The sequence below is a fragment of the Indicator indicator genome, chromosome 13, assembly GCF_027791375.1.
Source record: "Indicator indicator isolate 239-I01 chromosome 13, UM_Iind_1.1, whole genome shotgun sequence".
NCBI lineage: Eukaryota > Metazoa > Chordata > Aves > Piciformes > Indicatoridae > Indicator > Indicator indicator.
In genome coordinates, this window is record NC_072022.1 from 8,877,099 (window position 1) to 8,988,783 (window position 111,685).

The following is a 111,685-nucleotide window of genomic DNA, read 5'->3' on the forward strand; positions in this document are numbered from 1 at the left end:
TGATGTTGTCTGCTAGGGGAAAAGCACTGAAATTAAAAGGGGACTTGACCCTTGGGGACAGCTCCATGGGGAGGTAAGAATAACTGCATGTTCCACCCAAAATGCTGTCCCATATCTTCATGATGGCAATGTTTCAGAGGCTGGAGCAATGAGCCAGAAGCCCCAGGAGGAAAAAGTGGCCTGGGAAAGGGGCTACAAGCAGCAGAGCCCAGCCAAGCTCCAGCACTGCAGGCAGGAGCCAGCACACTTGGCAGCCACCCTGAGAGGCTGCCTCAGGCACGAACACGCTGCCTTCAGACACTGCTTCTCTGCTGCCTGCGAAGGCAGCAACCAAAACAAGCAGCAGTTTTTTTTCTCCACGATGGTGAAGTCTGCCCACAGGGGGATGCTGATCTTGCACCCACTGCCGCCCTGGGCTGGGAGAGGCCACACACAGTGCCACTCTGCCAGGCTCTGAGGACACACAAAGCAGGGAAACGTCCTGGCCTGGCATTAATCTGACTGCCACAAACCATCTGGCTTTGCTCATCCCCCTTCTAATCCCAGCTCTGCCACCCTCATCCCTCCCCACTGGGCCTCGGCGCACAGTGATCACTCTCTTGCCAGGCAACGTTTGGCTCCAGTGAGTTTTATCTCTAGAGGAGGAGAGCAGCGCTGCAAACAGTACAAGATCTGGGGGGGGTCACAGAGCAGTGGTGAGCTGAGGTGCATGGCCCCCGAGGCTGCACAGTGCCAGTGGCAGCCAAGCAGCATGCAATGGGGCTGGGGAAAAGGGGGCTTGCCAGAACCCATGCTCTGCATCAACCCCCAGACACCCTTCTGGGCAAACACCGCCAGAGGACTGAGCTTTACCGGGGCTCACAGAGCAGCCAAGAGCCCCTGGGACCAGCCACGACCTGCTCTGGATTAGCACCACGTCCTGCTTGGCTCCCTTTCCACGCACAGGGCAGGCGACTAAAAGCAGCAGCAGCAGCAGTTGGCTCAGGCAGTCAAGCCACTAAGTAAGGGGTGGAGCTGGCCCATCATTAAATAACAGCAACAGGGTAGGAAGTGAAGAGCCAAGCCTCTGAGATGAGCAGTTGGCCTCTAGCAACACCTCTTCTGCATCTGCACAGGGACCAAGCCCTGGACCGGCGATTTGGAGCTGGATTGTGCTGTTTGGGAGCTGGGCCCAGGCTCTGCCCGCTTCAAGGGATGGATGGCAAAGCTACACGGCTACTGAGAACAGGAGGGACCCGGTGCTCCCCGAGCAGCATGTGGGGGTGTGGGGTGGAGAAGGGGGGCTACGGCTCGGGCTGGTGGGATTAGAAGCCCTTCTCGATGCTGAGCGTGCGGCGGGTGACGTGCTCCATCTTGCCCGAGATGTACTCGGTCAGGCTGATCTGGTAGTTGGCCAGCATCTTCAGCATCAGCCGCAGGTTCAGCCACCACTGCTCCTGGGGCAGCCTGTGCCTGCACATGGGGCAGGGGGGACAAAGCTCCAGAGCAGCCCTGAGGACCGCTGGAAAAGTTCCCCTGGGACCTGGTAAACTGATGGGGCACAGGGATGGGGACTTACTCGAAATCGGTGACTTTCTTAAGCTCCGTCACGGGGCTGAAGGCCACCACCTTCTTCCTGAGCCCGATCACGCAGGCAGAGTCTCCCGAGTTGGCAAACACACGCCCTGGGAGGGGGACACAGCTGACCATGGCCATCTTGCCAGGAGCCAAGTGGCCAAGTCCAGAGTGGCAGGTGCTGCCCAGGGCCACCAGACTCCCCCCACACCAGCGGAGGCCTCCCAGCCCTTGACTCACCCTTGCGGTAGGCCTCCTGCAGCTTCTCTGACATCCACAGCACTGCCTTCACTCCCAGCTTGGTCCCATAGTTGCGGTCAAAGGGGGTGGGGGCTCCCCCCTAGGGGCGGAGGAATGGCATCATCAGGCCCACCCAGCTCTTGGGGCAAATGGGGCCCTGACTTGCCCTGTGTCGCATACCTGCTGGAGGTGGCCCAGGACATTAATCCTGCAGTCAAAGATGCCTTTGCCCTCAGAAGAGTAGAGGTTGTAGAGGAACTCGGTGGTGTAGTGCTCATGGCATTTCTCATTGCTGGGGGGACAGAAGGAAGCAAGTAGGGGGCTGCCTCTTAATCTGGAGGGTCACTCCATGGTTCCCTAAATGCCTCTCTTTTTACTGTTTTGTTCTCCCTGAGGCCCAGAGCCCCAGCCCATCCTCCCAGCAGGACCCAGGGACTGGGATGGGGACACCATCCAGTGCAGGCCTGTCCCCACAGCTGAATGTGGTGGCATCCCTGTGTGCCCACTATCTCTATGTGCCCACCATGCTGAACCCCACTGCACCCAGGGACTCTCTGCAGCTGCAGGAAGGGCTCGGATCTGGCCTTGCTTCCCACCACTTGGCTGGGTTTTCAGTGCCATGTCCCCAGAGGTCCCCAACTCACCGCAGCACCAACCCTCTCTGGATATCTGTCTTCATTTTGTCAGTCAAATGCTCCACGTTGGCCTGCAAGATGAATTCCAGGATGCTGCTGGCAGCCATCCTCATGTGCCTCCAGTCCTCTCATTCAGACCCAAGTGTCATTAAGGTCAACCAGCAGCTTCACGAGGCTTAGCCATGTTCCTCCAAACCCTGCCCTGCCCCAGAGACCTCCCTTTCCCAATTTTCCTTCTTGTTTTACCCAAACCATGCTGCTAGAAAGGGCTCCTGCCCCGCTCACCTTCAGGTCATGGATGGTGAAGGGATCTTCATAGACATAGGCAGCGTCGGCGCCCACGGCGATGCCAGTGACAGTGGAGAGATATCCACAGTAGCCCCCCATGGTCTCCACAATGAAGACACGGCGCTTGGTGCCCGAGGCCGACTGCTTGATGCGGTCACAACTCTGCGCCAGGAGAAGGAGGGGGCATCACACCAGGACAAGCCATCTTTGCTGCCCAGGATGGGAGGCTGCTTCATTCCCACTCCATCCCGACACACGACAGGCAAGCAGGAGGGCTCCGCGAGTTGCACCCCCTGCCCTGTCCCTCACCTCCATGGCTGCGTTGACAGCCGTGTCCGAGCCCAGGCTGAAGTCGGTGCCAGGCACATTGTTGCTGATGGTGGCAGGGATGACACACATGATGATGCAGAGCTCCTCATACTGCCCACGGGCTTCCACCAGCTGCAGCACCCCCTCATAGGCCTGCAAGCAGTGGGAGGCTGGGGAGACGCTGGCCCCATGGCTGGATCCACACCCCAGAAGGGATGGTCTGGGGTGCCTGCACCACCTGGGATGCCAACAGCCCAGCCGGGCCCCCACCAAAACAGAGCTGAGGGTTCCCCCACACCTCAAAGCCGCCGATGACCAGCAGCCCCTGGATGTTGAATTTCCGCACGTTCTCCACAATCTTTTCCATACAGGTCTTGGGCAGTGTCCTGCAGTGGGGAAGGGGAGAAGAGACTGTGAGGTGAGGACAGGGCATCCCTGCAATCCCCAGGGACAGCAGTGTCCCATCGGCTACATCCCCTCATCCCTGGGGCCATGCTTACCGCTTGGTGCCCAGCATGGACCCTCCACGTCCCAGCCAGCCTGCAACATCATGCCAGCCCACCTCACGGATCTGCAAGCAGCAGCACTCACTTGGTTTTGGGTTGGTGAAGAACACCCCACCACCCCCCTCCAAGCCCAAACTGGTCCCCCTGGGAAGGTCACAGCACCCAGGCTTACTGCTCATCTCACCTGCCCCTTGGCCAAGCCCTCAAAGCCATCATTCACCACGTAGACGGTGTGCCCCTGGCAGATGCCAATCCGCACGGCCGACCTGACAGCAGCGTTCATGCCAGCAGCAGGGGCACCCACGTTCAGGATGGCCAGGCTGAAGGGGCTCTGTGGGGACAGGAATGGGGACAGCACATCACTCTGCTCCCCAGGGTGGGGATGACGTCCCCTGCCACCCCCCATTCCTTCTCACCTTCTCCTGCGCTGGCTTCTGGTGTGCCAGCAGCTTGTAGATGTTCCAGTTGTTCTCAAAGCTCCTGCAAGGACAAGGCAGCATGGCCCCAAGGCCCCAGGTTCCTGGCAGGAACTGCTGGTTTCACCTCCCCATGGAGAAGCCCCCATCCCTACATGTCATAGAATCACAAAACACCAGGGGACCCCAAGGATCATCTGCTATAACCTTTCTAGGTGATGGTGCAGTTGAAAGGAGCTGGCCCAGCACCCTGGCAAGCTGAGTCTTAAGCTGTCCAGTGGAGGGGAATCCACCACTTCCTTTGGGAGATGATTCCAATGTCTGACTGTGCTCATGGGGAAACATTTTCTTCTGGAGTCCAATGGGAACCTCCCACAGCAGTAACTTGTCCCCCATCACCCCTTGTCTTCTTCATGGGACTCCTTGTACAACAGGTGTCTCCATCCTCCTTGTAGCCACCCTTTATGTACTAGCGATAGCCACAATGATGTCCTTTCAGCCACCCCACAGAGATATTTTCCTCCCATCCCAAGCCCCATTCCTCACCTCCCTCGGAGCTGGATGGCCTCATCAAACCTCTTCTCATCCATGGCCTTCTGCACATCTTTGGTCTTGGAGGGAGAAAAGAAGCAGCACCATGACACTCATGCTGATGGGGAGGGGAGTGGGACCCCCACCCTGTGGGCTGGTGTGCCTGTTGTGGCCCCAGTACTCACCACCTGCACACACTCCATGAGCGGCAGCCGCACGGACTGGTTCCCTGAGAGGCTCACCACGCAGGCAGGGGTGTCCGGCGTGGCCTCCAGCAGCGCCATCACTGCCTCCATCCCCATCTTGCTGCTCTGCAAAGGGAAAGGGGCACACCCCCACCCCATGACACCAGGACCACCACCCGTGCCCGATGGGTGGCCTGCTCCCCTAGGCTCACACTGGGATGTTCCCAAGGGCATGGCTGCTGGCACGCAGCTGGGCTGACTGACAGCCCTGGGACAGCTGCAGCTAACGAGGGGCAACAGCCACGTGGGGACTGCCTGAGTCGCACCCCAGCTGCCAAGTTCTTTGCGATGGGTGAAGGGAAGGCAGGAGCAGGGTTCCCCAGCTGCCTGCTCTTTTCTGCAGGGTGATCCCCACAGGTGTGTGTCCCCTTGCCTCCCAGGACCTACCAGCACCCGGTCAAAGGCTGACGGGGTCCCTCCGCGCTGCACGTGGCCAAGGACCGTGACGCGCGTGTCGAATCCCAGGCGTTTCACCACCAGCTGCGGAAAAGAGAGGGTGTTACAGAGGGGGCACCTGAGCCACCGTGGGTTGCAGAGAGGTGCTGGAGGGGCACTTACATCCTTCACGTAGTTGGAGGAGATGGGTTTGCCACTGCGGTCGATGGCGCCCTCGGCGATGATGATGATGTTGAGCCGCGATCCTCTGCTGCGTGTCTGGGGAGAGGGAAACAGCTGCTGAGGCTTGGCCAGAACTCACTGGTGGTGGCCAAGTCTGAGCATCCTTCACCCACTGCTGCTTGCTGCCTGGAGGGCAGCTGCTCAGGTTGTGGGCGGTCGTGTCCCCAAGCCAGCCAGAGCTGCTCCTGGCACGGCACCCCTGGATTTGCGCTCAGCTGAGTGCCCTGTTTCACAGGGACAATGGTGGCAGCTCCCGAAGCTTCGCAGGGATCAGGCAGAGAGCTCAGCCTGGGTCCTTGCAGGGACTCTCTGTGGTAAAAAGGGGGATGAGGCTGCAGGAACCACCCCCAGTCTCACCTCCCCAAGCCTCTCGCACATGAGGTCCTCCCAGCCATCCTCCGGCGGGGATTCGGGGATGAAGAGCCAGTCGGCACCTGAGGCCAAGCCAGACACCAGTGCCAGGTACCTGGAGGGACACAGCGGTGGCAGTATCATCCTCAGATGGTGGCATCCTGTCCCAGCGATGGGCATCCCCACCCACGAGGCCTTACCCGCAGTGGCGGCCCATCACCTCCAGCACGAATGTCCGCTGGTGGCTGCAAAGGCACAGGTGGGAAGAGGAGGGTAAGTGCGATGCTCGGGGTGCTCATAGGATCACAGGATGTTAGGGGTTGGAAGGGACCTCTGGAGATCATTGAGTCCAACCTCCCTGCCAGAGCAGGACCATAGAATCCAGCACAGGTCACACAGGAACACATCCAGACGGGACTTGAAAGTCTCCAGAGAAGGAGACTCCACAACCTCTCTGGGCAGCCTGTGCCAGTGCTCTGGGACCCTCCCAGTGAAGAAGTTCCTCCTCATGGTGAGGTGGAACCTCCTGTGCTGTAGTTTATATCCATTGCTCCTTGTCCTATCACAGGGTGCAAATGAGCAGAGCCTGTCCCCTCCCTCTTGACACTCAGCTCTCAGATATTTATAAACATTGATTAAACCCTCTCTCATTCTTCTCTTCTCCAGACTAACCAGTCCCAGGGCTCTCAGCCTCTCCTTACAGGGCACATACTGCAGTCCCTTCATCATTCTGGTAGCCCTGCGTTGGACTCTCTCCAGCAGATCCATGTCCCTCTTGAACCGGGAAGCCCAGAACTGGATGCAATATTCCAGGTCAGGTCTCACCGGGGCAGAGTAGAGGGGGAGGAGAACCTCCCTGGATCTGCTGGACACACTCCTCTGAATGCACCCCAGGATCCCATTGGCCTTCTTGGCCACCAGGGCACATTGCTGTCCCATGGAGAACTTGCCAGGACTCCCAGGCCCAGTGCCCAGCACCCAGCCTGCTCACCTCTGTGCTGTGGTGGTGATGGCATCGATCACCTCCATGATGCGGTGCAGCGCTGAGTCAGTGCCGATGGTCATGTCGGTGCCACAGAAGTCATTGTCGATGGAGCCCACCAGCCCCACGATATTCAGGTGGCAGTTCTCCCGTGCCACCTCTTCACTGATCTGCCCTGCAGAGGGAATGGCCACACCACTGGTTATTTCAGGGTGCTCCTTGCTTCCCCCCAGCCCAGATCCTGCAGAGCAGTGGAGGAGCCCAGTCCTCATTTAGGGTCATAGCATTGTGGTAGACCTTTGAACCTCAACATCTCTTGACTGCTTCCATCTCTACCCACCAAGGGGTGTTGGGAAGTGGGGGGTTCACCCACCATCTTGGACCAGCTCCTCCAGCAGGCCGCCCCACTCGGAGCGGAAGATGTCGGCCCCCGTCAGGCTGCCGTCCCCACCGATGACGCAGAGGTTGGTGATGCCGTGCTCCACCAGGTTACGGGCGGCCCGCAGCCGGCCTGCCCGGGTGGTGAAGGCTTTGCAGCGGGCACTGCCAATCACCGTCCCACCCTGAAGAGACAGAGGGGGAACACGGCTCATCACACAGGCTTGGTGGAGGATTTCGGGGTCCCGTGTCCCCACCGGCGGTCCTCACCAGCTGGATGATGTTGGAGACGCTGAGCCAGTTGGCTTGCTTAATGTTGTCTCCCCCCTCCACCAGCCCCTCGTAGCCCTGTAAAGAAGCAGGAGGCAGAGGTGAGGAGTGCCCTAGCATGGGGTGCATCAGTGCTTCCCCCCACTCACCCAGTGATGGGGAGCAAGGAGGGACACTAACCTCATAGATGAGGAAGACCTTGGCTCCCACATATATCCCCATGCGGGTGACAGCACGGACGGCAGCATTCATCCCTAGAAAAGCAAGGTGTGAGCCAGGCTGGTCCCGAGTACCCCATGCACAACAGGCGACTGGATCTTGTAAGTGACCCTGAAGTGTCCCCTTGAGCTGGGGGCACCCACTCAGACAGGGACTGGGGGCACTCAATGCACAGGTGGGAGCTGCAGATAAGCAACTGCCCCAGAGTGAGACTTTACTGGGAACAGCTGCTTAGCCCCGGGCGGCGTGGTGGGGCCGCACCGCGGAGCCTCCTCGTGGGTCCCGTGTCCTCCCACAGAGGGCACTCCGGGGGTGATGGGGACGGGCAATCGCCGCGGGTGACACGCACCGACCCTTTCCCCCTAGAGGGGAGAGGGGAGAGTATGGGAAGGGGGAAGCAACAGGGGAAGAAGGGGGGGTGTTCCCCCGCCCTCCGCCCGACCGGCCCGGGGGGAGCACGGGCCACCTTCCCGCTCCGCGACCCGAGGCCCCGCGGAGTCTGTCCGCGCCGCGCCCAGGGAGAGCGACACGAAGAGCTCCCAGCGGGGCCGAGGCCGGGACCGGGCTGCTCTTCCCCACCTTCACCTACCGCCGGGCCCTACCTTGCGCGTCCCCACCACTGGTGAGGACGGCGATGGCCATGCCGGCCCCCGCCATCCGCAGGCGCTCCAGCTCCGCCGCCGCCATCGCTGCGCTCCCGGCACCGGCGCTGCCGCCGGACCCGCCCCCGCCAGGCCACGCCCATCGCCGTCGGGGCCACGCCCCAGACCACGCCCCGAGCTGGGCCACGCCCGCGCGCGGAGCTTCGGGGCGGGGGGAGTGCAGGGTCCTGATCGGGAGGGGTCCTGATCGGGGGGGTCCTGATCGGGAGGGGCCCTGATCTGGAGGGGTCCTCATCTGGGAGGTTCTGATCTGGGGGGTCCTGATATGGGGCATAACAAGCTCGGAGATCGGTACAGGATTGGGGGCCGACCTGTTGGAGAGCAGCTCCATGGAGAAGGACCTGGGAGTCCTGGTGGACAACAGGATGCCCATGGGCCAGCAATGTGCCCTTGTGGCTAAGAAGGGCCAGAGAGGTCGTGGAGTTTCCTTCTCTGGAGACATTCCACACCTCCCTGGATGTGTTCCTGTGTGACCTGCCCTGGGTGATCCTGCTCTGCCAGGCGGATGAACTCAACGATCTCTGGAGGTCCCTTCCAACCCTTAGGATTCTGTGATTCTATGAAAGGGTGAGAGAATTGGGGCTCTTGAGCCTGGAGAGGAGCAGCGTGAAGGGGGGATCTCATCAATGCTTCATGGGTGAGTGTCCGGAGGATGGGACCAGGCTTTGTTCAGTGGTGCCCAGCGACAGGACAAATGTCAAGTGAGAGGACAATGAGGAGGAACTTCTTGAATTTAAGGGTGACAGAGCCCTGGAGCAGGCTGCCCAGAGAGATGGTGGAGTCTCCATCTCTGGAGACATTCAAAACCCTCTTGGATGTGTTCCTGTGTGACCTTCTCTAGGTGACCCTGGCTTGGCAGGGCAGTTGGTGTGGATGATCTGCAGAGGTCCCTTCCAATCACTACCTTTCTGTGCTTCTGTGCTGTGCTGTACTGAGCCATAAAGCACACAACTGTTTGGGCTGGAAAAGCCCTTCAAGATCAGCAAATCCAACCATTGTCTAACTGCACCAAAACAGGTACTAAACCATGGCCCTCAGCACCACATCTCTGCCTCTTTGAAACACTTCCAGGGATGGGGACTCAACCACCTCCCTGGGCAGCTTGTGCCAGTATTTGAGAACCCTTTCAGACAAGCAGTTTCTTCTAATATCCAACGTAACTCTCTCCCAGTGCACCTTGAGGCCATTTCCTCTCCTTCTATCACCTGAGACTAGGGAGCAGAGACCAACCCCCACCTCACTGCAACCTCCTTACAGAGAGCTGTAGAGAGCAATGAGGTTTCCCCTCACCCTCCTCCAGGCTGAACACCCCCAGCTCCCTCAGCTGCTCCTCACCATCCCTATTCTTCTGACCCTTCACCAGCTTTGTTGCCCTTTTCTGGACCTTCTCCACCCCCTCAATGTCCTTCTTGGAGTGACAGATCCAAAACTGAACCCAGCACTCAAAGTGTGGCCTCATCAGTGCTGAGCACAGGGGACAATCACTGCCTTGGTCCTGCTGGTCACACCATTGCTGACAGAGGCCAGGATGCTGGTGGCCTTCTTGGTCACCCAAGCACACATTGGCTCATGTTCAGCCACCGTCAATACTGTACCATGGCAGAAGGTGCCAGGACCTGGCACCCCAGGCTGTGCCATGCAGTGCCAATGGAACAAGCTGGACACTTTAATTACTTTCTATATATTTTTTTCATTTTAATCTCTTAATTATTTTAGGTGTAATTCAAACCCAAACATACAGAGTGAGCTCAACCAGGGCTTTCTCCTTCTCAACCCCTCCATGCCCAGGCCATTGCACAGGCTGCAGGGATGCTGCATCTTGAGGGCTGTCTTTCCAGGGGTGGGGGTCCTGTTGCACCAGCATGTACTGGGAGCACTGGCACTGGACATCCAAGATGGGCCCCGGTGGGTGCAGCATGGTGCGGTGAGGCTGCTCCCCTCCATCCCTCCGTTCTCCTGCTGGAGTGGTCCTCCATCACTGTGTCCCCACCAGCCTCCTGCATCACCCAGAGGAGCACAGATGAGGGGCTCTTGCCCAGCCAGCAGATGGGAAAACAGAGGTAGGTGCTGGCTGCTGCCTCCTCTACCAGCCAGAGCAGTGCTGGTGCCATGATGTCCAGCAGGTCCTGTGGAGAGCTGTGATCCTCATCCCCATCCCCGGGGGCTGCAGGGCCAGGCACTGTCGGCACGTCCGGCAGGGAAGGGGTGCGGGTGGCTCAGGCTAAGGAAATGGGAGAGACTTGGCTGGGCTCCTGATCTCCACCCCCTGCAGCCCCACCTCCCCAGTTCCACTTAACTGCTGGCCAGGCCAGCAGTAGGGCCACCATTCCCATCCCCATCCCTCTCCACATCATGCTGCGGTTGCTGCTGCTATGCGGGGCCCTGGGCTGTGGGGCAGACCCTGCAGGTAAGGCAAGGATACGGTGGTGGTGGGGATGGAGGGGCTTGGGGTTGGCATGGGACACAGACACACAGAGAGCTTACAGGCAGGGCATTGCCTGTGGGTGACGTCTGGCATCTCTCGCAGCCCCGCTCGCCTTCACCATGCTGCAACGGACCCGCGTCTCCCAAGGCAACTCTCTCTTCTGGGGGAATGCCAGCCTGGATGGGCAGCTCAGCCATCTCTTGGAGGGGCTTAATGTCACCCAGGTGCTGCCACTGGAGCCCCCAGATGCCTGGGCCAGGCGACGGAGGGAGGTGACCTCCTACCTGATGTACTTCAGCCAGCTGGTGAAGCTCTTCAGCAAGGAGAGGCCTATCAACTGTGAGTGGTACCCTGGTGGGATGTGTGACTTGGTGTGGGGATGGGTCCCTCTGGGGAGGGGAAGCCTCCTCTGCACTGCCTGGGCATGGGGATGATGCTCTGGAGACAGCCAGGCAAAGGGATGGAGAAGCAGCCAAAGTGGAGCCATGTAAAACCCCGCTGGGCAAAAGAAGCCCTTCTGCACAGACAGGAATTCCTCACCTGGAGCCAACCTGGCAATCTCCTGCTCAACCTCCTCCTGACCCAATGGGGGGGGGGAGGGGGGGCTGCAGCCTGGGGGCATGGTGAGGTATAGGCATCCTGTCTGGATCCCCCTGCAGCCCACAGCCTTTGTGGGAGGAGTGGGACACCAGTGGCAATGGCTTCATGTTCCTGCCTGCACTGCCCAAGCCCACGCTGGTGTCCCTGTCCGGGGTATGTTTCACCTTCCTTCTCTTTCTTCCCCCCAAAACCAGTTTGGCCCCAGCTCTGCATTTCTCTGCCTGGCCCTTGGGGAGCACTTTCTCTGGATCTCCAGTGTGAGCCCCACAGCTTCCCTTCCCTGGCACGGTGTCCCCACGCTGCCTGTGCCCCCTTCCACGGGAGCGGGGAAGAGCTTGCTTCGTGCCCCCTACCCTGTCTCCATCAGCCCAGGCTGTGCTGCCTGCAGATAAGGAAGGCAAACACAGGCATGGCTGCCTGCCCACAGGGAAGCCACCCATGGTGGGTTGAAAATTCCACCCCCAACATTAAATTTTGCCAGACCAGCTCAGTTGGAAGCAAATGAAGCTGTATGTACCTGCAAAACTACAATCTCCAATGGAATGCAATGAGCCTGTACAAAACCTGCAGTATTTACAATATTTACAGGGGTTTACAATTAATAAACAGCACAAGGACTCCCCTGGCCGAAGACCAGGGGAGCTGCAACAGCTTCTCCCTTCCCTGCCTCCTTCCCTATCCCCCTGTACACAAAAGAGACAAGAGAAAATAGCAGAGAAGTTGTTGTTAGTACCAATCACAACAAAGCAGTGCAGCCAAGGTCAGTGAAGCCAGGAGAAGCATCAGCCAGAGCTGAAGAAGCAAAAAGAGAGAGATTGTTTTGCAAACTAAATCTTAGGGTAGGTACCTCTCCAATGGGATTGTTTAGAACTATTCATAGTTTTCCTTTTTACACCCAGTAGTGATTTATTGACATTCCACTACTTTCTGTTCCAGGTCTGGGGAAAATTTTTAAAGGCATAGCCTAAAACAACCACCTCACCTCCGTGGCCAAACTGGGCACAAACCAAGCTGGGGGGGCTGTGGTAGTTTTAGGCTATGCCTTTAAAAATCTTCCCCAGATCTGGAGGAGAAAGTAGTAGAATGTAAATAAATCACTACTGGGTGTAAAAAGGAAAAGAATGATTATTCTAAACAATCCCATTGGAGAGATAGGAAAGGAGGTTGTAGCCAGGCGGGGGTTGGTCTCTTCTGCCAGGCAGCCAGCACCAGAACAAGAGGACACAGTCTCAAGCTGCACCAGGGGAAGTTTAGGCTGGAGGTGAGGAGAAAGTTCTTCACAGAAAGAGTAATTTGCCACTGGAATGTGCTGCCCAGGGAGGTGGTGGAGTCACTGACTCTGGAGGTGTTCAAAAAAAGCTTGGCTGTGGCACTTGGAGCCATGGTTTAGTTGTCAGGAGGTGTAGGGATTAGGTAACAGGTTGGACTTGATGATCTCTGAGGTCTTTTCCAACCTGGTAAAAATAAAATTAAAAAAAAAAAATCTACCATAAGGTTTGGTTCCCAAAACAATCTTGGCTCTCTCTTCTCACTTCTTCACTCTGGGAGAGACCAACTTGCTTCTGCTTGACCTTGGCTGCATTGTTTTGACTCCTATTAACTTCTCTGCTTCTGCCTCCTGTCCCTTTTGTACAAGGGGGTAGGGGAGGAGGCAGGGAAGGGAGAAGCTGTTGCAGCTTCCCCTGGTTCTTTGGCCAGAGGGTTCCTTGTGCTGTTTGTTAGTTGTAAGTCCCTGTAAATATTGCAAATACATATTCATTGCATTCCATTGGAGACTGTAGTTTTGCTTGTAAATACAGCTTTCATTCACACTACCACAGTACATCAGAGGATGGAAGGGACCTCAAGAGATCATCAGGTCCAACCCCCCTGCCAGAGCAGCATCACCCAAGGTAGTCTGCACAGGAACGCATCCAGGTGGGTTTGGAAAGTCTCCATAGAAGGAGACTCCACAACCCCCCTGGGCAGCCTGCTCCAGGGCTCTGTCACCCTCACTGTAAAGAAGTTTCTCCTCATGTTGAGCTGAAATCTTCTACGTCCAAGTTTGAACCTGGTGTTCCTGGTCTTGCCACTGTGAACCACCCAAAAGAGCCTGGCCCCCTCCACTTGACACCCCCCCTCAGATATTTGTACACATTGATCAGATCCCCTCTCAGTCTTCTCCAGACTAAACACCCCCATGGCTCTCAGTCTCTCTTCATCGGGGAGATGCTCAAGTACCCCAGTCATCCTGATTTGCTTCCAACTGAGCTGGTCTGGCAAAGTTAATGTTAGAGGGGGGTGGAATTTTCAACCCACCACAGGATGGCTCAGCTGGTGCAGGACGACTTGCTGCCGGCGCCGGCAGAAGGCTGCCGAGGCGGGGTGGGGGGAGGGGATGGGAGCACGCTGGCCCTCACCCCCCACCCTCCGTCCCCGCAGACACCCAGAGCCTGCGCTGCCACCTGGGCTGCCACCTCTTCCCCAATGGCACCACCCACAGCTTCTACGAGGTGAGCCTCAACGGGACAGCCTTCCTCAGCTTCCATGTGCTCAACGCCACCTGGCAGCGGCGCTGGCCCGGCCCGCACCCCGTGGCTGACTACGCCCAGAAGGAGCTGATGAAGTACCCTATGACCACCCAAGACCTCCAGCACTTCCTCAACACCACCTGCGTCGGCATCCTGCAAGCTCAAAGTGCCAGGACGGGTCGGTGCCAGGGCTGGGGAGGGCAGAGGGTGGCGCGGGGCAGGGTGGGGTGGACGATCCCGGGCGTTACCTCCGTCCCTCTTGCCTCTTGCAGGAAAGCAGAGCACTCGGTCGCACGCCCCGCTGGTGCTGGGCCTGATCCTGGGGACCCTGGCCTTGCTGGGCATGGCTGTGGGCATCTTCTTGTGCACAGGAGGGAGCTGCTAGCAGAGCCGATGCCCCACGTCCCCTCGTGGAGACGGGGGATGGACCCCGACCATCACATCCTCATCACCCTGCGGATTCAGGGCTGAAGCCTGTGCCCCACAAGGGATGTTTCTCCCCAGCACTGCTGGCTTCCCTCCCAAAGGACACTGCAGGCTTCCCTCCTAAAGGACACTGCTGGCTTCCCCACCCGGTCTCAGCTGGGCTGACTCCCCAGCATCAGCACCCTGCCCTGGAGGTGGTCCCCACACTGGGCTGGAGTGAGGCACTGAGACTTAACACAGAAATATGCATATGGAAAAAGTGGGGAAGACGCTGTGGCGGGAGGGAAGGAAGTGGCAGGAGAAAGAGGCAAGAAAGGGTTGAAAGGATGGCACTGAAACTCTCATTTATCCCTGCTGAAGTGGGGCTAAACGCCAGGAAAGAGAGGGTGTCACAGCTTTGTGGCACTGCTTCAAGACATGGTGTAATAAATCTGCCCCTCAGATCTCAGGGCACATTTTGCTTGCTCTCATTTCCCTCCAGCAGCATCAACACAGGGCTGCAGATCGATCCCATGGGACAGGCACAGGGTGGCCATGGCTGCTGGTGCTGGGTGGGCTTGGCTGGGTGGGCAGCTGCAGTGGAACCCTGGAATCCTTTTGAAGGGAGGCTGCTGGGGTTTGTGCCTCCTGAGCTCATTTCAGCTTGCTCCCAGCTTTGGTTTGGTCCAATGAAGTAATTTCCCCAATGGCCAAGGAGCAAAGTTTCATTGATTTTTCATTTCTTCATCTCTGTGGAATCCCCAAGGCTGAGTCCAGGCAGCTGTAAGGGGACAGCTTCCCTCAGCAGATGAACGTCCTGTAAGGATGCTTCCCAGAGGGACAGGGGAGTGTGGGGATGCTGGGCGAAGGGCAGGGAATGGACCTCAAGGTGAAAACTCGTTCTCCAAGGATCAGCTAAAGAAAGGTGGAGCTCTATCACCAGTGCTGTCCAACAGCCTTCATTGCTTTGGTTTCCTTTTGTGCAGTCTGCTCTTGGGCTGCTGGGACTTCAGTTCTGTCAACAATAAATTCCTGACTGCCTTCCCCTTTAGCCCAGAGCATGCTCTCCAGAGACCACAGTACCCTTGCCTCTGCTACCCCAAGGGCAGGAAGAACTCAATATGAGCCAGGAGCTGGCTTGGACCACCATTAAGAGGGGACAGCACAGCAGCAAGGAGCTTTCCTGGATCAACTTGCAGCTCATTCCTTTCCAAATACCCTTCCCTGAGGCTCAAAGGGAGAAAGGAAGGGCAGGCAGGGCCGAAGATGGGAAAAGAGGTGTGGGACAGAAAGTGGAAGGGAAGATGACATAGTGGTTGTCCTTAAGAAGAGGAGGTCTCCAAAGCCCACATCTCATCACTGGCTGGCTGCTGGCCACCCTCTGAGCAGCCCCTGCCCCCAGTAGGTTCCCAGAGCAGGGGCCAGAGCACTCTCCACCCTTCAGCAAGCTCCTCTGAGAAAGGGCAGCCAAGAGGCTTAGAGGATCCAAAACAACCAGGCTGAGGCACAGGACTGTCATTGCCCAGCTCCTAAAGAGCCCTTTGCTGGGAGTGCTGCAGGCCAAGCACTGCCTGTCCCTGCTGGGGCTATCAGGGAGATGAGGCTGATGCTGAAGATCAGGCAGGGTAGGTTTGCTCTTCACTAAGGGCTAGAAATGCTTGCAGCCAGCTTCCAGCATGGGGACCCCACTGCCTCTGCAGCTCTGCTCTGGGGAGTGAGGCTTCTCTGCTGCCTGCAGCTGGAGGCACTGTGGTCCTGAGGGCCCCAGAGCAATCCCCTCATGAAGTTCCCCTGGGGTTGCATCTCCTTGCTCCTGTGTGAGAGCAATGCCTTGATGCTGGGAAGGTGCTGCTGGACTCGGGCTGGCAGCAGTGACAGCACCCAGGGCAGAACTGGGCTTGGAGGAATGGAGGAGGTCTGGGAGAGCAGAGCTTGTTTTGCTTTTGCCTTCTGAAGTACGTCATTTTTTTGGCCAGCTGAGGAAGCCTCTGCTTTAGACAGCTGTAGAAAAGCCTTTTGCCTTCCCACAGGCTCCCCATGCCTGTTGGTCACAGCAGGAGAACCCTCCAGAGAACAGCCAACAGCTGCCAGTGTCTTGAGTCTCTGCCAGCTAGCACCAGGTGAGGAGGCAGCACCCAGCAGCAGAAGCCCCTTCAACAGGCTGCCCAGGGGGGTTGTGGAGTCTCCCTCTCTGGAGATATACAAGACCTGCCTGGATGTGTTCCTGTGTGACCTGCTCTAGGTGATGCTGCTCTGGCAGGGGGGTTGGACTGGATGATCTCTCAAGGTCCCTTCCATCCCCTAATGTTCTGTGACTCTGTGACAAGCCCAGGGTCCTGAGAAACAGCCTCAGCCTGAGCTGTGCCTGCAGGCAATGCACCCCCATCCCAGGGCCACCTCCCCTGCTGGTGACCAGCACCTGCTCCTGACTCAGGCATGGTGGCCAAGAGCAGAGAGGTTATGGCAAGAGGGGCCACCTGCAGGACATGGCAGCCCCAGTGTCCCCCATGGCCTCACCAGAGAGCTCCCAACCCCTGCCTGCTGCAGCACTGCCAGGGACAGAGGGCCCAGCTGCTTCTGCCTACGAGATGGGCTCCCTACCCACAGTAGCTCCAGGAGTTTCCTTCTGTCCAGCAGCTGGTAGCCCTGCTCCTGGCTGATCCTCTCCCCATCATCAGTTTGATGATTCTTCTGCCCTTGATCACAGCTTGGGACAGGTGCCAACACTTAACCAGGTCTTCTGTCAGCCAAGGGTTGTTTTGCATTTGCTCCTTAGGTTGTTTTGGGGTTGGTTTGGTTTCTGCAGAAGGATGAGCAAACCCCCATAGATCACAGAATTGTTATGGTTGGAGGAGACCTCTAAGATTGAGCCCAACCATCAACTCAACACCACCATGGCCACCAAAACATCTCCCCAAGTGCCATGGCCACATAGCTCTTGAACACATCCAGGGATGGGGACTCCACCACCTCCCTGGGCAGCCTGTGCCAATCCCTCACCTCTCTTGCAGCAAAGAAATTGTCCCTAATCTCCAACCTAACCCTCCCCTGGCACAATTTCAGGTCATTTCCTCTCCTTCTATCACCTGAGTCTAGGGAGAAGAGACCAACCCCCACCTCACTCTGGCCAACTTTCAGGCAGTTGTAGAGAGCAATGAGGTCTCCCCTCACCCTCCTCTTCTCCAGGCTAAACACCCCCAGCTCCCTCAGCTGCTCCTCCCCAGCCCTGTTCCCCAGCCCCTTCCCCAGCTTTGTTGCCCTTTCCTGAACAAGCTCCAACCCCTCAATGTCGTTCTTGGAGTAAGGGCCCCAAACCTGAGGCTTTGACCAACCTCTCTCCATGAACACCATCCCAGCTGCCCACACCACTCATGGCATGAGGCTTTGCTTTCCCTGCACTGCAAGCTTCCCATCACTCAGCTCTGCTTCTGTAAGGGCTGAGATAAGAGGTCCAGCCTTGAACTGTATTCTAGTAAGATGATGTCAACATGCTAGGAACAATCTTTCCCCTTTGCTCATGTCCCATGGGTGCTTCAGATGGGGTGGGTAAGTCACCCTGTTGCCTTCCAGACAGCCTTGTGGGAGGAGCTGATGATGTCCATGGTCGTGTCCTTCAGGGGCCTCCAGCAATGAGCTCCTGTGCCTCTTGGCTGGGGATGGAATCATTTCAGTTGGAGAAGCCCTTTGAGAGGGTGCTGGGGCTCTTCAGCTTGGAGAAGAGGAGCCTGTGAGGTGACCTCATTCATGTTGATAAAGATGGAAAGGGTTAGTGCCCAGAGGCTGGAGCCAGGCTCTGTTGGGTGATGCCAAATGACAGCACCAGGGACAGTAGTGGAAGCTGAGGCATAGGAAGTTCCATGGAAACAGGAGAAAAAATATTTCACTGTGAGGGTGATAGAACACTGGAACAGGCTGCCCAGGGGGGTTGTGGAGTCTCCCTTGCTGGAGATATTCAGGACCTGCCTGGATGAGTTCCTGTGTGACCTGCTCTGGCAGGGGGGTTGGGCTGGATGATCTCTCGAGGTCCCTTCCAGCCCCTAACATTTGTGATTCTGTGAAGATCTTCCAGTCCAAGCATTCTCTAACTCTACTAAGGCTGGGGCTCAACCATGGCCCCCAGCATACCTCTGCCTCTCTCTAGCACCTTCAGGGACAGACATTCAATCCTTCTCTCCCACTGACTTGTTTTAGCTTGGTAGTCACAGTCTCACAGTCTCACAGTATATCAGAGGTTGGAAGGGACCTCCAGAGATCATCAGGTCCAACCCCCCTGCCAGAGCAGCATCACCCAGGGGAGTCTGCACAGGAATGCATCCAGGTGGGGTTGGAAAGTCTGCACAAAAGGAGACTCCATAACCCCCCTGGGCAGCCTGCTCCAGGGCTCTGTCACCCTCACTGTAAAGAAGTTTCTCCTCATGTTCAGCTGAAATTTTCTATGTTCAAGTTTGAACCCATTGTTCCTTGTCCTATCACTGTGCAGCACCCAAAAGAGCCTGGCCCCCTCCACTTGACCCCCACCCCTCAGCTATTGATAGACATTGATCAGATCCCTCTCAGCCTTCTCCTCTCCACACTAAACAGCCCCAGGGCTCTCAGGCTCTCTTCACAGGGAGATGCTCAAGTCCCCTAAGCATCCTCCTGCCTCTCCCTTGGACTCTCTCCAGCAGCTCTCTGTCTCTCTTCAACTGGGGAGCCCCAAACTGGACACGAGATTGCAGGTTAGTCCATGGGAAGGCAGCAGCTGAGGAGAAGAAAAAGACCAAGCCCCGTGGGTCTGCTGGTGTCAGTGCTTGTGAGGAAAGTGGCGGCAGCAGGATGATCTCTGTCAGCAGCCCTGACGCCCTGGCTGCCTGCAGCGGCGTCACTGGAGCCCTGCTGGACTAAACAAGCTCAGCTCCTCGGAATTCCCCACCGGAAGGGACCTCCAAAGCTCATCCAGTCCGACCTCCCTGCAGTCAGCAGGGACATCCCCAACTAGATCAGGCTGTCCAGCCTCACCTTGAATATCTCCAGGGAAGGAGCCTCAACCATCTCCCTGGGCAACCTGCTGCAGTGTTCCAGATGTTCTCAGTTCTGGCATCACCACCTTGGGGAGAACCTTTCCAAGCTGGGAAGAGGGAGCTGCAGCATCTTCAGCCTCCAGGCAGCCCTCCTGGAGCAAGGGAGCCTTTTTGGGGGGGGGGGAGGAGAGGGGAGGGGGAAGGACAACATAACTTTGGGGGGGGGAGCTGGAGGGTCTCTGCTTTTCAGCAGCCTTCTGCTTGCTCACAAGAGTTGGCAGGTCCCTGGAAACGTGAAAGGGCAGAGGAAAGGGCTGTGCTGGCAAGCCCCACCTCAGGGGGTGCCCAGGACCCATCACTGCCCTCTTCCCTTTCCTCTCACCACCCAGGGCAGTGATCAAACCAGAGGAAACGGGTGGGAAAAGCTGGCTGCTGGCCACAGTCAGCACTGAGCAGGGCCATGTGGCAGCAGGACACCACCACCAGCCCCACACCACATCTGCTCCCCTGCCCCAGCTGGGCTCTCCCCTCCCTGGCACCCCCTGGAAGACACTCCCAGCAATGCTGCTGCTCATCAGCCCGAGGCTGCTGGGCAGAGGTGGAGGCTGCCACCCAGAAACCACTTTAAAAACTCCTGCAAGGAATCAGTCCTGCTCCTTCCCTTCCCAGCCAGAAGGTCTTCAGCCTTTTGAGCAGATGCCTTCAGGAACGTTTTCAAGCTGATGTGTCCTCAGAGCAGTTTTTTTTTTCCTAGCACCAGCCACTTCCCCTTGTCTCTCCGAAGTAGGAAAGTTGAGATAAAGGCAAACACTTTAAAATAACAAATTCTTTGGAGAAAACCCAAGAAAAGCAACCCCCCCCAAACAAGCTCAACTGCACTTTGCTGTCAGAGGAGTTCCCGTGGACTTTCAACCCAGGCTGAGGGAGGAGGGGATGCCCTGTACAAGCAGTGTGACCAGCTGGGCTGAGAGAGAAGAGAGCAGTGGCTCCCTGCATGGAATCTGGGAATTGTTTGGGTTGGAAGAGACCTCTAAAGATTATCCAGTTCAACCATCAGCCCAACACCACCATGGCCACCAAACCATCTCCCCAAGTGCCATGGTAACATAGCTCTTGAACACCTCCAGGGATGGGAACTCCACCACCTCCCTGGGCAGCCTGTGCCAATCCCTGACCTCTCTTGCAGCAAAGAATTTTTCCTCATCTCCAACCTAACCCTCTTCTGGCACAAACTGAGACCATTTCCTCTCCTTCTATCACCTGAGACTAGGAAGAAGAGACCAAGCCCCACCTCACTCTGGCCAACTCTCAGCGAGCTATAGAGAGCAATGAGGTCTCCTTTCAGCCTCCTATTCTCCAGGCAGAATACCCCCTAGCTCCCTCAGCTGCTCCTCACCAGCCCTGTTCCCCAGATCCTTCCTCAGCTTCATTGCCCTTCTCTGGACCTGCTCCAGCCCTCAATGTGCTTCTTGGAGTGAAGTACCCAAACTGAACCCAGCACTCAAGGTGTGGCCTCCCCAGTGCTGAGCACAGGGGACAATCCCTGCCCTGCTCCTGCTGGCCACACCACTGCTGATCCAGGCCAGGATGCTGGTGGCTTTGTTGGCCACCTGGGCACACCACCACCAGGGACAACCCATCCCTTTGGGCCAGACTGCTTCCCAGGCCCCCTAATGCTGAAGCTCCTATGTGCAGCCCCCAAACTTCAGCATCTGGGATGATGAGGCAGGGTGGCTTTAGATGCTGCAAGTGCCACCTGCAGAGGGACAGGAGGAGTGGATGATGATATCTGGAAATACAGATCCAGGTCCCTGTTTCACCCCACATTATCTACCTGCTGATGGAATCCTCATCCCATCTGCTGCTTTACCCCTCCTGGGATGGGAAGGTTTGGGCCAAAGCATGGTAGGTGACATAGCCCTGCTGGAGGTGATGACAGCTCAAAGTGAGCCTGTGGTGAGGCTCTGGAGGTGCACACACAGCTTCTGCAGGTGCACACACAGCTTCTGGAGGTACATAGCTCCTGGAGATACACACATAGCTTCTGGAGGTACTTAGCTTCTGGAGGTGCACACATAGCTTTAGAGGGGTGCACACATAGCTTTAGAGGGGAGCACACAGCTTCTGGAGGTGATCAAGCCCACTCACTTCAGAAGTCAGTTGGGATCCCATTTCAGGCAGGCAAAGCCCATGTGCCCTTTTCAAACAGTGAGGACTTCTAGAAGCAGGTTTCCAGGCCAGGTAGAGGAACTGAACCTGCCTCTACCTAAACTCTCAGCAACCCTTGACTCAGGCGAGGCTTTAGGGTAGAAGGGAAGTAGGAAATGAGGGTTCCCTTTGAATTTGATCCAATCTGGGAACAAGAGCATTGCTTGGGAGGGGCTGCAAGGTCTGTGCAGTACAGGAGGCCCAGCTCAAAGAATCCCATCCTCACACTACTTGCTTGGTCCCAAGCCAAGAAGAGATGAGGATGAACATCTGAGCCTCCTAAGCATCATCTCAAGGAGTCCGCACATGCCGTGACTCACTCACACCAGCTCAGTGTTACACAAATAAGGGACACAGGATGTGGAGCTTCCACATCTCCCTGGCCAGACACCCTGGGGCCCCTGAAGGACAAATCCTTCCCCATGATCCCAGAAACAGTCCAGCTTCTCTCAGGCAAGCAGACGAAAGCCAAAGCATGCGGAAATGTTTGAAGCAGACCCTGGCAAGCACCAGTGCAGGCTGCTGCATGTGAAGAGAGCATGGGAAGCTTTGTCTGGAGGACAGAGCAGCCCAGCTTTGCACACCCCCCCTCAGCAGGGTTAAAAAAAGGGAGATGGAAGCAAGCTTGGTCCAGTTTGGGGCTTTCCTCTCTGCTCACCCTCATGAAAGCTGGAGCTCTGCAGCTCTTGTTGCTGTTCCACACAGCTCTGGGCCTCCCAGGGTGCAGACCCACAATGAAAGAATAACAAAACCCAACTACAGGAAGGAAAAGAACAGGCAGGGAAAGGAAAAGCAGCAGCAGGAACTCAGCATGCCTGAAATAAATGCAGTGCCTGCTGCTGGGGGTGCAGGTAGGAAGGGTTGTGCCATTTTCTCCCTGGGGAGGATTTGAGACTGGTGTGAGGCCTCAGCCTTTTGGCCTTACTGCCAAGGGCCAGCTCTGGCAGTGTGGCCACCTGCCAAGGAGGAAGAATGCAGCCACCAAGGGGCTGAGATAACAGCAACCAGCCCGTGCACAGGGACAGGGGCAGAAGAATTTTTGCCTGAGGTTGATTAGAAATCCAATCTGAGGGGGGAAGGGAGGAATGGGGAGGGAGCTGCCTGCAGACACCTGCAAAGAGCTGCTCGTCAAAAGAGCAGAGGTTTGAAGCAGCAGCCTCAGCTGGGATTAACAGCACATGTGTGGAGCTTTTGAGGAAGGTGAGTGCCGAGAGCAGGGCTCTGGCACCCCGGGCTTGTGCTGCCCCTCTCAGCTGTTCCTGAAGCCCCTGCTTTGCTCTGCCAAGGCAAACGTACAAAGGATCCCACAGGAAACCTTCCCCACGCTGCTGCTTCCTCTGCGTCAGCTCCTCCTGGAGCTGAAGACTTGGGTGGGACATTGCCAGAGCACACAAAGGCCAGACCAGAGCTGCTCTCCACCTCTCTGAGCTACTTCAAAGTTCACAGTGAAGAATGTTAATAAGCAACAACAAACCAAACCCACCTGCAGTCTCTCGCTGCTGCTGCTGCTGCTCCCCAGGCAGGGGATGAGGCAGATGGAGAGCAGTGACAGTGATGTCCAGATGGAGAGCAGTGACAGTGATGTCCCTCAGAGGTCTGTGCTGGGACCTGCACTGCTTAATATTTTTATCACTGCTATAGACAGGGGGATTGAGGGCACCATCAGCAGTGTGCAGATGGCACCAACCAAGTGGTGCTGTTGACATGCCAGGGGGACAGGATGGCTGCCAGAGGGCAAGCTGGAGAGGTGGTGCCCAGGTGAGCCTCAACAAGAGCAAGTGCAGGGTTCAGCACCAGGGATGGAACAATCCTCACTATCAATGCAGGCTTGGGGAGGAGGGGATAGAAAGCAGCCCTGAGGAAAAGGACTTGGGGGTGGTGGTGGAGGAGAAGCTGGCCAGGAGCAGGCAGTGTGAGCTTGCAGCACAGAAGGCCAAGGGCAGCCTGGGCTGCATCCAAGGCAGCATTGCCAGCAGAGCCAGAGAGGTGATTCTGCCACTTTGCTCTGCTCTGCTGAGACCTCACCTGGTTTTGAGTAACAGGACAAGGGGCAATGACTTTGAGCTGGTTGAGGGCAGATTTAGACTGGAGATTAGGAAGGAATTCCTGACAGTGAGGGTGGTGAGACACTGGAACAGGTTGCCCAGGGAGGTTGTGGATGCCCCTCCCTGGAGGTGTGCAAGGCCAGGTTGGATGAGGCCTTGATGGGGTCTAGGGGGAGGTGTCCCTGCCCATGGCAGGGGACTAGGAACTGGATAATCTTTAGGGTCCCTTCCAACCCAACCCCTTCTGACTTTATGAATCTATGAGAGTCCCTGCTGGGGATGCTTCAAGTGACAGAAGTCTTCACAACAGAGACCAGAGCAGCACAGATATTTCCCTGGCAGGTTTCCAAGCCCTCAGTTCACATTAGAAAGCTCCAGAGCTGTTGCTGGCACCAGCAGCTGTAGTTTCATCCTTTGCAGCAGCTCCCAAGTTCCCCTTGGAAATCTTTCCTTGTTAGTGCTATAAGCTGCTGCAGCTGTCCCAGGGGAAGGGTTTTTATTTAATGAGGGAGTTTTGGCCATTCCAACTCAAACATTTTTATTTCTATGCTCTTGGCTTCAGCCATCCTCACAGAGGATGGGATGAAGGAGGGAACTTACATTTGGGGACAAGGAGGAAGAACCAAGGCCACAAGAAGCCATTCCCACCATTTCCCAAAATCTCTGAGGAGTCTTTGCTAAGTTGTTGTGACTTCAAATTTCAAACCAAGCATTAACTTCTGGGACAAGAGGACTACTCAGTGGTTAAGAGAGTCCCTAAGAGCTTTCAGAAACTCTTTTCCCCTGCTTTCCCAACCCTAGCTGGGGCCCAGCACAGTCCAGAAAGGCTCTGCCACCAGTCCACTCCCAACAGCACCCTAAAACCAGCCTCTGAAGCACCACCACACTCTGGACCCAGAGGAGAAAGGGAGGAAAGGATTAAACAAAACCCCCAAACCCTTCAGGAACACAAAAGAGACTGACAGAAAATACATGAAAAGCAGGAGAAGCTATGAAAATATGTTGAGATGGTCAAGTAAAGTCACATCAAAATATATTTAAAAACCAGAAATTCCAATCTGCATGGAATTGAAAACTCCAATCTGCCAGCTTTTGTTTGTTTGTCCTGCTCAAGGAGTCTTCTTTGTTGTTCCAGGGCAAGGAACATGATAGGCAGCACCAAGTTATGTCCCAAGAAGGGCTGAACGTCCCCCAGCTTTGAGCACTTCCACCATTTACAAAGGAACAACAACAACAAAAAAATTCCAGATACCTCACCAAGTGACACCCCCTCCCTCCCCCCCTTTTTGCACTCTCCAGTGGGCTCCAGACTGCAACCAAAGGAACTTTTCCTTTTTCACTCAAGTCCCATTTTGGCCACACATCAATAGCCCTGCAAGCCGTTGTACACCTTCTGCACCGAGCTTTGCTTCAGCAGCTGTTTGAGACCTGCAGGAGAAAGGGAAACAAAAAATATTACTGCACAGCACAGAGAGGAGGAGGAAGAGGAGAATCAGAGAATCAGGCAGGGTAGCTTAGCACCATTCCCATACCTTGTTTCCTGCTTGGCTAGCTCTAGGCAGCTTCTCTGGCCTGAAGGACACCCTCAAAGTGGATGTTTGATCACACATGATCATAGAATCAGTCAGGGTTGGAAGGGACCACAAGGCTCAGCCAGTTCCAACCCCCCTGCCATGGGCAGGGACACCTCACACCAGATCAGGCTGGCCAGAGCCTCATCCAGCCTGGCTGCAAACACCTCCAGGGATGGGACCTCGACCACCTCCCTGGACAACCCATTCCAGGCTCTCACCACTCTCATGGGGAAGAACTTCTTCCTCACATCCAGTCTGAATCTCCCCACTTCCAGCTTTGTTCCATTCCCCCAGTCCTGTCACTCCCTGACACCCTCCCCAGGGTCCCAAAAGTCCCTCCCCAGCTTTCTTGTAGCCCCCTTCAGATATTGGAAGGCCACAAGAAGGTCACCTCAGAGCCTTCTCTTCTCCAGACTGAGCAGTCCCACCTCTCTCTGTCTGTCCTCATAGGAGAGGTGCTCCAGCCCTCTGATAGAGGAGGAGGGGGCTCTGACTTTGCCCTTCCTGCTACATGCACAGCCCTGGACACTGCTGTCTTTCTGGCATCAGCCTTTCCATGCTGAGCTCACCACTGGTTACTCCAAGAGTAAAAAAAAAAAAAAAAAACACAACAAACAAAACCAAACCAGAAAATACCACCCCCAAAATAAACCCCCAAATCCAGCAATCCAATAGTATTGCCTTTGCTGTGGTTGTTGTTTAGGAAATCATTTGATGGCTCACAGCATTCAATTCATGAGTATGCTTCTAAAATAGCTACAGCTTTGGGTCTGAATGTGGCTGATTAGGAACCAGGGTGTGGCCAACAAGGCCAATGGCATCCTGGCCTGTATCAGGAATGGTGTGAGCAGCAGGGCTCACTTTTGGGGCCCTCGCTACAAGGAATACATTGAGGTGCTGGAAGGTGTCCAGAGAAGGGCCATGAGGATGAGCAGAGGGCTGGAGCTGCTCTGCTCTGGAGACAGCCTGAGAGAGTTGGGGTTGTGCAGTCTGGAGAGGAGAAGGCTCCCAGGAGACCTTCTTGTGGCCTTCCAGTATCTGAAGGGGGCTCCAAGAAAGCTGGGGAGGGACTTTGGAGGGTGTCAGGGAGTGATAGGACTGGGGGGGATGGAGCAAAACTAGAAATGGGGAGATTCAGATTGGATGTTAGGAAGAAGTTCTTCCCCATGAGGGTGGTGAGAGACTGGCAGAGGTTGCCCAGGGAGGTGGTGGAAGCCTCATGCCTGGAGGTTTTTGCAGCCAGGCTGGGTGTGGCTGTGAGCAACCTGCTGTAGTGTGAGGTGTCCCTGCCCATGGCAGGGGGGTTGGGACTGGATGAGCCTTGAGGTTCCTTCCAACCCTGACAATTCAAGGATTCTATGTGCTGGAGCTGGTCCAGAGGAGGACAACAAAGCTGGTGAAGGGTTTGGAGAACAAGTCTTGTGAGGAGTGGCTGAGGGAACTGAGGTTGTTCAGCCTGGAGAGAAGGAGGCTGAGGAGAGACCTTGTTGCTTTCTGCAACTCTCTGAAAGGAGGTCGTAGTGAGGCAGGAGTTGGTCTCTTCACCCTAGTAACAAGTGATGGGACAAGAGGAAATGGCCTCAAGTTGCACCAGGGGAGATTGGAGTATTAGATGAAACTTATTCACTGAAAGGGTTCCAAACACTGGAACAAGCTCCCAAGGGAAGTGGTTGAATCCTCATCCCTGGAGGCTTTGAAAAGCCATAGAGATGTGGTGCTGAGGGACATGGTTTAGCACCAGACTTGGTAGAGTTCATGGTTGGACTTGATGATCTTGAAGGTCTTTTCCAACCAAAACTATTCTATGATTCAACACCCAGAAATATCCCCCCTCAATGCCCTTCTCTCCTGCTCCTTAAGCATTCCTACAAGGAGAAATAAGGCCCAAGGTTAGTGATGCTGTCCCAGTGCTTTCATGCACTCTTGGACCAACACAAGACCAGTGGGATCCAGGGATAAAGGCTCCTGTGCTACAGACTCCAAGCCCAGAGCACCACCCTCGAGTTCCTCACAGCTCTGTAAGGCACAAAGCTGACTCCCAGAGCTGCTTTGCTATTGAAGCTGAGGACAATTTTATCATCTCAAAGAAAACTGCACCTACTGAAGAGCTTTCTGAGCATTTCCACTCAAATTCTTCAAGCTCATCTCCCCAGGCCCCCTCTACAGCCCAAGAGAAATCTGCTGGCAGCCAGCTCAGGAGGGCTGCATTTGAATCCTTCTGGACTTGGCCAGCTGCAGAAAGCCACCTGAGGGATTGGAAAGCAGAGGTCTGCACACTGGTATGCAGTGCCTGGGGACACTGCTGGCCACTAGGAGTGGTCCCTGGAGGCATGTAAGAGAAAGAACCAGAATCACAGAGTGTTAGAGGTTGGAAAGGACCTCCAGAGATCATCAAGTCCAACCCCCCTGCCAAATCAGGGTCACTTAGGGTAGTCCACACAGGAATGCATCCAGGCAGGTTTTGTAAGTCTCCAGAGAAGGAGCTTCTTATCTGTGGACTTGATCCTGCTGATGGCCTGGAAAGCTTCAGTTGTTTTGAAAGGCAGCTCTACAAAGGAGCCTGGATGACAGATGCCACCTTCCCCAGCCCTGGAAGGCCATTCATAAAACATTTGACAGACTCTGAGGTCTAGCCAGGGTCAACCTGCTGGCAGAGCAGGGTAAGAGAGAGTGACTCAACCCAACAAAGCAGAACTAACTCAGCTACTGCAGCTGGCACACCCAGGGACACTGGCAGGTCCTTCACTGCTACTTACAGGGCAAGCCTACACAAGAGGGAGGAAGCCAAGTGGCAGGAGTAGATGTGTCACACTGTTTGTCCAGAGATAAGCAGAGGAGATTCCCTCCCTGAAGTCAGCCTGGTCACACACTGCCCAGGCCATGGAGGCCCCAGGGCAAGGCTGCATCCCTGCTCTGACCAGCAGCAGAAAGCACTCAGCCTGAGGCAGATCTGTCAGGCCACACAATAGAGAGGAAAGCTCCCCACCCCACGGGTAACTTCCAAACAAAAGGAAGCTAAATGGCTGCAATTCTGCTGTTGGCTGTCCCCAGGACAGCTCTGGGCTTGCAACAAAGCCTACAAACACCTGGCTTGCACCTCAGCAGGGCAGCAGGCAGGCCTGTCTCAGATCAGCTCGCCCTGTTGCTCCACTGAAGCCAGAGCTGTGGTTCCATTCTGTCCACATCTGCACAACAGCACATCAGCACAGCTCCTAACTTCAAGTGAGGCATGGAGGTGGGGGATCAGCAAGTGAACAACCAACCAACCCCAAACTGTCAGCAGTCAAGCCCTTTAGGAACCCCACCTACAAGAGTGCATGTCTCTGCAAACCTTGTCCTGATTGCCTACCCTGCTTGTCACTCTGGCTGCAAGTGCTTGACACAGAATGACAGAAAGGTAGGGACTGGAAGGCACCTCTGCAGATCATTCAGTCCAACCCCCCTGCCAAGGCAGGGTCACCTACAGGTGGTCACACAGGAACACACCCAGGTGGCTTTGGAATGTCTCCAGAGATGGAGACTCCACCACCTCTCTGGGCAGCCTGCTCCAGGGCTCTGTCACCCTTAAATTCCAGAAGTTCCTCCTCATGTTTAGGTGGAACTTGTGATGTTCAAGTGTGTGCCCCTCACCCCTTTGTCCTGTCACTGGGCACCACTGAACAAAGCCTGGCCCCATCCTCCTGACCCCCTCCCCTAAGTGTTGATCAGTACTGATGAGATCCCCACTCAGGCTGCTCTTCTGCAGGCTCAACAGCCTCAAATCTCTTCAGCCTTTCCTCCTCACAGAGCTGTTCCAGTGCCCTCAGCATCTCTGTGGCCCTGTGCTGTACCCTCCACAGCAAGTCCCTTGAACCAGGGAGCCCAGAACTGGACACAATACTCCAGCTGTGGCCTCAGCAGGGTAGAGGACAGGGGGAGGAGAACCTCTCTCAACCTGCTGGCCACACTCTTCTTGCTGTACCCCAGGATGCCCTTGGCCTTCTTGGCCACCAGGGTCACACCAGCTCTGCTAAAATCATGGAAAAGTGTCTGTGCAGGGGTAACTGGAATCAAGGCAGCTCTCTGCCAGGCAGGAACAATGCTTCCTGCTCCCTGGGCAGGGATTTTGACTCCTTTCCTACACTCAGAAGTGTCCTCAGCAGCAGGGCAGGCCAGCCCCTGTACACAAACTGCTAGCCAGGGCACTCTCCCAGGGAGTGCAAGGCAAGGTCACTTCCTCTCCACAGCCAAAGGAGGCCCAAAGCCACTTCCTGGAGGATGTGGCTCCTTGATGTGCACTCTTGGGAAGGAAGGACACAGCAGGAGAAAGGTGTGCTCAGTAACCCTAAAGAAAGTTAGCTTAGCACCATTCCCATACCTTGTTTCCTGCTGGCTAGCTCTAGGCAGCTTCTCTGGCCTGAAGGACACCCTCAAAGTGGATGTTTGACCACACATGATCACAGAATCAGTCAGGGTTGGAAGGGACCACAAGGCTCAGCCAGTTCCAACCCCCCTGCCATGGGCAGGGACACCTCACACCAGATCAGGCTGGCCAGAGCCTCATCCAGCCTGGCTGCAAACACCTCCAGGGATGGGGCCTCAAACACCTCCCTGGACAACCCATTCCAGGCTCTCACCACCCTCATGGGGAAGAACTTCTTCCTCACATCCAGTCTGAATCTCCCCACTTCCAGCTTTGTTCCATCAGGAATTCCAGCCAGGAATTCTGACCTTTGGTGCTACTGCACCTCAGGCACTATTTACTAGAAGCAGCTTCAAGACTTTTGTGAGACCACAAAGAGGTATGAGAAGACAACCTGGGCACTCGGCTGCCTGCTGTCGAGCTCTGGGCACAGCAGAGCTAAAGCAGGGACTCCAAAGCTCCTGAGCAGACAGCAAACAAGTGTCAGCAGAGAGGGACAGAAGGCAAGGCAGGGAGAAAAGCACCTCTGAGAAACAGGCAATAAATTCCCTGATGTCACAGGAAAGCAAATATTATTGATCTGCCTCTAAAGGTCATGTGCTCACAGTGATGCTCACAGAGTGTCTCCTGCCACCCCAGCAGCTGCACATGTGGTTGAGATAAGAAGCCAGGGCCACTGCCAACAATAAGAACAAAAAGGGATGTTTGGAATTCTGAAGCCCACACTCTTCCTTTGGAACTGTACCCTGACCTGCTGCCACACAATGTGGCCAGACCTCAGCCCTCACACAGCTCCTTCAGGCACTGGGCATTTGGAGTTGCCCTGGTGCACAGAAATGCAGAGCTGCCTCCCCAGCCCCTTCCTCAGAGCAGTCTGGGACTGCCTTGGGAGGGAGCAGAATGTTTGCAGACCCCTCCCCATGCCTAAGCACATTCACACCAGCACCACTACCTCTGGGTGTTCAGTTAGGGCTGCTCAGCCTGGAGAAGAGAAGGCTCCAGGGAGACCTCAGAGCAGCCTTCCAGCACCTGAAGGGGGCTGCAAGAAAGCTGGGGAGGGACTTTTGACATGGGCTGGGAGTGACAAGAGAAGAGGCAATGGCTTTGAGCTGGAAGAGGGGAGATTGAGACTGGAGATGAGGAAGAAATTCTTGACAGTGAGGGTGGGGAGACACTGGAACAGGTTGCCCAGGGAGGCTGTGGATGCCTCCTCCATGGAGGTGTTCAAGGCCAGGTTGGATGAGGCCTTGAGTCACTTGGGCTGGTGGGAGGTGTCCCTGCCCATGGCAGGGGGTTGGAACTGGATGATCTTGAAGGTCCCTTCCAACCCAAACCATTCTATGAATCTCTGACATTGGTAAAGGTGTGAGAGCAATTTGGATAACCAGAGGCTTCTGTCACTGCTCTTTGCCCTCTCTCTTCACAAACTGCCCAGAGCAACAGCTGCAAAACCTCCCATCTGTTTGAGAGGTGCTGCTGCCTTAGATGAAGCTTCAAGAAGGGCAGCAGAGCCTGAAATGAGCCTTCACACTGTGCTCCACAGTCTTCACTGGGCACAACACACTTGCCACAACCAGAGAGCACAGGGGTGGAAACACCAAGCAGGGTCACTGCCAGCCCAGAAAGAGAGCTCACAGCCTAAACACCTGCAGGAGGAGCAGCAGAGCACTGGCCAGCCCTGCAGCTCCAGCTGCCAAGCGGGCTCCAAGCAGTAGCTAGCAGTGCTGTCAAAGCAGCAGCTGAGTTCTGTAGGGCTGAGAATCACAGAACTGTTTGGCTTGGAAAAGCTCTCTAAAGATTATCCAGTCCCACCTTCAACACAACCCCACCATGGCCATTAAACCCTGTCCCCGAGTGCCATGTCTACACCTTTCTTGAACACCTCCAGGGATGGGGACTCCACCACCTCCCTGGGCAGCCTGCTCCAATCCCTCACCACTCTTGCAGCAAAGAAATTGTTCCTCATCTTCAATCTCACCCTCTCCTGGCACAACTTCAGGCCATTTCCTTTTTTATCACCTAATACTAGGGAGAAGAGACCAACCCCCAACTCACTCCAACCTCCTTTGAGGGAGCTGTAGAGGGCAATGAGGTCTCCTCTCAGCCTCCTCCAGACTAAACAACCCCAACTCCCTCAGCTGCTCCTCACCAGCCCTGCTCTCCAGACCCTTCACCAGTTTTGTTGCCCTTCTGTGTCAAAAAAACCCCAACCCACCCAGGCCCTGGCTTCCCTCTACAAGCTTGAGGAGTCCAGGAAAGCTGCACATTCTACCAGGACAGCTGCCAGAATCCACTAAAAGGGCACCTTCAGAAGAAGGTGGAAGGTGTAACAGCCCTGACCAGCAAAAGCTTTGGTGATGGAGACTTTCTGAATTGCTGCACTGCTACACACCAGGAACTTCTTTGCCCTGTAGCAGAGGACAGAGCCCTTGATGCCTCCTGCAGGACAGCATAACCTACTGTAGAGGTTGCTGAAGCCAAGGAGTTTGCAGCTAGGGGTACAGAATTTACCCTGCTGTCAGCTGTGGGATTTCTCCATGGAGCTGAGAAGCAGATCTCTCTTATGGAATGCCATTGCACCCTTCCTCCCTGTATGGCAGAAGGGGATGTAGAGAAGACCAATCCTTCTCCTGCTGCTGCATGACACTCCTTACCCTTGGCCCTAGTGGGCTTTGCACAAGTCTTGCCTCTAACTAGCAGCAAGGGTTGGAAAGCTGCTTCTGATGCCATTCTAGCAGAGGCAAAGCAGACAGAGCCCAGAGCAGTGAGTCTCAGCTCAGACATGGCCAGCTACAGAACACAGCTCCTGCACACTGGCCAGGTGCTGCATGCCAGCAGTGGCACAGCCCAGTCTAGTGCAGCCCCGGCAGCTGCAGCAGCCAAGCTCCCTTGCTTCAATGGGAAATGGGAGGGAAAGCACAGGGCAGCAGCCAACTGTGTCACGCAGCACAAGGGGCAGAGGGCAAGAAGAGCTTCTCCTGGCCACTGGCTGAGTTGTGGCAGCTTCTGCTCAGCTGTGGTGAGGGGCCTGTGCGGGCTGCTCTGGCCAGCTGCACAGCACTCACCTTCCCGCTGCTCGCCTGTCAGCTGCTCCCTGGGGAACTCCACATCAAAGGTGATGATCAGGGAGCCTTTGATGTTGTTGTTATCAAAGCTTGGGAGACCTTCTCCTTTCTTCCAGAGCTTGGCCCCAGGTTTTGTAATTTTATCTCGAGCAATGTGAACCTAGAGACAAAAGGAACATTTCAGGAGGTTACTGCTGCTCTCTGCCTCTCCTTTCCACTCCACTGAACTGCTTCAGCTGCTGTTGATTGCTTGCCAAAGGCAGTGATGCTCGGGGAGGCAGGCAGGATTCCTGCCAGGACCAGCAGATGCAGGAACTGCTGTGACAGCCTGCAGTCAAGACCCACACTCTGCACCCCTTGTACGGGGCCTGCTCTGGCTGCACTGGAATTGGTCTGGCAGGTTCTAGCAGAGGGGACACTGGATACAGCCAGCAGCTGCACAGACTTCAAGCAAGGCTAAGCTTCAGCACAGGAGGCCTGCAGTGAAATGTTTCTCCCACGAGCACAGTCAGACAGGGTGGCTACCAAGTGGATGGAGACTCCCTTTGTACAGGGAGTCCCATGGGGAAGACAAGGGGTGATGGGGACAAGATACTGCTGGGGGAGATTCCCATTGGGCTCCAGAAGGAAATGTTTCCCCATGAGCACAGACACTGGAATCATCTCCCAAGGGAAGCAGTGGAGTCCCCTCCACTGAGCAGCTTGAAGACTCAGCTTGCCAGGGTGCTGGCCCAGCTCATTTCAACTGCACCATCACCTAGAGAGGTTGGAGCAGATGATCCTTGGGGGCCCTTCTAAGCTGGTACTCTGTGATTCTGTGACATTCAGGCAAACCTTTGCCTCACCTTGTGCCCATCCAAGTGGGCAATGTCCATTTCAAAGCCTGTAAGTGCCTCGACCAGCGAGATTGTCACATTTGTATACAAGTCATCTCCTCTTCTTTCAAAGACTGGGTGCCTGTGGAAAGAACAGACATTGGAATTATTCTCCTTCCAGGTTCTCAAGCTTCCTCCCAGGGAAGTGCTGGAAGCCCCATCCCTGGAGGTTTTTAAGGTCAGGCTGGATGTGGCTGTGAGCAACCTGATCTAATGTGAGGTTGGCAGGGGGGGTTGGAACTAGATGATCCTTGAGTTATTTTCCATCTCTAACAATTCTATGATTCCATGATTCCTCCTCTCTATTTGTGACTTTGGAGAGCTCACAAATCAGAGAGGAAGTGAACAATTGAAGAAATGGTGCTTTTTTTTCCTGTGTGGGGTACACACTACTTCTAACCTTTCTATTTCTAGGGCAGTGAGTGGTGAGGTGTGGCAAGAAGCTGTGACTCACTCAACAATTTTTCTTAGGAGGGCATTTCCTTACAACAGGGAGCTTGTGTGGCTTGTGGAAAAAAAGAGCAACTTGTGTGATTCACACAGCAGCTCCTAATGCATGCCACAACGTGAGGCAAAGGAAGTAAAAGTGGAATGATGGCAGCATCTTAACAGTGCTGCTCAGCATCAGCAGAGCTGAACACCCTGCACAGCCCTGAGTGCCACAGCCCTGCTGAAAGGCAAGCTGCACTGCCAGCCAAGCAGGCAACACTGCCTGGGAAGTCACTTACTGCTTCCTTTAGTGACCCCTCTCTAAGTGGGCACAGAGCAGCCCTGAGAGGGCTTTCAGATCCAGAAGAAAGCCATGAAGATGATCAGAGGGCTGGAGCACCTCCCCTCTGAGAGCAGGCTGGGAGAGTTCAGGTTGTTCACCATGGAGAAGGCTCTGTGGAGAACTTAAAGCAGCCTTCCAGTACTTACAGGGAGCCTAGAGGAACGATGAGAAGGGGTTACAGTTTAAAACTGAATAAGGGGAAATTTAGAGTGGGAGCAGGCTGCCCAGAGAGGTTGTGGAGTCTCCTTCTCTGGAGACTTTCCAGGCCCATCTGGATGTGTTCCTGTGTGACCTGTACTGGACTTCATGGTCCTGCTTGGGCAGGGGGGTTGGACTCGATGATCTTTGGAGGTCCTTTCCAACCCCTAACATCCTGTGAGCCTGTGAGTGGGGATTAGGAAGAAATTCTTTCCAGTGAGGGTGGTGAGATGCTGCAACAGGTTGCCCAGGAGGGTTGTGGATGCTCCCTCCCTGGAGGTGTTCAAGGCCAGGCTGGATGAGGCCTTAAGCAAGCTGGGCTGGTGGGAGGTGTCCCTGCCCATGGCAGGGGGTTGGAACTGGATGATCTTTAGGGTCCCTTCCAAGCCCAACCATCCATGACTCCATAAGCAGGAGGGGTGGAAGGGGGGCAGTTACTCACTTCAGTACTTTGATTCGGAAGCGCAGATCTCCTGGCTCCCCATCCACATGGGGCTCACCTGTGAGAGAAAGGAAAGCTCTTCAAAGGAGCTGCCCAGGAACAGCCCAGGAAAGCCCCTCCCTGCAGGTGTTCAAGGCCAGGCTGGACTGGGCTTTGAGCAACCTGGTCTAGTGGAAGGTGTCCCTGCCTATGGTAGGGGTGTGGAACTGGATGATCTTCCAACCCAAAGCATTCCCTGGTTCTAGGAAGCAAACAGCACGTTCAGCTCAAGAGACTTGCAGCTCAGATGCTGGAGGAATAAAAGCAGCCAGGGGATCTTCACATGACTTAAGCCCTGCTCACACATCTCTTATTATAAAGCACAGGACTCTTGAGTACTGCCCTCAAGGATGTGCCAGCTCTCTGCTCTGAAAAAACCCTTTCTTTAGCCCTGTTCTTCACTTGAAAGACTTCATCTCCTGGGCAGAAGGGGTTCCCTCACATACTCAAGCCTGGAAGTAATGCTCCTGCTCAAAAGTTATTTGAAACATCAGATTTAGAATTTTTGTGTGTGTGCACCCCTTGCACCAGCAAAGGCAGCAGAACTCAGACTCAGCAAGGTTTGCTCCTGGATTTCATCAGCCTGCAAAAGCCTCTCAATTTCAAACCACATCTGATGATCAGTTACCCAAAGCAGGGCTTGGAGGCTTTTCACTGCTCTGCAGACCAGCCTTCCATCATCTTGTGGGACCCTTCCTCCAGTCCTGCCTCCAGTTCTGGTGTCCCCAGCAGGAGGAGGACACAGAGCTGGTGGAGAGAGTCCAGAGCAGGCCACAAAGATGATCCAAGGGTTGGAGCACCTCTGCTATGAGGATAGGCTGAGGGAGCTGGGGTTGTTCAGCCTGGAGAACAGAAGACTCCAGGGGGACCCTAGAGCTGCCTTCTAACACGTGAAAGGATCCTACAGGAAGGTTGGAGAGGGATTTTTAATGAGGCAGGAGACAGGAACAAGGGGGAATGGTTTGAAGATGAGAGAGAACAGGGTTAGACTGGATGTGAAGAAGTTCTTCAGTAGGAGGGTGGTGAGACTCTGGAACAGGTTGCTCAGGGAGGCTGTGCATGCTTCCTCCTGGGAGTATTCAAGGCCAGGTTGGATGAGACCTTGAGCAGTCAAGCCTAGTTCAGAGATGTCCCTATCCATGGCAGGGGCACTGGAGCAAATGATCTCTAAGGTCCCTTGCAACCTAAGCCATTCTCTGATGATGGCAAAGGAACAGGGTAAAGCTGGGCAGCAGGGCAGTGCCCACATCCATACCTTCCCCAATGAAGGGATACTCCATGCCATCCCTCACACCCGGCTCTATCTCCACTTCCAGCGTTCTCTCCTCGTTCACAAGCCTGCAAAGGGGAAGAGGAAGCAACCAAGAAATTTTCAACCCCTGCTCATGTTACTGGGGCAAGGAGAACACCCCCAGAAGTTAAGGCACACTCTGTCCTTGCTCACATCTACAAATGGAGGGCAAGCCCTGCAGCTCTTGTGTGCTGATACTTATCTAGTGGAAAGGGCAAAGTTCAGCTCCTAAATGCAGTCACCATCTGGATGTGAGACTGCAACACAACATTCCCTGCCCAAGTGTTCCCAGCTGGAACATGTGGGCTTCCCTGCCTTTGTTTATATTCAGGTTTAGTTGTGGGACTGACTGTTCATGGAAAAAGAGGCAAGCTGGGAAGCTCTACAGCTAATCTACTGCAGGAATAACGACTGGCCCCTTGGAGCTGAGGAAGCTGTTTGCTGGGTTTTCCCTAGTTCCCTCAGACCTTGCTTGCTGGTAGCACAGGCACGTTCATCCATCTAGTGGTAGGTTTGGAGTAAACACCCACAGAGCACTAAAGAGTTTATAAACTCACTTGACATTTGGACATTCATCACAAACAACTTCTTGAGTCATCTGGAAACGTCCGGGACCCAGCTGGGTGGTCCTCATCTCCTGCCGGCAGTTGCATTTCCGTTTGCCAGGTGCCTGTCTTGCCACTGGCTTGTTCCTGATGACCTGCATGGAAGAGGAAGAGGTTGAGACCAGCACTCCTGGGTCCCCACAAGGCTCTGGATGTCACTGGTTTGTGTCTGCTGCCTCCACAGTAGCTCCAAACGGCCTCAGCAAAACATTCTGATGACGGTTTTGACCTTGTGTAGAATGGTAGGGGGTGGAAGGGACCTCCAGAGACCATCAAGCCCAAGCCCCCTGTGGGTCTTGCTGAGCACACATTAAATACCAGAACAGCTCTCCCTGACACCACTGCTACCAGCCCCTCTGTTGCTCCTGCACATCTTTCCAAGTAGGAAAGGCAGCACTAGGATGAAACACCTCACACTTTGGTCACAGAGCTTCCTTGGCCCACACCATGGGTAAGATTATTTGGAGCTGTCCCTTTTCCTGCACGCTCCACAACATCAACTCAACACCAACTCCAAAGTGCAGAACAGCAGGGAGCAGCAGTACCAGAGACTGCTGAGGGGGGAAAAAAACCAAAAAAACCAACCAAACAATCAAATCAAAAGGCCAGCACACACTGGCCAACTGTGGACTGCAGAACATTGCAGTGACATATTCATTATCATCATGGAATCATCACAGCATAGGTTGGGTTGGAAGGGACCTCAAAGATCATCTAGTTCCAACCCCATCACCTCCCACCAGCCCAGCTTGCTCAAGGCCTCATCCAACCTGGCCTTGGACACCTCCAGGGAGGAGGCAGCCACAACCTCCTTGGGCAGCCTATTCAAGGGTCCTACCACCCTTGTACTGAAGAACTTCTTCCTGAGCTCCAGTCTAACCCAACTCTCTCTCAGCTTCAAACCACTCCCCCCTTGTCCTGTCTCTAGACACCCTCATGAAAAGTCCTGCAGCCTTCCTGGAGGATTCCTTTAGGTATTGGAAAGCAGCTCTAAGTTCTAGACAGACCACTGCTACCTCTTCCAGCTGGGCTACAGCAGAAAGTGAAGCCAGAGCTGGTCACTGGCAGCCAACAGATGAGCTATAAGGACCACAAGCATCCCTTAGAAAGCAGCTGCCAGATGGCAAAGATGGATAAATGGATTGTGCCTGTAGTTAGCTACAGGCCAGCAGCTTCAACAGCTCTGAACAGCCAGCAGCTTGAATATTCAATAACCAATAGCTTTGACTTTGGACAGGCTGGAGAGGTGGGCCCAAGCCAACCTCAGACAGTTCAACAAGGCCAAGTGCAAGGTCCTGCAGCTGGGTCAGGGCAATCCCAAGCACAAACGTAGTCTGGGTGAGGAGTGGCTCATGAGCAGTGCTGGGGAGAAGGCTTTAGGGGTGTCAGGTGGCAACAGACTCCCCATGAGCCAGCAATGGTCCCTGGCAGCCCAGCAGGCAGCTGTGTGCTGAGCTGCATCCAGAGCAGGGAGAGCAGCAGGGCAGGGAGGGGATTCTGCCCCTCTGCTCTGCTGAGACCCATCTGCACCACTGACTCCAGTTCCGGTGTTCCCAGCACAAGAACAACATTGAAATGTTGGAGTGGGTGCAGAGGAGGCCACAAGAATGATCAGAGGGCTGGAGAACCTCCTCTATGGGGACAGGCTGAGAGAGTTGGGCTGTGCAGTCTGGAGAAGAGAAGGCTCCAGGGAGACCTTAGAGCAGCTTTCCAGTACCTGAAGGGGATACAGGAGAGCTGGGGTGGGACTTTTGACAAGGGCTTGGAGTGACAGGATGAGGGACAATGGCTTTGAGCTGGAAGAAGGCAGAATTGGACTGGAGATTAGAAAAAACTTCTTTAGACGGTAGGGAGACATTGGAACAGGTTGCCTGGAGATGCTGTGGATGCCTCCTCCCTGGAGGTGTTCAAGGCCAGGCTGGATGAGGCCTTGAGCAACCTGGGCTAGCAGAAGGGGCAGGGGAGTTGGAACTGGATGATCTTTAAGGTCCCTTCCAACCCAAACCATTCTGTGATTCACAAGAGCCTTCACTGTCAGATACTGAGAAAAAGCTCATCTGTGTCAGTGCCATTCTTTGGCAGAAGAGGCCCCTCAGAGCAGTGGCCAGGCCAGGCAGCTCAAGGTTGAGCATGTGACAGCTGAGCACACACTGCAGAGCTCAAGGGGCAAGCAGGCAAACTTACTTCTACAAAATTTCCCGAGTACACCTCCTCCAGAGTGACCTCCAGGTCCACGATGATGTCACTTCCCCGGGGAATGTTCCTGTCCTGTTGGCGAGGGCTCCCTCCAAACATGAATCCAAAGTCCCCAAAGAAGCTGGAGCAAAGCACAGCAGTTAGTTCAGGAAGGGATTCTGATCAAAGGAGGCTTTGATGAAGGCAGAAGCAGTGTGTTGCTTGGCAAACACCTCTGGTCCCTCAGAGAGCCCCCTCCTTATGGCACAAAGCACCACAGCAAACCCAGAGACTTCCTTTTGCTCCTGCAGGACTCAAGGAAAGGCCTTCAGACCAAGCAGGCACTTGGGAAGAGTTTGCTGTACTAAACCACTTGAGTCTGGGAGTAGGACTTGAATGCCAACACCTCAACATCTGACCACTAAGGGAAGTCCTCTCTGTGCTGCACTGCTGCTCCACTACCATTACCACAAGGCATAGACTCCAAGTAGTGCTCTCCATCTTCCAGTACCTGAGGGGGTCTACAAGAAAGCTGGGCAGGGACTCTTTGCAAGGGCTTGCAGTGACAGGACAAGGGGCAATGGCTTTGAGCTGCAAGAGGGCAGATTTAGAATGGAGATGAGGAAAAAAAAAAAAATCTTGAGGGTGAGGGTAGAGAGGCATTGGAACAGGTTGCCCAGGGAGGTTGTGGATGTCTCCTCCCTGGAGGTGTTCAAGGCCAGGCTGGATGAGGCTTTGAGCAACCTGGGCTGGTGGGAGGTGTCCCTGCCCATGGCAGCAAGGGTGAAACTGGAAGATGTTTAAGATCCCTTCCAACCCAACCCATTCTGTGACTCTGATCTCTGGCACTGCAAGTCAATGCCAGCAAGCTGGTTTTCAGTTGTTTGAGGACAGGAGGGATACGAAAAATCCTCCTAGCAAGACTATACTATTTCTCTTCTAAAGAGAGCAGCAGACTGAGTTCTCACCCAGAACCACAGCAGGAGATGAACAGCTTCAGAAATTTTAGTAAGTTTGTGCCTAGCAGAAAGAAACAAAGGGGCCTTAAAGAGAGAGTCAGGTTCTGCCTGAGCAGCACACAAGTGCCTTCAAGTCTTAATTCAAATTCTACAGCTGCTCTGAAATACTGTGGGGGTCACTGCAGCATTGCTTTGCAAGAGAACTGTCCCCAGCTGTGATCTGTGGCAGCAGCTTGAGCATCCACCACAGCCCAGATGACATGAGGAGCTCCCTACCTGTTTGAGGCAGCTGCAGCACCTTACACATTGCCCATGCTGGCAGTGCAGCCTGCCAAGTGAGCTACCCTTGTGAGAAGGCATCACTGGTTCCTGCTCTTTGCTCCTGAGGCAGGGATCGATGCAAGACAAACAACTGAGAACTGCTCATGGAACATCCACTTTCAGTTCTCAGCTGTTTCAGAACAGTCCCTCCTGACTAGGCACAAGGCCTTACCTCAATCAGAGCATCCCAGAATTAGAGCCCCGAGTGCAGAACAGCCTAAAGTGGCAAGATGTGCTTACTGTGAGAAGATGTCTCCATGGGAGCTCTGGTGGCCATCCTTCAGTCCCTCCTCACCATAGGCATCATACTGCTTCCTTTTCTCCTCATCTGACAGGACCTGGAGAAGGCAGGCAAAGAGACAAGACACTGACCCACAGTTGAGCTGAGTTGTGGCACAAGGCTTTAGAGGAGCCCTGCTGCTGCTTGACACCAGCACCACCTACAACCTGCCTGCTGCATTGGGCTGGGGAAGTGAAACTGTCCTTAGTTTAGCCTAGCCAAAGCAGGGATAGTTCATCAGACCAGCAGAAGGAACACAGGAAACAGAAACACCGAGTTGATCTTAGGGATGAAGAAAGAATCAGAAGGAACAATTCCAATGGGTTCCCTCAGAGCAGGACACAAAGAAGTAAAAAAAAAAAAACAAAAAACCAAAAAAACCAAACCCAAAACCAAACCACACAACAGCAGTCCTGCTCCTCAGCTGCTTTTCAAGCACTCAGAATGTGTTTCTCCAGCTACAGTCAACAATTCATAACCCCCAGTCCTGGCGTGCAGCAAGAAGAGTGTGGCTAGCAAGTTGAGAGAAGTTCCCCTTCCCCACTCCTCTACCCTGCTGAGGCCACAGCTGGAGTATTGCACCCAGTTCTGGGCTCCCTGGTTCAAGGACAGGGACTTGCTGTGGAGGGTACTTGCAAAGGGCTACGAAGATGCTGAAGGGACTAGAACATCTCTGTGAGGAGGTGTTACAGGTTTAAGAACCACAGAGTCCTCCAGAAGTACCAGAGAGTACAAGGAGGTGGACACAGGAAAGTGTAATCTCTTATTTCATTCCCATCATGCTGCACCCCCTATACAAATGGACATTACTGTCTGCTCTGCCCTTTCCCTTCCTTTCTGCTCCCAGCACACAGAGGTTGTTACCTCCCTGGTATTCTGGGGAAGGTTTGGAGCCTTTCTGTGGCCTTGACAAAGCTAATTTTCAGCTATGCAGTTTCAGCCTAGCACAGGAGGGGCACTGAGTCCTGGATTTTGGCCTGGTTGTGGGAGAAGGTTTTGGCCTAATGAGGTTGTGGCAAGCCCAGGTTGGAGAACTGGGCCAAGGCTGAATATGAATTTGTGCATTTTTTAATTTTTCTGTATGTATTTGTGAATAGTATTTCCATTTAAATTTCCAATTCTCATTTTAATTCTTGGGGGGGGTAGGTGGGTAAAAATCTCTTCCTGTCTGCTCAAACCAAGACAGGAGGAAAGGTGGAAGGGAATTGAGGCTGTTTATTCTGGAGAAGAGCAGCCTGAGGGGAAGGATCTCATCAACACTTAAAGGGTGGATATCAGGAGGGTGGGACTAGGCTTTGTTCAGTGGTTCTCAGTGACAGGACAAGTGGGAAGAGCCATAAACCTGAACATCAGAAGCTCCATCTAAACATGAGGAGGAACTTCTTGAATTTAAGGGTGACAGAGCCCTGGAACAGGCTGCCCAGAGAGGTGGTGGAGTCTCCCTGTCAAGCCAGGTTCACCTAGAGAAGGTTACACAGAAACACATCCAGGTGGGTTTGGAATGTCACCAGAGATGGAAACTCCATCACCTCTCTGGGCAGCCTGTTCCAGTGACCCTTCAATTAAAGAAGCTCCTCCTTTCTGTCCTGCCACTGGGCACCATTGAACAAAGCCTGGTCCCATTCTTCAGACACACACCCTTGAAGTATGGAAATGGCACTTGGGGACATGGTTTAACGGCCATGGTGGTGTTGGGTTGATGGTTGGACTCAATCTTGGAGAGCTTTTCCAACTCAAAGAGTTCTGTGGTACTACCACAGAAACAACAGAAATCCTCACACATGTGACCCCACAGATATTTTCCCCACCTTGATATCTTCTCAAAGGCAAGTCAAGGACTTTTCATCAACTCTCAGCTCCGCCTTACATCCAAGCCAGACACACACACATTTGTTCTTGTGCCAGTCCTTACACCTGATGGAACACAATTTCCACCTCAAAGAACAATTAACAAACCCCAAATCACTTTTGCTTGCTGCCTTCCATTTTCTCTTGCCTGAAGGTGCTATTGTTTTCTATTTACCCCTGACAAGAGCTTCTAATTAACCTGGTGGCCTCTCTACCTTTGTTTTTTATTTGGCATGATGTATGAAATTGGACATGGTAAAGGGGGAGGATGGACTGCACCTGCACCTTTTAGAGAGATCTTTACATTATGGGTCCAGAGGAGGCCATGAAGATGATCAGAGGGCTGGAGCACCTCCCTTACAGGGGCAGGATGGGAGAATTGGGGCTGTGCAGTCTGGAGAAGAGAAGGCTCCAGGGAGACCTTAGAGCAGCTTTCCAGTACCTGAAGGGATACAGGAGAGCTGGGGTGGGACTTTTGACAAGGACTTGGAGTGACAGGATGAGGGACAATGGCTTTGAGATGGAAGAAGGCAGATTTAGACTGGAGATTAAGAAGAAATTCTTTAGAGTGAGGGTGGTGAGACACTGGAAAAAGTTGCCCAGGAAGGTTGGGGATGACCTCTCCCTGGAGGTGTTCAAGGCCAGATTGGATGTGCAAGCTGGTCTAGTGGGAAGTGTTCCTGCCCCAGGCAAGGAGGTTGGAGTCCCTTCCAACCCAAACCATTCTGTGATTCTAAGAGTTCTTAAAAGCTCTCCTTTCCAGTTCCCCTGAATGTTCTAGGATGAAGCCTCAAAACACTGCTTGTTGGCCAAGGTGAGCTTTGTGCTGCCAGCATGTTTTATCATGAACTCCTGCTCACCTCACGGTTTGGGAAGTGCTGGAAGGACTTTAGGTTCTCCCAGTTCCTTACAAGGGAGTGCACAACTTCACCCCTCTCCTTCCCCAGCAGCTACATTAAGCCTTGCTGCATCCTGCAAGCATCCACACCGTCGGTAGTGTTGCCACTCAGCAGAGCTCACGGATGGGAACAGGGCAGGGGGAAGACCCACGGGCTCCAGCCTCACCTCGTAGGCAGCCCCTAAGTCCTGGAACTTCTCCTGCGCTCGAGGGTCGTCGGGGTTCCTGTCAGGATGCAGCTGCAGCGCCAGTTTCCGGTAGGCCTTTTTGATGTCCTTGATCGAGGCGCTGCGCGACACCCCCAAGATCTTGTAGAAGTCCCTCCTGGTGGGGGGGGGGGAGGAGAGGGAAAGGAGAGGAGAAGGAGCGAGGCCCCGTCAGCGCCGCGGCCACTGAGCCTGGGGGAAGGGGTAAGGCAAGCCCGGAGCTGAGGCAGCGGGACGGGGGGGCACAGGCCCGGCGGCGCGGCCCGGCGCACTCACCCGGCGGCGGCCTCCCCGCAGAGGCAGAGCAGCAGAAGAAAGAGGCGGCCGAGCCAGCCGGGGGCCATGGCGCGGCGGCCAGGCCTGCCCGGGCTGGGGCGCAGGCAGAGGTAGCGACGCTCTCCGGACGGGTCCGCAACACCACAACCGCCCGGCCCGGCCCCCATTAGACGTGAGGAGGAGGCCGGCCACAGCCGCTGGCCAATAAGAGCACGGTGCATCCCCGCGCGCTGCGCGCTGCCGACCTATCAGCAACGCACACTTCACCACAGGCTCGCCTCTGCCGGCCAATGGCCCGCCAAGACGTTTGCTTTCAGCCTACCGCGCCAATCACAGCTCAGGACTCACAGTAACCCTGCCCTATCTCTGTGCCAGGCCGCACGGAAGTATGAAGCGGCCCGGTGGTAACCAATCAGAGGGTGGGTAGTTTCTTCCCGCCTCCATGCTGGCTCCACCAGCCAATGGAAAGCGGCTCCTCGGGGAGTTCTGCACGGCGGGAAGGAAGGAAGGAAGGGCGGAAGGAAGGGCTGTGCTGTGCTGTGCTGTGCTGTGCTGTGCTGTGCTGTGCTGTGCTGTGCTGTTGGCTTGCGCGGCGTCTCGGTGGCTGCCGGAAGCAACCTGTGGCAACGGTCGTCATGGAGGCGGCGGTGGCGGCGGTGGCTCCGGTGCGGCTCTGGGTCAAAACAGAGCCGTTCCTGGTGGGTGTCCTGCCAGTCCCGCCGCCCGCCCGCCTCGGTCCCCACTACCTGCGGAAGATGGCGGTCTACACCCGGGCGCGGGCGGCCGAGGGTTGCTTCCCGCGGCTGTCGTGGCCCCGCTGGCGGCACATCGCCTGCGGGAAGCTGCAGCTGGGCCGCGGCCTGGCCTGGCTCTACTTCGAGCTCTTCCACAGTCTCCTGCGGCGGGACCCGCCAGGTCGCCTTGAGTGGGCCGAGGCCGAGGCGGCCTGTGCCAGCGCCGACGAACTGGAGCGGGAGCGGAGTAAGGTAGGAACCCCGCGTCCCGGGGCGGGCGGGCGTGGGGAGAGCCCGACCCATCCTAACGCCTTTTTATCTCCCCTTTTGGCAAGCTGTCGGTAGATACTCTGCAGTTCCTGCTCTTCCTGTACATACAGCAGGTGAACAAGGTTTCTCTGCGGAGGTCTCTGATCGGGGAGGAATGGCCCAGCCCCAGGACCAAGTCTCCCAGCCTGTCTGGAAAATCTACCAGCGACAACAAGGTATTTGTGGCTGTAGGGTTCTCCTTGGGCGGCCGTGTGGGGAACGTCAAAAGCTTGTCTTGAGGGGGAATGAAAAGTTTTGTACCCATAACAGTGTAATCCTGCCTGCAGTAAAGTCTTAGCTAGAGGGTTGGACTCTTAGATCCCTTCTAAGCCCTCCAGTGCCAGGATGCTGTGATTCTGTAAGTCTGGTGCATTCTCTGCAGCTTTACCAGCAAAAGTTGTCCATAGGAATTTCCTTGAGCCTGAGACCAACATTCTCTCAGAATTTTGGAATTCTTCTAAGAAACAACTGCCTGTTTGCCTTTTCTATTACTCCAGTAAGAAGCTTTCCATATGTTGAAGGCTGCTTTTCTGTGATCTACTGTAGAATATCAGGTTGTCCTTAGCATGAATTTATACTTCAGAGAGGAGAATTGCTTGGTCAGCTGTAGATCAACCATGTGGAAGTGCTGATGTTTCCTTTTAAAATACTTTGAAGTATTTTGAAAGAAGTGACTTGGATGTATGAAGTGTAACTTGTGGGCAGCTCTGTATTTAGTGAATTAAGGATTGGTGATATCATTATAAAGGCTGGCTACAAACCTCTGGATTTCTGTCAGGACTGTGATGCTGGGAGCTGTATGAGCTGGTGAAACATAGCTAGGGACAGGCTAGCTGAAATAATGAAGAATAGGAAGTCACTTTCCACTGAAAGGCTGAACACATGAGAAAAGGAACAGGAGGAACTCATCCTGGGTTGTGAGTTGAGTGGCTGTGAAATGCCTGATGTTGCTTAAGAGCTGATGTTTTAGTCTGGGCAGGAAGGTGTGTTTTGTCTACCACTGTACCCCTCCCTTCCAGTACCCTTCCATTCTACCCTCCCAGTACCTGAAGGGGGCCTGCAAGAAAGCTGGGCAGGGACTTTTGACAAGGGCTTGTAGTGACAAGTCAAGAGGCAACGGCTTTGAACTGGAAGAGGGCAGATTTAGGCTGGAGTTTATGAAGAAATTCTTGACAGTGAGGGTGGTGAGACACTGGAACAGGTTGTCCTGGGAGGCTGTGGATGCCTCCTCCTTGGAGGTGTTCAAGGCCAGGCTGGATGAGGCCTTGAGCAACCTGAGCTGGTGGGAGGTGTCCCTGCCCATGGCAGGGGGGTTGGAACTGGATGTCTTTGAGATTCCTTCCAAACCATTCTGTTAACCCCAGAGGTTTTGATCCCAGCAGGACTAGGTCTGTCTGTCTCCCCTGATGTTATTTCTCTGTGATGGGTGAGATTCTCCCAGCGTGGGCAGTGTTTGATTTGTGAGCCATGTCCCCTTTGGAAATAGGGCAGGGAGGCTTGTCCAGTGCCAGGGCATCTCTGTCACAGTGGAGGGATGTCCAGCTGCTGGACAAGATGCTCACAGCTGCTTGTTGAACCCTTCTGCCTGCAGCCCTTGCTGGTGGTGAGGACAATGTGTGGTCCCAGCTGTGTGTTGCTTGTTCTGCAGTTGACAGCAAGGCTGCCTTTATTAAGGCCTCCATAATTCTAGTATCTGCTATTTTTTTTTTGGTGTGTGTTTAGAGTGCTTTAGAATTTGAACTCATGATTCTTTCAGAGGTCATTTGATTTATTGTCCTGCTCCCTGTGAAGAAATGACCCTCTGCTTTTCCCCCTGCAGCACCTTGGAAGGCGACACTGAATCATGTTTGAAGGTCTGGAACAGGTGCAGCTATTTTCCAATAGCAAGACCTTGACTGTCAGTTATTGATTTGTTTCCTATCTGCAGTTGCCAGCAGCAGCAGCTGGCTGAATTTATGTGGGAAGGGTTGTAGCAGAGTCTGTTTCTGCTTTGTAGAATGAAATATTTGGTGCTTGGAGTCACAATAAAATGTGTTTGTTTTTTTTTTTTTTCCTTTTTTGGGTGGAGGTTGTTTGTGTTTGTGAAGAGCAGAGCAGCAGAAGCAGCAAGCAGGGGAAAGAAGGAGCTTGGAGTTGCTTTCTGCTTTTTCAGAATGGCTAGAAGCAAGGATGCTTTGTAGAATGTCCATGGAACTTGTCAGCTCTCTGAGAGCTCACCAGCCCCTCCTTGTTGCTGAGAACAAAGTCTAGCATGGCAGCCCTCCTCCTTGGTTCTTTTACTGCGTTCCAGGAGCCTCCTGGATTGCTTATGTGTTGTCTCTCCAGCTGCTGTCGGGGTGGTTGAAGGAGGGCAGCAAAGATGATCCAAGGGTTGGAGCATCTCTGCTAAGAGGACAGGCTGAGGGAGCTCGGCTTGTTCAGCCTGGAGAAGAGAAGACTCCAGGGGGACCTTAGAGCTGCCTTACAATAGTTGAAAGGAACCTGCAGGAAGGCTGCAGAGGGGCTTTTCCTGAGGGTGTCTAGAGACAGGACAAGGAGGAATGGTTTGAAGGTAAGGCAGAGCAGGGTTAGACTGGAACTAAGGAAGAAGTTCTTCAGTAGGAGGGTGGTGAGACTCTGGAAAGGGTGGCCTAGGGAAGTATGGATGTTTCCTCCCTGGGGGTGTTGAAGGCCAGGCTGGATGAGACCTTGAGCAGCTGAGTCTAGTTGAGAGGTGTCCCTGGGCATGGCAGGGAGGTTGCAGTAGATGATCTCTGAAGGTCCCTTCCAACCTGAGCCATTCTATCATTCTAACTCACCTCCTTCTTCTGTGTTTCTTTTCTGCCTGCCAAGAACTGGAATGATCAGGACCACCTTGCCTTTGTGCAGAGCCACCTCTTGGATATGCTGGAACTGCTGCTGGAGCCCGAGCAGCTCACTGCCTCCTCCCATTCCACCCACAGCAGCACGGTGTCCTACGAAGCCGTCTGTGCCCTCAGCTTTCTGGTTGAAGGGGCTGTGAGCAAATGCAGGACAGTCCGTCCCCTGCACGAGCTGGCTCTCTGGCAGCCCTGCCACGAGCCCAACGGCTACTCCAAGGTCTCCAGAGCCTTCTCCTTGCCCAAGCTGGAGAGCTGGCTGCGCTCTTGCCTGACCACAAACCCCTTTGGAATGAGCGCCTGCCTCAGGGCTGGGAAGAAACTGGCGTGGGCACAGCAAGGTAGCTGCAGGCCTTGTCTTTTCCTTTACACCCCACTGCTCTCCACAGCTCCCTGAAAGGAGGTCTGGAGAACAGGGCTGGGGAGGAGCAGCTGAGGGAACTGGGGGTGTTTAGTCTGGAGGATGGGAGCCTGAGCGGAGACCTTGCTGCTCTCCACGACTCCCTGAAAGGAGGTTGCAGTGAGGTGGGGGTTGGTCTCTTCTTCCTAGTCTCAGGTGATAGAAGGAGAAGAAATGGCCTGAAACTGTGCCAGGGAAGGGTTAGGTTGGAGATGAGGAAAAATTTCCTTGCTGCAAGAGTGGTCAGGGATTGGAACAGGCTGCCCAGGGAGGTGGTGGAGTCCCCATCCCTGGAGGTGATCAAGAACCATGTGGCCATGTCACTTTGGGATGTGGTTTAATGGCCACGGTGGTGTTGGGTTGAAGGTTGGACTGGATGATCTTAGAGGTCTCTTCCAGCCAAAGCAATTCTATGATTCTATGAAATAACTTCCAATCTCAGCAACTTTTGCTGACCAGGGATCTGGCAGTGCCCTCGGGCACCTGCCTCCTGTCAGTGGAGATGGGGAAAGGGAAGCTGAGAGGCAGGTCTGGAGGACTGGAGAGTGCTCCTTGCCATCTGTGTGTGTTTGTCTGGTCTGTGGATCTGCTTTGTGAGCAAATATGAAAGACTTCACCGCCAAGGCCCTGCAGGGTGAGATCAGGATTGCTGCCCTCATTGATCCAGTACAGCTGGGCACAGGAGAGCATGGATCAAGTGATGTGACAAAGCTGAGAAGTGCTCTGGTTTTCCTTCCCTTGAACCAGAGCCCCTTGCCTCCAGGGCCATGGCAGTGGAGCCAAGGCACCTTCCCCAGGTTCTGATGAATGTTGTGTTCCTCTGACTCTGCAGCCCTCAGTGGCAGTGCTTTGGGTAGCACGAGGAGGTTGCTCAGGGATTGTACTCTAGAGGGAGCATTTCACTGCCTTCAAACACACAGTTCCTGCTTCCAACATCAAACCTGTCCTTAAGATCTTCCTGCCAAGCTGAGTCTTGTGTTCTGGAAATGGAGATGCCTAGGCCAGGGCTGTCAGGAGCTTGTGGGAGGTTTTGGCTGCCCCGGGAGAATCTTGAAGTGTTTTTGTGTTTCGAAAGCTTGAAGGATCAAAACTTGATCTTTCAAAAACTTCTGGAGCTTGTGACTGCTGTGTACTCTTGACCTGCCTGGTAGGTATTGGTGGATGATCTGACTGATGTTTGAAGGGATGCTTTTTGATGCACCCTTGAAGTTCTGGGCTGATCATTTCCTTGTGGGATTGCTGAGTGGTGTGGGTAGTAAAGCATCCTATGTGCCTCTGTAGGAATCATCACAGGTAGCCTTCTTGTGCCTTTTTCTTTACTTGTTTGTTTTTCCACTGGTGAACTTTATTTTGTAGTTGAAGGGACAACCAGGAGAGCAAAGATTGCCTGCAATGCTCGAGGGGTGCCTGAGGAGTCCTCCATGGTGATCATGAGTCAGGTCTACAAGCAGACCCTGGCCAAGAGCTCGGATACCCTGGTGGGGGCTCATGTGAGAATTCATCGCTGCAATGAGTCCTTCGTTTACCTCCTCTCTCCCCTCCGGTGAGTTCCTCTTCTCTGGGACACAGCTAGGTGCTGTTCAGCAAGATGATCCACTGCTGAGTTCCTGAAGCAGTGACCAGGTCCTGCTTTTGCTCCTTCTGCTCACAATGTCCTCACCCTCTTGGATGAAGGGCAGTGGTTTGAAACCAGAGCAGAGCAGATTGAGATTGGATGTTAGGAACAAGCTCTGCACCATGAGGGTGGTGGAACACTGCGACAGGTTGCCCAGGGAGGTGGTTAAGGCCCCATCCCTGGAGGTGAATTCAGGGTGAGGCTCAACAGGGCTCTGGGCAACCTGATCTCGTTGAGGATGCCCCTGCTGACTGCAGGGGGGTGGCACTGGCTGACCTGTGGAGGTCCCTTCCAGCCCAACTCATTCCATGGTTCTTTTGCAGGTCTGTCACCATCGAGAAGTGTCGCAACAGCACTTTTGTGCTTGGCCCTGTGCAGGCATCTGTCCACGTCTACAGCTGTGACAACGTCAAGGTCATTGTCATTTGCCACCGTCTGTCCCTTTCCTCCACCACTGGCTGTACTTTTTACACTCTGACACCTACCCAGCCTCTCATCCTCCCAGGCAACCAAGCAGCCACCTTTGCCCCTTACCACACACATTACCCCACGCTGGAAGACCACATGGCTCAGGTGGGCTTGGCCACTCTGCCAAACCACTGGGACAACCCCATGCTGGTGTGCAGGGAGAGTGGTGACACGAGTGTCTTCAGCCTCATGCCTCCCTCGGACTTCTACACCTTCGTGGTTCCTTTTGAGATGGAAGGAGACACCACAGAGACACCAGGTGGCCTTCCCCAGCCCTACCAGAAGGCGCTGAGTCAGCGAGAGCAGAAGGTGCAGATCTGGCAGAAGACTGTGAAGGAGGCAGGTCTGACCAAGTGAGTGTTGCCTTCCAACAGGAGCCTGTGGGCTCCATGCAAGCAGAGGATTCATTTGACGATGCTTTACTCATGGGTTGGTTTGCAGGAGCCACGACTTGCAGGCCACTCCTGGAGGAATTGGCCATCCCAGGGGTCTTTGGTGTTGCAGTGAGAACAGCAATGCTCCCAAGCCTGCCTCTGAAGGAAGTGCTTTGTCAGGAGTGCAGATTCCTAGCTGGGGAGGCTCAAGGGAAAGGACACTGCCTAGGGGCTGCTGAGGGCTGAGCTGGGGGATCCACTGTGGCACTAAGGCTTTGCAGTTCATCTCACCCTGGGTGCTCATAGAATCATGGAATGGCTCAGGTTGGAAGGGACCTCAGAGATCAGCTACTCCAACTTCCCTGCCATGGGCAGGGACACTTCTCAACCAAACTGGGTTGCTCAAGACCTCATTCAGTATGGCCTTGAACACCCCCAGGGAGGAGGCATCCACAGCCTCCCTGGGCAGCCTGTGCCAGAGTCTCACCACCCTTGTACTGAAGAACTCCTTCCTAGGCTCCAGTCTAACCCTGCTCTCAGCTTCAAACCATTCCCCCTTGTCCCATCTCTAGACACCCTCATGAAGAGTGCCTGTTCAGCCTTCCTGCAGGTTCCTTTCATGTATTTGAAAGCATCTTTAAGACGCTCAGAGTCTTCTCTTCTCTTGGCTGCACAAGCCCAGCTCCCTCAGCCTGTCCTCACAGCAGAGGTGTCTCTCTTCTGCTTCTAGTGCCTCATGCTGCCATGGGTGAGCTCTGGCTGCATATCCTGAACAAGAACTCCACTAATGAATAGCCTGCAGCTGCTTGGTGGTCACTTTCACCCCAAGCTTTAAATAGAGAGTGTTCTGGGCTCGGTGGATGGCTTGTAACTGGTGTGTCACTTGGGGCTGGTATGCAGTGATCTTGGGGGGCTTTATCCTATAGGGAACAGCATCAAAACCTCCCTGGTCAAACAGTCGATGCCAGGCTGAGGAGTTCTGGTCTGGCTGAGCATTCATTGTTTTGGAGGAGCTCCCTCCACTTCCCTCCTTTGTTTCAGGTCTGGATGGGCTCTATGCTGAGCTTGGAGGAGCCTGCAGTTTGAAAGAGCTCCAGACAGGGAGAGAGAAAGGGTTCTGGGGCAGGATTTTGCTACAGGTGGAGGGTGGATGAGCAATACTGACCCAGTAGTTGTGGCAGAGGTGTACAAAGCTTCACAACTCTCAGCCTTGAGTCTTCAAAGGTAGCAGAGTGGAAACCCTTGTTCTGTAGTCATCCCTTGTGCTTATCAACCTCATCTAAGGTGCTTCCTCCTCCAGCCATTGTCCTCTCAGGGCTGCTGCTTCTCACCCCAGGGTTCTGTGGAGGTGTTTGCACTGTCAAAAGTCTTCTTGTGAAAGAAATGTGAGGTAGTAGGGATGCTATGCTTAGGTTTACCATCCCTTGCAGCAGTCACAGGAGGCCAGAGCTCACTACTGGAGTGCCTGATTTCGTACAAGGGGGAAAGCTGTGGGGAGTTTAGCAGCTTGCTGCAAAGAATCTGGGCAGCTGACAGTGTAAAACGTCCCTGACTCCTGCAGACAGGGAAACAAGCAGGGAGACAACTGGGAAGCTTAGAGCAAACAGGATATCAGACTTGTAGAAAGAAAAAAGCTGCCATGCTTGAATGAGGATGTGAAAGAGAATGTTAGAAATAAGAAGACATCTTTCAAGAAGTTGAAGTTGTCTGAATGAGGAAAGTGGGGCAAAAAAAGAATGTAAATCCTGCCAGGCTGAGAGTAAAACCCCCTAAGACAGGAGCAGGGAGACAGCTTGAGGAGCAACTTGCAAAAGCATAAAATCCTGTTTATTCATTTCCCAGCCTATCAGCCAGAGAGGCTTTCAGGGGCAGCAGCAGATCAAGGGATATAAAAAGCACTTGGAGAAGATAAAACTGGAAGGGAAGAAAGAAATGACTGCCTTTGTGTTCACAGTCACTGGAGGAGGGGGGAATTGGAGTTGGTTTCTGTCCTAGAACCCTGCTTCTTGGGGAGTGCCACCAGTGGAAGGGATGGTACAAAGAGGAGCCTTGAGCTTGAAAGAAAAAAATAAGGGTCTCTGGAGGTGTGGCACAAAAATGAATAGGGCTGGTTTGCTGCTTCGCCCAGGACAGGCTGGAGAAGTGAGCCAGTGCCAGCACAAGGAGGTTCAACAAGTCACAGTGCAAGGTTCTGCAGCTGGGTCAGGCCAACCCCAGGCACAAATCCAGGCTGGGTGCAGAGTGGGTTGAGAATAGCTCTGAAGAGAAGAGACTCGGGGGTGTTGATTGCTGAGCAGCTCCCCAGGAGCCAGCAGTGCCCTCCTGCAGCCCAGCAGGCAGCTGTGTGCTGGCTGCACCCAGAGGAGTGTGGGCAGCAGGGCAGGAGAGGGGATTCTGCCCCTTGGCTCTGCTCTGCTCAGACCTCACCTCCAGTCCTGCCTCCAGCTCTGGTGTCCCCAGCAGAAGGAGGACACAGAGCTGCTGGAGAGAGGTCAGAGGAGGCCACAAAGATGATCCAAGGGCTGGAGCAGCTCTGCTGTGAGGCCAGGCTGAGGGAGCTGGGGGTGTGCAGCCTGGAGAGGAGAAGATGCTGGGGGGACCTTAAAGATGCCTTCAAATACCTGAAAGGAACCTGCAGGAAGGCTGCAGAAGGACTTTTCATGACAGTGTCTGGAGACAGGGCAGGGAGGAATGGTTGATGCTGAGGGAGAGCAGGGTTAGACTGGAGCTGAGGAAGAAGTTCATCAATAGGAGGGTGGTGAGACTCTGGCGTAAGCGGCCCAGGGAGGCTGTGGATGCCTCCTCCCTGGGGGTGTTCAAAGCCAGGGAAATGCTGCCATGAGCCTGTGCTGCTTTTGAGCATCTGATCAGTGCCAGAGTTGGAGAACCTGAGCTAAGTGGTGTACCCTGTTACTGCTAAAACCACCCCAGAAGTGATATAGCAGTGATGGGAGTTGTTTGAGTGTTGTTTAGGAGTGAATTCTTTTCCTGCACTCCATCCTTGCTCTGTCAGTTGCTGTCAGAACAGAACTTTGTGCCTCTAGTGCTTTAACTCTGGTTACTGATCTCTTCCTCCCTTTTCAGACAGTTTTTTCATCTCTGCAGTCCTGTGGGGCAGGGTGACTGTGCTGGTGGGTAGGTTTGCAGGGCTGGTCTCACTCCACCAGGTTCTGCCGTTGGGGTTCGTGATAGTCAAGAGTCACTTGCTCAAAACCTCCTCCTGAGTTGAGGAGCTCAGCCCAGCCCTTAGCTGATGTACCTGGAGGTTTGTTTTGGCAGTGGAGGTGAGAAGTGTAATGCTAGAAATAAATGTGGTCTTTGCATACTGCCCTGCTGATCTGCTCTTGGTTTCAGGGATCAGAGGAAACAGTTCCAGATACTGGTGGAAAACAAATTCTATGAGTGGCTGGTCAAGACAGGGAACCGCCTGCAGCTGGACAGCCTCGTCCCTCCTGCAGTGGGCTCCAAGCAGGCAGCAGGATAGCATCGTGCAAGGCAAAGGAAGGGTGAGTAGAGGACCTGATCCTCTTCTTTCCTGTCCATCCAGAGGAATTGTCTCATAGAACTGTTAGGGTTGGAAGGGACCTCAAGGCTCAGCCAGTCCCAACCCCCCTGCCATGGGCAGGGACACCTCACACTACAGCAGGTTGCACACAGCCACATCCAGCCTGGCTGCAAAAACCTCCAGGCATGAGGCTTCCACCACCTCCCTGGGCAACCTCTGCCAGTCTCTCACCACCCTCATGGTGAAGAACTCCTTCCTAACATCTAAGCTGAATCTCCCTATTTCTAGTTTTGTTCCATTCCCCCTAGTCCTATCATTACTTGACATCCTAAAAAGTCCCTCCCCAGCTTTCCTGTAGGCCCCCTTCAGATACTGGAAGGCCACAAGAAGGTCTCCTCAGAGCTTTCTCTATTCCAGACTGAACAGCCCCAACTCTCTCAGTCTGTCTCCAGAGCAGAGCAGCTCCAGCCCTCTGCTCATCCTCGTGGCCCTTCTCTGGACACCTTCCAGCACCTCCAGATCTTTCCTGTAATAGAAACTCTGGAACTGGATGCACTATTCCAGGTGGGGTCTCACAGAGTGGAGTAGAGGGGGAGAGTCACCTCCTTCACCCTGGGCTTCTCTTGAGGCAGCCTAGGATGTGATTGGCTTTCCAGGCTGCAAGTGCACATCTTTGTGTGTGTGTGTGTGCAGCCTGAGCAGAAGTAGAAGAAGTAGGAGGCTGTTCAGTGGAGGTTCTCCCAAGAGCTTTCCTTTTGGGTTTAGTTCTTGTTTTGCAGTCAAAACCTCTGTGCGGTTCAAATCTGCTCCTTGTGGACTCAGCACCTCCCTGGTTCTCTGCAGGTGTTGTGTTGGGTTTGCTGGGGCCCTCAGACATGTTTGGACATCAGATTGTGTACAACTCCTCTGAGCAGCTGCTCTTTCCCAGTGGCTGTGTGTGTGAAGGGCTGCACTTCCCTGTGTGCCTAGCAGAGTTGAGTGCAGCTTCAAATAATTCCTGCTTTGTAGACTGTCTCTTCCCAAGCAGAAGTGGTTTAGGAGCCAGAGACAAGGCCTCATCATACTATTCTGCCACTGCACGTTTCAAACCATTAGAAGTATTTCTTCATGGTGGACACCAGGCTGACCATGAGCCAGCAATGTGCCCTGGTGGCCAAGAAGGCCAAGGGCATCCTTGGGTGCAGCAAGAAGAGTGTGGCCAGCAGGTCTAGGGAGGTTCTCCTCCCCCTTTGCTCTGCCCTGCTGAGGCCATATCTGGAATATTGTGTTCAGCTCTGGGTTCTCTGCTTCAAGGGCAGGGACTTGCTGGAGAGGGTACAGCAAAGGGCTATGAAAATGCTGAGGGGGCTCTCTGTGAGGAGGAAAGGCTGAGAGAATTGAGGCTGTTGAGCCTGCAGAAGAGCAGCATGAGTGGGGATCTCATCAATGCTGATCAATACTTGAAGTGTAGCTGCCAGGAGGATGGGACCAGGCTTTGTTCAGTGTTGCACAGTGCCAGGACAAGGTGTAAGGGGCACAAACTTGTACATCACAAGTTCCATCTAAACATGAGGAAGAACTTCTGGAGTTTAAGGGCTACAGAGGTGGTGCCTAGAATGGTGGTGAAGAGGCATCTCTGGAGACATTCAAAACCCACCTGGACCTGTTGCTGTGTGAGCTTCTCTAGGTGACCCTGCCTTATCAGGGGGGTTGCACCTGATGATCTCCAGAGCTCCCTTCCAACCCCTACCATTCTGTAATTCTGTGAAAGTTGTTTTGTTTGGTTTTGGTTTTCTGTAGTCTTTGGAATATGCTTTCTTTGCCAGTAAAGTGTGCTCCTCTTGTTTTGTTACAGAGTTCTGGGAACAGGAAGCAGTACCCTGGAAAACAACACTCCTGAAGCCTTTGCAGCTGTCCTGTCTGAGCACAACTCTTAGAGTGGACCTGCTGCCCAGCCTAAGTGTGGGTTGGACTCTGGTTTAGGACACCCAAGTACTGCTGCTTTCCCAGGAGTGTGCTGTTACTCTTCTGCTGACAAGGTGCATGGCACTAGAGGAGGATGCAGTGTGCTTGCTGCAGGGGGAAGGCTGGCAGGGTGTGCAGGTGTCCATCAAAGGAGCTCTTCCTGGTGCAGAGCTGCACACAAGGCCCTGGCCATCGCTGCTGTGTGATGGTAGGAGCCAGCTCCCCCCTCTTTATAGCTGTGGGAGGAAAGGTTTGATTGTTTTTAATGGCTAAAAGCCAATGGATGTGTTTTTATCTGAAGATGGCACTTCAGCAGTGGAGTTTTATGGAATGAAATTTCTCAGGTGTTTGCAGAGTTTTGGCAAATGTTAATAAACCAAAGTTGTCTCCACAGCCTGGCACCTGTCCTAGGGAGAGGGGAGTGGCAGAGGGGCACAACAGCTTCCTGGGCAGCAAAGCTGGGGAGGGGTCTGGAGAACAGGGCTGGTGAGGAGAAGCTGAGGGAACTGGGGGTGTTTAGTGTGGAGAAGGGGAGGCTGAGGCTCAGAGACCTCATTGCTCTCTACAGCTTCCTGAAAGGAGATTGCAGTGAGGTGGGGATTGGTCTCTTCTCTCTAGTCTCTGGTGGTGGAATGAGAGGAAATGGTCTGAAATTGTGCCAGGGGAGGTTTAGATTGGAGATGAGGAAAGATCTCTTTGCTGCAAGAGTGGTGAGGGATTGGCGCAGGCTGCCCAGGGAGGTGGTGGAGTCCCCATCCCTGGAGGTGTTCAAGAGCTGTGTGGCCATGGCACTTGGGGACAGGGTTTAGTGGCCATGGTGGTGTTGGGTTGAAGGTTGGACTGGATTTCTCTTCCAACCAAAGCAAGTCTGTGATGCCATGTTTCTAAAGTGATCACAGTGGAGCTTTGAGGTGTCCTCTTAAGCTACTAGGATTGTTTTTGGTAGGACCTGGGCTGTGCTTTAACTCTGATCTTCATCACTCAGCATCTGAATTAAAAACCCCTCAAGCAACCGGTGAACGACCTCCCGACTTCCTAGCAGCAGAAGCTGTCAGCACCAACACCAGGTGCCTGAAGACACCTTGCCATGGGGTGCTGCTGGATGTGTCTGCCTCAGGCTGTCCTACCTGAGTGCATTTAGCAGAGCTGCTGTTGCAAGCCTGCTTGTCCTGGCAGATTTGAAATGGAGCCTGTGTGTTCCAGGCACTGCTGTGCCAAACTCCTCTGCCTTTGTCTTGCTAAGCCCCTGGCTGCTGCAGGGGTGGTTTTTGAATCGTGCATTGGCTGGGGTGGGGGGTGGGGGCTGGGTCCACACAAGCCACAGTCCTCACCCTGCCTGCTCTCTAGGCCAGAGTATGGCTAAAAGAAACACCTGAGACAGTGCTGTGAGAATTTGGGGTTAGTTTGTGACACTAGCAGAAGTGTGGGCATCGTTCTTTACTTAAACACCCATGGTGCTCTTAGACTGATGGTTGGACTCCATCTCAGAGGTCTTTGCCAACACAATCCTAGGGTTCTATTTGATGTGTGAAATCACTCTCTTTGGGGGTGTGTGAAATCACTCCCTTTTGGGGTGTGGGTCAGACTTCTTTCTCCTCTGTGTTAGGTATCATTTGGAGCATCATCTTGCAGCAGTCCACACCTGAGGGAGTTGGGGCTGTTCTGCTTGGAAAAGAGAAGGCTGCAGAGTGACCTCAGAGCAGCCTTCCAGCACCTGAAGGGAGCTACAGGAGAGCTGGGGAGGGACTTTTGACAAAAGCTTGTAGTGACAGGATGGGGGGAAATGGCTTTGAGCTGGAGGAGAGGTGGTTGAGACTGGAGATGAGGAAGAAGTTCCTTCTGGTGAAGGTGGTGAGACACTGGACCAGTTTGTGCAGGGAGGCTGTGGATGCCCTCTCCCTAGAGGTGTTCAAGGCCAGGTTGGATGAGGCCTTGAGCAACCTGGGCTGGTGTGAGGTGTCCCTGCCCATGGCAGGGTGAGTTGGAACTGAATGATCATTAAGATCCCTTCCAACCCAACCCATTCTATGTCTCTGTGAGCAAAGCTCAAGCTGCAGGTGTGCTGTATGATCTGTAGCCTCCTTTCTGCCCAGCTGTTTCCCTCGGGAGCCTTTGCAGCAGACCCTCTCCTCGGAGCCTGTTCTTCACAAAGCCTGTGGTGTCTTCCCTCAGCATGTGTTGAGCCTTTCCTAGCTGCATGCTTGGCTGCCTGGAAATGCTGTGGGGGCTCAGTGTTGGGTCTGCACCTTGCAGATGGGGTTGGGCCTGTCAGAGCTGCTGAGGCTGCCTCTTTAAGGTGCTTGCAAAGGAGAGCAGCCAAGTTGTGCCCCCTCCCCCACCTCCCCCCTCCTCCAGGCCTTGGCAGGGGGCTGCGTGTTTTGAGTGCGTTTGGCAGAGTTTTGGTGTTCTGACTCAGCAGATGGTAACAAAGGCAGGATGGTGAAGCCTTCCTTTATTCCATAATCCTGTTTGCTTTTCTGGAAATGGGCTGCAGCCCCAGAATCACTGACTCAATTTTTGGATCCCATTCTCATGACAAAGCGGCTGTCTGGTTTCAAACAAGCCCGTTATAAAAAGGGGGCCTCGGAGCCAGGCTGCTTGTAACAGCTTCTGACATTCCTCCAGCAGTGGGGAGCTTGGCTGGGACGGAAAATGTCCAGAGCTGGAACCAAGGTAAGGCCATTTGCAGTCTCCAAAGTGCTGGTGGCTAGGAGGAGAGAATGGAGGAGGGGTAAGTGGTGGAGAAACTTTGGCTTCTTTGTTTTGCTGACTGACAGCTTCCCCTTCTGTCCAAGTGGTGGCAAAAGGAGGTGCTTGAAATCCCTCCCTCAATGGAGGGAAGCTGAAAGTGGGTCTTTTCCCAGATCTTGGCTGTTTGCAGACAGGCTGCCCAGGGAGGTTGTGGAGTCTCCTTCTCTGGAAACTTTCCAGCCCCATCTGGATGTGTTCCTGTGTGACCTGTGCTGGATTCTATGGTCCTGCTCTGGCAGGGCGTTGGACTCTGTGACCTTCGGAGGTCCCTTCCAACCCCTAACATCCTGTGAGCCTGGGATCCTCTAGGTGTGGCTGTGTGGGAGAAGGGAGGTGGGACACAGTGACTGGTCAGGGGACATTTGAAAGCACAGCAGGAGCTGATGCCTTGTAAGTTAACTGTGGAGGCTGCCGTGCCCACAGTGAATGTGCCCAGCTGCATTTGCAGGGCAGAGTGTCATGGAAGGCATCCTTGAGAGGACCTGGGTCCCAACACCAGTGGGGGACTGCCACATCCCCTTTCCATGGTGGAGCAAATGGTGTGCTGCAACAGAGAAACACCTGAATGATGCCCATAGTACCAGAGGCTGTAGTGCTCCCCAAGGGATGCAAACCAACCTCCCAACAGGGAACTGCTTGGGAGAGTCCAGTGCAGAGCCACAAAAATGGTTAAGGGAGTGGAAGGTAAACTGAAGGAGCTGAGGGTTCTTTAGCTTGGAGAAGAGGAGCCTGAGAGGTGACCTCATTCATGTTGATAAAGATGTGCAGGGGGAGTGCCCAGAGGCTGGAGCCAGGCTCTGCTGGGTGATGCCCAATGCCAGCACAAGGGGCAGTGGTGGAAGTTGAGGCATAGGAAGTTCCATGGAAACAGGAGGGAATTTTTTTTTCCCTGTGAGGGTGACAGATCACTGGAACAGGCTGCCCAGAGGGGTTGTGGAGTCTCCTTCTCTGGAGATATTCAGGACCCACCTGGCTGTGTTCCTGTGTGACCTGCTCTGGGTGATCCTGCTCTGGCAGGGGAGTTGGACTGGATGAGCTTTGGATGTCCCTTCCAGCCCCTGATGTTCTGTGATTCTGTGGTCTTGGTGGAATCATCAGAGATGAATGTGAACTGGAGAAGGAGGTAAATCAGACAGGCCAGCTTCAGCTGGAGTGGTGTGGGGACCCAACTGTGATGCTGTGATCCTCAGTCTGGAAGTTAGCAAAGCTGAGCTGGTTGGTCATGCCGACTTTTCTGCAGGGTTGGGACTGGGCAGGAAGAAATGGCTGGGAAAGGTGGGTGAGAACTTTGGGCTAGTGGCCAGTTTGTCCTGGGAAACATTTAGCAACTGTTAAGAGGCTGTGGCCTGTTGTATCTCCACTGGATGAGTTTTGGGTTACTTTTAAGCTGTGGAGACCACAGGACCAAAGCAGGAAGAAGGTCGAGTAGCAGAGTGGTTTGTGGGCACTGGCTGATGCTGTGGAGGATCTGCATTCAGCCTCTGCTTCCCTGTGACCTTGGCTCAAGGTGGTTTGGCTGTGAGGAGGTTTGGAGCCTGAAGATGGGGAGCTGCTTGCTTCTAACCTGGGGGCTGCACATGGCAGAGGCACAGGCTCCAAGTACCGCTGCCTAAAGAAGGTGCTGGGGAAGTGTAACTGATTCCTGGCTCACTCCTCTGTCTGCCTGGAGAGCCTCAGACACCTGCTGCCCTCTCCCCTGCTGAAGGCCTTGTCCCCTGTGAGCATGCTGTGTGCTGCTGTGCTGCAGCACAACGTCCAGGAGCAACTAAGGCAGCACCAGAGCACAAATCTCAGCTTTTCTCTGTGCCATGCTCTTGTCTAACCCCTTCCAGGGAGAGGAGAGAATCCAAACATGACTTCCCACAGCCTAAGCCAGCAGTCTTCCCTAGAAGGGGGTCACTGCCCCCTCTCTGCTTCCTCAGAAGGCAGTGGGCATTGCTAGCTATGGTTTGCAGTTACTGCTCAGGAGCTTCCCTCTAACAGAGTTGTTGCTGGGAAGAAAACAGAACTGCTGTGAGGTGGCCAAGGCAGCTCCGTAAGAGAGAGCTGCTAAGGCAAAACTGTTTTCTGCCCAGGTAAGCCCTAAAAAAGCCAAGTTTGGGCAGTGAGTGGTTAATGGCTCAGTGCCATGAGCAGAGCAACTTGGTGACTTGGCTGCAGGTGATTTGCACTGGGGTGAGACTTGACCCAAAGAGATGGAGGGGTCTGAAATGGAAACCTGTAGCTCACCTGTCACTGGCCTGCAGGTGAGAAACCTCTGTTCTCCCTGTGCCTGAGTCAGTAGAGGAGAGCTGACAAGTGTGAAGGTCTGAAATGAATTGAAGGGTGTGAGCAGGGGGCTGTGGTGGAAAGTGGGTGGGCAGCAGCCCTCTCCTAAAGTCTTCCTATAACTGGTCTAAGAAGAAATCCAGGAACAATACTTCTGGTTGGTCACTTTTCTGTGACCATGGCCATACCCCTACTATGCTCCTGGATTTCTGTGGCTTTATAAGCACAGCTCAAGTCCTCTCCTAGGAGCACCAAGGAACTCTCACACTGAAGTTCAGTTGTGCTAGGCTAGGTGGGCAAAGAACATCAAAAGAGCTTTTCTGTTCAAAAAGCAAAGGCCAACTTGACCAACTTCATGCATGGTTGCTGTGATGAGAATTACAAGAGATTAGGCTGGGGATTAGGAGAAATTTCTTTCCTGCAAGAGTGGTCAGGCACTGGAACAGGCTGCCCAGGGAGGTAGTGGAATCACCCTCCCTGGAGGTGTTCAAAGAACAAGTAGATGTGGCTCTCTGGGACATGATCTAGTGGTCATGGAGGTGTTGGGCAGAAGGTTGGAGTCAGTGATCTTAGAGGTGTGGCCAGCAGGTCAGGGGAAGTTCCCTCCCCCTCTACTCTCCCCTGGTGAAACCAGACCACACCTGGAGTATTGTGTCCAGTTAGGGGCTGCCCACTTCAAGGGGAACAAGGATCTACTGGAGAGCGTCCAATGGATGCTACAAGGATGGTGAAGGGACTGGCACAGCTGTCTGAGGAGGAAAGGCTGAGAGACCTGGACCTGTGTAGTGTGGACAAGAGAAGGCTGAGAGATCTTCTCAATGCCTATAAATATCTGAAGGGTGGGTGTCAGGAAGAAGGAACTAGGCTCTTTTCAGTGGTGTCCTGATGACAAGAGACAATGGACACAAACTGGAACCCAGGAAGTTTTACCTCAACATGAGGTGAAACTTCTTTGTGGTGAGGGTGCTGGAGCCCTGGAGCAAGCTGTCCAGAGAGGTTGTGGAGTCTCCTTGGCGAAAAGAAGATTCCAAAGTCCTGTGTCTGAGGTGTTTACACCACTGTGGCCAGAAACCTTCCCTTCAGAGCATTGAGAGAGAATTGGTGGAGGCAATCTTGGATGCTACCAAACAACAAAGATCTTGTAGTAATAGGATAAGAGGGAATGGATTGAAGCTTGAGGAAGGCAGATTTAAACTTGGAGATTAGGAAGAAATTCTTGACAGTGAAGGTGGAACTGAAGATGAAACAGGTTGTCCAGGGAGGCTGTGGGTGGCCTCTCCCTGGAGGTGTTCAAAGCCAGGTTGGATGAGGCCTTCAGCAACTTGGGCTGGTGGGAGGTGTCCCTGCCCATGGCAGGGGGGTTGGAACTGGATGATCTTTGAGGTCCTATCCAAACCAGACCATTCTCTGAATCTATGAAGTTTAGCAGTGCAGTTCTGGAGGGCTGGAAAAGGTAGAATGCCACCCACCACCTTGGATCAACCATCTAGATCAAAGCTCTAGAAGGCACTGGTGTAAGCAGTCAGACTCCTGGTAGGGTGGGAGGCAGGCTGGTGGCTGGGTACAGCTTAAAGGGATCTGTTGAGATCAATTCCTATCAGAGTGATGTCATTTTTGGCAGGGTCTAACTTGCACAGTACCATGAGCAGGCATGGCCTGTGGTCAAAATGGACGTGGTGGTTCAGGAGCCCCTATTGTGAAGAGAGCTCTTGATGAGTAACTGTCATGGAAGTACAGTTAGAACTGATAGTATGAGAGGGAATGGCCTCAGCTTGCCCCAGGGAGGCAAGTAGTGACTGGCTTAAGAACAGCCCTAAAGGAAACGACTTGGGGGTGCCAGGGGATGAGAAGCTCAACATGAGCCACCAGAGTGCACTTGCAGCCCAGAGAGCCAAGCAGAGCCTGGGCTGCATCAAGAGATGCATAGCCAGCAGGGCCAGGGAGGGGATTCTCCCCCTCTGCTCCACTCTGTGAGACCACACCTGGAGTACTGAGTCCAGTTCTAGAGCCTTTAGTACAGGAAAGATCTGGAGGTGCTGGAAGGTGTCCAGAGAAGGGCCAAGAGGATGATCAGAGGGCTGGAGCTGCTCTGCTCTGGAGACAGGCTGAGAGAGTTGGGGATGTTCAGTCTGGAGAAGAGAAGGCTCCCAGGAGACCTTCTTGTGGCCTTCCAGTATCGTAAGGGGGGCTACAGAAAAGCTGGGGAGAGACTTTTTAGGGTTTCAGGGAGTGACAGGACTTGGGGGAATGGAAAAAAATAGAAATGGGTAGATTCAGGTTGGATGTTAGGAAGAAGTTTTTCCCCATGAGGGTGGTGAGAGACTGGCAGAGGTTGCCCAGGGAGGTGGTGGAAGCCTCATCCCTGGAGGTTTTTGCAGCCAGGCTGGATGTGGCTGTGAGCAACCTGCTGTAGTGTGAGGTGTCCCTGCTCATGGCAGGAGGTTGGAACTGGATGGTCCTTGAGGTCCAACTCTGATAATTCTATGATTCTATGATTTAGGTTGGGTAGTAGGAAAAATTTCTCCTCCAAAATCCTTGTCAAGTCCTAGAAGAGGCTGCCCAGGGAAGTGGGCATCCACCATCCCTGGAGAGATTTAAGAACTGTGTGGACGTGGTGCTGAGGGCCATGGAGCAGTGGTGGCCTGGCAGTGCTGAGACTGACAGTTGGACTCTGTGATCTTAAAGGTCTCTTCCAACCAAAACCATTTGATAATTCTCTGACCTGGAAGGATCTAAAGCTGGAGCTGTAGAAGAGGAGTGGCCTGGCTCTAGGGACTTGGCAATGTTTCCCTGGAAGGCTCTTGGAGGAAAGTATGCATCACCTCTCCAGAGCTGACAGCCTTGCTGATCCCTTGGGCACGAGCCATGGGATTTTCCTCACCAGCTCTTGAGATCTTCTTGAAGCAGGTTGTAACCAAGTAGAGTCAAAGTGTCCCTAAGCAAAGTGCTTTGCAGTCAGCTGCCTGGCTGTAGAGCAGCTCTTGGGGAAGAAGGGTGGGGCTGGATCAGAATCTGTCAGCTCTGTGGTGAGCTTGCAGCAGCCAAAGCAGAAAATGCCAACTGCAAATGCAATCCTCACGTGCCTGTGCTGCCCACCACGTGTGTGGAGCACTGCTTTAGTTTTTCTTGGCACTGCTAAAGCTTGGCTGATGTCCAGCTTTTAGCACTGACTTCTGAGAAAGCAAGTGGTGGACTGATAGAGTGGGAGCAAGGAAGATGATTGCAGGGCTAAGAAGACATTACCCAGGAGGCAAGAGACCTCACCACCCTGTCAGCAGTAGAGGTTGAACTGCAGACACTGGGTGAGGCAATTGGAATGAGATGCTGCTTACTGCAGGCCATCTACTGCTCGTGGCTTCCTTGGCCATCATTTGGTAGCTACTGACCTGGAGAAGGTGGGAGGGAAGTGTGCTGGTTGTATTCTGCTGCAAACAGGACAGGAACTTCACCAAGGGAGCTTTGGGTTGGAACTAGGTGCTGGGTGTTGGTGGCAGCTGGAGGCGCTGGCAAACCATCTGCCAGGGTTGGTTGGGATGCAGTTGATCCTGCTCAATGGTTGGACTTGGTGACTGAATGTCTGGAGGGCTCTGCTGTCAGAGATTTCATGCTGTGGAATGAACTGGTGGCTAGACTATGGAGGCAGGCAGAGGATGAGAGCCCTTGTGGGGTGGGGCATGAAGGGGATGAGAGCCCTTGTGGGGTGAGGCGTGAAGGGGATGAGAGCCCTTGTGGGGTGAGGCGTGAAGGGGATGGGAGCCCTTTGTGAGTGGGGTGTGAAGGGGATGGGAGCCCTTTGTGAGTGGGGTGTGAAGGGGATGGGAGCCCTTTGTGAGTGGGGTGTGAAGGGGATGGGAGCCCTTTGTGAGTGGGGTGTGAAGGGGATGGGAGCCCTTTGTGAGTGGGGTGTGAAGGGGATGGGAGCCCTTTGTGAGTGGGGTGTGAAGGGGATGGGAGCCCTTTGTGAGTGGGGTGTGAAGGGGATGGGAGCCCTTTGTGAGTGGGGTGTGAAGGGGATGGGGACCCTTTCTGAGTGGGGAAGAGGATGGGGACCTTTTCTGAGGCAGGAAAGTGATGAGGACCCTTCCTGAAAGGGGCAGAGGATGAGAACCCCACCATCCCTGGGGACGTTCAAGAGAAGCCTGGATGAGGCACTTAGTGCCATGGTCTGGTTGATTGCTTAGGGCTGGGTGATCGGTTGGACTGGAGGATCTTGGAGGTCTCTTCCAACCTGGTTGATTCTATGATTCTCTCTGATTCTCTCCCTTCTCTGCCTGCCTTTCAGGTCACCTTCTATGAAGACAAGAACTTCCTAGGCCGTTGCTATGAGTGTGACAGCGACTGCCCTGACTTCCACGCCTACCTGAGCCGCTGCAACTCCATCCGCGTGGACGGGGGCACCTGGGTGGCCTACGAGAGGCCCAACTACTCCGGCAACATGTACGTGCTGACACGGGGAGACTACCCTGACTATCACCACTGGATGGGCCTCAACGACCGCCTGGGCTCCTGCAAAGCCGTCCAGATAGTAAGTGTGAGCCTGCCCAAGGGCCCTTTGGATTCACGCTCCTGTCCTGAAGGGACTTCAGCATGCTTGGGGCTGGCAGAGAATCACAGAATGGTTCATAGAACCTCCAAAGCTCATCCAGTCTGACCTCCCCGCAGTCAGCAGGGGCATCCCCAACTAGAGCCCTCTCCAGCCTCACCTTGAACATCTCCAGGGATGGGACTTCAACCACCTCCCTGGGCAACCTGTTCCAGTGTTCCACCAGCCTCATGGTTCAGAATTTGTTCCTCACATCCAATCTCAATCTGCTGTGCTCTAGTTTGAAGCCATTGCCCCTCATCCTGTCCCTGCAGGCCTTTGCAAACTGTCTCTCTGCAGCCTTCTTGTAGCCCCCTTCAGGTCCTGGCAGGCTGCTATTAGGTCTCCCCAGAGCCTTCTCATCTTCAGGCTGAACACCCTCAGCTCCCTCAGCCTGGCCTCATAGCAGAGCTGCTCCAAACCCCTAATCATTTTCATGGCCCTCCTCTGGACCCTCTCCATCAGGTCCATGTCCTTCCTGTATTGAGGGCTCCAGACCTGTACAGAGCATTCCAGGTGAGGTCTCAGCAGAGCAAAGTGACAGAATCACCTCTCTGGATCTCTGGCAGTGCTGCTTTGGATGCAGCCCAGGCTGCCCTTGGCCTTCTGTGCTGCAAGCTCACACTGCTCATGTCCAGGCTCTCATCCATCAGAACCCCCAAGTCCTTTTCCTCAGAGCTACTTTCTGTCACCTTCTTCCCCAGCCTGCATTGATAGTGAGGATTGTTCTGGCCCAGGTGCAGGACCCTGCACTTGCTGTTGTTGAATCTCATGAAGTTCACCTGGGCACCACCTCGCCAGCCTGTCCAGGTCCCTCTGGATGCTATCGTGTCCCTCTGGCATATCAAGAACCCCACTCAGTTGGTGCCATCTGCACACTGCTGAAGTTGCCCTGGATCCGTTCTTGGTGACCTGCAGGACCCTTGGAGGGGATGGCTGTTGGGGGGGGGTTCAACACTGTGTCCCATGGCATCCTCACAGCCAGGCTTAAGAAGTGCAAGTTGGGTGGCTGGGCAGTAAGATGGATTGGCAACTGGTTGAAGGACAGGGCTCAGAGGGTTGTGGTTGGTGAGGCAGAGTCTAGTTGGGTGTCCTCAGGGGTCATTACTGGGTCCAGTCCTGTTCAGTGTCTTCATCAATGATCTGGATGAAGGGACACAGTGGACCCTCAGGCAGTTTGCTGATGGTACCAAACTGGGAGGAGTGGCTGACACCCTGTCAGGCTGTGCTGTCATTCAGAGCAACTGGTCAGGCTGGAGAGCAGGGGAGGCAGAAATCCAATGAAATTCAATAAGGGCAAGTGTGTAGAGGCCTGCACCTGAGGAGGAACAACCCCATGGATCAGTACAGGTTGGGGATGACCTGCTGGAGAGCAACTCTGGGGAAAAGGACCTGGGAGCCCTGGGAGCCAGCAGGCTGACCATGAGCCAGCAATGTGCCCTTGTGGCCAAGAAGGTCGCTGGCATCCTGGGGTACAGCAAGAAGAGGGTGGCCAGAAGGTCTAGGGAGGTTCTCTTCCCCCTTTGCTCTGCCCTGCTGAGGCCACAGCTGGAATATTATGTCCAATTCTAGGCTCCCTGATTCAAGGACAGGGACTTGCTGGAGAGGGTACAGCAAAAGGCTACAAAGATGCTGAGGGGACTGGAACAGCTCTGTGAGGAGGAAAGGCTGAGAGAATTGAGGCTGTTGAGCCTGCAGAAGAGCAGCCTGAGTGGGGATCTCATCAGTACTTCAAGAGAGGCTGTCAGGAGGATGGGGCCAGGCTTTGTTCAGTGGTGCCCAGTGACAGGACAAGACACACACTTGAACATCAGAGGTTCCATCTAAACATGAGGAGAAGGAGCTTCTTGAATTTAAGGGTGAAGAGCCCTGGAGCAGGCTGCCCAGAGAGATGGTGGAGTCCCACACACATGGCCTTATCCCACATGTCCCAGTTGGACATGCAGACGTTGCACAGGGCCCTGCTGCTCACCGGTGTGAGCTCAGAGCATCCTGGAGGAGCCACAGCAGCAGTGTGGAGCTCAGCTGGGGCTGGGAAGAGGCGGGGAGCAGGCTGGGGGAGGTAGGTGTGGGAAGATGATGGTGTCCAGGCAGCTACAGATTAAAGCTGCTGCTGCTGCAGTGCCTGCAGGCAAGGCGACGCTTCCAATCGCTGCTGCTCACTGCAACGCAGCTCAGCGGGGGGCAGCAGCTCATTAAGCTCCTGGTTGCCCGAAGGAGCAGGGAGTGGAAGTGGTTTGTCTCCTTCTGAGGTGGCTGTAGGGTTTGTGGTGGGATTAGGCTAAAGTTTCCCCTTCAAACTGTAGCAGCGTTCAAGGCAGCAGTGGGGCAGGCAGGCTGCCTGGGACCAAGAGCCCAGTGCTTGCTGAGGTGGCCTCCTCCCTCCCTGCAGCCTGTCTCTGGTGGGGGGTTGAGCTGAAAGTGCTCTGCTCCTGCTCGCTGCTTTTGTGGCCTCTCTGCACGTGTTGCTTGGTCAGGACAAGGGGTGAGGGGCACAAACGTGGCCATGAGAAGCTCCATCTAAACTTGGGGAGGAACTTCTCGAATCTAAGGGTGCTGGAGTCCTGGAGCAGGCTGCTCAGAGAGGTGGTGGAGTCTCTGTTTCTGAAGACATTCCAGACCCACCTGGATGTATTCCTGTGTGACCTTCTCTGAGGTCATCCTGCCTTGGCAGGGGGTGGGACTCGATCTCCAGAGGTCCCTTCAAACCCTAACATACTGTAATTCTGTTACCCTGGCTGTCTCCCCACTGTGCTTTGAGGGCTAATGTGGACTGTTCAGGCTTGTGCTGGTGTAGGGAGCTGGTTTGTACCTGACGTGAGTCTGACCATGCATTGATGCCTGCTTCCAGCACTCTGCTGTTTCCATATTCCATATTGTGTGATTGACTCTGGGTGACCCTGCTCTAGCAGGGGGCTTGGACCGGATGCTCAAGACAGTGCAAGGGGCTGCTCAGAGAGGTTGTGGAGTCTCTGTTTCTGGAGACATTCAAAACCCACCTGGATGTGTTCCTGGGTGACCTACTCCAGGTGATCCTGCCCTGGCAGAGAGGTTGGACTGGAGAGCTGGGCAGAGAGGAACATAGTGAGGTTCAATAAGGGTAAATGCAGAGTCTTTCATCGGGGAAGGAATAATAAACTGCAGCAGTACAGGCTGGGAGGTGATCTGCTAGTGAGCAGTCCTCTGGAGAAGGACCTGGGAGTCCTGGTTGACAAGAAGTTCTGCATGGGACAGCAATGTGCCCTGGTGGCCAAGAAGGCCAATGGGATCCTGGGGTGCATTCAGAGGAGTGTGTCCAGCAGAGCCAGGGAGGTTCTCCTCCCACTCTACTCTGCCCTGGTGAGACCTCACCTGGAATATTGTGTCCAGTTTTGGGCTCCCAAGTTCAAGAGGGACATGGATCTGCTGGAGAGAGTCCAACGGAGAGGTACCAGGATGCTGAAGGGACTGGAGCACTGCCTGATGAGGAGAGGCTGAGCCCTGGGGCTGGTTAGTGTGGAGAAGACTGAGAGGGGATTTAATCAATGTTTATAAATATCTGAGGGCTGTGAATCAAGAGGGAGGGGACAGGCTCTGCTCAGTTGCACCCTGGGATAGGACAAGAGGCAATGGATATAAACTCCAGCACAGGAGGTTCCACCTCAGCATGAGGAGGAACTTCTTCAGTGGGAGGGTCCCAGAGCACTGGCACAGGCTGCCCAGAGAGGTTGTGGAGTCTCCTTCTCTGGAGCCTTTCAAGCCCCATCTGGATGTGTTCCTGTGTGACCTGTGCTGGATTCTATGGTCCTGCTGTGGCAGGGGGGTTGGACTGGAAGATTTCCAGAGGTCCCTTCCAACCCCTAACGCCCTGTCATCTTTTGATGTCCCTTCCAACCCTTAATGTTCTCTGATTCTGTGATCTCCAGAGGTCTCTTCCATTCTCTGATTTCTCTCTCTTCTTTTTCCAGCCAAGTGGAGGCCGGGGCCACATCCAGGTCTTTGAGAAAGGAGATTTTGGCGGGCAGATGTTCGAAGCCACCGAAGACTGCCCTTCGGTCATGGAGGAGTGGCACATGCGGGAGGTGCACGCCTGCAGAGTGCTGGAGGGCGTCTGGGTGTTCTACGAGCACCCCAACTACCGGGGCAGGCAGTACCTGCTGCCCAAAGGCGAGTACCGCAAGCCTGTGGAGTGGGGAGCGGCCAGCCCCGCGGTCCAGTCCTTCCGCAGCATCGCCGAGTGAGCCGCCCCCTGCCCCGCCTCCTGCAGGCCGCCAATAAAGCAACTGAGTCACACAGCTCAGCCTCTCCGGCTTCTTCCTGCCCTGCCCTGCCCTGCCCTGCCCTGCCCTGCCCTGCCCTGCCCTGCCGGGAGCTGGCCCGGAGCTGCGCCTGCTCTAAGCACAACACCTTCTGCCAGCCCTTGACTGTCTGCCTTCATCCAGGCTGATCCCACTCCTCAATCACGCTGCTCCTCTCCAGGCAAGAGCTTTTCCAAAGCCAGAGCTTGTGCTCCAGCATCTGGGCAGTCTGACGGAGCAGTGGGACCTCCTCTCCCCAGGGTTCCTGGTTTTGATGCTGGCTGGGGGTAGCTCAGTCTGTCCTGACCCAGCCAGCAGGTCAAGGGAGGTTCTCCTCCCCCTATAGTCTGCCCTGGTGTGACCACATCTGGACAACTGTGTCCAGGTGTGGGCTGTCCAGTTCAGGCGGTACAGGGAACTACTGGAGAGTGTCCAATGGATGCTGTGAGGATGATGAAGGGACTGGAGCAGCTGTCTGAGGAGGAAAGGCTGAGAGCCCTGGGGCTGTGTAATGTGGCTGAGGGGGGATCGGATCAATGTCTATAAATATCTGAGGGGTGGGAGTCAAGAAGAAGCGACCAGGCTCTTTTCAGTGGTGTCCTGATGACAAGGGACAGTGGACACAAACCTGAACCCAGGAAGTTCCACCTCAACCTGAGGCGAAACTTCTTTGGTGTGAAGGTGCTGGAGCCCTAGAGCAGACTGTCCAGAGATGTGGAATCTCCTTGTCTGGAGAGTTTCAAGACCCATCTGGATGTGTTCCTGGGTGACCTGCCCTTAGTGGCCCTGCTTTGGCAGCAGGGGTTGGACGTCCCTTCCACCCTTTGCCATTCTATGACCCTGGGTCGGGGGGGTCCTTCTGCTTGCTGTGTTGCTGCTCTGTGGTGGCTCAGGAGAAGGGGTGGCTGATGGCTGGGGAGGAGGGATCAGATTTGCATCCATGTCACAGGCAGCAAGTCCCAGCCTGGGGGAGCCTGAGCAGACAGCAGTCCTGTTGCTGGGGGCTCATGTCCCTCTTCTGATGCACAGGACAATGGGAGTGGGGGTGGGAAATGGAGATGAGAGGCAGAGATCCCAGAGCAGACAGGGGGGAGATGGCTGCAGGCTCCATGGGGGATGCTGGGGACCCTGCCAGCCCCGTGTCAGGTACAGGATGCCCCTTGTAGGTGTGAGACATGGGGGCCAGCTCTTCAAAATGGAGCTAAGCACTGCATCAAACTGGGCAGTTGGAAGAGAGAGAAGAGGCTTGATGTGGCCAGAGACAGTGCCTCTGAAAGCTTCTCTGGGGTGTGAGGTTGCTGCTGAAGGATCCTAAAGGGCAGGAAAAGGTCCTGGGCCCCTGAGACATAAAGGGATTAGAGGAAGCCATTGTGCTCCCAGCCAGCCCCCTTTGCCACCAGCTGGAACACTCCATTTTGCCCAGTGCTGCTAGATAGAATCATAGAACTGTTTGGGTTGGAAAAGCCCTCTAAGATCATTGAATCCAACCACCCAACAGCCACTAAACCATGTCCCCAAGTGCCATGGCCACACGTTTCTTGAACAGCTCCAGGGCTGGTGACTTGCCCAGCTCCCTGGGCAGCCTGCTCCAGGCTGTCAGGCTGGGCTGGCCCTGCAGCTGCATGCCAAGGCACAGCCTCCCTCAGCAGGCATAACTGATGGCTGCTGTGCAGGGCATTCTCTTCCTGGGCACCTTGGGGACCTGCAGCCTCTTTGCATCTCCTGCCAAGGGGCCTGGGGATAATGATGCTGGATGTGGAAGCAGAGCCCTGCTGGCCGTGCTCAGTGCTCTCCTCCCAGTTGGTGTATGAGGTTATTACAGAGCAGGGAGGCAGGGTAGGGAGTGTTTGTCAAGCCACAGCACTGGCAACCCTTGGGACCTCAGCCACTGGTGACAGAGGGACACATCTGACCCTGCAGGCTTCCCCCAGCATAAAGGTGGGCTGAAGAAAGTTGCCTTCCTCCTCTTCCTGCCACAACCCTGCATTCAGCCCTCCTACCTTAGCCCCTTGCCCCTATTTCAGCCCTTTGCTGCAAGGGGTGATGCATCTTCCTGACACATTTCTGCCCTGCCTTGCCTATCTCCTCTGTCACCTCTCCATCACAGGTCAGCAGGATGGATCCTTGGGTATTGGTGCATGTGTCATAGAATCATAGAGTCATAGAATGCACTGGATTGGAAGGGACCTCTAGATGTCACCTAGTCCAATCCCCTGCAGTAAGCAGGGACATAGAATCACAGGGTTGTTTCAGCTGGAAAAGCCCTTCAAGATGATTGAGTCCAGCCCTTCTCTAACTCTGCCATGTCTGGTGCTAAACCACGTTCCTCAGTACCACAGCCCTGCCTCTTTCAAACACCTGCAGGGATGGGGATTCAAACACCTCCCTGCGCAGGCTTTGAGAACCCTTTTAAGTCAAGAAGTTTTTTTCTAATGTCCAACATAAAGCTTCCTGGTGCAACTTGAGGCCATATTCCTCTCTCATCCTGTTGCTCCTCAACTAGATCAGGTTGTTCAGAGCCCCATCAAGCCTGACCTTTGAAATACTGGAATATTTCCCCAAAATATTTCTCCATGACCAAACAACCCTTCCAGCACCCAACTGCAGCTCCCCTTTCCCCCCTGGCTTCTGGCAAAGCTCTCAAGTGACTTGGAGGGCGGCTGGCTCCTACCTGTGCAAGGCAGTGGTTTTGATGGGAAGCCTCTTGCCATGCCCAGTTTGGAAAGAAAACCTCCTGAGGGTCAAGGTGCTCTGGCCAAAGCATCACCAACCAACTCCCACTCTGATTCATGGGAACGTCTGCCTGGGCAGCTTGCTTCCCCAGCCTGCATGGTGGGATTTATCCCTCCCTGCAGTGGCTGCTGGAGCTGCAGCAGGCAGACTTGGGGTGCTACAGCCACATGAGTGCCACCAGAGCATCAGAGGAACCAGATCTGCTTCTGGTTTACCCTTTGGTAACATGTCACAGAGTCCCAGAACCCCAGCTTGGAAGGGACCCCAAGGATTGCCTGCTCCAACCTCTCTAGGTGATGGTGCAGTTGAAATGAGCTGGCCCAGCACCCTGGCAAGCTGAGTCTTCAAGCTGCTCAATGGAGGGGACTCCACTGCTTCCCTTGGGAGATGATTTCAGTGTCTGTGCTCATGGGGAAACATTTCCTTCTGGAGTCCAATGGGAATCTCCCCAGCAGTATCTTGTCCCCATCACCCCTTGTCTTCCCCATGGGACTCCCTGTACAAAGAGAGTCTCCATCCACTTGGTAGCCACCCTTTATGCCCTGGTCCATGGCAATAAGGTCTCTCTTCAGCCTTCTCTTCTCCAGGCTGCACATCCCCAGCTCTCTCAGCCTTTCCTGTCATGGCAGGGCTGCCAGGCCTCTCATCATTCCCCTGGCCCTTCTCTGGACACTTGCCAGCCTGTACACATCTCTTTTTTTTTTTGTACAACGGGGACCAAAACTGAACTGTGTCCTCCCCGTGTCCTTCCCTTGCACAGCCTGATCTCCCCACTGCGAACACTCAATTATCCCAACTCCTTCCCTCTCCCTCCTCCTCCTCCGACTGCCTCTCGCCCTCTGGTGTCATTTCGCCTTTGTGCCCTCCGCGTCGGCAAGCCACGGAAACGCCACTAAAATATGCAAGTCAGGCTGGGCGGGCTGGCTGTTTGGTTATTATTATTTTTTATATTCTTGCTTTTCTTCCTTTTCTCGATGACTTTTCCTCCACCGGGGGCTCGCTGCTCGCAGGGCTGCAGGCGGAGCGGGGCACGTACGGAGATGAGCGGCGGGGAGGGCGGCCGCGATCCGAACCGCAGCCTGCCGCTGCCGTTTTGCGCTTGACAGCTAATTTCCATTTCTCGGTATCAGGGGGTCTGCTCCGGTAATTGGCATGCAGATTGTGTCTGATGGGCCTGTTAGACACGAGAAAAGGCTCTGCTCGTTAGAATAAGCCAACCCCGGGCTGATGGATGGGGTGTAAGGAGGTCATTGCAGGAGAGAATATCCCGGTGCCCGCCTGCCGTGCCGGCACCTATGAAATTTCACATCTCCTGCCCTCCCCCCACTCCCCCGACTTTCTTTATCCAGCAAACTCTAATCTATCACATTTCATTGAGACAAATCCTGCTCCATTTCTTTCTCTTTCCATTTTTTTTTTCCCCTTTAAGGGAAATGTGATGGAACCTACTCCTGGATTTAATAAGGAGATGGTGCAGTGTAGCAGGAATTAAAGCGGTGCCATGCTTCATTAGCAGCTGGGGATCACACAGAGCTGGCCCAGATGTTAATTACACTTGGGGAATTAATTGGTATAAGGCGTTCTTCTCCTCCATCATCTGTAATCCAAGGGGTGTGCAAGGACTTCTAGAAGCAGAGGCAGCTGGGCAGGCCTCTGTCTCTCCTCCTCAGCTGGCCCAGCAGTGGCTGTGACTGAGGGCCACAGGTTGTCTTTGAAATCTTGAAGCCACCTCCATCTAAATCCCCTTAGTGCCCAAAGACTCGCTGCTATTTTCTCCTCTTTTCCTGCTTCTGCCGCTCCTCTCCAGACTTTTCCTCCAGCTGCTGGGGAAAAGCAGGTCCAGCTGGGCCTGAGGAACAGTGTGAGGTGCCACCACTTTGAAGGATGAAAGGGTTGGCACCCCTGTGAATCTGGCTGTTCTCAGGGAACCCTAGGACATCCTTGGTGAGGACTGGTGGGATAGTAGCTTCCCTTTCTCCTGCTCCCTGAGCCATCCTTGCAGGCCCATCTCTTCCCTCCAGCTCTGGGTGCAGCTGGGTGCTGTTCCCTGCACCCCACAGCCTCCACCTGCTTCTGCAGCACCTCTCTGCTGCTGAAATCCCCTCAGTTCTTGAAGGAAAAGGGTCTCCAATTTCTTCCTTCCCCTTTCCTGCCTTGGATCCAGCCTGGTGAAATGCAAAAGCTGCTGAAAAGCTGGGCAGAGGCAGGGGCTTTTTGCTGGAGGACAGAAATTATATGCTTGGAAATGAAGAATATTCCTCTGGGTGCTGCCAGTTTGTTCCTGTGCTGAGGTGGCTGGTGGTGACCCAGCGTCAGGCACCATTAGCTCTGCCATGGAGCCTCACATCTTTGAGCTTCTTCCTGGGCTGAGAGAGAGAGAGAGAGCTGCATAGCCCCAGTGGGACACTTGTGCTTACCTTTGCTCACATCTGCTTCCAGGCCCTAATGGTGCAAGCTTGTGGAGCTCTCACCAAGGTGGTTGTGACACCATCAGCCCACACTCCTGTGTTTGCCCTCCTCTTCCAACCTTTGCAGCAGTGATGCTCCTGAGTTGCAGCAGAAATTCTCTTTGCTGCTTGCTGTGGGCATAGCCTGAGCTTTTGTGCTGCTCTCAGCAGTCCTTAGGGTTGGGTGGATCTTCTTTTGCAGCTGCTGATGCTCTTCAGCCTCGAGGCATCAGCAACCTGGTGATGCACCTTTCTTCTACTAGCAAAAGGCATTGATGAGTGAGACCCAGTAGTGTCCTTTGAGAACAACTCTTCAGGCCAATGGCATCCTGGCCTGCATCAGCAATAGTGTGGCCAGCAGGAGCAGGGAATTCATTCTGCCCTGTACTCAGCTCTGGTTAGGCCACACCTTGAGTGCTGTGTCCAGTTCTGGGCTCCTCAATTTAAGAAGGATATTGAGACACTTGAACATGTCCAGAGAAGGGCAATGAGGCTGGTGAGAGGTCTGGAGCACAAGCCCTGTGAGGAGAGGCTGAGGGAGCTGGGGTTGTTTAACCTGGAGAAGAGGAAGCTCAAGGGTGATCTTATTGCTCTCTACAACTACCTGAAGGGAGGTTGTAGCCAGGTGGGGGTTGGTCTCTTCTCCCAGGCAACCAGCGCCAGAACAAGAGGACACAGTCTCAAGCTGTGCCAGGGGAAGTTTAGGCTGGAGGTGAGGAGAAAGTTCTTCACAGAGAGAGTGGTTGGCCATTGGAATGTGCTGCCCAGGGAGGTGGTGGAGTCACCATCCCTGGAGGTGTTCAAAAAAGGATTGGATGTGGCACTTGGACGCATGGTTGAGTTAGTCATGAGGTGCTGGGTGATAGGTTGGACTTGATGATCTCTGAGGTCCTTTCCAACCTTGTTGATTCTATGATTCATTGTCATTTGGTTCCCTTGGAGCTCTGGTGCTTTTCCCACCATTTCCTCACTGAAAGCAAAGGTCCTGTGGGTTCAGCCACAACCTCAGACCATACCTGGGCAGTGTCTGAAGGTCCTTGTTAGTGATTACAGGAAGTACTTTGGCTTTGCCAGTGTGGCCCTTCCAGATGTCCTCTTCCTCTGTTTTATGTGCAAACCACTCTGTGACTTCCCTGCTGGCAAAGGCTGCACAGAGCAAAGCATGGTGGAGTCGCCATCCCTGGAGGTCTTTAAGAAAAGCTTGGATGTGGCACTTGGTGGCATGGTTTAGCTGATGTGGTGGTGTTAGGTCATAGGCTGGACTGGGTGATCTGAGAGGTCTTTTCCAGCCTCAACAATTCTGTGATTCTGTGATTTCAGGAGCTCAAGATGAGCTTTGCCCACCCTGCTTTGTCTGGCCCAGCTCTGGGTGTGCAGAGATTTTTGATCTGTGCACAGGAAGCAGAACTGAGCTGCTTCGTATCTCACATGTGACCTTGGCCCCCCATGCATGTCCTGGAGACCCCTTCGGGGTCTGCTCACCATCACACATGTCCTCTTGACCAGATGTGCTGGGCTGGCTGTGTCCAGAGGTGGGTGTGCAGCACCATGGGAGTTGGGAGATGTGAGTGGTGATGCACCCCCTCTGCTTCAGGATGCTGCTGGCACTTCCACCTCAGGCTCTGTGGCTCCCCTAAAGTTGCAGAGGGAGATGGAGAGAAGAAGACACTGCCCAGGAGGGGATCAGCCTTTCCTTTGGCAGTCCCTTTGGCAGTGCCCAGCAGAGGGCAACAGAAGCAAATGGAAGAGGCAAGACCTTGCAAAGCAAGGTGCAAGAGGAGCAGTTCTCAAGCCAGAGACCTGCAAGCAGAGCAATGTAGGATCAAATGGGACGATGTGTGAGAGGGGACCGTGAGCAGTGATGTGCAGTGGGAACAGTGCTTGGGAGCAGCCTGAGAAGGGACTCCAAGCAGAACAGAGGATCCAAGGCTATTTTGGTAGGGGTTAAAGCAAAACAATGCTTTCAGAAATCCCAAACTAATAGCTTTGGGTTTAGGATGGAGAAGGAGAGGAGGTATTTAACCTTTTGGGTTAAATTTTCTCGATTTTAGGTCAGTTTTTCACATGAAAAATGCTGCTGTGATGGGCATAGCTGAACACCTCCAGTGCATGGTGCTGGAAAAAAAGGCTCTGACACTCATAGTTCCCAGCGCTATTTCTTTTCCACCTAGTCCATTTGTGCCACTGAGCTGAGCTCAGTTTCTCTTTCCTGGTGGCTGGTCCCTTGGAGGTCAAATCCCACCACAGCCATGCTGCCCAGAGAGATGTGCTAGGCTGGGGCTGGCACTGCTCTCAGGCTCCCTTCTGCCCTGCAAAGGAAAGACTGCAGGGGGCTGGGGAGAGGAAGCAGCAGGTAAGGGGTGAGCAGAGCATCTCTTCCACCTCCCTACTGCTGGACCAGCTCGGGCAGGAGCTTCTGAGCCACTGCATTACTGTTCCCTGCACACTCCTGCCTGGCTTGGCAGGGCCTCACATCCTGCTTGCAGGTTTCCTGCAGATGGGTTTGCAGTTTTTGTTGGGTTTTTTTTGTTTGTTTTTTTTTTCCTCCTTTTTTAAGAGTGTGTCCCAATCTCTTTGGAATTACAGAGGATGTTTTAGCAAGGGGAGATTTCCATGCTAGGAACATGATCCCACACACAGATGCCCTCCTAGTCAGGACAAGGCATCTCCATAGACACCACAGGGAAGGTTTTTTTCCTAACAGTATTCTAACCTGGGTGCAGAGCTGAGACCTGGTCTGTTTGAGAGGGGAAACCCACAGTTATTGGAAAACAAAGGACACAACCCATAGGGCAGGGAGCTCTGAGTGATGGGGAGCAGCCCCCTGCTTGGATGCAGGGTTCCCAGAGGGGCTGGGCAGCCTAGCAATCAGCTGGAGAAGTTATTTGGGCAGAGACCCACACCATGGTGATATTGCTGCAGTCTGAGGCTGGGGTTAATGCCTTGGGGAAAAAGACTTTTTTGTGTGTGTGTGTGGGAGTCTGGGGTAGGCCTTTTATAAAATCATGGAATCACAGAACTGTTTCAGCTGGAAAGGGCCTTTCAGATCATTGAGTCCAACCTTCAAGCTAAAACCACCGTGGCCATTAAACCATGTCCCAGAGTGAAATCTTTTGCTGAGATGCAGCTTGCTCGGAGAGGGCACAACTGGACTCCAGCCCTAAAGGAGAAGAATGAAGGAGCTCTACCACCTTTGCTCCACAGAAGCCCTCGATGTGCCTCATTAAACCCCAAGCAACGTGCAATCTCCCCATCTCGACGGTTATCTCCTCATCTGCCTCCTCTCCTGCCACGCTTCCAGATGCTCCTTATCTCCTCTCACCTTGCCCAGAAACGCTGCCGGCATCTCCCGCTCTCCGGGGTTGGAGGCAGAGGCAGCTGCCCGCGCCGAGGCTTCTCCCTACCTGTGATCTCCTCAGCTCTTATCTGCAGCTGGGAGTTTGGATTCAAGCCCCTGTCTCAAAGTCAAACGGATTTCTGGCAGGGCGAGCACGACGAAGAAGGGCAGGGCGCCGGGGAGGGCGAGCGGGCAGGGGATTGCGCTCTCCCCACCCCCCCCACCCCCGCTTCCACCCTGCTCCAGCCAATTCTCCGGGTAGCTCCCAGCCCCATTTCTTCTGCGACATCATCAATTACATTTGGATTATTATTGCTCATTCACAGCCGAAGTGCTGTGCGGCAGACAGCGATTTTCCTAATGGGGAAATGTTACAGGCAACTTATTAAGGAACAATGCGTCATTAAGGGGGGGAGAGCTTCAAAGGCTCCGCGACGCATTTCAAAGGACACAATGCAAGAGGAGCCTGCAATGGCATATCTGGGGGACATGGGCAAAATTCGTGACAAGGAATATACTGGGCCCGATGTAATTAACTAATTCTCCATCAAAGGGGGTTTAGAACTGAATGGTCAGGGAATTCAATTACGGGTTCCCTAATGAACCACTGTGTGCCAAGGCAGGAGGATGTTTTCTCCTGGAAAAGCAGGGCTGGGGATCAGGACTAGGGTTTCCAGGGAGTTTTGGGGAGAGAAGCACCAGAAAAGCTCATCCTGGGCAGATTTGGCACAGGTTTGGGGGACAGAGGGATGTGCTGTGCAGGGAGGCACTGTCTGGGTCTCCTGTGACAACTGTCTGTCCCAGAGATAGAACTGCTTGAATTGAACAGTCACAGAATTGTGATTGCAAGAGATCTCTGAGATCATCCAGTCCAACAGTCGACCCAACACCACCATGGCCATTAAACCATGTCCTCAAGTTCCACATCCACAGGGTTCTTGATCACCTCCAGGGATGGGGACTCCACCACCTCCCTGGGCAGCCTGTTCCAATCCCTCACCACTCTTGCAGCAAAGACGTTTTTGCTCATCTCCAACCTAACCCTTCCCTGGCACAATTTCAGGCCTTTTCCTCTCCTTCAATCACCTGAGACTAGGGAGAAGAGACCAATCCCCACCTGGCTCCAACCTCCTTTCAGGGAGCTGTAGAGAGCAACGAGGTCTCCCCTCAGCCTCCTCTTCTCCACACCTAAACAATCCCAGTTCCCTCAGCTGCTCCTCACCAGCCCTGTTCTCTGGATGGCCCACACAGTGTGACATGTTCACCTGGCATCTGACATTTGGCAGACTGACATCTCTTTTGAAGACATGGCTGGAAAATGCAGCTCCCCATCCCCCAAGAGGGCAGGATGGCTGCCCTGAGCCTGGCACTGCCTGATCCTATCCCTGAAACACCTGGACAAGGGAGATTTTCTCCTCCACTGCCTGAATTCAGCCTCCAGCAAAGCTCACATTATTCTCCATCTATGAAAGGAGCATCTTCTGGTCCTCCACTAGTTTCTCTTATAACAGAAAGTTGGTTTGCTCACTTTACAAAGCTCACTTTACAAAGGGGATATGTATTATGAATTTCCCCTTCATTCTCCTCCTTTTTTTCCCCCTCCCCATATTTAACAACTGATTTGTGTGTTTCATGAAAGCTACACAGCTCTTTAGATGCATTTGCTATTTTATTTTCTTTCATTCAAAAATGTGGCAGTAATCTTTTTGTTAACATGAAAGATAAAGGATTAGTAATGCAAGATGCAGTTTTCTTGTAACCTTCTTGAAAGCAGACTATAGTTTCTTATCTGGCTCTAACATTCATTTTCCTGAAATGAAGAAAAAAAAAAAAAAGGAAGAAAAAGGAAAAAAAAAAAAAAAGACTTCTTAAAATGAAATAAACTCTATTTGATTCAGACCAGCAGTGCTAGCAAAGGAATTTATTGCAGCTGGTAGAGTGGAGCAGCTGCAGAGAAGTCCCCTCTGTCACAGAATCACAGAAAACATCCAGCTGCAAGAGACCTCCAAGCTCATTCAGGCCAACCTTTGACCCAGCACTGAAGGATCAACACCAAACCATGTCCCTAAGTGCCAGCTCCACAGGCTGCTTAAACACCTCCAGGGATGGTGACTCCACCACTGCCCTGGGCAGAACATTTCAATGGTTGAGAAACCTCTCTGTGAAGAAATATTTCCTAGCATTCAGCCTGAACCTCCCCTGGTGCAGCCTGAAATAATTTCCTCTGCTCCTGTCTCTTGCCACCAAGGAGAAGAGGCTGCCCCCTCCTCACTCCAACCTCCTCTCAGGTAGTTGTAGAGAGCAATGAGGTCTCCCCTCAGCCTCCTCTTCTCCAGACTCAACACCCCCAGCTCCCTCAGCCCCTCCTCACAGCCCAGGTGCTCCAGGCCCTTCTCCAACCTCGTTGCCCTTCTCTGGACAGGCTCCAGCACCTCAATGTCGTCCTGTAGTGAGAGGCCCAGAACTGAACACAGCACTGGAGGTGTGGCCTCAGCAGTGCTGAGCACAGGGGGATGGTCACCTCCCTGTCCCTGCTGGTCACTGTGTTTCTAATCAAAGCCAGGATGCCATTGGCTTTCTTGGCCCCCTGGGCACTCTGTTGCCTCATGTTTAGCCAACTGTCAACCAGAACCCCCAGGTCCCTCTCCATTTGCCTTCTGGGCTGTAGGTGCCCATTGCTGGCTTCTGTCCAGCTTCTCACCCCCCAGCACCCCCAAGTCCTTTTCCACAGGGCTGCTCTCAGTCTCATCATCCCCCAGCCTGGACTGATAATGAAGATCGTCCTGCCCCGGGTGCAGGACCTTGCTCTGGGCCTTGTTGAACCTCATGAGGTTCACATTCTCCCCAAAAGCAGCACCATGCTGGCATGTCCCAAGCTGGAGGCTGGCCACCCATTTCCTGGGCTTGGTGCCCAGGACAGATGTGCAGCAGTGGGCTGCCTGCCCTGTGCTTGCTGTGTGCACCACTGTGTGCCTTCCAGGTTGGGCCCAGAACTGCTCGTGAACTGAGGTTCCTTTTGGGACTACAGTGGCACTGGGTGTCTTGCAAAGCCTGAAGACTACAGAGGCCAAGAAGGAGGAATTTGGTGGGGGTTTATACGCTCTTGATCCCTTGAGAAAGGTGTCCAGAGGAGCCACACATTTGACAAAGGTTTTCTCTGCCAGCAGCTCAGGCGTCTGGTAGGTCACTGTGGTGATCAGGAGCAGGGCCACAAACCATGCTGTGGAGCATTGAAGCTGATGATCCTGCTGATGGTCCAAGCCAGGATGCTCTAGCTGGTGCTTGCAAACACAGCTGTGCTGTAAATCCACTCCTTGGCCTCTCCTGGGCTGTCTCTGCCACCCCCTCTTAGTCACCAGCAATTTCCACCTCAACATCTGCTGCACATAGCTCATGAGCAAAAAGGGTTTTGCAGCACTTCCAGCTCCTGATTGCTCATCTGAGAGATCTTTGGTCTCCAGGAGGTCCCACCTTGCAATACCCCACCTGTCTTGTTTGAGAGCTTCCTCTCCTCCCTGTCAGCTGGGTACAGCCAGCTCCCGCTCAGGGCTGTGCAAGCTGGGGATAGCAGGCAGGGAGGGAGGAAAGGATGCAGAAAAACAGCATCAGGAGTAAAAGAGATAATGCAAGGGGCTAGCAGGGACCAGCAGGTCTTCAACCATCACTCACTGAAAAAAACAACTTAAATTTGGTAGAGTGGATTTCTCTTCAGGCTTGGAGAATGAGACCAAAGACTTGGTGAGCGGGGGCTGGATTTCACAGCACCCAAAACCCTCCAGTGAATAAAAACCATGGTGGCAATAGCAAAAGGAGGATGCAGTAAGCCCAGGAGGAGAGGTGGTTCATGTGTGTGTGCCAGAATGTCCCCCTGCCTACCCTGCTGCTGCACTGGCTAACCACCAAGAAGCCAATGGCATCCTGGGCTACATCAAGAAGAGTGTGGCCAGGAGGTCAAGGGAGGTTCTCCTCCCTCTCTGCTCTGCCCTGCTGAAGCCACATCTGGAATATTGTGTCCAGTTTTGGGTTCCCCAGCTCAAGAAGGACAGGGACTTGCTGGAGAGAGTACAACCACAAAGATGCTGAGGGCATTGGAAGATCTCTGTGAGGAGATAAAACTGGGAGAATTGGGGCTTGTTAGTCTGGAGAAGAGCAGCCTGAGGGGGATCTCACCAATGCTGATCAATACTTCAAGGGTGGCTGTCAGGAGGATGGGACCAGACTTTGCTCAGTGGTACCCAGTGGCAGGGCAAGGGGTAAGGGGCACAAAGTGAACATCAGAAGTTCCATGCAAACATGAGGAGGAATTTCCTTAACGTAAGTGTGACAGAGCCCCGGCACAGGCTGCCCAGAGAGGTGGTGGAGTCTCCATCTCTGGAGACATTCCAAACCCACCTGGATGTGTTCCTGTGTGACCTTCTCTGGGTGACCCTGCCTTGACAAGGGGGGTTAACCCGGAGTGGATGATCTGCAGAGGTCCCTTCCAACCTCTACCTTTCTTTGATTTTAACAGCCTGATGGCTCTACGAGGGTTAAGTCTTCAAACCAACCTCTGGATTTCTATGGCAATTAGCTTATGGCTCCTTAGCAGGCCAGACAAAGCCCTTTTCCCCCATCAGGAGGATCTGGTGAACGTTAAGTTAGCAGAAGAAGGAGCCGGGGCGTTTACAACTTTGTTTATAGCCTCATTTGCCGAGAATGTTTTTGTTTGTATGTTTGTTTGGGGTTTTTTGTTTGGTTTGCGGGGTTTGTTTGTTTGTTTTTCTCCAGAGAAACTTGATCTCTGCTACTGCTGAGGGGAAGAAAAGGGTTTCTGTGGCCCACAACGCGGATTGCAGCGGCACAACGCGGATTGCAGCAGCACAACGCGGATTGCAGCAGCACAACGCGGATTGCAGCGGCACAACGCGGATTGCAGAGGCACAACGCGGATTGCAGAGGCACAACGCGGATGGCAGCAGCACAACACGGATTGCATCCTGCTCCCTTCGCGCAGGGCTTAGCAATTAACCACCGGCGACAAAAGGAGAGGGCTTGGAATCTTTGCCTTTGGTGTTTAACGGCTCTCTTCTCCTGCGCTAACAGAGCCGTGCCTTGGTTCGAGGGAAAAGTCTCTTTTCATATCAAAGGAGCGCCCCGCTCAGTGACCCAGCCCTGCTTTCCCCCCTCCCCCCCCCCGTCCTCCCTGCCCCGGCACACAGCCTATTTTAATATTTCATATATTTCATAAGCTTTTATGCCTCTAAAAGAGAAGTGAATTTGTGGAGAGTTGAGCTCTCCAGAGCTGTACTTCAGAGCCGGGAAGTAATTCAGGGTGAAGCCTGTATTAATCTCAGGTGAGAGAGATATTTAAATTCAGGCTACCAGTGTGAATATAAAATGGGGATCTCTTTACAAAAATTTCAAATTGTAATATGCAAAGCTTAAAGAAAAAGAAACCCCAAGGGAACAGCTTTCTTCTAGAACATTTTTGTTCCGACCATCATCTCTTTACCTTTATTTTTTTTTTAATTTAAAAAAAAAAAAAAAGCAAAGCCCTCCCTTTGCCATTTTGTATTTTTAAATTAAATCTTTCAGTTTTTCAAATGAAATTCTTTATTGCTGGCAGATGGTGGTGGGGAAGGTAGGGAAAGTGGAAGTGCCTGGCTGGGAAAAAAAATGGTTCATGGGTCCAATTTTTAGCTGGAGAAGAAGGAATAATGACCATCAGGGAAATAAAGCCTTGCCTGCCACCTCCCCACTTGGGGGGATGCTGCCTGCACCCTGCTTTCCAGAGAGCTGCCAGGCAGGAGAGGAGCCAAAACCTGTACTTGGAGGGAGGGGAGATACAGCTCAACATCCTCGCTGCCCTTCTCCAACATCCTCACTGCCCTCCTCCACCACCCTTGCTGCCCTCCAACACCATCCTCACTGCCCTCCTCCAAAAACACCCTTGCTGCCCTCCTCCAACACCATCCTCACTGCCCTCAGTTTGTGTTCCTAGGCAGCAAATGCCTTGTGTGCATTCTGGTCCTGGTGGGGATCAGCTTGCAGACGTCTGTGCCTGGCGTGTTGAGCAGCATCACCCAAACCCTCCATGGGAGAGCTTCATGTTTGCATCCATGGCAAAATCCTTGTGCTGCAACCAGCTCCCAGGTCAGGAGAAATGGTGACAGATGACATGCTGTTATCAGCTCTGTCAATTAATTAAATTATACATTATGCTTATGAGGGTGATAGACTGAGCCACTCTAGATTAAGTGTCTCAATTAAGTCTTTAATTTAGATTTAATAAGTAAGTTATTGTATGGTAATAAAAGATCAATTAGTTGTTAAAAGAGCATTGATCCAGGTACAAGAAGTGTGTCAGGGAGACATCAAGCTGGCAGTGAGGGGACAGGGAGCTGGTGTGCACAACTTGAGTACCATGAGATTTTTTTAATGCAGTTAAACTGGGCTGGGCACAGAGGCACCGAGCTGGCACTGAGCTGTGGGTTGGGGATATCACAGCATGCTGTGAAACATGGCTCCACCTGAGCTGTGAGGGCTGGGACAGACAGCTCTTAGAATCATAGAAACACACAATCATTTGGGTTGGAAAAGTCCTTTAAGATCATTGAGTCCAGCCATCAACCCAACACCACCATGGTCATTAAACCATGTCCCAAAGTTTCTTGAACACCTCCAGGGATGGGGACTCCACCACCTCCCTGGGCAGCCTGTTCCAATCCCTCACCACTCTTGCAGCAAAGACATTTTTCCTCATCTCCAACCTAACCCTCCCCTGGAACAATTTCAGACCATTTCCTCTCCTTCAATCACCTGAGACTAGGGAGAAGAGACCAACCCCCACCTGGCTCCAGCTTCCTCTCAGGGAGCTGTAGAGAGCAATGAGGTCTCTCCTCAGCCTCCTCTTCTCCAGACTAAACACGCCCAGCTCCCTCAGCTGCTCCTCCCCAGCCCTGTTCTCCAGACCCTTCCCCAGCTTTGTTGCCCTTCTCTGGACCTGCTCCATCCCCTCAACATCCTTCTGGGAGTGAGAGCCCCAAAACTGAACACAATGCTTGATGCATGGCCTCTCCAGTGCTGCCTACAGGGGGATGATCACCTCCCTGGTCCTGCTGGCCACTGGTCAGGCCAGATCCTTTCCTCTCTGTGAGAAAAGCATTTCTCCTCTGTGGGATGACCCTAAGGAAGGACCTTCCATCAAAAGTGGCGTAGAGGTGTCCTCCAAACCAGCTGCTTGTACAGCTTGCTCTGACAGAAGGCACTCATGGCTTTATGCACGCCTGCTGCTCCTCCTGCCAGCACCCCTCTCATCCGCGCTCCCTGGCAGAGCTCTGGCAGGGAAATTTTGGTTGAGCACGGGCTGGTGGAGAGCCTGGGAGCGGAGCTTGCAGGGGCGGGGGGAAGGGAAAAGGGAAGGGAGGGGAGGTGCGGGCTGTGAGCCTAGCCCTGCTTTCAGCTGAATATGGATGACATCATTATAGCGGTGATCCTTTCAGCAACAGCGAGCCGGGGCTTTAAAGTAGCGACCTACAGCATACAAATGATGGGTTTAAAGGAAATAAAAAAAGAGATGATTTGAATAGCACACATTTAGAGAAGAAAAGCCTTCCCCCCCACCCACCCCCACCCCCTCCCTTTTTCCATTTCTAACATCTTTCTACGGGGCAGGCGTGCTGCATTGGAGAAGAAATTAAAACACTCCTCCTAAATACACTCCAGGCAGTGACAATGGCCAAGTTAAGAAGGTTATGAGACTTAGTTGTCCCAGCAACATGTCATCAAGTTGAAATGAGCAGGAAACACAGATAACGTGAGTGAAGAGAAAGGGGGAGAGAGGGGGGAGGATAATAAAACCACAGGAGGAGGAGGCAAAAAAAAAAAAAATGCCAAGAGACTGAGAAAGAAAAGGGAAACCCCTTTTGATTTGCTCTCTCTCGTTAGGATGAATCTGATTTTATAGTCTCAAAAGGAGGCTGAAATGTAATCTCCTTTTGTGACAGGGAAAATGTGTCATCAGCACTTCTTCTGTACGCTACAGCAAGATTCCCCCAAATTAGCAGGGATAGCCGAGTTGAGCTGCAGAGAAAAACAAACAGAAGCCTGAGCTGTCATTTCAGGGCATTTTCAACTTTTTATCAACCTTCTTTTTCTCTCTGTGTGTGTCTGATTGTCCCTTATGGTTTCTCTCCACCATGGCAGAAGAGCTCTGGGTCTCCAAAGGAAGACAAAGCCACACTAGAGAAAGAGGTTTGAAACGCAGCTCTCTGTGCCCAGCAAGCTCAGGGCTCTCTTGACTCTTCCAGCATGGAAGAGGATTTTGTCTTGGGTGCTGTACTTGGGCACAGGGAGATGCAGGCTTGCCCCTGGCAGAGTTCAGAGAAGTAGTGAACAAGGAGAAATGAGGAGCTCCTCTGAGCCATAAACCTAAACCTGCCCATAGAATCTTTGGGTTGGAAGGGACCCTTGTCTTGTCCAACCCCCTTGCAGTGAGCTTTAACTAGATCAGGTTGCTCAGGGCTCCACTAAATTTGACCTTGAATGTCTTCAGGGATGGGGCCTCCCTCACCTCTCCAGGCTACCTGTTGCAGTGTTTCACTTCCCTCCCATGGGCTGGTTCTGCTGACTGAAAGCACCAGCACAAGGCTGTATGGCTGCTGAGGCTCATCAGCACCCATTCCACAGGGGCAAACCTGCCACTGGAGTCTACAGCTTTTGGTGGACATCTCTCCAAAGCCTAGGGGTGCTCCTCAGTGCCCACCACTCCTGTGTCCTTCATGTAGAATCACAGAATCACCCAATGGCAGGGCTTGGAAAGGACCTCTGAAGATCATCCAGTCCAACCCTCCAGCTAGAGCAGGATCACCCAGAGTCAGTCACACAGGAACAAATCCAGGTGGATTTGGAATGCCTCCAGAGATGGACGCTCCCCAACCTCTCTGGACAGCTTGCTCCAGGGCTCTGCCACCCTCAAAGGGAAGAATTTTTTTGTTATCTTCCAGTCTGTGTCCACTGCCCCTTGTCCTGCCTCTGGACACCACTGACAAGGTTCTGGCTCCATCCTCCTGCCAGTCACCCTTTAGCTATTGATCAGCATCAGTGAGGTTGGCATCTCCCCCTGATGCTGAGGCTGGATCTCTGGCTAGACTCTCTAGGCCAAAACTTTAGTCAGCATAGCAATTAATCAATGGAGCAAGCACTCAGCCTCCTCTGCAACTGCTGCAGGAGAGGAGCAAGCTGCTTCCTCTGCTCCCCCAAAGGAGGGCACTGGGGTGCTTGGCAGCTGGTTCCTTTACCAAGGAACTGCTGAGTGAAGAGGGTTAAACACCAGCACTGTCCATGCTGTGGGAGAATGATCCCAGAGGACTTCTCTAGTGCCATGACCCTGAAAGTAGCCTGAGGAACCCAATCTTACACACCTGATCCAGCCACTTCTTGTGTTTGTACCTCCAAACTCCTGGCACCCCTGGAGTCCCTCAGCTGCATTTTAAGATGTCATCAATGTATCATAGACTAAAAGGTTGGAATGGACCTTTAAAGGTCATCTAGCCCAAGCCCCCTGCAGTAAGCAGGGACATCTCCAAGCAGATCATGTTCCTCAGAGTTCCATCAAGCCTGATCTTGAATATTTCCAGGGATGGAGCCTCCACCACCTGCCTGTCATGGAATCATAAAATCATAGAATGGTTTGGGTGGGAAGGGGCCTCCAAAGCTCATCCAGTCCAACCCCCCCTGCAGTCAGCAGGGACATCCCCAAATAGATCAGGCTGCCCAGAGCTCTGTTGAGCCTCACCTTGAATATCTCCAGGAATGGGGCCTTAACCACCTCCCTGAGCCACCTGTTCCAGTGTTCCACTGCCTTCATGGTAAAGAGCTCAGCACCTCAGCATGCTCCTTGCTGTGTGCTTGTACCTTACATGTAACCATCCAAACCCATTCTGCTCCTCTCTCCTTCCCACCCTTCTTTTCTTCCTCCAGAATGTTTATTTGTTGTGCCTTTTCCAGAAGAGTCTCTTGCTGTGGCTTCTTGTTGTGAATTATATTTTAAAGCAAGGATTGATTCAGTTAATTGATGGAGAGCTTTGCCTGGGAGGATTTCCTAATCCTTGCTGTTTTATCTTGGCAATAATTGCAATGTTTGTGATTATTCCAAAGGACCAAGGCAAAGCAGACAACAAGAAAACAAGCTCACCCACTCCTGGTTTGCAGCTCCTCCAAGCACCTGGGTGGGCTCCTCCTCCACAAGATGTTCTCTGTGCAGCAGCTCAGGCAAGACAAGCAGGCCATTCATGGGGTGAGGTGCTGGGGAAGGGAGAGGGCCTGGGTACATCACAAAGATCACTGGGGACACTGAGAACTCAAGGTTCTGGGTGGCTTGGACTAGTTGAGAATGTCCCTGCTCACTGCAGGGGGGTTGGGCAAGCTGACCTCTAGTACTCCCCTCCACTCTGCCCTGCTGAGACCTCACCTGGAACATTGCATCCAGTTCTGGGCTCCCCAGTTCAAGAGGGACAGGGATCTGCTGGAGAGAGTCCAAGGGAGGGCTGCAAGGATGCTGAAGGGACTGCAGCACTGCCTGGTGAGGAGAGGCTGAGAGCCCTGGGGGTGTTTAGTGTGGAGAGGAGAAGACTGAGAGGGATCTGATCAATGTCTATCAATAGCTGAGGGGTGGGGATCAAGAGGGAGGGGACAGGCTCTGTTCAGCTGCACCCTGGGATAGGACAAGAAGCAAGGGATAGAAACTACAGCACAGGAGGTTCCACCTCAACATAAGGAGGAACTTCTTCACTGGAAGAGTCCCAGAGCCCTGGCACAGGCTGCCCAGGGAGGTTGTGGAGTCTCCTTCTCTGGAGACTTTCAAGCCCCATCTGGATGTGTTCCTGTGTGACCTGTGCTGGATTCCATGGTCCTGCTCTGGCAGGGGGCTTGGAGTGGAAGATTTCCAGAGGTCCCTTCCAACCCCTAACATCCTGTGAGATGTGATCCTGTGACAAGAGGGAGAAGTGGGCCCAGGTGAACTTCATGAAGTTCAACAAGGCCAAGTGCAAGGTCCTACACCAAAGTCAGGGCAATCCTTGATATCAGTGCAGGCTAGGGGCTGATGAGATTGAGAGCAGCCCTGCAGAGAAGGACTTGGGGGTGCTAGGGGGTGAGAAGCTGGACAGGAGCCAGCAAGCGGTCACTGGCAGCCCAGAAGGCTGATGGCAAATGGCAGCCTGGGCTGCAACAAAAGCAGCATGGCCAGAGATGCAGAGAGGAGATCCTGCCCCTCTGCTTTGCTGAGACCTCACCTGCAGGGCTGTGTCCTGCTGAGCCAACTGAACCCTGTCTGCTTAGATGTGATGAAGAGCATGAGGGTGAGATGCCCCAGGAGGATGCTGGATGCCAAGCCATGCTTGCATTTGCTGTGGGACTGTGTGTGTTGAGGCTGTGCTGGTGTTTGCTGTGGGATGTCAGGTGTGAGGCCACACCAGTGGTCATCATGGGACTTTGGACATGAGGCCACCTTGGTCTTTGCCACAGGGTGCTGGATGTGAGGCCAAACTGGAGCTCACCATGGGACAGCAAACATGGATCACAGAATCATGCAATCATAGAATAGTTTGTGTTGGAAAAGACCTCTAAGCTCCTAGAGTCCAACCACTACCTAACTGTACCAAGGCAGGTGCTAAACCATAGCATCACAGAATCATTAAGACTCCAACCATCAACCCAACCACGGCCACCATGGCCAAGCAGCCATGTCCCAAAGTGCCATCTCTCTGTGGTGTCTTGAACACCTCCAGGGGTGGTGACTCTACCACCTCCCTGGGCAACCAGTTCTAATGCCTGACCACACCTGCAGGAAAGAAATTGTCCCTAAAATCCACACTGGTGTTTGCCTGCAGAGGTGTTTGCTGTGGGATGCTGGACATGAGACTACAGCAGTGTTTGCTGTGGGACACAGGACAGGAGGCCACACTGGTGCCGATGGTGGCACAGACACAATGGTGTTTGTGGTGGCACAGCCAGGCTGGTGTAATGGTGGCACAGCCATGCTGGTGTAGTGGTGGCACAACCATGCTGGTGTGGTGGTGGCATAGCCAGGCTGGTGTTGGTGGTGGCATAGCCACGATGATGTTTGTGATAGCACAGCCAGGCTGGTGCTGGTGGTGGCACAGCCATGCTGGTGTTGGTGGTGGCATAGCCAGGCTGGTGTTGGTGGTGGCATAGCCACGATGATGTTTGTGAAGGCACAGCCAGGCTGGTGCTGGTGGTGGCACAACCATGCTGGTGTGGTGGTGGCACAGCCAGGCTGGTGCTGGTGGTGGCACAGCCAGGCTGCTGTTGGTGGTGGCATAGCCACGATGATGTTTGTGATGGCACAGCCAGGCTGGTGCTGGTGGTGGCACAGCCATGCTGGTGTTGGTGGTGGCATAGCCACGCTGATGTTTGTAGTGGCACAGCCAGGCTGGTACTGGTGGTGGCATAACCATGCTGGTGTGGTGGTGGCACAGCCATGCTGGTGTTGGTGGTGGCACATCCAGGCTGCTGTTGTTTGCCAGCTGGCCGCTGGAGGCTGCTGCTGTCTTTGCAGTCACCGGCAGCTGCTTGCGACCCAATCAAGCCAAGCCTGGACATGAATGAGGTTCAGTGAAGGCTGCCTGGGACTCCTCCAGCAGCCTGGGCTGAGCAGAGCTGCAAAGCATCCTCCCTTGTCTTTCTGACTCTCATAGGAAGGAGGCTGAAGGTTGGACTCGGTGATCTGAGAGGTCTTTTCCAACCAAAATGACTCAATGATGCTGAAGGCAGCAGGCTGGGAAGGGACCTTATTCTTACCCTGAAAGGATGGACTTGGTGATCCTTGGGGTCCCTTCCATCCTGGTCTTCTACGAACCTATGAATCCGGAGGTTCATAGAGTACCATGTTGGAAGGGACCTCAAGGATCATCCAGCCCAACCTTTCAGGGTGACGGTATAGTTGCAATGAGATGGCCCAGCACCCTGGGAGAGGGCTCTTTGTGCCATGCTTGGAAGGGGCAGGATGGTCTTCTAACTTAGTGGTGCCCAGCTGGGTTTTTGTAAGTCCAGACTTTTCTATTTTCTTACATTGAGAAGCTCTTCAAAATGGGTCACAAAGCTCTGCTTTTGGAGACATCCCTGATACAATGGTAGGGCCTTGAGTGCCTTAATTGCCCTGACCAGGCTCACCTGGGACCCTGACCCACACACCTTGCTCCCAATAGGCTCAGGAGCTCCATTTAAGCTCAGAGCCTGGCATTTGCTCCTGGTTTGGTCCATGCTGTAGGTGTGCTTGTCTCCAGTCCTGCCTCTCTCCTGTGTAAGTCTTGAGTATGTGTTGCCTTGAGCTTGTTTCTGCCTCCATAGGGTGGACCTTGGACCTGGTCCCATCCCCTCACTGTGTCAGGGACTGGTGCAGGGCCCTATTGTCAGATTTTGGCTGTGATGTTGAAGGGCTTGGTGGATGAAGGCAGTGCTCATGCTGCAGTCACCCTGGGCTCCCAGCTCATCCCACCTTGCCCAGCAGTACTGCTACCTGCTGCATTCTATGAGACAAAACCTGGTTGTGAGTGCCCTGCTCTGTGCAGGAACCTGATGTTCTCTGAACCTATGAAGCTCCCACTGCTTTGAAGTTCAAGCCTAGCTGGGACACACTCTGAAAGCCTGGTTTAAAGCTTGGGGGTGAAGGAAAGTCTGAGTTGGAAGTCCACACTGGAGACAGCTGACTTCTCCTGTGGGAATGATGTGCTGATTTTCAGGTTTCCACAGACATGGTGACTGCAGAGCAGGCTTGCTGCTTTTTTTTCTTCTTTTTTTTCCCTTGCTATAATTTGACCAAGTCCTTGGAATACAGGGAAACAGCCCTTACATGACACAGGTCTCATGTCTCACACCAAAATGCCTTCAGTGCATGGAGTCTGCCAAGCTTTCAGCAATCCTCCTAAGTGCCTTGGTGGTCTTCTTGATTTCAGCCTCCTGGAATCATAGAACAGAATCATAGAATCAGTCAGGGTTGGAAGGGACCTCAAGGCTCAGCCAGTCCCAACCCCCCTGCCATGGGCAGGGACACCTCACACTACAGCAGGTTGCTCACAGCCACATCCAGCCTGGCTGCAAAAACCTCCAGGGATGAGGCTTCCACCACCTCCCTGGGCAACCTCTGCCAGTCTCTCACCACCCTCGTGGGGAAGAACTTCTTCCTAACATCCAGTCTGAATCTACTTATTTCTAGTTTTGCTCAGTTCCCCCCAGTCCTATCACTCCCTGACACCCTCCAAAGTCCCTCCCCAGCTTTCTTGGAGCCCCCTTCAGATGCTGGAAGGCCACAAGAAGGTCTCCTGGGAGCCGTCTCCTGGGAGCCTTCTCCTCTCCAGACTGCACAACCCCAACTCTCTCAGGCTGTCTCCAGAGCAGAGCAGCTCCAGCCCTCTGCTCATCCTCGTGGCCCTTCTCTGGACTCATTCCAGCACCTCCAGATCCTTCTTGCAATAGGGGCTCCAGCACTGGTGGTGTTGGTCCCCAGTTCCTTCAGGTGTGCCTGATCACCTTGTCAGCACCTGGTGTGGTGGGGGTGTGGGTGCTGAAGGTATGCCCAGTGGTAGTGAGGAGGAGAGAGGCAGTGAGGAGTGTGTGTGTGTGTGGGGTCTCTCTCAGCCCCCTTGCAAGGCAGAACATTGCAGGGATGGAGAGCTCAGGGCACAGGAGGGGGCCTTCATCTCAGTGTGGGACTTCATCTGAGGAGACTGGATTAGCTCCTGGCAATACTTACTGGGTCAGCCCCCTCCTGCTGATGGTTTTGTGTATGTGTTGCTGGTGCTAAATCCAGGGAAGCAAAGTCTGGTGATGTGACTTGCAGGAATGGAGCTCAGCTTTATCAGCTCCTGAAGCCCAGCTGCTGAAGTCCTGCATTTCCCCCCTAAACCTGCAAGGGCTGGAATTGCTCAGGACACTCCTGAGTTTAAGACCTGCCTAAACACCTGGGCAGCTGTGCAGGAAAATCAGCTGGGTTACCTAGATGAAAGAAATACCAGGCTTTACTGGAACAGGTTGCCTAGGAAGGTTGTGGATGCTCCCTCCCTGAAGATGTTCAAGGTGAGGTTGGATGAGGCCTTGAGCAACCTGGGCTGGGGGGAGGTATCCCTGCCCCATGGCAGGGGGGGTTGGAACTGGGTGCTCTGTAAGGTGCCTTCCAACCCTCTGCAAACTTGTTTTCAATACTTGTGGCAAAGTAGAGCACATCCTCAGGTCCCTGTGCACTGAGGGGCACCTCCTGAAACATTCTCCCTTGGCTCCCAGAGCTGATCCTGACTTGAAGATGACCAGGGAGGGACTTTTGTAGAAGTAAGAATAAAACAGGCTGCTGGAAACTGTGGTGAGAAAGACTCTTCATGGCAGAGAGGTAGGTAGTGGAGGCCCATGGGGTACCTCTGCTAATGTTAGGAGAGGCTCACTCCTTCCAGCATCCCTCTGGCAAGACATCAGAACCACTCCCAGTAAGAAAAAAACCTGGGGATTCGAGGCAGATTATTTTTCTGGCAGAGCCTTGGTTTGGCTTTTATTACTTTTTTTTATTATTTTTTTTTCCTCAGTGGGAGAAATTGATATGCAAAAGAGTGGCTACACTTGAGTCCCTGCCTTTAGGCAGCCAGGGTAATAGCTAAATGAGATGGAGAACCCAGAAGGCAGCAGGCATGCAGAGCTGTGGTCAGCTAAGGTGAGCTGCAGCCCTGCAGAAGTAGATTTACCACAGCTTTGTATTCCCCAAGGCTGGAATCAGGTGGCTCTGCTCAGGACACAATGACAGTGGCCAGAAGGATGTGCTGGGATCTCTGTGAGGGTCATCAGATGACTCTGCTCAGGAAGCAGGCTCTCAGTGGCCAGAAGGATGTGTTGGGATCTCTGTGAGGGTCATCAGGTGGCTCTGCTCAGGAAGCAGGCTCTCAGTGGCCAGAAGGATGTGTTGGGATCTCTGTGAGGGTCATCAGATGACTCTGCTCAGGAAGCAGGCTCTCAGTGGCCAGAAGGATGTGTTGGGATCTCTGTGAGGGTCATCAGGTGGCTCTGTTGTGGGGGGGGTGGGTGGGAAGCAATGTATCCCCTGGGAATGCTGTGCTAACCCTGTGTCTGACCTTACCCTTTGCATGCACAACTTGCTGCTGAGAGTCCTTCCTGTCTGTGCTGCTTCATCTTCCTGGGATTTGTACCTGGCACTTATGGTGTGAGCCATTTCCTGAGAGCCTCAAGCATTTGGGCAGGTGGTTACAGCATGCTTCCATCTACTGCCTGCCAGCACATTATTCCTGCTTCCTGGGTAAGTGGTGGGGCCACTCTACACACGATGGAGACAGGAATGCTGTGGTTTGGAAGTGGCAGCACTGAGGGGAAGAAACTGTCCTTTTCCTTTCATCCACAGAGGCAGTCCCCCGGATCCAAATCCTTTTTTCTTATGCTGGGGAAGGAGAGGAGCAGGGAAGGAAATCTCATTATAGCCCTTGCTGTTGGGAATGGCTGGATTGGAGTGGGCAAAGCTGGTCGTTTCCTCTCTCTGCAGCTTGTTCCCAGGAAGTCCATGGAGAGAAGGAGTTCATTTACAAACAAATATACTCGCTGGAGTGCCTGCAGGGCACGCTGCTGCTGCAAGGGGCTGCTGTCCCAGCACCCAGGCTGTGCTCTGCTGCTCCTTTCTGGTCGTAGCCCAGCTCAGCAGCTTCATCGTTTCTAACCAAAATGACTTTGATTCTGCAAGGGGCAGCAGAGGAGGTGCTTGGCTGTGGGTCTGTAGTGACTCTGATTCTGCAAGGGGCAGCAGAGGAGGTGCTTGGCTGTGGGTCTGTAGTGACTCTGATTCTGCAAGGGGCAGCAGAGGAGGTGCTTGGCTGTGGGTCTGTAGTGACTCTGATTCTGCAAGGGGCAGCAGAGGAGGTGCTTGGCTGTGGGTCTGTAGTGACTCTGATTCTGCAAGGGGCAACCCAGGAGGTGCTTGGCTGTGGGTCTGTAGTGACTGATTCTGCAAGGGGCAGCAGAGGAGGTGCTTGGCTGTGGGTCTGTAGTGACTCTGATTCTGCAAGGGGCAACCCAGGAGGTGCTTGGCTGTGGGTCTGTAGTGACTCTGATTCTGCAAGGGGCAACCCAGGAGGTGCTTGGCTGTGGGTCTGTAGTGACTCTGATTCTGCAAGGGGCAGCAGAGGAGGTGCTTGGCTGTGGGTCTGTAGTGACTGATTCTGCAAGGGGCAGCAGAGGAGGTGCTTGGCTGTGGGTCTGTAGTGACTGATTCTGCAGTGGGCAGCAGAGGAGGTGCTTGGCTGTGGGTCTGTAGTGACTCTGATTCTGCAAGGGGCATCCTAGGAGGTGTTTAGCTGTGGGTCTGTGGTTCTGCAAGGGGCATCCTAGGAGGTGCTTGGCTGTGGGTCTGTGGTTCTTCAAGGGGCATCCTAGGAAGTGTTTGGCCGTGGGTCTGCAGCAACTCTGATTCTGCAAGGGGCAGCCTAGGAAGTGCTTGGCCATGGGTCTGTGGTTCTTCAAGGGGCATCCTAGGAGGTGTTTGGCCGTGGATCTGGCTGCTGCTTGTTTGCCTTGTCTCGAATCATGTAAGTGCTGAATGGGGTTGGATGAGTCTCCTCCGCTGGAAATCATGTGGAAAAGGAAGAGCTAAAAGGGGGGAGTGTGGGGGCTGCCAAGTGCCTTCCCACCACCCTACCTGCACCCTTGCACAAGCAGTCACTGCAGTAGCACTGTGCTGCTGCCAAGAGAAACTTGGAGAAGGGGGGCTGGGGGGGGGGGGGTTGGAAGTAAGAGAGAGAGAGCCAGCAAGAGGCAGCAAGAATACTTATCAAGTGGCTTGGACCGTAGCCGATTTGAAATATTACTAACCTTGCATTTTCAAATTTGATGCACAACAACCAAGATGCTAATACTTCCCTTAGTTTAGGGGGGGGGGGAAGAAAAAAAAGAAAAAAAATCCTTTCACCCATCTCTTCTAGCCGAAGATTAGGAGAGAAGCTTTAAGAAGATTTAAAAAAAAAAAAAAAAAAGAGAGAGAAGAGGAAAAAAAAAAAAAAAAAAAAAAAGAGGGGAAGGGAAAAAAAAAAAAATCAACTTCTGAGCAGCGGAAAAAATGGTTTGTGATTCAGGGGCTCCGGGCAATTCATCATGGAAATTGGGTTTCTTAGCCGACATCATGTGAATCCTTTCGGCCCTGTCAACTTTTTAATACATTACATTGAGAATGTAAATCGTGTTGGGGAGGGGGGGAAAGGGAAGGGGGGAGGGGGGGGAGAAGAAGAGAGGAAGGAAGAGGGGATAAAAAAAAAAAAAAGAGCTTCTTCATTTTGGGTTTGGAGGGGAGAGGCAGCTTGAGGCCTGTAATTTATATTAACTAAATAATAATAGGGGGGGAAAGCACCCCCTACACACTCCCCCCCCCTACACACACACACACACCCCTGCCCTGAGCCTGCGCTGCCTGTACGGCTCTGGCTGGGCACCTAGGGAGGGAGGGAGGGAGGGAGGGGGCTGCAAGGGAACAAAACAGCAAAATTGAAAGCGTTGGAAGCGTTTTAGCCTTTGGAAGGGTGAGGGCTTGAAAGGGGGTGGGAGGGATTTATTGTTATTTGCTTGGATCTTTTCTTTTTTTATTTCTTCCTTTTTTTTTTTTTCTTTTTCTTTCCTTTTTCTTTCCTCTTTCTTTTTCTTTCCTCTTTCTTTTTCTTTCCTCTTTCTTTTTCTTTCCTCTTTCTTTTTCTTTCCTCTTTCTTTTTCTTTCCTCTTTCTTTTTCTTTCCTCTTTCTTTTTCTTTCCTCTTTCTTTTTCTTTCCTCTTTCTTTTTCTTTCCTCTTTCTTTTTCTTTCCTCTTTCTTTTTCTTTCCTCTTTCTTTTTTTTTCCTCTTTCTTTTTCTTTCCTCTTTCTTTTTCTTTCCTCTTTCTTTTTCTTTCCTCTTTCTTTTTCTTTCCTCTTTCTTTTTCTTTCCTCTTTCTTTTTCTTTCCTCTTTCTTTTTCTTTCCTCTTTCTTTTTCTTTCCTCTTTCTTTTTCTTTCCTCTTTCTTTTTCTTTCCTCTTTCTTTTTCTTTCCTCTTTCTTTTTCTTTCCTCTTTCTTTTTCTTTCCTTCCTTCTTTTTCTTTCTTTCCTTCTTTCCTTCCTTCCTTCTTTCCTTCCTTCTCTCCTTCCTTCTCTCCTTCCTTCTCTCCTTCCTTCTCTCCTTCCTTCTCTCCTTCCTTCTCTCCTTCCTTCTCTCCTTCCTTCTCGCCTTCCTTCTCGCCTTCCCTCTCGCCTTCCCTCTCGCCTTCCCTCTCGCCTTCCCTCTCGCCTTCCCTCTCGCCTTCCCTCTCTCCTTCCTTCTCTCCTTCCTTCTCTCCTTCCTTCTCTCCTTCCTTCTCTCCTTCCTTCTCTCCTTCCTTCTCTCCTTCCTTCTCGCCTTCCCTCTCGCCTTCCCTCTCGCCTTCCCTCTCGCCTTCCCTCTCGCCTTCCCTCTCGCCTTCCCTCTCGCCTTCCCTCTCGCCTTCCCTCTCGCCTTCCTTCTCGCCTTCCTTCTCGCCTTCCTTCTCGCCTTCATTCTCGCCTTCCTTCTCTCCTTCCTTCTTTCCTTTTCTCTTCTTTTTGTCTGTCTTTCTCTTTTTCTTTGGGTGCATTTTTTAGCTTTCTCTGCTTGAGCTCTCCCTTCAAAGAGCAGAGCAAAACTGAATGTTCTTGTTGTAGAGGAAGATGATGGAAAGAGAAAAGGGAAGAAGTGAAATGTAGCAGGCTGGGATCTTTTCTGAGTTTGCTGCTGTCTTTACTCTCCTGATACATTCTGATGATCTAAGATTAGCTCTTCAGTGGACAATGAAGCTGATGGTGATTTGTCTGCTGACACATTCCAAGGCATGAGAGGAAAGCAGTGGATGCAGGACCTGCAGGTAGTGCTGTGAGATTTCCGAGACCAGGGTGTGTGTACCTTGAAGCATGAACCTTGTGGTGAATTTGCTTTCTGAAGGCATCCTTCTGGAAGTTCAGTGCAAGCTAGAGGCACCACAAGGGCTCTGCATACATCCCTGGGTAGGGCTTAGCTGCTGTATGGGCTCACAGCTTGTTGGGTTGTGGGGAATCTTCACCAAGCATCTTCTTATTACAACTGGTCCCTTCCCCTGTGCCTTGAAATAGAACCATAGAATTGGTTGGGTTAGAAGGCTCCTCTAAGGGTCATTTAGTCCAACTCCCTGCAGTAATCAGGGACATCCCCAACTAGATCAGGTTGCTCAGAGCCCCATCAAGCCTGACTTTGACCTTCTTCATGCATGGGGCCTCCACTGCCTTGCTGAGCAACCTGTTCCAGTGTTTGACCTCCCTCATAGTAAAGAACTTCTTCCTAATGCCCAACCTAGATCTACCCTGCTCCAGTTTCAAACCATTGTCCCTTGTCCTATAGCTACAAGGGCTTGTAAAACACTCTTAGCATTAGCAGAGTGGGGTTGATAGCCATCTAGAAGAGGCAGGGAAAGCACAGAGAATCTGACCTTAGAGGGGTGCTGTCTTTGTTTTGTTTTTTTTTTTGTTCTCATTGGATGATGCAACATGGTGATTAAGAGGCTTATTTTATACCAATCTTAAATAATTGAAGTTGGAAGGGACCTCAGCAGGTCTCTACACTGATGTCCTGCTCAGAGCTTGGCAGACTTCCACCTCCAAAAGCTCTGTGCCTGGACAACTCTGGAAGAAGGTGGTGGAAAAAAAGAAATCCTGCAAGCAGTCATGCTAAGAAGTATAGCAGCAAATAGGACAAAGAATTGATTGGTTTCAACACAAGCTATGAGAATCTAGAAGGCTCCTTCAATAGTCTCAGAGAGGGAGGGAAATGACTGAAAATGGGAATTGTAGCTGGAACATGTCAAGAAAGATCAGGAGAATAAGCTTATTTGCTCTGCTGAAGACTTCTTGGGAAACATCTGAACAGCTTAAAGCACTCTTAGGAAAGCTACACATCGGTGTGATGCTATCCAACACAGTTGGATGCTGCTTCCCACCATCTCCAGACAGGAGATTCAGGTCTGACCTGCATGTGGTGAAGGCTGTGAGCAACTCCCCACTCGATCTCAGACACATCTTCACCTCACTGCTAAACCTGTCTGACTGACTTGAGCCTAAACACCCCTGTGCAGCCATCTTACAAGGGTCTGCCTTTGAGGGAGATCCAGACCTTTTGCATCCAAGGGTTGGAACATCTCTGCTCTGAGGACAGGCTGAGGGGAGCTGAGGGTATTCATCCTGGAGAAGAGAAGACTCCAGGGGCACCTTAGAGCTGACTTCCAGTACCTGAGGGGATCCTGCAGGAAGGCTGCAGAGGGACTTTTCATGAGGGTGTCCAGAGACAGGGGGAATGGTGTGAAGGTGAGGCAGAGCAGGGTTAGACTGGAGCTGAGGAAGAAGTTCTTCAGTAGGAAGGTTAGTGAGACTCTGGAACAGGTCCTTCAGAGAAGTTGTGGATGCCTCCTCCCTGAAGCTGTTCAAGACCAGGCTGGATGAAGCCTTGAGCAGCCAAGTCTAGCTGAGAGGTGTCCCTGCCTATAGCTGGCAGGTTTGGATGATCTTCAAGGTCCCTTCCAACCTAAGCCATTCCTTGCTCCTCACAGAAGAAGACACTTTATCCCAGGTCAGCTCTGGAAAAGCTTTAGGCAGGTTGGTTGTTTTCTACACCCCCTTAAGTGTGGCAGCCACTGTTCTGAGGGCAGCTGCTGGATGCATGCAGAGTGCAGGATTCCTTAGCTGACCAATTCCTTTAGCTGCCTAGAGCAAAGCAATCACATTCCCTGGTGATTCCAAGGTGAGGATGGTGTTCTTGGCACCCTTGGCACATGCTGCTGAAGCCACCTCCTTGAGATGCTGGCACCTCTGACTGGGAGGAGATTTTAGCTCAGCCTTGTGGTTGGGGTTTGCTGGTTAAGGATTGATAACAAAGAGCACAGAAACAGCCACCCTGAGCAAGAGTTACCTGGGTTAAGGATTTAGGTTAGGAGCAGCCTGGGGGGGTTAGGGCTGCCAGGGACTTCTGTTAGCTTCTTCTGGTCATGGCTCTGGTGCAGGGATGCTGCTAGGGATATGTTCAGGACTTCTGTTAGCTGCTTCCTCTGTTAAGGGTTTCCAGGACTACTTCTTTGAAGGACACTGGGACTCTGTACTGCTGGGAATTCTACAAGGCAGCAGTAAAGGACTTCTGGGAGGACTTCTGAGATTCTCTGCTCTCTACATGTCTGGAATCTCCTTGCTTATATGGCAACAAGGGTTCCTGCCTTCATTCCTCACCCAATGGCCCCAAATGGGGGGAGAACACCACCAAAGAGCTTCAATCTTGGATGGCCACTTGCTGAGATGTTGGGAATGAGCTGCTGAGGTTGTCAGGCCTGTAGAGCACTTAATGAAGAGCACACACAGCCAGGTGTGTTGTGATGCTGCAGGACAGCTTAATTAGGACATCACTCAGAGCTGTGCCTCAGAGATACTTTTTCTTTCTTTCTTTCCTTTTTTTTTTTTTTTTTTCTCTTTGGGCTTTCTCATTTAGGTTGCAGTCAGATTCCCAAGTGAAGCAACCAAAAGAAACCAACCAAATGAAAAACAAACAAAAAAAAAAAGGCTAATTGCTTTTTGGATTTTAATTACCACTGCCATACCTGGGTTTATTGCATGAGTTGTGTTTCAGAGGTGGCTAAAGGACAGAACTGGCAAATGACAGATTCTCAGCTGACAGCAGAGGTGCTTAAACCAAAGGAATTCATTGCAGTGGGATGCAAAGGACAAGCAAGCACATCCATTTGCTCAACTCCTGCTTTCCCCCCCTCTTTTCTTTTTTGTGGTTGGAGAATGTAACTTCAAAATGTGGCTGACTTTTAAAGATGAGGTAATTAAGCATGCCTGAGAAATGCCTTTCAAAAAGGCAGAAGAAGACAAAAGTAGAAGCACTTTAATAATCCAGGCTGTTAAGACTCGTCAGAAAATCTCCTTGACTGCTTCCCATTTCTGCTTTGGTTGCAGGGGTGGCACAGCTGATGTGTAATCCCCAAGTGACTCCTCATACACCATGACTCACTCAATGGCTGCAGCTGTTTGGTTCCCATCTCCTTATCTTTAGTGCCTTGACCCATCTATGCTTCTCCATGCCTCCTGCTGTGCCAGGTTGGTTATTGCATTGGTTTTTAGGAGTGGGGAAAAAAAAAACCAAACCACTAAAAGAAAAAATTGACAAAAAAATTGCTAGGGAGATCCTCACTCTACATTGACAGACCACAGATTGCATTGGGTTGGAAGGGACCTTCAAAAGTCATCTTGTCCAACCCTCCTGCAGGCAGCAGGGACACCTCCAACTAGAGCAGGCTGCCCATAGAATCAGTCAGGGTTGGAAGGGACCACAAGGATCAGCCAGTTCCAACCCCCCTGCCATGGGCAGGGACACCTCACACCAGATCAGGCTGGCCAGAGCCTCATCCAGCCTGGCTGCAAACACCTCCAGGGATGGGACCTCAACCACCTCCCTGGACAACCCATTCCAGGCTCTCACCACTCTCATGGGGAAGAACTTCTTCCTCACATCCAATCTCAATCTCCCCACTTCCAGCTTTGTTCCATTCCCCCCAGCCCTGTCACTACCTGAGATCCTAAAAAGTCCCTCCCCAGCTTTCTTGGAGCCCCCTTCAGATCCTGGAGGGCCACAAGACTCTCCTGGGAGCCTTCTCTTCTCCAGACTGAACAGCCCCAACTCTGTCTGTCTCCATAGCAGAGCAGCTCCAGCCCTCTGCTCATCCTTGTGGCCCTTCTCTGGACACCTTCCAGCACCTCCAGATCCTTCCTGGAACAGAGGCTCCAGAACTGGACACAGAGCTCCAGGTGTGGTCTCACAGAGTGGAGCAGAGGGGGAGAATCCCCTCCCTGGCCCTGCTGCCCACACTTCTCCTGATGCAGCCCAGGCTCTGCTTGGCTCTCTGGGCTGCAAGTGCTCACTGCTGGCTCCTGCTGAGCTTCTCATCCCCCAGCACCCCCAAGTCCCTCTCCTCAGGGCTGCTCTCCAGCCAGTCCCTGCCCAGCCTGGATTTGTGCTTGGGATTGCCTTGACCCTGATGCAGGACCCTGCACTTGGTCTTGTTGAACCTCCTGAGATTGTCTCCAGCCTGTGCAGGTCCCTCTGGCCCAGAGCTACATTGAGTCTGAACTTGAATGTCTCCAGGGATGGGACCTCGACCATACCCCTGAACAACCTGTTCAGGTATTTCCCCACCATCACTGTGCAGAACTTCCTCCTGATGTCCAACCTAAATCTGCCCTGCTAGAGTTTCAAACCATTGCTGCTCATCCTATCCTCACAGACCTTGCTGAACAGTCCCTCCCCAGCTTTCCTGTAGCCCCCTTCAGGTACTGGCAGGCTGCTCTAAGGCTTCCCTGGAGCCTTCTCTTCTCCAGGCTGACCAGACCCAACTCTGGCAGCTTGTCCTCATAGCAGAGGTGCTCCAGCCCTTGGATCATCTTCGTGGCTTCCTCTGGATCCTCTCCATCAGGACTATGTCTCCCTTGTGTTGAGGACTCCAGAGCTGGACACAGCCCTGCAGGTGAGGTCTCAGCAAAGCAGAGGGGCAGGATCTCCATCTCTGGCCACACTGCTTTGGATGCAGCTCAGGCTGCCATCAGCCTTCTGGGCTGCCAGTGCCCATTGCTGTCTCCTGTCCAGCTTCTCACCCCCCAGCACCCCTAAGTCCTTCTCTGCAGGGCTGCTCTCCATCTCATCAGCCCCATCCATTTACTAATCCTAAAAATACTTTCCATCCCTTTTCTTTCCATCTGTATTGTCTTGCTTGATTTTGAACAACTGCAGGAGAAAAATTCTTTTCTTCAAATCATAGAATCAGAGGATGATGGGGGGTTGGAAGGAGCCTCTGGAGATCATCTAGTCCAGCTCTTCTGCCAGAGAAGGCTGCATAGAGACATGTCCAGGTGGGCCTTGAAAGTCTCCAGAGACTCCACCTCTTCCCTGGGCAGCCTGCTCCAGTGCTCTGCCAGCCTCAAGCTAAAGAAGTTCCTCCTCATCTTGAGATGGAGCTACTTATGTTCAAGACTGTGCTCATTAACCTCTTGTCCTGTCACTGGGCACCTCTGCCAACACCATACATGGTGAAGGTGGACAATTGTGTCCTGCTTGTTCTCTTTTCCTGCTGAAACTTGCTGTGCACCAACCCCCACTGAGATGATGCTGTTGGTTCTGAGAGGGGTTGGATGCACCTTGCACCAGGAGGGTTGAAGTTGGGTGGGACCTGCTTCACCTTCGTCCTCTGGACACGACCCAAAAGCTGTGGCTGGGCTCAGCTCTGCCATGGCAAGGAGGTGATGAGGTGAACAATGTTGCTTCTGGGTTTGGTTTTCATGGCCCATAGCAGGAATGAGACAGAACAACAGAGCAGGCACAGGGTGCAGGGTCACCTTCAACACTGGTGATGGTTAACCTCTGCCCAGCTGCAGGCTGGCTGCCCTGGGCCTTGTTGAGAGCTTTGGGGGAAAGGATGAGAGCCCTGCAAGCCACTGGGGACTTTCATTTGACTTTGGACTTGTAGCTTGCACTGGGTCACATTTTCAGCAGCTTAAATGGCTGGAATAAGACGGCCTTGCCTCTCAAATGTCTGACTCCAGCCATCTCTTCTTCCCTCACAGCTGTTCCTAAGAGCCTTCTTTGTCTCTCTTGGTGCATAAGGGAGGTGGTGGAAGCTCCATCTCCTGGTGTTTTTAAGGCCAAGCTGGAGGTGGCTCTGGGGAAACCTTAGAGCAGCCTTTCAGTACCTGAAGGGGCTACAGGAGAGCTGGGGAAGGACTTTTCCTAAGGGCCTGAAGTGATAACACAAGGGGCAATGATTTTGAACAAGAGCAGGCTAGATTTAGATTGGCCTTTAGGAAAAAATTGTTTACTGTGAGGGTGGTGAGCCACTTGAACAGGTTGCCCAGGGAGGTTGTAGACTCCTCATCCCTGAAAGTGTTTAAGACCAGGTTGGATGAGGCTTTGAGCTAGTGTGAGGTGTCCCTGCCCATGGCAGGAGGTTGGAACTGGATAATCCCTGAGGTCCCTTCCAACCCTGACAATTCTGTGATCAAAGCTGGTGTGACCCACACAGGGTGGCATAATTCACCAATCACTCCGTGGTGGTGTAATTAACCTGGGGTGAGGTGTCTTGCTTTGGCAGAATGGATCCTTTTGTAACCTCAGCTGCTGGATTCTTTCTGACCAAGGGAGATGTGAGAGCTGGCCCAGTTTGTATCAAGCTGGGAGCCGGGGGTGTTTAGCCTGGAGAAGAGGAGGCTCAGGGCAGACCTCATTGCTGTCTACAACTACCTGAAGGGAGGTTGTAGCCAGGTGGGAATTGGCCTCTTCTCCCAGGCAAGCAGCACCAGAACAAGAGGACACAGTCTCAAGCTGTGCAGGGGGAAGTTTAGGCTTGAGCTTAGAAAGAAGTTCTTCACAGAGAGGTTGGTCTTTTGAATGGGTTGGAGGTGTTTAGGAAAGGACTGGATGAGGCACTGAGTGCCATGGTCTGGTTGATTAGTTAGGGTTGGGTGGTTGTTTGGACCTGATGGCCTTGGAGGTCTCTTCCAACCTGCTTGATTCTGTGACTCTGTGAACCCTGAGACTAAAATGCATGATGACCCTGGAGAGAAAGAGTCTTTGATAAGCAGGCATGATCTAAGTGGGTGTTCAGGAGCTATGCACTAAAGCAAGAAGCTTTCTGGTGACTGCAAAAATTCCATAACCACATTGAGTGCTGCTCAGTTAAATGCCATGCAAACTGAGAGCAGAATTTCCAGGTTCACAGACAAGATGAAACATCAACTGGTTTTAATATATTAGGAAACAATGTTGAGAAATTGTTTGAGTTTTCTTTTTTTTTTTTTCCTTTTAGTTGTGACATACTCATACCATTGAGGGGCTGGAGAAGGCTGGAGAAGGGCCTGGAGCACCTGGGCTATGAGGAGGGGCTGAGGGAGCTGGGGGTGTTGAGTCTGGAGAAGAGGAGGCTGAGGGGAGACCTCATTGCTCTCCACAACTCCCTGAAGGGAGGCTGTAGCGAGGAGGGGGCAGCCTCTTCTCCCTGGTGTCAAGAGACAGGAGCAGAGGAAATGGTTTCAGGCTGCACCAGGGGAGGTTCAGGCTGGATGCTAGGAAATATTTCTCCCCTGGAAGGGTTCTCAACCATTGGAATGGTCTGCCCAGGGCAGTGGTAGAGTCACCATCCCTGGAGGTGTTTAAGCAGCCTGCTGCTGGGGGACATGGTTTGGTGTTGATGACCCTTCAGTGCTGGGTGGAGGCTTGGTCTGGATGAGCTTGGAGATCTCTTCCAATCAGATGCTTTCTGATTTTCTGCATGGACCTCTCTTGGCATGAATCAAACCCATTAGCTCCTCCAGTGGCTTCCCTTTGTGAACATTCTGGATTTGATTGATTGATTTATTAATCTGCAGTGTCCCACCTTCTGTGGCCATTGCCTTAACAGACCACCAAACAACAGCACAACCAACAGCTGTCAAACAGCAGAATTATTTGGAATTCCATGGTGGCAGAGCCTGGCACCAAGCTCTGGATGGCTTTACACTTTTCACCCTTGCTGGAGAGCATTTGACAAGCCAGGGCAGTGTTTAGATGTGGCTGTAGGAGGAGATTTTCTGTCATTGTTCTAATTTGGCATGGGGAGGGTTGACTGAATTGGCACTCAAGGGGTCAAGGCTTCTGCCTACTTGAATCTGGGAAAGCCACATGGAAGGTGGAAGTTATGGCAGGGTGATACAATCCCAAACCTATTCCATCCTTCCCTCTTGCTGCTCCCAGCTCTGAAGAAACAGGATGGGACTCAGAGAATCACAGAACTCTTTTGGCTGGAAGAGACCTCTAAGATCATCCAGTCCAACCTTCAACCCAACACCACCATGGTCACTAAACCATGTCCCCAAGTGCCATGGCCACCTGGTTATTGAACCCCATCAGTCATGGTGAGTCCACCTCCCTGGGCAGCCTGTGCCAATCCCTGACCACTCTTGCAGCAAAGAAATATTTCCTCATCTCCAACCTAACCCTCCTCTGGCACAATTTCAGGCCACTTCCTCTCCTTCTATCACCTGAGACTAGAAAGAAGAGACCAAACCCCCACCTCACTGCAACCTACTTTCAGGGAGCTGTAGACAGCAATGAGGTCTCCTCTCAGCCTCCTCTTCTCCAGACTAAACACCCCCAGTTCCCTCACCTCCTCCCACCAGCCCTTTTCTGCAGAACCTTCCCCAGCTTTGTTGCTCTCCTCTGGACCTGCTCCAGCCCTTCAATGTTCTTCTTGGAGTGAGGAGCCCAAAACTGAGCAGAGATGCAGAGATGGGATGGTGGTCTCAGGGTTCTAAGATGTCACTTGGTGTTCACAGACTGATGCTGAAAGCTTCCTAAGCAGGATAGAATCATAGAATCAGTCAGGGTTGGAAGGCACCACAAGGATCATCTAGTTCCAACCCCCCTGCCATGGGCAGGGACACCTCACACCAGATGAGACTGGCCAGGATGCTGAGTCCTCTCTTGCTGTGCTTTCACGGAGTCCTCTGTACCAAGCAGAAGAGAGGCTGAGATGAAAGTGCCTGGAGACATATTCCCCATGGAGAGGGAAAAACTGTAATGGACTTTGGGAGCTGAGGTTGGCTCTCAGCAGTGTGCAGCAGATTTCTTACATGGAACAAGGAGTGGATCACATCTGCATTACAATAAAGGAAAGGTTGGTTAATTCCGGGTGAATTAGGCCTTTGTATCCCTTTTCAGAGAGCTTTTTCTATCATCTTTACATGGCCAGGATAAACTGGTACTGTTTTTTGGGGGGGAATAACAGACTGGATCCAAAATTCAGGTTCAGGAAGAAGAGTTTGAGTCCACATTGCTCTAGGAGTCTTATTTGTGCAAGAAAAGGATCACACAGGATCACAGAATGTTAAGGCTCCCAAAAACTCTTATCATAGAATCACAGAATGGGTTGGAAGGGACCTCAAGGCTCAGCCAGTCCCAACCCCCCTGCCATGGGCAGGGACACCTCACACTACAGCAGGTTGCTCACAGCCACATCCAGCCTGGCTGCAAAAACCTCCAGGCATGAAGCTTCCACCACCTCCCTGAGCAACCTCTGCCAGTGTCTCTCATCCCCCTCATGGTGAAGAACTTCTTCCTAAAACGTTGGAGCCTGGCCTAAAATGCTAAACCCCATGGAAATTGTGAAACAAGGACGTCATTAAAGTGGAATTAAGGACAAAGGAGTTGCTAACAATGTCAAGAAAAGGGAGAATAAGAACATTTGGGGTTTAAACAGTGTTAGAATATTAGCTAGAAATCTGGCAATAAGGTTTATCTGGGGCCCATTGTGTCTGAGGAGGTTGCAATCCATGGATGAAATGCTAAGTTGATTTCAGGCATCTCCTGAAGTGAGGCTGCTAAAGGTCTGGAACACAAATGCTGAGAGGCTCAGCAGAGGGAGCTGGGGTTGTTCAGTCTAGAGAAGAGGAGGATGTGGGGGGACCTCATCCCTCTCTACAACTCTGTGAGGAGTTGTTGGGGGAACAACCTCTTCTCCCAGGTAACAAATGATAGAATGAAAGGAAGTGGCATCAAGTTTGCACCAAGAGAGGCTCAGGTTGGCTGTAGGAAAAAAATCTTCACCAAAAAGTTCATTGGGCACTGGAACAGGCTACCCAGGGCAGTGGTGAGGTCACCATCCCTGCAGGGGGTTGAAAGAAGTTTGGGTGAGGTGCTGAGAGACTGCTCTAACAGCTGTGTGCAGGCAGATGTTGTGTTATGGTTGGACTTGATGATCTTAAGGTCTTTTCCAGCCAGACAAGTCCATGAGTCTGTTGTGCTGAGGCCATTCTGGACCTGGAAGGTGAGTGCTCAGTGTCACAGAGCATCAGCTTGTAGCTTCTTCTCAACCTCAGGCCTGTGTGTCTAGGTGAAAGTGTGAAGTGTGCTTTGCCCCATCTCACCACAGCTGCAGTGATTGGTTTGGAATACCCAACCTGTGGCCTCTTGTCTGAAATCCCATCCCCACTGCCCACCACAGCAGCAGGTGCCCGGCAGTCAGGGCTTGTCCACTAGCAAGACCAACTGAAACTGCAAGGGCTGAGGGTAAAACAAACAGACCAACCAACTTTTGGAAAGAATCACAGAATGCATTGAGTTGGAAAGGGCCCTCCAAGATCATCCAGTCCAACCTTCAACCCAACACCTCCATGACTATTAAACCATGGCCCCAAGTGCCATGGCCTCATATTTCTGGAACACTTCCAGGGATGGGGACTCCACCATCTCTCTGGGCAGCCTGTGCCAATCTCTGACCACTCTTGCAGCAGAGAAATTGTTCCTCATCTCCAATTTTACCCTCCCCTGACACAATTTCAGCTCATTTCCTCTCCTTCTATCACCTGAGACTAGGGAGAAGAGACCAAACCTCACCTGTTGCCAGCCTCCTTTCAGGGAGTTGTAGAGAGCAATGAGGTCTCCCCTCAGCCTCTTCTTCTCCAAATTAAACTCCCCTCACCTCCCTCAGCTGCTCCTCACCAGCCCTTTTCTTCAGACCCTTCCCCAACTTTGTTGCCCTCCTCTGGTTCTGCTCCAGCCCCTCAATGTCCTTCTTGGAGTGAGGGTCCAAAAATTGAACACAGATGCCAGAGACTCACTTCCTGGTGGTCAGAGGGACCCAAGTTATCATCTTATAGATGACTCAGTAATCATTCTCATTCTGCCTGGGGGAAGCTGGGGATGGAAAGAAACCAAAGCAGCCCTGAGGCTCATTGAAAACACCCAAAGGAGTGGCTCTTTCCTGTCTTAAGCAGAAGAAGATCTGTACCTGGAGGTACTTAAGCAACGGAGGTCCTCTGTGCATCTCATGGATGTCTTCTAGCTGCATGGAAGTCTTTCCTGGTGACTACCACTGGCAACTGCTCTTGTCATTAAATATATTTGTGAGCAGGAGGATGGTTCCAAAACAAAGCTGTCATTGTTGGTGCAGCTGGCAGTGGTGCCTGCAGTTCAGGTTGCCAGACATTTCCCACTAAAAGATTCTCTTTCCCAGTGCTAGATCCCTGCCAGCACGTAACTGTTCAGGCTGAAATGTTCAGTTGCAGGCCATTGGCTCAGGCTGGCCTTTGTGTGTGTGAGAAAGCAGAAGGGAAGAGAGTTTAATCAGATCCCAGGGTGTGATCCAGGAGAAGACTGTTGTTTTACAGCCACTTAAGGTCAAAACCCCACATTGCTGAGACAGTCTGGCACTGCCATGCTTTGTTTTGATGTTTGCAGGGACTTGAAACGTGGCTTTGTGACAGATCTGGGTTATTTTTTTCCCCCCCTCCCTCTCCTTCAGATTCCCCTTCCTGCTTTTTTGGCCAAGTTGGATGCTTCTGCAGGTCTGCTGTCAAGATGAGAATTAAAAGCTTGCCCTGAAGTTTGTCTGGAGCTTCAGGAAGGAAGCTGGGTGATCTGCTTGCCAGAGCAGGTTAGCAGCCTGTGATATGTGGTTTGGCCCTGGGATAATGGAAATGCAGCTTGGATTGCCTGTCTCCTACATGTGTCTTACATGTCAGGGAGGCAATCACACATGCACTGATTGCATGGAGGTCAGGGCTTTCTGCCTTGCTGGACACAGGCTGCAGTGAAAAACAGACCAGAGACAGAGTGATGTCTGCACAGTGAGGTGGGTAAACCCTTGGAAGGTCTCACAGCTTCCATGCTGCTCATCCAGACTGGAGAGTTTTCAGGACCATGCCAGAGCTGGTCCTGAGGGTTTGACTCGATGATCTTGGAGCTCTTTTCTGACTTTGATGATTGTAGGACTCCGTGACAGCCCTGTGTGCCCACATCTTCTCTTCATCTGCAGGCAGAAGGGTGTTGGGGTGAGGTTTCTGAGGAGGAGCTACTTTGGGCTCTGAGGCTTCCTGCTAAGTCCTGGGAAATCTTCACTCTGAACCTGTCACCTTTCTTTGGCAAATCTAAATTGCCAATAAAGATAATACTGGAGACAAACTGCAGACAGCACTGTCTGTAGGTCCTATCCCCAGCTCCTGCCTGAGGCAATTTTGGATAGAAGGTCATGAGTGTACATTGATGGAGCCAGAGAAGGGTAAGGTTGGAAGGAACCTTTGGAGACCAACCTTCCTGCCAGAGCAGAATCCCTCAGGGCAGGTCATACAGGAGCATGTCCAGATGAGTTTTGAAAGTCTCCAGAGAAGGAGATTCCACAACCTCTCTGGGCAGCCTGCTCCAGGGCTCCAGCATCCTCATGCTGAACAAGTTTCTCCTTCTGTTGAGGTGGAATTTGCTGTGCTCCAGTTTGCATCCATGGCCCCTTGTCCTGTCACAGGACAGCACTGAAAAGAGCCTGGCCCCTTCTTCTGACACCCACCCCTCGGATATTTCCAGACATTGATCAGATGCCCTCTCAGCCTCTTCTCCTGACTAAACAGCCCCAGGTCTCTCAGCCTTTCCTCATGAGATGTTCCAGTCCCTTTACCATCCTCATAGCCTCTCTTGGACTCTCTGCAGTATATCCTTGTCCCTCCTGAACTGGGTAGTCCAGCTCTGGACACAATACTCCAGGTGTGGTCTGACCAGTGCAGAGTAGAGGGAGAGGAGAGCTTCCCTTGACCTGCTGGCCATACTCTTCTTACTTGGATGACAAGAGGCTCCCATTCCAGCCACCCCTGCCCCCATCTTCAAATTACCAAACCAGCAATCCTGGCACCTTTGCAGGGCAGCCTGTCCTAGGACAGATGCTGAGAGAAAGCACTTTGCCTCTAAGGAGTCAGGATACTAATCTCAGTGGGAATACAACGAAACAGTCCAATTGGAGTAGGCTAAAAGGGAGACTAACTGCAATGTGACTCTAGAACTGAGTCTGCCAGTCACTTTTCCAGGAATTATTTACAAGTACAACATGAAATCACAGAACCACAGAATGGCTTGGGTTGGAAGGGACCTTCAAGATCATCTAGTCCAATCCACCCTGCCACGGGCAGGGACACCTCCCACCAGCCCAGGTTGCTCAAGGACTCATCCATTCTGGCCTTGAACACCTCCAGGGGAGGGGAGACATCCACAACCTCCCTGGGCAACTGTTCCAGTGTCTCCCTACTCTCACTGTAAAGAATTTCTTCATAATCTCCACTCTCAGTCTTCTCTCTTTCAGCTCAAAGCCATTGTCCCTCATCCTGCCACTGCAAGCCCTTGTCAAAAGTCCCTCCCCAGCTTTCTTGTAGCTCCTTCAGGTACAGGAAGGCTGCTCTGAGGTCTCCCTGGAGCCTTCTCTTCAACAGGCTGAGGTCACATCTGTTATTGCAGTGCATTTGTCTCACTTGTTTTCCTACTTGCACAGATGTTGGCAGTTATTCCTAGATATTGAAGCCCTGCAAGGGGCCAGTGCCCAGGAATTTCTCCCATTCTCCTCCACCTGAAGGCTCTTCCCTCCTTCAACTTGAAA

General features: G+C 53.2%; 5 protein-coding genes across 5 annotated transcripts; 3 read left to right on the top strand and 2 right to left on the bottom strand.

Annotated features, from left to right (window-relative positions):
• Positions 1 to 1,275: 1,275 nt before the first annotated feature.
• On the bottom strand, positions 1,276 to 8,229 carry PFKL (phosphofructokinase, liver type). The gene is made up of 22 exons (XM_054386246.1): positions 8,145 to 8,229; positions 7,504 to 7,577; positions 7,324 to 7,401; positions 7,049 to 7,238; positions 6,685 to 6,850; positions 5,894 to 5,938; positions 5,700 to 5,808; positions 5,283 to 5,378; positions 5,112 to 5,204; positions 4,665 to 4,790; positions 4,495 to 4,559; positions 3,949 to 4,012; positions 3,717 to 3,863; positions 3,527 to 3,597; positions 3,325 to 3,412; positions 3,027 to 3,179; positions 2,715 to 2,879; positions 2,439 to 2,500; positions 1,975 to 2,086; positions 1,795 to 1,894; positions 1,559 to 1,664; positions 1,276 to 1,452 (listed from the first exon to the last, which is right to left on the bottom strand). The coding sequence occupies exons 1-22, from the start codon at positions 8,227 to 8,229 to the stop codon at positions 1,305 to 1,307; spliced, it is 2,343 nt and encodes a 780-aa protein (XP_054242221.1). The 3' UTR covers positions 1,276 to 1,304.
• Positions 8,230 to 10,433: 2,204 nt separating this feature from the next.
• On the top strand, positions 10,434 to 14,548 carry PROCR (protein C receptor). The gene is given in 4 exon segments (XM_054386132.1): positions 10,434 to 10,611; positions 10,732 to 10,968; positions 13,651 to 13,917; positions 14,012 to 14,548. Coding segments are annotated over 4 exon segments (795 nt in total). The 3' UTR covers positions 14,125 to 14,548.
• Positions 14,549 to 24,692: 10,144 nt separating this feature from the next.
• DNAJB11 (DnaJ heat shock protein family (Hsp40) member B11) lies at positions 24,693 to 43,691 on the bottom strand. Its single transcript, XM_054385974.1, has 10 exons — positions 43,624 to 43,691; positions 43,309 to 43,465; positions 40,356 to 40,453; positions 38,845 to 38,977; positions 36,613 to 36,755; positions 36,020 to 36,102; positions 34,726 to 34,783; positions 33,284 to 33,395; positions 32,439 to 32,598; positions 24,693 to 24,825 (listed from the first exon to the last, which is right to left on the bottom strand). The coding sequence occupies exons 1-10, from the start codon at positions 43,689 to 43,691 to the stop codon at positions 24,761 to 24,763; spliced, it is 1,077 nt and encodes a 358-aa protein (XP_054241949.1). The 3' UTR covers positions 24,693 to 24,760.
• A 567-nt stretch (positions 43,692 to 44,258) lies between these two features.
• TBCCD1 (TBCC domain containing 1) lies at positions 44,259 to 53,865 on the top strand. Its single transcript, XM_054386193.1, has 6 exons — positions 44,259 to 44,609; positions 44,693 to 44,842; positions 47,499 to 47,865; positions 49,281 to 49,467; positions 49,863 to 50,360; positions 53,736 to 53,865. Exons 1-6 carry the CDS (start codon positions 44,259 to 44,261, stop codon positions 53,863 to 53,865), a joined length of 1,683 nt encoding a protein of 560 aa, XP_054242168.1.
• Positions 53,866 to 58,482: 4,617 nt separating this feature from the next.
• CRYGS (crystallin gamma S) lies at positions 58,483 to 69,651 on the top strand. Its single transcript, XM_054386072.1, has 3 exons — positions 58,483 to 58,503; positions 65,132 to 65,374; positions 69,379 to 69,651. The coding sequence occupies exons 1-3, from the start codon at positions 58,483 to 58,485 to the stop codon at positions 69,649 to 69,651; spliced, it is 537 nt and encodes a 178-aa protein (XP_054242047.1).
• The last annotated feature ends 42,034 nt before the right edge of the window (positions 69,652 to 111,685 follow it).

What these genes read in the sequence shown, in the direction of transcription:
- PFKL (XM_054386246.1), bottom strand. Translation starts at nt 8,229, where the DNA reads ATGGCGGCGGCGGAGCTGGAGCGCCTGCGGATGGCGGGGGCCGGCATG. An exon ending in AGGGCTTGGCCAAGGGGCAG is followed by an intron (nt 3,598 to 3,716) that starts GTGAGATGAGCA and finishes TGCTGCTTGCAG; the next exon opens with ATCCGTGAGGTGGGCTGGCA. An exon ending in AAGAAAGTCACCGATTTCGA is followed by an intron (nt 1,453 to 1,558) that starts GTAAGTCCCCAT and finishes CCCCATGTGCAG; the next exon opens with GCACAGGCTGCCCCAGGAGC.
- DNAJB11 (XM_054385974.1), bottom strand. Translation starts at nt 43,691, where the DNA reads ATGGCCCCCGGCTGGCTCGGCCGCCTCTTTCTTCTGCTGCTCTGCCTC. An exon ending in TGCGGGGAGGCCGCCGCCGG is followed by an intron (nt 43,466 to 43,623) that starts GTGAGTGCGCCG and finishes CCCCCCCACCAG; the next exon opens with GAGGGACTTCTACAAGATCT. An exon ending in ACTTAGGGGCTGCCTACGAG is followed by an intron (nt 40,454 to 43,308) that starts GTGAGGCTGGAG and finishes TGCCTTCTCCAG; the next exon opens with GTCCTGTCAGATGAGGAGAA.
- TBCCD1 (XM_054386193.1), top strand. Translation starts at nt 44,259, where the DNA reads ATGGAGGCGGCGGTGGCGGCGGTGGCTCCGGTGCGGCTCTGGGTCAAA. An exon ending in TGGAGCGGGAGCGGAGTAAG is followed by an intron (nt 44,610 to 44,692) that starts GTAGGAACCCCG and finishes CCTTTTGGCAAG; the next exon opens with CTGTCGGTAGATACTCTGCA. An exon ending in AATCTACCAGCGACAACAAG is followed by an intron (nt 44,843 to 47,498) that starts GTATTTGTGGCT and finishes CTGCCTGCCAAG; the next exon opens with AACTGGAATGATCAGGACCA.
- CRYGS (XM_054386072.1), top strand. Translation starts at nt 58,483, where the DNA reads ATGTCCAGAGCTGGAACCAAG. An exon ending in TGTCCAGAGCTGGAACCAAG is followed by an intron (nt 58,504 to 65,131) that starts GTAAGGCCATTT and finishes CCTGCCTTTCAG; the next exon opens with GTCACCTTCTATGAAGACAA. An exon ending in CCTGCAAAGCCGTCCAGATA is followed by an intron (nt 65,375 to 69,378) that starts GTAAGTGTGAGC and finishes TTCTTTTTCCAG; the next exon opens with CCAAGTGGAGGCCGGGGCCA.